A 130,904-nucleotide genomic window follows, 5' to 3' on the forward strand; every position below is an offset into this window, starting at 1 on the left:
TACAATATTTCCAAAAGGCTTCCTATTTGAGGTGTGTTAAAGGGAAAATTCAGAAATGATGAGCAACAAGGCTTACAAAGGTTATCTCAGATGGAAGACTTGTAGCTTCTTAGATTCCAGAGAGCATTTCCTGGTGCTTCCTCCAAGAGTTTCCTCTTGTCGTTTTAGTTTAGTCTGAAAAATGTGATTTGCCAAAAAATCTCCCATATTTTTTCTACCATTCCCATCAATTAAAGAGAAAAGAAATTGCATCCAAAAAGTATCAAAGCAGATATGAAATTTAGGTGCAAGGCTCTTGCCATGTTTACCTTGATTTTGAAGTGTCCAATGGTGTTTGTGAGTGTCCTTTCATCCTACAAATCATCTCACTTGGCAGCCTTCTCAGATGCTGGCATTTCAATTAAAGCCTACAGCAGGGGCATAATGAGATAACTCCTCCCACTGGGCTTTTTCAGATCAGGAACTATGGGCAGGAAACAGGAAGCCTGCAGAATGCAGGATAAATGGAAAGAAAAACTCAAACACTGCACCTGACTACCTTGCAATGATAAGATTAATCCCCACACCCACTGGAATTCTAAAGACAGCAATAAATCACATGGAGCAAGTGAAGCGAACTCTTAATTAGAAGAAACAGGATCTGCTCAGGAGTGCCAGGCCTAATGAGCACTGCAACTCTTCTTTGGTATGTCTTGCCCCTTTGAGGCATTGAGGAGAATAATGGTCCCCACCTTGCCACAGCTGTCTAAGTCTCATTTCTTGAATTTTTCCTAAGCAATCTGAGACTATGCCAATATGTCTGCCGTTTACCCACCCTTTTCATGCCTCTTCTGGTTCTGGGAGACCTAGGGGAAGGGGAGCTTGTTGCAGCAGGAGGGGGGACCCCTGTGATTCTTCACCAGCCTGACCCATCTCTGACTCTTGGCCTTCCTCTTCCCACTCTTCTGCTTCTGGACTTCCATCTCCCTTCTCACCAAGCCCTCTTACCTCTTCAGCTTCTGGCACCTCTTCCACCCAGTCTTCTCCCTCTGACCACTCATCGTCATCCCACCACCTATCCCATGGGGTGTGCATCAGATCTCTGTATGCCAAATGATGAGATGATTCCCGCTCTCCTGAGTCAGAGTCATGCCAATAATCCTCTTCCTAAGTCAAATCAGGGCCCCATAAAGCCTCATGTCACTTGGTTATTTCTACTTTTTATGACCTAAAAGATTTATCTTTTCCTATACAGTGGTACCTCGGGTTACAGATGCTTCAGGTACAGACGCTTCAGGTTACAAACTCCACTAACCCAGAAATAGTACCTTGGGTTAAGAACTTTGCTTCAGGTTGAGAACAGAAATCGTGTGGAGGCAGCGAGAGGCCCCATTAGCTAAAGTGGTGCTTCAGGTTAAGAACAGTTTCAGGTTAAGAACGGACCTCCAGAACAAATTAAGTTCTTAACCTGAGGTACCACTGTATCTTAATGTGTCTCCAAGTCCATGGAGTTAGCAATAAGTGAGGATGTCCAAAATGCTGCCTGAAGTATTCTGGCTTGATTGATTTGTAATTAAATCACAGTAGCAACAAATTTTGCTTAAGTTAAAAGCTTCATCTTTAGCTTTTAAAAACAACAAAAAACCCATACATTGTACTACTTTAACAATTTAAAAAATATCTCACACCTCAAAAGAGTCTTTCATTTTAAGACACGAGCACCAGAAAGGAAAAGTCGGAGTGAAGCTGCAGTTTTTTAAAAAAGTACGAGCAGAAATTCACACCACTCAGCCTCCTCTTAATCGTTTTAAGGTAAGGAAAACCAAGAGACAAAACCTTCATAATGGATTATGGAGCCATTTTTAGATTTCCCATTATAGTGAGTCACAAACACAGAGCTTGGTTTTATACAGAGCAGCTCAGTGGAGAGAACACAGAACAACTCAAAACAGATTAGAATCTTTTTAAAATATATATATATATTGCGCAGTTACAAGAGAAATCTTGGGGGCTTATGCAGACCCAGAGCTGTTGTGGGGGTGGGCATAATCGAAACTGCTAGGAAGCATTTTGTAAAAATGTAAAAGTATCATATTAAAAGGCATCATAATGGCATAGCAGTGCCAACAGTTATTGATGCAGTGGGGGGATTTAGCATCCATCACCAGAGCACGGGAATGATGTGTCCCTTTTGTGCCAGTAGTGATACTCTTAATATGTATTCCAGGCATTGCTGCCTCCGAATGTATCAGCATATCATTGGTATAATCTAGGAATTTAAAAATATATGAACTTCCCCATGTACTTCTTGGAGCCATTCTTTTGTCTGACTTGGTTACCCAAGTTGCTGAAGACCCCCACACACGCACCTGCACGGCTCCAGCGATCTGCCTTTAAAGCTCTGCAAAGCATACATAACTTGCATCTAATGGTTAGTGTTTACCATTTTTAAACTATTTTGAGCCTGCTCAGTAAAGAAGGATTTTAGCCCATTGATATGACAGTCGAGAATTTTTTATTTATTTTTTTAGTTCCCTTCAGTGTAAGCAAAGAGGTTATGATCACTCCATTTTCTGATTGGTACAGGCACACTACATTTCAAGTACAGAGGTGTTACAAGGGAATAGGCAGTAGAAATCTTTTTGAACAATGACTTTGTATGCATAATATACACAGCAGTCTCTACACAGCCCCATACCCCCTTGAATGTTAATGAGAAACGGTGGCCACATTCTACGAACAATGTGGAGCAAAAATGAGACTGAAATAAGCTTGTCTAAGGATGTCTGTGAGGAAAAATTTCCTCAGCTGCCTAACAAGTAATATGTATGTGTCTGCATTAGAAATCGAAAGTTCCCTAGGCTAATTTCCCACCCATCCATTTGTTTATTGTCTCCGCTAAAGCAAAAATTGAAATAGTGAACATTATCGTCGTTATTAGTACTAATATTAATACGACTAATTTCAGCCAAGAGGAATTCTGGATAAAGATAGGAAGATAGATCATCTCTTTTGATAATGGCGACATAATTAGTCATGTCTATCTTTTGTCCGCTTCGCACAAATACTCCCCCCTCCTTTTATTCATACACTTAAGGAGAAAGAAAGATTTGGCACTGAACATATTTGCTACTATCCAAACTAATAGCAATTACATGCTTAGCAGTGATGTCCCCCCCCCCCAATACATTGTTAGTGATGGATTTTCTTTTAAAGGTCAGGACGAATAGTGTTTTAGCCAAAGATGAGCAAACCACAGGGGGAAGAAATCTCATTTGTTACTTGGAGTAAGCAAGAGGCTAAGTTTATATAGGCTCACAAATTCTCCTATTTGGTTAATGTTAATGTTGTGTATGTGGGATGTGCCTGCACTTTCAGCAGTCTAAAGCTGGCCTTTTGGCTGGGACATTGGATGCTTCTCAGCTGGAACCCAGCTGCATGGGAGGGGCTCCCCCATTCTCTTGCTTCTCCTTATGACACCATTAATGCCATTGTTTTGTTGTTGTTGTTGTTTAGTCGTTTAGTTGTGTCCGACTCTTCGTGACCCCATGGACCAGAGCATGCCAGGCACTCCTGCCTCCCACAGTTTGGCCAAACTGCCTTCCGCAGTTTGGCCAAACTCATGTCTGTAGCTTCGAGAACACTGTCCAGCCATCTCGTCCTCTGTCGTCCCCTTCTCCTTGTGCCCTCAATCTTTCCCAACATCAGGGTCTTTTCCAGGGAGTCTTCTCTTCTCATGAGGTGGCCAAAGTATTGGAGCCTCAGCTTCATGATCTGCCCTTCCAGTGAGCACTCAGGGCTAATTTCCTTAAGAATGGATGCGTTTGATCTTCTTGCAGTCCATGTTTTAGCGCACACCATTTTTGCAGTGGTCTAAATGTCTGTTTAGATCAGTGGTTCCCAACATCCCGCCACTACCACAATGGACCACTTGAAAATTGCTGATAGGCTTGGTGGACCGTGTGGTGATTTTTCTGCCAGTTGTAGCAACTGAAATGTGTCATACTGGAAACCGCTTTTATGTCTTATGTTGTATTTTGTTGAATTGCCATTTGCATTCCATAAATTATAAACTGAAATACAGTCATACCTTGAGTTGTGTTTGCTTCACGTTGCGTTTTTTCTGGTTACAAACGCAGCAGGGAAAAGGGGGTTATTGTTCTTTTCTGTTCTTGTTTTTATTATGTATTTTGTGTTTTTTTATCTTGTACTGTTGTGTTGTGAACTGCCCTGGGATCTGCAGATGAGGGATGGTATATAAACAAATAAACATTCCCTCTTGTGTCCAGTAATGCTGTATTATAACACAGCACGACTCTTCCTCTCAACTTCTGGTTAATGTGCCAATATTCTTCAGACATTCAGATCATAGCCATTCAGAACCGATTAAGTTATTATTAAAAAATACACAATGACTCCTTAGTTGGTTAGCTGCATCCACTACTGAGTGATGCTCTTGGGGCTGTGGGGCAGAGCTGAGGGTGTTGGGGGATAGTATTGGGGGCATGGAGGTTGCAACATATCATAGTGATTTCCCAGACATATCTGGAATACTTCAGTTGCCACCAGCGTCCAGGTGAAAATTGGGAAAATGTCTGGGAAAATCTGGATGTTTCTGTTTGGATTTTCACTGTTTTAAATATGGCAACCCTATAATATCCGGTGTGGGTCATACTGTCAGTCACACATTCTTGGTGCAGCTAACCACTCAGCAACCCTGTGTTGAGTTAATAATCCCCATGCTTCTTCCGTCACCACAATCTAAGAGTGTCATGTGCTCTTTCCCAGTAGCAGATGGCATTGTGGGGCACCGCCATTCACCTGACCTCCATTCGGTCACATTGCTACTGCTTACCATGAGGAGAAGGGGAAGGGTAACAGGGTGAGCAGGTCAGCATGGTGCAAATGCAGCCACAGAGCCAATCCTGGTCTACTGCTGATGCATTTGCACTATGCCAACCTCTCCATAGCCTTGCCCTTTCCCCTCTACCTCCCAATAAGCAGCAGTGAAGCAAGCAAATTGAGATCAGGTGAGAGGGAGTGCTCTACCACCCACCACTGCTCTTTCCTCATATGGCAACGCTCAATAGAAACAGATGCTTGCAGTTTTCGGTAAAAGTAACTTATGAATCCCCACTGTAAGTACACATACTGTATTTTGCGGACATTTTATTAATAAGACACATGCGTAAGAGAGGAAGGGTTGAGAATGGCACCCAGGAAAAGTGCTGGGTTCCACAATCTGTACTAATCTTCAAACTCTGCATTCACAATTCTAATTGCCGGATAGAATTTGTACAACCGGTGTTCCGTGTTGGGACTTTGTTTCTCGTGTCATTCAGATATAGATATCCCTAACTGAGATTTCAGTATACCTTATTTAGAGAGGGAATCTGTGACTTGCTCACAGCTTTAGTAGAGAAAGCACTTGAATTTTGTCAGTGATTTATAGTTCCCTTAAACTGAATCAAAAGATTTAAGCAGCTGAGTGTTAAAACAAAAACTGGACTACACATTTTTATATCTCTTATTGTTTCTTAGATTACATCATTGTTGGTAATATCAAGCTTTCTGTTATGGGTTGATTATATGCAATTTGTGTTCTCATAATCAGTACAGTTGGGTTTTTTTTTTTTTTTTTATCTGTGTACCCTTTGGTGGAAAGGGTCCTTGTATTCTACAACAGCAGCCAGAAATTAATTAACAGGCAAAGAATTTGTTACTGAAAGATTCAAAACCTGAGGCTGATAGTTCCCAAATGTAAGTCTTATACCAGGCCAACTAAGCTAACCAATTGCAGACTCAAGTCTTTTGAGATGACCTTATTCTCCCCGACAGCTTTGGTATGGAGAGAGCCCCTGGCTCTGCTCCTCATTATAACTGTCTCAGCTTACCAAAGAGTAGAAAGGATGAGGAAGGTGTTAATCCATAGAGCAAAATATAGAAAGATTTACACCAAAGACGAGCAGGGGAGGGGGAATGGATTGTTCTTCTTAAAACACACAAATGCACAAAATACCTGTAAGTCATTTGCTTAATAAAACACAGTTCATATGGGGAGGAGAAGTATTTAGAAAACCAACTGGATATATACAGAATGAAGCCTCTTTCAGGAGAGCTTGCATAATGTCAAATAGGTTACATCAGCATATTGCCCAAATTGAAACCACATTATTTTGAAAGTTTTTTTTTTCTTTTTGTTTTTTACTGGACGGTGGGAATGGAAAAGAAAAACATGTAAAGAGAAAACCAATTAAGTTTTTCAAACAAATAAGCAACAAAAAGTCTTTATGTATGTTCCATATGTATTGCACATGTAGGGGGACTATTGTGCTTAATGATGATTCACATCCTGGATAGCTCAGTTGGTTAGAGTGTGGTGCTGATAATGCCAAGGTTGCAGGTTTGATTCCCATGAGGGACAGCTGCATAGACTAGATGATCCTCAGGGTCCCTTCAGATTCTATGATTCTTTGATCTCAAGTATGAAAACAGCATTTTATACTAAGAATGCCCATTTGGTTCCGTGGTTTGGGTTTGCAGGTGGGAGGCCTCACTCTGAAGGGTGCCAAGCGATCGCTGTGGCAGCGGGCAAGTCATTGTTTCTCACCTTGGGCCATCTCACTGTGTTGCTGTGATAAATGAAGTAAGAATTGTAAAACACTTTGCGCATCCCCATGGTCAACAATAACGTCTATTGTGCAGGCCGCAGAAAGTACGGCGCCAAATCGGGAAAGGGAGGCAAATTCTGCCTTTAACTTCAGAAAGCCCATAAGAGCTTTGGAAAGGCCTCTCAGAACAAACATATCAAGCTGAGGCTTTGTGAAGGGGAAGTGCATGGTCTTAGTGGCACATAAACACACACTCTATATGACAAGGTAGGTATCTTCAGGGTACCCTCCGCAGAGCACCAAAATGGCTAACCTGGCTTTGAGGAGGAAGCAAATGACAGTCTCACTCTCTCTCCTTCTCTCACTCTGGCTTGTATACTTCTGTTGTTAGTGAAAACTGCAAAACAGTATTTACAAGATTCTACACAGCTTGAAACTATTCTTATGCAGGAGGCAAAAAAAACCCAAAGCCTGTTCTCTATACAACAGCACAACCTAGTGGCCACAGAACTGAACCCCTTTCCGGAAAATTCAGGGACAGCTGCCTTTTGCTACTTTTCCAGACATTCAATTTGAAAACAAGCACCTGTACATTTGCTCCCCTCCCCCCTCTTTGTTTTTTTTTTTTTTTAAAAAAAGTCAATTATCTCATTGGAATTTGTAGAGTGTCGTGTGTGTGTTTTTGCATGAACTCTGAAGGGCTCAGCAAAGCTTACGGAATGATAAACATGGCTTGAGGGATTGTTAGCGTCGGTGGGTGCTTGTTTGAATTATTCCCCTACAGCCTCTTCTCAGGGGGCCAGTTCTTATTTACTTGAGTGGGCTTGGTGAAATCAATAGGACTAATATGAGCAAGAATTACTCTCTTGGACAGGGGTTATAGCACCAGGCCCCCAAAGTCCTCAACAAGCATTTCTCTATCCTTTGATTTTATTTGCAGCTACCGGCGAGGCTCGCAAATGTCGCAGCAATCATGCAGAAATTTGGTTTTTCCGGGCTGGAAAAAGACTGCAGACAACAAAAGGGATGTGTCAATTTGGTAGTTGTGTAACTTGTAACGTCTTGTCCGTAACAGGCTGTCAATACAACCTTCCTCTTCAAAATCTTGGTTTACTTCCAGTGGGGGCTGTAACATCTCTCTCTCTCCCCCACCCAGGCCACACCTCTGACCATTAACTATCCCCCTCTTAGATAAGTACGTGGGTGAGGTGTCTTCTACAAACTGATTGTCCATTAGGATGGAGATGAGAACAAAAAGCTCACTTAGTGCTGACACAATGTTTTCCAACTCAAACTAATAGAAAGGAGCAAGCAAGCTGTTTAGCCAGATCATTTGAGTCATTTGGAAAGCATTTAGAATTCTCTTTAAGGGCAATTAGGCCCCGGCTAAAAGCATCAGTGGTTCCTGTGGATGCCATCATCCTTTATTATCATTATTGCTATTAATTATTATTAATATGAAAATGGTATCTTGGAGAAGCAGGCTGTGTATGCATATTTGTGGGAGGGTGTGCGGGAAGCATCCATTTCTGCTAAAAGCTGACTGGTGTATTTGAGTGATCTGAAGGATACAGAGCTGGTGAGTGACGCGAGAGATCTATGGGCTCCTTGCAGTGGTTCCTTCCTCTTTCCCTGCACAGGGATGCTCAGGGGAAGAAATCCTTCACTATACTTGTTTATACGTGACGCCATAGTAAGAATTAAATGTAATTTACTGGGACAATAAAATCCTCTCAAGTACTGATATTCAGCACGGCGCTGCTGTGTTTGGGGTGGATTTGGAGATGATTAAATGAGTAAATCACACAGATCTGCTACATTTCCTCCCCACACCCACCCACCTCCTCCTCCCGAGATGGCATCTTGATCGTGCATGCACTGTGAGCACCAGCAGCCTATAGGTCAGCGCTGAAATTATAGCTAAACCTTAGCTCCTGAGGTACATGGGCTGTTTATATCGATGAAAATTTATGATCTCTATACCCTAAATCCCTGGCCTCTCTTTTACATTGACTTCTTTACTATTTGCTGCTTTATTTTATGATGATCCCTTGCCCTCTATAAATATATCACAGTTATTTAACCCTGGATGCAAGCCCTGGTTTTGCCTTATTTCAGAGAGGATCACTCATTGCATATTCAGCTACTTGGGATTTCATAAGGCTCTGCTTCACATGCTATTATTGTGCTGGAGTGAAAAACTTTTCCACTGTTTTCATCTCATCGTTTGCTATTTGGTTATGCAGCCAAGGACAAAAAATAAAATAAAATCCCACTGTTGTTGTTGTTTTTTAATGAAGGTTACAGTGGAATGGAATTCTTCTTTAATCTCCTGCAGTGATAGAGTTGTTTTCTATTAAATATTTATCTCTGGAAAAAATGAATATATTTCACTTTAATAAATAATAGTTTGGCAGACTTAATTGACAGTTGTTGTTGATGATCTTAAAAGGTCCAGCCTTATATATATAAAAAAATCCTGACTTAATCCAAAACACACACACACACACACACACACACACACACACACCATTTAGTAATTAAAGTTTTTGGTGGAGATAGACTGCAATAATGATCTTGTTTTGACTGAACTTATTATTTCAGTCTGAAAAATAAAATTGGGAAGAGGAGAAAGGGATATAGATTTGCAGAACCTATTGTCTGAAGTTAAAATTATTAAGGGAAATATGAGTCAGGATTATGCAAATTCTGACCTAATCTAAGCAACATACTGGTAGGTAATTGTATTTTTCTTTAAAAGGGGACAGGCCCTACAATAATTATGCCTTGTTAGTGTCCACATTGCTATATCCTTGATTTATGTATTTTAGTGGGAGCTGACAGATAAGCAAGAAAAATTGACATATTATAAACTAATAAAAATAAATAATATTGGAATCTGCCTAGCAGCAGTGCACATTGGGAAACTAAATCAATGCATTAATCACACAATTTTTTGAGTAAAGTATAGTTTTTGCTAAATGAAAAAAATGACCTAGACTAAACAAGAGCTAAATATTAAGAAAAAAATTACAAAGTGTGCTTCTATATAGGTATTTTTATAGCACCTCAGGCAAAATAATATATAAATTTGACCTATAATATTTTCCTGAATTTGCTGTTCAACATTGCAAGGTTGTCTTCCACAAATCTAATTGTAATAATGCCTTGTCTTTAATCCTGATCCTATTTTTCAGTAGGAAACCAAGATTTAAAATCTTTTCCAATGAAAAATGTTCTCAGGGTTTCATTTTTCATTTTCATTTTTTTATTCTTAGCACAGCATTTATTTTGGAGCTCTTGTTTTCTAAAATGTTCTTCCTTTCGTGTGTAATGGCATTGCCAGTTAAGCGAAGAATAAAAATATATATATGCAATTTTCAGTATATAGTAACATCTAGCGCAGGGAGTTCTGCTCTAGTGCCCCAGTGTTGTGGACAAATTGACAATATAAATATTACAGAAATGAGCTTAGGGTTTGGTGGAATCTAGCAATTGATACTGTCTAACACAAATGGCAGAAACTGATGAACTGTGAATGCCGTACCTTACTTCAAGCTGCTGCACATATAATCTCATTTTGGTAACATGCATGTAGCAGTGCTGGGCCGAATGCGGAGGCCGTAGCACTGATGTCACTGCTTAGAAGTGCAGTTGTTTATGCAGTGCGTGAACATGCCCGGTCTGGTTTCTTCTGCAGACCCAAACTCCTGGAAAAAAATTCTTTGGGGGTTTTATGCCTTCCACTCCTGCAGGAACTGGGTGGTGCACATTGGAATGGTGAGGCAGGAGGTACAGCCAGAGTCAATGACTGGCAGAGACAATTCATTGCGTGTCGAGGTCCCCAAGCCACCCCCAAATAAAACAATTCACACAGAAATTTTGTTTAAGGTTTTTGGCATAATTTTGGCCACAACTTTATTAAAATACATAAGCATGAGTGGTTGCTTAGGCACTGGTTACGACAATCTGTCCCCACCCAGGGACAGAACTGACTTTCAGATTCCAGCAAAAGCCAGTAAGGGAAAACAATATTGGGGAGAAAATGGAGCTGGGCACCAGACCCTCGCCTCTCCCTGCATGCTCCCAGGGGCTTGTGCAGCCCAAGCCCCACGCCAGGGATTCGGACAAAAGCATGGCGAGCCCCTGGATACCTTTAATGGAATTCCCTTGCAGCAGCAGTATTGGTGGGGCAGGTACAACCAATCCTTACCCTTCCACCAACCAATTTTTAACCAATGCCTTACCGCAACTTACAAGTTGTGATGATTTGCTACGCAGTAGGCAAAAACCAAATGGCACCAGCCAATCAGCCAAATGGACAAAATTCCTACCAGGCCCCTGCCCCAAAAGCAGATGACCCCATGACAGGCATAGCAAGGTCAAATGCAAGAGCCCTAAATTAGGGAGGGTGGGTGGGTGATCCGGTGCACGCAGCAAAAGAGCTATCATTTTTAGGGTTCTTGCATTAATTTACAAGGGCCTTAACATCTTGGGTTCAATTTAGTAGCATGATGGAACTCCCTTCCATTGGAGACCAGACAGGTCCCTTCCTTATAAAATTACTTTTATTAAATATTTTCTTGGTTTACATGCCTTGTCTCTTTTTCAGGTTGTACAGTCTTTCTTACAAATCAGTTACACTTGTTGTGAGACATTAGTGTTGAGTGCTGTATAAGATTGGGGAAGAAGGGGGTGGAGAGGGTGGTGAGGCTTATATTCTTTTGTATAGTGTATGTGTGGGGTTTTGTGTCAGCATCAATTGGGTAGGTTCTCTTTCTATTTGTTTATTACATTTCCTTGGTGGTGAGAGGTATTGGGGTTGGCCAGGGTGTGGTTGGTTGTCTGTGGTTGGCTGCAATGGGGTTTGTTTGCCAGACTGATTCATTGGTAGATTCTTGTTGTTGTCTTGTTGGGCTGTGTATGTGATAAAGAGGAGCCATACTGTGCTCACTGGAAGGACAGGTCGTGAAGACTCCCTGGAAAAGACCCTGATGTTGGGAAAGATGGAGGGGACAAGGAGAAGGGGATGACAGAGGACAAGATGGTTGAACAGTGTTCTCAAAGCTACTAGCATGAGTTTGACCAAACTGCGGGAGGCAGTGGAAGACAGGAGTGCCTGGCGTGCTCTGGTCCATGGCGTCACGAAGAGTCAGACATGACTAAACGACTAAACAACAACAACACTGGGGTGAAGGAGTCCTCTTCTATTTGTTCCCCTGTCAGTTTCAGTTTATTGGTTAGATTTTCTAGTAAGGCTGTTTCCCATACAATGAGATACCATTGGTCCATGTTTACTCCTGACGGCTCTCTCCAGTGTCTGGCCACGAGGCTTCTGGCTGCTGAGAATAAGTGGGTTATAAACTCTGTATAATGTGAGTGGTCAGGTCCCTTCTTTGTTGAACATCTGGCACCCAGTTGAAGGCTTCTTTATTTCAGCACATACTTTATCTCTGTTGTTTTTGTTGAGCTGGTTGTGCACAGCTTATAGACAAATGTAATTAAGTGGTATAAATGCTGTTGGAATAACATAAAGAATAAAACCAGGGATTTGTTTTAGCCGGAACTCACCGGAACCAAGTTCCAGCACCTCTTTGGTGCCTTCTGGCACCTCATTGTTTTTACGCTAAAAGAAGCTCAACAACTTTGGTTCCCCCTTTAAAAAGCTCATCAACTTGGGGTTGTCCATCCCCAAAAAGTGGGAGTTCCAGCACCTCTTTTTCTAATTGAAACCTGATTGAAACTGCCAGATTTGCAGAAGTACAAAAACATTTAGAGGATAACCCTATAAGGAGGTGGAGAACCAAAGCAATCTAGTGAGACCTGAGCATGCTCAGTTGGCACAGAATGCTGAGTGTGTGCTTGGGGGGAAATACAGAAAATCGGGAGGGGGCATGAGGGAGTGAATGAAATGGTGCATCATGGAAAAGGGCATGGCTGGCTTGATCCCTGTACAGGAGCACCCTACACTGCAACACTTTGTTACAGGCCCCCCTTGTTCCACAAAGTAATGATCCTTCCTATGTGGAGCAATGTACTCCCAGGACTAAGACTCAGCCATCCAGGAGTCAGTGTTACTGGCACAATATGCCAGTACTTATTGTTGCAGGCACGTGGTTGCAGTTCAGAAATGTCCTGACAACAGCTATGAGAAGCTTGGCCTAAGCTTTTTAATAAATCATCTTCCAGTTTTATGAGCAACACAACGAACTAATTATACTTTTTCACATTATTGTCCTGGACGAAGCTTGAGCCAGCAACTCGGGGGAGGGAGAGAATGGGAATGGAAGAAAGCCCCTGTATCATTTTTCCAACCCCTTAATCCTCCCAGTCCCTGATGTATCATTTTAATTACAATTTTCTGTGAGGTTGTGAGGTGGGAGCAAGTAAATTGCTTGGAATGATCTTTTCACTTTTAATAATCTAGCAATGGATGAAACAAATGACTTTGGAATATTATCAACATAGTGCAGCCACATTTTATTTCCAAGCATGATAGGGTCATATAAAACACCTGCAAAACATTGCTGAGAGTGCAAATTAGGAGGCAAAGGAGTATCGAAATCACTCACATATCCCATTTAGAAATCTGCTCTCTGATTTTAATGTCCATTTCACGAATCAAGGGTCAAAATCAGTACAAATAGGGAGGATGCCCTTCAAGACAGGAATATGGAAACAAATGAAAGCTTTGAACTTCACAGAAGGGGTTAAAACTCTAAAAGAAAGAGGGCTTGGGCGGTGTAATAATCATGAGCTGCAAGCATGTCAAGTGGGGAGGTAGCCATACCTGTTGTCCTTCAGTAGCAGCCAGTGAGCTGGGGCAGAGCCATGGCGCCTTCTTACCAACAAGAAGACCATGACAGCTTACCTGGCTGACAGTGGGGTGGGACAAAACAGTAGTGGGCTCAGGGCTGCAGGGTCAGCTCCAACCTTACTGCTGCCCATGGCCTGGTGCTGTCCAGATATGCTGCAGTGACACCAGTGTTGGGAGGTCAGCTCTGCAACCCTGTCCCACCACAGCAGCTGCTACTGTCATTTATTTGTTCTATTGTACATAGAATTTCTGTCAAAGGTCTGCAAGGCAGCGTTTGTTTTGTGTTGGGAAGGGAAGGGAATGTCTGCAGTGGGGAGCCTCTTCTACTGGTCTTGTATTTTTATTGGTTTATTTATACATTTCCTTACTGAACTTACTAGTCACTCCCCCTACCTTCCTCCTCCCCTTTTTTTCTTTCTTTACAAAAAGCAACTTACAAAAAATAGCACATACATCAAAACCAATATTAAAACAAAGAGCAAGAGCTGAAAACACATTCAAAATTATAAATAGGCAGGAGTAATACATCTCTCCCACTGAAGAAGGCCACATTCCATTGCCTTGGCACGGAAGACTTTTGAGCATGGAGCCAGAGTATGCAGCTTTGAGAAGATGGGGCTTAAAAGACCACAAAGATCAGGAACACTGGTGACATATTTTCAGTTCCTTAAGCATTACTTAGCATTAACGCAAGCGGACTTTGTGGTAGGAGGAGGTGCTGGTTCGTTTTCATTTTCTGCCTGTGCAAACGAAATGTAATCTCACATTGACTAGAATGTCTATTTGATTTTTTTGATTTTTAAAAATCTTCATTTTCTATTTTGTAGTAGCAATGTTCACAAGCAGGGAATTTTGGTTTTTTTCCAGATTCTAATTTGTTTTAAGTTCACTTTGCCATATTAGTATATCAGTTTGTGATTCTTTTTTGTCATAAACGTTTGTTGGTATTTTCATGCACATTATTTTAAGAGACATATTTTTGCAAGCAATTTTGCATTTTTATATGCTATTTTCACTCATATATGCACTTTTTCAGATTTCCCATGATTGTATACATTTTATTTTTGACAGAGAACTGCATTGCAAAATTCAGAGAAATGTGAATTTTGAAGGTTCCTGTGTTTCGGTTCATGCATGTGAATCAAACTGAATTTCTCTCCCATCCCCATGAATCATTCCAGACTGGAGGGTATTCCCTCTCTCTCTCTCTCTCTCTCTCTCTCTCTCTCACACACACACACACACACACACACACACACACACACACTTTTGGTGAGAACTTTCTTATATTGCAAAACTAAATATCCTTACCTGGATTTCAATTCCATTGAAATCAATGAGATTTCCATGTAAATATGTTTAACATTGGGCCTCTGGGCTGCCAATCTGAATTTTCTGGATTTCTTTCTGAATTTTACCAAGATCCTTCCTGCTCTCATTGCTGTTGTTTTCAAGTCTCCCTCAATAATAAGCTCTTAAATTATCTGAAAAGCATCTGATATATGTACTTCATTCATGTTCTTGTCCTTTCCCCAGGGGAACCATATGCTCAGAGCAGTGTTTTGTTCAGCAGGGATTTATAAATCTAGGGTTTAATCTAATTGTGATAACCCTTGAATGAATTAGAATGGTTAGATGTTCTCATTCTTAATTTCATTCTTCGGCTGTTTTTAATTTGAGATATTAAACACATCTATTCTTCTGTATACGTATCTATTATCTGTACATGTAAATTCCATAAGAATTGATACCAATGCAGACTCTGTCCCTTGCATACTAGCGGCTACCTAGCCAACTAGGTAAGGAGAGGGAGATTTCTTTACTGGTTGTACATGAAAATTGGCATAATATTATTTCATTCTACAAAATTAGATCTATAAATCCATATTTATTCTCTAAATCTCAGGTGCAATTATTGCCTTCTAAGTACTATTTATATAATGTGAATAGGGATTTTTAAGGAGCTGGCAGAGGAATTTGATCTCCTGATCAGCGCTCTGTCTCTTCTTTAGAGACCACTGTCTGAAGAGCAGGCAGAGTTCCTTCTCGCTCAATCAGCTTGCTTTATTTGTTTGTTTGCTTGTTTGCTTAGTTATTCAATTATATTCCACCCTTCCTTCCAAAGAAGCAGACTAGGAGATGATGCTGCAGAAGCATCCTTCCCATGGCAGCCTGCAGACCATGGTTTAGGTGCTTGAAGAGATTCTGTAGGGCTTTGATGGAACCATGAATGAGAGCTGGTCATCTGTTCAGACTCACATACTGTGCTTAATGGCCCCGGTCCTGCTGCCTCCCTCAGGTCACCCATGAATGGGGGAAAGCTTTCAAGCAGGAAGTTAAAGCTGATTGCCCAGAGTTCAAAGAGCCTACACATTTGGAGGAGGCTGCCCACTTCAGACTTCATGGCCCATGAATACATGGATGAAATGGTTCAGCAGGGGATGTAGGTAGGGCCAGTGATGGTACTCATGTGAGTATGAATAGGGCTGAAGTCAGTGGGCAACACAGTGGGTGTTAGTCTAAAGTCAAAAGAGAAGTCTAGCCAATGGGTGCTCTTTTGGGGACAGGCTCCATTTTCTGTCAACAATTGTTTCTCAATGTGTGTTATTGTTGTTGTTTAAAAAGTAAGCCACTTTAAATATTTTATAGCAAAACCAGGATATAACTAACCAAGTAATAAGAGACTCTATTTCCTCTTTTGCATTCACATTCTAAATTACTTCATCAAAAAAACCAAAAAATTGATAGGAATTAGAGAGATACTCAGGAGTCAACTGGATTTCATGATATCCTTCTAGAGCCGTTTAGGTTCTTTTATTTTCCACAAGCTTTTGTAAAAGCCTTCATACACAAATTATGTCCTTCTATGAGGTCTACAGAATCATCCCATGACAAAATAGCTGGTGGGCTGAATTTGGCAATCTCTGAAACAAAAATGCATGGAGCAGCACTTAGGCATCCTCACCAACATATTCTTGTCACCTGTGTAACCTTCCATTTCCTTGGGTTTTCTTTCTTTCATACTTTTTTTTCAGAATTATAGGCAAAAATGGAGCCCACTTCATCTATTCAGGAAAATGGGTTGTTCAAAAGCCATTACACGCACACACAAAAAACCCAGCTATATCGTGAATGCTCCCAGTGGTTTACTGTAGATTATATTATACAGAGCTGTGCATTCAATATGATGTGTTTGTGGACTAATAGTGGATTTTTCAAAAACAACCCTTCCCAGACGCTTGGGTTCTCTAAAATGGAAACAATAATTTAGATCAGATAATTGCTATCAAACTGCTGTTAGCTCAAGGTCAGTACTAAAAATATATGTTCTCACATACAATGTATGTTCGTGTATATTAGGCTGTATTACATCAGCGTAAAACATGACCCCCATATAAATATGATGATAACACAGAATAATGGCTGAATTTCAAAGAGTAATATGCATTATCGAAGATCAGATACCAGGCATCGGGTTGGACAGAAAGTATGTTTTGTGCGCCAGCTATTCATAAAAGAACTAAGAGGGGTTATCCAGTAAATTAATATTATGGAATTATCTTTGATCAGAGACTCTTTTTTTCCTGCCTTCAAGACTGGCATCATTTTTCTCAGAACACATTTTAATTCTAAACATGATGCATTTTCACAGTAACAGAGCCTTGTTTTCTCAATCCATGGAACAGGGAAAAGAAAAAGGGTGTGTATGAAGGAATTGCCAGCTGGGACAGAACAATTATCCACTTATAGAGTATTTGTTTCCAGATGTCCGACAAGCGTCTGTTCTAACTTTTACCCACTTCTTCTCTGAGCAGTGGGACATTCAGGGCAACATCGTTGGAGTGATGGAGGCTTTGTTTACAGATGAATAAAAGAAGGTCAGGAAACAATAGTAAGGGCTGTGATAATGTCACAGCAGCTGACAAGTGAATGTTCAGGGAATATGGCATCACTATTGGGAGAAAATAGGCAAAGTTTTTGAGCCAACAGACCCTGCAGATCTTGTGGGAGAGAGTCTAGAAAACTGTTCTCTTTACCTGCAGGCTCGGAGCAGCCAAGGGGGATTCTCTCATTGTTCCCCAAGCTGAGTCTGACAGAGACATTGAGGTAAAAGGTAGAACATGATGCTCCTCTCAACAAATGAAGCCAAGGATGCACAACTCCCAGATAGCATGCGGCAGTGAAGAGAGAGAGGGGAGTGGGTGAGCAACAAGAGATGGGACGTTAACCTTCTCAACATGTCCCTGCTAAAATAGTATGAGGCCACACAAATCAAGACTGGATCCAGTCAAATTCCAGAATTTAGCATGCTCAGCACACTAGCTGCTTTTGCTAACGCTCAGTGTTCAATACCAAACCCCCCTTAGATCAGAACCACCTGGTTTCTATCAAATGCCTCAACAATGCATTTGACTGGGCTCTGTCTGCCTCGCTGAGTTGCTCCCCACTGTTCAGTGAACCCTGGCCTGGCAAAGTAGAACTATTCACACCGTTCACAAGGATAGTTAACATCATTTATTTGTTAAGCATATTTTTGTCAGTCGATCCGATGATGGGTTACCCCGTCAACTTACAAAACACCTTGAAACAATGTCCGAAACAACAATCCAAACAAACTAAAACCAGGCTGCTGCATAACTTAAATAAAGAATAAAACTTGAATAAAGAAACATGCCAATTGCATCAGCAAGCTATAAGAACCCATAAATGCCCCTGCAAACAGTTTAAATGTGGCAATGATATTGTGTGGCCACTTAAAATCTTTGGTAAAATCTTGGGAGGGAGAAGCTCAATGCAAAATATCATCATTGGCTGCTTTGATCAACTGTGACCTTCCATATATTAAAAAAAAATAGTGGGAGAGGCCCTTGCTAAAGTTTCTCACCTTACGCAAAGGAAGACCTGTAGCTTGATGCAGCAGGAACGTCTTGGTCAAGGCCACAGGTGGTAGTTCCTAAAGCTTATCTTAAGTCTGTCATCATTATTTTTTTAGTAATAATGGGATAACTAACCTTGACTCTGTTTGAAATTCATTTAGTATCTATGAACTTGCTCAGCAACCATTCAGAAAAAGCTTAAATGTTTACTATGAGTTGTATCCCAGCTAATAATGTTGGTGGCACCGCATGCATGCACATATCATATTTCAGGGAGGCTATGACCATTTAGATGTTGTTGGACTAGCTTGGCTATGCTGGCTGAAGCTGATGGGAGTTGTACTCCGACAACATGTTAGATACCCCTGGCTACACTAACAAGATGGCTGAGACTCTTTGTAAAAGAAGCTTTGCTATGTTTACAGCCAGTGCTTTTTTTCTGGGGGGATGCAGGGGTACGCATATCTCTAAACATTTTGTGAATCAAAGTTTGGCCTTATTGAGGGGCGATATTTTAATATGAGTAGGAAAATGAGAGTACCCCTAAACATTTTTTTTAGAAAAGAAGCACTGTTTACAGCTATCCATGGGTGCAATTATCCCCCCCAGCTATAGGCTTGAGGTTACAAAAATAGTAGATTGGAGACTACATTTTATATGGTCTCTATGGTTTGACATCATCATTAGAGTTGTACCTTGGTTGTCGAATGCCGTGGTACTCAGACAAAACAAAATAAAAAAATTCCTTCCAGTAGCACCTTAAAGACCAACTAAGTTAGTTCTTGGTATGAGCTTTCGTGTGCATGCACACTTCTTCAGATACACTGTGTATCTGAAGTTTGTTTTGACTATGGCAGACCAACACGGCTACCTATCTGTAAATGGTACTCAGACGTTTAGGCTCCCGAACGCTGCAAACCTGGATGTGAGTGTTCCAGTTTCTGAACGTTTTTTGGAAGCCAGACATTCAACTCGGCTTCCGCTGCTTCTGATTGAGTGCAGGAAGCTACTGCAGCCAATCGGAAGCCACACCTTTGTTTTTGAATGTTTTTGGAAGTCAAGCGGACTTCCGGAATGGATTCTATTTGAGAACCAAGATACAACTGTAGTAGCCATACAAAGTGCACTGTGAAGGTTAAGGCTCATCATAAATACCATAGCATTTTATGCTCTCAGGAAAACACTCAGTTTTGAGTATTTGTGCGTTATGTGTATGAAATGCATTAAAATGTAAAACTTGACACAGTATTATACCCACCAGCAGCAGGTTCACTGTGGATGCTCAACTGTGCTGGGAGAAAATCTTCCGTAGACCTAGTATGCCGTTTCCTGAATTTAAAGAGAGATCATCAAGATGCACACACAGAGAGACAGGCTTATCATAGGAGCCAACTCCTAGGGGCCGTGGGGGCTTCAACTCTCGCAATAAAATATCAGAGGGGGCCAGGCCACCACAAAATTGATGAGCATTGCCATTCAAATGGTGTACATGCACCGTGTCATGTGATCTATTATGCGGGGCGGGTCTTAACATCTGTGATACGACTCTATCAAGCTCAATAGAGTAACAGCAAAGGAAACATTCAAATGTAGGAAGGATTTGGCTTTCCTTCCCTAAATAAACTTTGAAACCCAACCATAAAGTTGCTCATGAGACCCTTAAACCTACATATCATATTGCTAACATAGCAATGTGACAAAAACATAACACATGTTCGCAAGCATGTGGTGACATCTTCTTTCTTGGAGGTCCTTCCATCAGTTCATAGGTGAGGGAGCTTTTTCAGCCCAAGGGCCACGTTCCCTCATGGACAACCGTCTGAGGGCAATATGTTTTGCAGTTGGAGTTTGACTTCTTCAAAATCACTTAAGCCTTTTGAGAGACTTCTCAGAAAAGAAGCTTGGAAATATTTCAAATAAATAACATATTGTATGAAGCAGAACCAAGAACCTGGGCCACCCTCCATTGCCTCACTGAATGTCATTCCCTCAGCTGAGGGTGTTGAAAATAGAATATATTTACCTTCTTTAAAAAGATGAAAAATCCACACTTCTGAGTAGCTCTTTAGTGCCTAACTATTTGCTTGTGCCCATGTCAACACAGCTTCAAAGAATAATGGGGTTAGGAAATCGGTTTTGTAACACTATATCCTCAGATACTTCTGCTTCTGGTAAATTCTATATCCTTCCTAGATAAATCTCATAGGAAGTAACCACAATATCCAGGACCAGTACTCATCCTGAAATGGGGGTGGTGGATATGATCAACTGCCTGGCTCAGCTGCTTAGCCTCATTATAATTGCTGTATAGATATATCCTGCCTTACATTATCTGTTGGGTTAGATTGATCATAAGTAGCTGCAAAACCACAGAAATTAGACATGGTAATGACATTCTGTCAGCTGTTATCTGTGTCATAGTGTTTTCTTAAAGAATAACAACCAGAATCTAGAAACATCCATTCTATATTGAATGAACTGAGAGGCATATTGTTAGCAAATTACAGGATTGTGGTTAATCACATTGTTGTAAGTTTAGCCATCTTGATCACAGTGAAATAGTTGTGGATAGCAACTTGGATTTAAAAGAAACAAAACTGTACATGGACTTTGATGAGTGGGGAATGATTTCCCCTTCTGATGGCCTATATAGAATCCATTTCCCTTTCTTCCAGCTCATAAAGTAGCTGACCAAAGCTTCCATGGGTAGAAAGATGGGATCCTGGAGGTGGGAGCTAAAATTGCCAGTTGATCATTTCCAGCAGGCTGAGTAGACAACAATCTCTTTGAAAATTTAAGTCCTAAGAAAGTAGCTACCATGGCAGACATTTCTCATTTGCCTTCTCTTCCTGGGTTGGATCCATCCACATTTTCTCACCCTACTCCATCCCAAGAAATTTGGTGAGGTATCAATGGTTGAAAGCTAGATACCCTTTGCTACAGTACAGTCATTAACTCTTCTTACCTTCAACCCATCTTTTCCTGTCTTTGGTCATCAAAAGCCATTCAAATAAAAACACCTTACCCTGCTTCCAGGAGACACTCAGAATTCACACAGATGACCAGTGGCCCAGCATGAACTCTCTCAGTTAAAGACAGCTTGGTCACCAGCCAAATTTAAAGGCGATTTTAGCACACATCAGGTGCATTTGTATTTTACAAACACCGGTGTGCACCCTCAGGCACAGACTTTGGGAAATCTCCAGGGAAAGGGTGTTTGCCACTCCGGGGCAGCCACTGGCAATGCCTAAGTCTACAATCATAATTCTATCCATGAAATCAAATGTACTTACTCCTGAGTAAATACAGTTAGTATAAGAGCAATACATTATAGAAAAGCAGCCACAAGTAGGGTTTTAGAGGTTTATTTCTGCTTGCCGCCTGTTCGGAACAACTTGGTTTTCCCTCTCATTTATTAATCTCAGTTATTGGGGTGCTGTTTCCCTGCCCCCACTTCCTTCCTTTTGTAATGAGGAATCAGAGCTAAGCACTTTTCAGTAATTCTAGCAGCAGCAGCAGCAGCAGCAGCAGCAGCTTTTCTTCATCTTGGCTAGCTTACAACACCTTTTATAATAAGGATCTTGTGGGCAGCAAAACACCGGATATTCAAACTCTCCCAAAGGATCTATTCTGCTATTGCTGTGCGTGCATAATGGAGGATGAAGGATATGTTCCCTTGATCTTTAGCACAGTAAAAAGAAGAAATCAATTATTATGTCTGACTTTCTACCAATGTGCTGCTATTAATTACACTTAACAGTTACAGGACTCACACGCACACGTCCCATGGAAGATATTTCCCCCCTACACACCTCTTTTCTTCGTATTATTTTTTTTTTAAGCAGAGACTCTGGGAGCCAACATAAGCCTAAATGTTACAGCTGAACGGCAACAAGAAATCCTTTCCTAAAATAGACGTTTGCGCTAATGAGGGTATGAAAAATATGCTTAATTGACAACAAAGCTTTATTACAGCCCAGCCCTCCCTCTTGAGACTCGGAAAGGAAGTGGGTTACTTCTGTTAGGATTTTACAGTTTGTTTTCTCATTTCGCTAAGTAGTCATAGACTAATATTAGACAGGGTCTTCTAAATAGCTTACAATGATGAAGTGTTTACTTCCCCCATTGTTTGCTGGGAAGTCATTACGGTATCATATTGTAAGCCATTGGCATTGGCATTAGTACCTAATAATTAAGCACATTTCCAGAATTATTTTAAGAAACATCTCAGCTTAAATTGTAATAAATGTATATACCCAGTTCCTCAGTTGTATGAATGACTAATTATGCCTAAGTCGGGGAGTTCTTGAATCCTGTCAGAGTGAGCCTGTCCAAACAAATGGAGCCTTCCAGGGTGTTACGGAGATGAAAAACCAGACAAGGCTCCTATTTGTCCCAAGGTGGAAAGAAGCAGATCCAAAGGGTGTGGGGGGGGGGGAAACTGCATCATCGGACGAAAGCAAGACAGTAAGGTACAGAAAAGGGCAATCAAAGTGAGCAAGCGGTTGGAGCATTCTCCCTGCAAGGAAAAGCTAAAAACATTTGGGACTATTTATCTTACAGAGGGAGAGACAGCTAAGGGGAACCTGTAAGTGTTTGAAAAATTTCCATTCTTCTACTTGCCCTCATTGTACTAGAAGTTGTGGTCGGCCATTGAAATGGAGTGGAAATAGACTGGAAATCTGAAAGTGAATGGGAACATCTCAGCCATTTTTATCAGGGGGCAGAAGGATTTTTCAAACATTTTTGGGAAGTAGGGAGGGGGCTTACCCTCCACGGGAGGCTAGACTGCCCCCTTCTCTACTTTCCTTTCGCCAGCAGACAAAGACTTTTGTTTTGACTGGTGTTTGGCCACTAACTGGGTGTTGTGACTGGGTCTTCTGACAGTGAATGTTGTAGTTCTATGTTTGTTTGTGTGTGTGTGTGTGTGTGTGCGCGCGCGCACGCACACGCACGCTTTTATAGGGTTACTTATTTAATTGTTTTTTAAATATTTCTATTGATTGTGTGTTTTTATTTGTGACTCTTGCAATGTATGTCGGGAGGAAAGTGAAAAAAAAATCTTCTTTAGTAATTGCCTCAAGCAGTGACGATGCTACAACAGTTATTAGCCAGCTGGGTTGGTCAATGGAAGCCACCATTTTACTTACTTACTTACACACACACACACACACACACACCATGCCTTGAATGATGTTTTTCCCTGACACAGGTGTCTTCAATAAGGCAGGCTGCAGGCTGCTGATTGTTGTAGTTTTGTGGCAGTGGAGCAACTAAGTCTGAGGATGAAAACATTGGTTGAGGGAGGAAAGCCAGTCTACTGCTTTTACCTCATAAGACATTTCTCCCTGAGAATTTTGAGAATTTCTTCCCACCTGCCTTCCCAGGCCCCTGCTTCTTCTCATAGATAGTTAGCATGTCCAGACAACCTGTTTATTGAGCTTTCTCTCTGATTTGCTTGCAGGGAGATTATACTATGTTGGCTATTGAATGACCATTAAATCCTGATTTGTTTGTGGGTGGGTTAGATGACGTTGCATTAAACCAGTGTTATCCCACACTTTCCACTGCATTTTCCCATCACTTTCCTTATCGTGAAAAGTCCGATCTTTTGGAGAAGCGAGTTTGTTGAACAAGAGTCTCCATCGACTATAAATGAGAAACCTGAATTTGCTGTTACGTGATTGAATCCCATCCGAAAATAGTGACAGTCTGTAAGTGCTCATATCGATCGATCAATAAGCATTCACTCTTGAGTCAACATTATAATGATCTGATTCAACTTCCCTAGTTTTTATTAATTTCTTTTTTAAATAAAACAAGGGCAACGTGAACACCAACATATATTGTTTTGCAATGCTCTTATTTTTACTTTGCTTTGCATTGCTGTTGCAAAACAGAGCCTAAATTACCCCCTATAACAGTGCTCAGCTCACAGATGCAAAGTTGGTATTTCACCATTCCACATCGCAAATGTCATTTTTTTTATATTTTAAACAAAAGGATGTTCATTTAGATAACCCCATGGAAAAATCAAAACTCTGCATGTAAATTTTCTGTCCTTAACTAAATATCTGGGGATGTTCAGGGAAGAATTAATTGGTAGCAACCAAAAAGAAAAAAGAAGTACTTTCAGTGCCCCTGTGAATAATTTATAGCTGCTTCCTTTTCAACAAAAGAAAATGTTGAATGTTTTTGACAATAGCAGGTACATAATTGTTTTATGCTGGAGGCATTTACAGTAACTCATTCATTATGTCATCTTGCTAGTTTTCATGGCATTTATTCATTCTCTTAGTGGGTGTATTTGAATGACAAGTAAGAGAAATAAGCTCTCGTAAATGGAAGCTGAGAGACAGCCTGCAAAAGTGGACACTCAAGGAATATATATATATATATGAATGATTTCTCATAATCTACTTTTTTTGAGTGTCCACACTTACATACTGTCTCTTGGTTTCCTTTTATAGGAGCTTTTCATTGCTTGTCATTTAAAGACACTCACGATGGACGTCTCTACACCTTGGGTTAGGTTATAATCCTCCTCTGTGCAGAAACAATGACCTTTCATGGGGGGGGGGGAGCTGTTCATAGGGCTCCACAAAGCCCTGTTTCTCCTCTCATGCACAGGGACATGCATGCAAGCAACACGCCCAGGCAGCAATGAGTGGTCTGTACATGCCCTCCAGACCTCAACTCATGACACTTGGCTGACCAGAAGAAGCTTGGGCTGGAAGAGTTGTGTCTGGCCCTCTCCCCACACATCTGATATCTGTAATGGCCCACTGCAGCTCAGGTGTTGCATGAAAAGGTCCCATTTTCAACCCCAACCATCTCTAGGTAGGACTGGGAGAGATTCCTGCCTACCAATCAGTGTAGGCAATACTGAGTGAGAAGGACCAATGGCATGACTCTGTGTAAGGCACCTTCATAGGTTTATATATGCACATGCATGCACATGCAGTAGAGGCAGAAGAAACTTTTTGGGATCTGTGAGGATCCTTTTGCACATGACCACTATACCCACATGGGAAGGGATTGTACCAGATACTTGTTTGAGGGTCGGGGTGTATGCCTATGATGTGTACGTGTGTACCTAAAAATATACAGTAATGTGTGAATGTGAGAAACAAATATTTGAAAGTACATTTTTGGAACAGATGTACATTTGACAAAGAGCTGTAATAACCTGGCGCCCACTATCAATGGTAAACTTCAGTTTGTTGCTATGCCATGTAAGGGAATTCTTCTTCCTAAAGAAATGTTACATAGAAATTGCTAAGGCATATATCTTTGTGAGGAAATCAGACATGGGTTGAGGCTTCCAAAGTTGCTGTGTATTTTTAATGTGTCTGCTTTGCAGGTAATACATCTTCATCAGTGAGACCTGGGGTAGCTCCATTTTCTATTAATATGTGCTCCCGGTGCTTTTAGAAAGCTCAGAGTGGTTTATATTGGGCTCCTGGTGGTCTCCTATTCAGGCACTACTACGGCATCAGGGGTTCCCCCTGTTCCTCATTAGAAAAGAAAACCATGCCCTATAACTTCATGTTAACTTGGGTTATTACAGGTCTCTTAGGGTTCTTGGGTAATGGCTTTTTGTTCCACATTTGCTTGACCAAAGACTTACACTCTGTAAAGAGTAGACAGCTAGTCTCCATAACACACTGCCTCAGCCTTCATCGTTTTATTTCACGGACTTCCTTCCCTTTAGTAGTTTTATTTCTTGCCCTTTTATAAACGGAGAAACATCTTATCTTAACAGCTTAACTCATTAGTTTTGAAGAGTTTGCTGAATGCTGATATTTGACATTAAATTTCCTGTTTCGTTAATAGCTATCAGGCTTTCCACATTTGGACATACATCAGGACAGATTCCAATTATCTCCTATTTCTTTGAATCATAATGTCCTTGTGCCTTGGCCCTTATGCAGGTTGTATTAATCTGATGCTTCTTCAAAGGTACAATCAGTCAAACAGAGTATCTGTTGTGTGCTGTTTTCTCTGATAATGAGTAATTCTGAATAGCATAGTATAAATAAAACAGAAGAATTATCCTAATGTCAACCTAGATATACAACATTCCATTTATCCCACATGCCACTTCCCTTTCTTCTCCCACTCCTAAATTGCATATTTAGGGTACATCTGCCCTACATAGTTTTAGAATATTGATCAGCTCATTCCTCCCTGTGTACTTGGGATGAGACCACTCTTCAGACTGAGCAGGTAGACAGGCTGTTGATCCAAGTTACTAGGCACCACTTTGTACCTTTCTATTTTCACTGTCTCAGTCTTGCACTTCCTGATATATTTTCCAACACTCCAAACTGGACTCAAGGCAAGTGTGTGTGTGTGTGTTGATGCACTTGAAGGATTCAATAGAGTTCCACATGGTGCCAGGTGACCAATCTATTAGTGGCGATTATAAGATCTCTGGGTAGGGACTGCATAACTTTTGCATGCTATCTTCTTCTTCTTTCTTCTTTGGCAATCACTTGTAGCTGAGTAAAGGTTGTCTTCCATGAACATGGTCTTAACGGTGAATCCATAAGTGCCTATGGAGGCCAATTCTGGATCCACATGTCCTTCCACAGTGGGGACATAGGTTTCCAGGTGGGAGTTGATCATGGTGAGGATTTGCCAAATGTGCCTTCCTTTTAGCATGTTTCTCCCTTTCGTCCTGAGTTCGAGCATCTTCAGAGTCCATGACACCTTTGGTAAACGTGTCGTTTGGTAACTTTTGCATGCTATACAGCACCTAACACTTTGCTTTGCAAATGCATGCAAATTTCTGGGCTCAAGGCCAAAAAATTACAAATAAAAACCTGCAATCAATACTAATACTAACAGGAGTAGCCAACCTGGTCCCTACTGCCCACTAGTGGGCATTTCAGGATTCCAGATGGGCGGTAGGGGGTTCTATGGCACATGTTACTGCAGCACTGGTGGACGGTAAGGAAATTTTACCATCAAGAAAGATGCATTAGTGGGTGGTAGGTATAAAAAGGTTGACGACCCCTGAACACTAAGAAGTGGCTGGTGGGGTTACATTGCTTTCCTGTCTTTTCCACATGTTGCTGCTGCTTACCTAGAGGGGTGGGGCAAGGCAGCAGAGCCAATCTGATGCTCCACACCATGCACACATCACATGGAGCTCCTGCTGCCTGTCATTTCTCCCTCTTGCTATATGGTAGTGTCATGTGACATTGGGAAGACAAGAGACCAATGCAGCCTCACCTGCACAGCCATGCCAGCTGCTATTGCTAATATTGCTCCTACTCTTAATAATAATAATAAATAAGTCCTAGGTTCTCCTCCCTCCCCAGACATTCTTGTGTTACCAGAGCAGCACAGGGTGTGGCTGCAGACGAGAAACAGGAAATCGGCTACAGGTGATTGTTTTTTGAGGGATGGTAAAAGTGCCGTTTTACTTAATGCAGTATTTATATATCACTTCCTAGCCCTGTGACCTACAACACCATGAACTTAAGGCTGCTATCTTTTGTTTCGACTTAGGACTCTGCTTAGGTGTTTTTGGTTTTCCATGCTGCTCATTATTTTCCTATTCTCATTCTCTATTTCATAATTATGAACATCCAGTCCTCCGAGCCAACAAAACAACAGACACTCGGGCACATATTAAATGTAATTCAGAAAACTAATGTAGTCTGCCCACCTCTGATTATGACAATGTTGTAAGTGCATTCTCTGAAATCCAGGTTTTAACCAGAAATGTTAGTCAGTGATACATGGATTCAAAACTAAACATACAATGGGCTAGACAGGGATTGTCAGCCTGTCATTATACTGCTGGCTGTTAACATCCACAATTAAGGAAGAGTACATATCAATTATTATTTGTCTGGAACATGAACTTCCCGGAGCATGAAAGGAAAGGATACAGCCTGCATTTCTGTCTCCTATCTTCAGCTAATTAGTGCTGTTTTTAATGGCTTCATCTACCCAGGATCAATTGTCTAATGGGGAATGGTTCTCTGCCAGTTAATAAGGTGGGGAACTGTATAATGTGATTATGTCTGGCTCCAAAATAGTGCTTCAAATAACACTAAAACAATCATGTGATGAAATAAATAGACGGTTGCAGCAATGTTGGCTAATTCTGGATGGAAAGGGGGCAGAGAAATGCTAGCACTTCAGTTCTGCTTCTACAGAAGTTTTTTTTTTAAAAAAAAAAAACCAACTTCTTTATCAGAATTGTGAAACAAGGCAGCAAATGGGGGTTTATATCAGGGATGAGGAACCCTTTTCAGAATCATGGGTTCATTCATTCTGGAGGGTAAATACCAGTACTAGATGGGGCCAGAGGCCAAAATGAGTGAAACCATAGGTGTGTCTATTAGCTTTGTACAGTAGATTACATTCCAACTACACATAATTCAGAGATTTCTACAAATACAAACCTCCATCCAGGCAAAGGATAAGCAAGATCACAGTTCAAGGGCACATTCCAGCTAGGATGAAACATTTGAGAAGAGCATGGAGTGGGACAACTATAGGTGCAACCCGGGAAGGGGGCATGGTCTAGGCATGGTCTCACAGTTCATTTCAAAAACCAATGGGCTGTTTCAGCTCCCATTTGCTCCCTAAGCAAAGGAACAGTATGTATAAGAATGTGCCTCTTCTCTGCCAGCCATGCCTGAACTTCCTTCTTCCTGCTTCAGTTCATTTTTCTTTAAAGTGCTTTCTTCCCTAGCTTTAAACAAAACTTCATTTCAAAAAGCAGGAGTGGTTACCCACCCAGGCCCCAAATTTTGTGGGGAGTTGTACACTGAAATGGTACTTAGAATAATGATTCATCCATATCCTCTAACATTTCTCCAATGAAAACAGGGATGTCCCACTCCATAATGATAATTTTACTATTTATACCCCACATATCTTACTAGGCAGCTTTCAACATATATAAAAACATAATAAAACATTAAACATTTTTTAAAAAAAACCTTTCCAATACAGGATTGCCTTCAGATAGCTCGGGGGTCAGATAACTCCATACCTTCCAGTATTTCTCCAGTGTTCTTCATCCTACCATATCTTCCAACATTTCTCCAATGAAAATAGGGACATCCTAAGGAAAAGTGGGACATTCCAGAATCAAATCAGAAACAGGGACGGCTTCTCTAAATCAAGGACGTCCCTGGAAAATAGGGACACTTGGAGGGTCTGTTAATCCAGCCATGGGTGTTTAACAAACCTTAGCAGGAGGAATGTGAATGGCAAGGGCTGTTTTCCACGCCCTAAAAAATTCTTTCTAAAAAATAAACCAGTTTGTGGTTTCACTGCTCAAGAGACTGAACATTTTAATTTTCTATTACTAAATTGCATTTGGTACCAATGTAGAGCTGTGTCTGTACAAAACAATGGCATGTATAGTGTGTTTATCTTTTTTACTGCAAACAGGTATTTTTGCCTATTGTATTCCAAAGGCAAAAAAAAGAGATAAGCAACCTTTACTTTTTAGCTCAGGAAATAATGAGTGTAAATGGGATACAGAACACTCGTGTGGGATTTCTGGGATACAGAAATATCTATGGTTTTGTTATTGACATTATGAATGGTCCATCAGTTGGCCCACCTGAAGAGGTTGCTGGATAATATTCTGTTACAAGGAAATAATGTGGTAATTAAAACCAGGAAGCACAGTATGGGCAACTCCCTTTCAGTGTTTTCAGCCAATGAGTGAAGTAACAGCTATGATTGATTAGCGTTAAAGAGAAAGATTAGAGCTACACACACAGTAGGGAAGACCTAAATGAACCAGGCTGTCTAGACCATGGGATTGCTGATACCTATGTAGATACACATATCCTGAGCAAGTGTTAGAACAGTGTAGTTAGACTGATGTGAAGTGGGAGAGGACTCTATTGAGCTCAGGAGGATTCTTTGCATGTGGGCACTGTGCTCATGCTTCACTGGATCAAACCTTATTGTGTATCTGCATTGCATCTTATCAGTTATATGTGAGAAGTATCAGGCTCAGATATTGTTGGATTCCAACTCTTATCATCCTCAGCCCACATAGCCAATGGTGCAGAATGATGGAAACTGTAGTCAAACAACATCCGGAGAGCACCCTATTGATTACCCCTGCAATAAGTTTAAAAAGCAACAACACAGCTATTATATGTCAACTGACAGATATTATTCAGTATCATGCCAACCATCAAATACTGTGGTATATTGTATACCACCTGATGTAAAGCTATCTTCTGAAAATCCATTTGAATGCTTGTGAAGGTCTTCTGAATAGAAAGAAAATAGCTGATAGGCAACTTGCCCACCACCTTTCTAGAAGTTCCCTCATTTTCCTCTGCCTCAGAGGTGAACCGCTAAAAAAATACCAAATAAATATGAAAGGTTGTGGTATATGCTAATTGCTAACATCATCTCATGGTTGATTTGGTTGCTTGTATTAGTCTGTCATCTTCTATGCTTCCACCATTCTGGTTGATTAATTGCACTTGCTACTTAATCACAATATCTCTCTGTGGAACTTCAGCAAAGCAATGTGTAAACATATGTTAATCACAGCCTTGCATAAATCTCTCCTTCAGCTTAATGCCAGTCAGTGTTGCCCTTTCTAGCCCCAAACTACACTGGATTGTAACCTACAGGAGTCTCTGCTGACAAGAGGAGAAAGACTGCAAGCCACTTACTTTGAATCATTTATTTACAGCAGTTTTATATCCTAATTCAGTAAAATAATGTTTGATTTAGCTGGAAACCAATAGTAATGATGCTGAGATAGAGGTGGCTGCTGAAGCGAATCCCCCCAAATTCATCTGGCAGACAGGGCTGTATGTACTTTGCTACTTCCAGTGATAATACTGGTTGTAGCCCTGGAAGGGCTGTACCTCGGTGGTTGAGCATCATCTTTGCATACAGAAGATCCCAGGTTGAACAACCCAGCATCTCCAGGTGGGCCTGTGAGAGGCCCCTGCCTCAAAACCCTGTAGTGCCACTGCCAGTCAGTGAGGGCCGCTCCGTATTAGATAGACCAACAGTCTGACTTGGTGTTAGCTATTATTACTGCTTATTAAATTTGTATACTGTCCCTCATCCAACATCACAGGGTGGTTCACAACATAAAAATACAAGATGAGAACAAAAATAGTGTATAACGCCGCTTGTTCATTTGTCTGAGAGGAGTAGGAGGACAAACAAGTCTCTACTCTGCACACTATTCCCATTTCCACCCCACCCCCCCAAAAAAGAAACAGTCACTGGCATGATTACTCCTTGTTTGACAGGGTTGCACAATTCATATGGTTGGATTGGGTCCAGTGCATTTTTCTAGCATGAACTATTTGTAGTTGTCAACTACTACAAGCAGCAATCAGAGCGATTTTTATTACAACCAAGGCCCACTAATTGTTCATATGGCATATCTGATATGTCTTGAAATGAAACTTTGAATTGAAGGGCAATTTGAGACTGGAGCTATCAAGAAAGTCTAAAAAAAACAATAACAAGTATACCCTTTGTTCATTCTTCAGTATTCCCAGGGCTCCCTAGAAGATCCACTTGTTTTATGTAATAATCTGTTGTCCCCAAATCAAGTTTATAATCAGGGTTGTATTTTTCAGCCGGAACTCACTAGATCTCAGTTCTGGAACCTCTCAGGTGGGTGCCATTGCCATTGTAAGAGAACAAGGGAGGCATCAATGGCAAGTTCTGGCATCTCTTTTTCTAGAAAAATAGCACTGCTTATAATGGAAGATATTACTAGGCAAATTGACATACCAGCAATTTATGACTTCAATATGTCACTTTGGTATCCTTTCTTGAAGGCAGAATATCAACTTGAAACAATAACATGCATTTCTAAATTGTGTCAGCTTGGGAAGATGTGTTGTGCTTCTACATTTCCAGACCTTTCAAGAAAGACAATATGAGGGCTCTGAAAAGCCACTGCTACTGTGTCTCTAGGGGACGCGGGTGGCACTGTGGGTAAAACCTCAGCACCTAGGACTTGCCGGTCACATGGTCAGCAGTTCAAATCCCCGCGGCGGGGTGTGCTCCCGTCGTTCGGTCCCAGTGCCTGCCAACCTAGCAGTTCGAAAGCACCCCCGGGTGCAAGTAGATAAATAGGGACCGCTTACCAGCGGGAAGGTAAACGGCGTTCCGTGTGCTGCGCTGGCTCGCCAGATGCAGCTTGTCACGCTGGCCACGTGACCCGGAAGTGTCTGCGGACAGCACTGGCTCCCGGCCTATAGAGTGAGATGAGCGCACAACCCTAGAGTCTGGCAAGACTGGCCCGTACGGGCAGGGGTACCTTTACCTTTACCTTTTTACTGTGTCTCTATACATCTAGGTTATAATCTGCATTCTTGCATATATTCAGCATGTCACTGACCAGAGATTGGTCCAAATGCCTCCATATACATCAGTTTGAGTGCCATTCTAAGACTACTGTTTAGTGCTCACAAGCAGACCTGCCTGACTTTGTGAGCGAACTCTGCCTCTACCAGTCGCTACCTCACCATAGATATTTAAGCTTGACCAAATGTTGCATGTCAATAAATGCATCCCAACATACCATGAAAGTGTAGGGGCCCTGAGGGGTAAAATCTTCAGAAACGTTGAAGCATTTGGGAAATTGCTTTCATTTTTTTCCTAGTGGAAAATAAATCATAAGAAAAAAATTACATATATGCAGTATTGATCATCTTGTCAAATCTAAACTTACCATACTACTTTAAAAATATGTATCATGCATAACAAACCACATAAATTATAAATGGGTATATTTATTAAACGTAAGGATAAAACTATTTCATTCAAAGAAAACTTTAAAATATATCCATTTATTTATATAGATTTTATAGTACTTTAGTATCTTGTCGTCGTCGTCTCCCCACCCCCACCCCAGTTTACACCTATGTTTTTCTATTTGGAGCAAATAGTGGCTTCTGAAGTTAATTTTCAATGGGAAAACAATAAGAGGAGAAAATAGTTAACCCCTCTCATCCGTAACATAGTCTTGCTGGTCTGCAACACACTGAGAGAGTAGTTTCTATCTACAAAAGTTCAATCATGACAGAGATGCATTCATTCATTTATGTTGTTGCATCTAGTTTAGTAATTGTGTTTTGTAATCCGAACAAATGAGGCAGCAATGCTATCATGATTATTGTTACAATATTTTAATTGAATTACATCCAAGGAGAGACCAGTTCTGTTATGCTCAGTTGCAGCACTCTTTTTTTGGTGGGGGACTGTAGCTCAGTTCTAGAGCATCTGCTTTGCATGCCGAAAGTCTCAAATTTAATGTCTGGCATCTCCAGTTGCATTCAAACCTTGGAGAGCTGTCGTCAGACAGTATAGATGACAATGAGATAGATGGGCCAATGGTCTGGGACAGTGAGATAAATGGTCCAATTCAGTATAAGGCAGCTCCCTATGTTCCTTCCATGTCTCTATTTTTTAAAAAATAAATTTTTATTAAGATTTTAAAGGTTACAGAGAAAGAAAAAAAGAAAAGAAAGAAAAGAAAACAATACATCAAAAAACAGAAAAAAGAAATAAAAAACAAATCAATCCTTTAACTCACTTACATTCACTTATTTCCTTGACTTCCTCACGCCTCCCATTTTTGTATTCTAATTCAGTTAAATATCCCAGCAAATCGTTCCAACTTTGTTTTTATCCTAATAATTTATCTTAACATATTATAATTTTACCTTCTCTCTTTCACCAATTCATTTTTACTTAATCCTTTATATCCTTTCTGCTAAAACCACATAATTTTTTTCCCAACATCTTTCTAACATTCCTTAATTTTACAATATTTCTGAAGATAAACTTTAAATTTCTTCCACTCTTCTTCCACCAACTCTTCTCCTTGGTCTCGGATTCTGCCAGTCATCTTGTTCCTTCCATGTCTCTAAAAACACCTGCATGTTCAGGACGGTGGCCAGTCTGGAGCATGAATGACTGTGGAGTAGGAAATTTAGTTCAAATGTTTCACTAAGCAATTGTTTCCTTCTTCAACCCTTAGTTTTTTTCCTGGGGGGCAGGCTGGTAAAGTGAGCCTAGCATGTTTGGAACAAAAACACTAAGGAGCTGAGCATGAAAAACAAGATAGTTCAGGACAACAGAGTCGATATAACATATTCAAGGACGGCAATGAAGGCAGGATCATAACTAGAAAGACATAACCAGGGATGACATTCTGATGTTTGAAAACAGAGGGGGGGGGAGGGAGGGAGGGAGGGAGAGAGAGAGAAGTATTTTTTTCCCTGACCTTTGCAGACTGGGAAATGAGTTGTTGTTCATTAATGAATCGCCTTCTGCACACATCTGAAGGCGGTCTACAAAATTCAGAAAAAAACAAATTTAAAAGAATGCAGAAAATAACAGCAGATAAATTTAACAAAGGTGCAAAGCAGACACCTATGACAGAGACCTATCCACCACATGGAGTGATGGTGCAAGGATGGTCCTGAAGGCAGCCAGATGTTCATGAGCTGTGGAAGGAGAGGTGTAGGAAGCAGAAAACAAGGCTCCAAGGAGGTGTGTGGAAAAGGGAACCGTTCTGAGGGCAGACAAGAATCTTGAGGTGAGGAAGGAATGCTGGAGAATCCAGAGGAAAAGAAGTGTATTGTAATCCTGGCATATGGAAGCAATTAGAGACTGGGGTGTGTGCTGCTTCCCTTGCGTTGGGTGGTCCTCACAAAGGTGATTACCTGGTGAATATATAAGAACTGATCACTTAACAAAGAGGGACCCACTGATTTACAGTGTGTGGCATCAGGTACTTCTGGGAATCCCAGGTTTCTCATGGCTGATTAACAGGTTGTACCATGAGACATGAGGAGGAATGGGGTAGAAATGCTAGTTATTTCACATTTAAAGGTGAACCTACCTAATTCACACTTCCCCAAAGAATATGTGAACTGAAATCCAGCCACCCTTCGAAATTTGCGCTTCTTCGGATTTTGCAGCACAGTTTTTCAGCCAGTTAATGCATACAAAGATACATAGGGTAAAATGAAATCCAGGGCAGCTGCTAGCAGTCAGGGTAGCCAGTACTGTGCTAAATTGACCCATGTTCTGACTCAGTTTAAAGCAACTTCATACAACTGCAAGTTCTTCCTATGTTCGTCCCCAGTTAAAGAGACAGTCAGCTTTGAACAATATTATATTTATAAGAAACTGAATACTCCTATCTTTATCAAGCACTGAAAACGCCCTGATCAAAATTTATATATGGATAGCAAGACCATATAAGCTCAGAGATATTTTGGAATAAGGAAAGATTTATTATCCATGTTCAGATATGTCAGAGCATTTTCTCCCTTGATAAAGCCTTGTACACTAAACTTTAAAACAAGAAGTCAACTCTTATTTTAAAAAGCCAACCTTATTAAAGAAAAAATGATTTCACATGAAATTGCAGACAGCCCTTGCCTACCTTCACTTCAATGGCACAAACTGTTAACAAGCATGGTCATAAGAGCTCATCATTTTTCTCTCTCTCCAGCTTTCTCCCTAAGCCTTGAAAAAGTTAAGCCTTTTCCTATGAATAACTGAAAAGTTTTTTCTGTGTTTTTGTTTTGTTTTGTTTTGTTTTTTAAAAAAACCTTAAAAGTCCAACAGAATTTTATTCTGGTTTCTAATGTGTTTAACATCTCATAGGTTCCCTTTGGTAGATAAAAATCTTTGAAGAAGTTTTGACTTTCCTGCTGATGGTACAGATCATGTTTTCCCCTTCAAATAACATCAAAAGTCAGTATGGATGCTACCTGAGTATGCAGAATGTATTTAGTGTTGTCAAGTATTGTTAAGTATTTTTAATCCATGGTCTTTAGCAAAGTTTATAACACTGCAGAAAGCTGTAGTAAAAAATCTGTTCTCAGCTTCAAGAAACTGATTAATGCTTTTCCCAGATACGGGATGAAATTCTAGAGCAGGGGTTGGAAACTTCAGGCCCATGAGCCAAATGCAGCCCCTTCCACATCTCTGCCTGGTCCTTAGGACTTTGCCCAGGCCACAACTTCTCTCTCTAAGTCATACCCTTCACTGGCCCTGCTTGGCAGCCTCCTTGACTGTTTTTTCTTGGCTGAAATGTGTCCTTGGACCTTGATCACGCGTCTTGCTTCCCTGGGTGGAGCCTACTGTACACAGGTAAACTTTACATTCATTGCTCTGCTCACAGCCAAAACTCAGATGAGAATGATGACCCACAGGAAGAACAACAACGTTTGTTTGCTACAATGCCCCTCCTCCAAATCACTGTGATTGAAGTGCACTGTGAAAACAATTCACTGTGGTTGAAAGCTAGACCTGGCTGTCAAAAAATAAAATGTCTCCCTGCCCTCCCCTCCCCACTCACCATTTAACTCCTGCACAAGTATTCTGGGGGGCCTGACATTGCATTGCACCAGAGTTGCTGGGGTCCCAAAGGCATTTTGTGGATATTAAAGAGTTGGTGTGAACAGCACCGCTTGCCACCTAGACCAGCTATTTTTGCTGCAGCTGCCTCACACCACCAAGGTAGGAGAAGGGAAGGATGCTGCCACCGATGACCCCCACCCAGGGGGCACAAAGGACTCTGCCAAATTTGGCACCAGCCCTGCCCTTGGCAGTGCCCTTTCCTTCTTCTGTTCTGAGTCATTCAGTGATGGGAAATGAAGTGATGTATGTGAATATACCAACCAGTCCCTTTTCTTCTAATGCAAATCTTGCCTCTCTGTCAGCTCTCATTTTTATCACGTCTTCTTTTTGTGAGAACTGTCATATTGACTCTTGTGTCTTTTGTGATATATCTCGTTGTGCTGTTTACTTTATGTAAACATGAGGCTGCATAGCAGAGCAACGGCGGATCAGTTTGGAAATGGTTCGCCCTGAACAGAAGACTCTGACATGCATGTAAATTCCGTGAAGGAGGCAATTTGCATAGAAAAAAATGTATAAAAGCCCTCAAGCATGATATTCAAATCAGAGCAAAATGAAACACTTAGCGAGTCTGGAATTCCGAACACAGAGATGAACTATAGCAAGCTAGTAAGACTCTAGAATTTATCTTTCCTAAATAACTTGATCTTGATATGGCAGGTGATTCTCTCCTGAGGCAATAATTAATTCTGCTGCTGGGTTGGCTTGAATCTCTCCAGAGCAGAAACTTCAATTATGGCAACTATGTCCTAAATTTATGATACATCTATGACATAACAAAGCTTTATCCTGCCAAAATACCTTTACACCTCAGGCACTTACAGATAGGGAAACCAGAGAGATTGGATAGTAAGTGCACCTCATATTGGTATGGCCAGTGGCGCTTGTGAAACATACCGGCCCATGTGAATCCTTCACATTGCAAATCTCTTGACAACGAAAATATCTGTTCTGCCTTGAAATATTCAATGGGCCCCTGAAGTTGGAAGGAACATATGTACATAAGTAGATTCACTGTGAAGTCTTCTCAGGTGACGATCAGTACTTCTAAGCAGACACAAGAAATAGGCTAAGTCTCTGTATGTACAAGCTTTGTGGGGGGTTGAATGAACTTTGCAAATAAGCAACCGTCCAAATGGTCAGTTCAAATGAGCGAGATTGAGGTACATTTGCAACAGATCTGGTGCTAAATGAGCTTGAGAACCTTTTGGGGTACAATGGTTTGCTTTAGGACATTGTTTATCCTGCCTTTCCAAATTGCTCAGGGTGTGTGACTGGTTTCTCCCTACCTATTTTATGCCCAAAACAGTCTTGTGAGCCTATGTGTTAGACTATGAAGGGTTTACTCTTCCAGGACCATCTTGTGAGCTTCATGGCTGAATGGGGATTTCAACCTGAGTCTATCCAGCATACGTCAAATGCTCTAACCATTAAACTAAGACTGGCTATACTAAAAATTCATTATACAATCACTGTGTACATCTTCATATTAGGGTGTTTGGGATGACCCTCCTGCAAATGTTGAAAAAACACATGGTAGGGTGGGGAGAGGGAAAGAGGACCATATAGGCTAGAACTCCCTCAACACTGACACATCCACAGAATCACAGAATTGGCGAGTTGGAGAACCCCCATGCTATCTACACATTTGGACTACATAGGAAGAGCATCTACACATTAAGAGGAGCTTTGGCCAAATCAGAGTCCCACCTTGGATAGAAGAGAGCTACATGCATACACTGATACACACATAGACGGTAGACCTCCTTCCAACCTTCTTTGGATGGGTCACTGCTGGTAGTTAAGAGGGGGAGGTTGGCGCAGTACAAGGGCAGCAGTGGAGCCAATCCTATGCTCCCATTGCTGTGCTCGGTTCTGTACAACCACCTTCCTGCTTCACCCCTCCCTCTCTCCTTCTTGGTTACTGGCTGTGAGCTCCGCATTGAAAAGCCAGCTGTCCAGGTATTACTGCACCTAGTTCCCATGCCCTACTACATCAAAACCTAAGTAACTGTAATGGAATAGTCACTTATGGCTGCCCTATTTACTGCCTCCACTCACTTCTACTTGCTCTGTTGCCATGCCATGCAAAATCTTATACTGTACGCTCTTTGGAGCAGTGACCTGTGCTTGACACATGGATGGCTTTACACCTAAGGTTTGCTTAAGGGAGGAAGGACCTCATTTCACTGGCTGGGGCCTTAGATTGCTGTCCCATAACCTCACATTTAGAGAACAATAAAATCGCATGGGAAATTCTGTTTGTAAAGAATTCAGAAATAAAAGTGCTGCAGAGAATCATATGCCTTGGCACATTATAGTCTAAGGAAGGTGCATTCCTTTCTAATTAGTCTTGGAATCGGAAAGCAGGCCATATTTGCTTTCTCCTTTGCAGCATGTGCGATGATGGTTTGTTGGCGTGAACAATTTGCTGCTATTGACAAAAAAAAGGTTTGTTTTCATTTCTAATGAGTAGGGCCTTCATTAATCGTCATTTTGGGAGAAGGGCTCCACAGAAGGTAAGTCATGGAGTCTGGCTTGAGCATGGATTAGCATAATAGAGAGAAATAAAAATATTTCATAAGCAAAGAAGACAGGAAGTGGCAACAAATTCCTATGCTAAACCTTCTCATATGAAAAACGCTATTCTTTTTTAAAAGAAAGTACAGCTTCAAAAAAAAAGGAACAATGCTTTTCCCAGATGTGGGATGAAATTGTAGACTTGGGTGTGCCAGGCGGCTCATCAAATATATTCTTAATGTTTCAGTACATTATCTTTTAGGTCAGGCATAGGCAAACTTCGGCCCTCCAGATGTTTTGAGACTACAGTTCCCATCATCCCTGACCACTGGTCCTGTTAGCTAGGAATGATGGGAACTGTAGTTCCAAAACATCTGGAGGCCAGAGTTTGCCTATGCCTGCTTTAGGTCAGCCGTCCTCAATCTGGTGCCTTTTAGATGTTTTGGACTACAACTCCCATAATCTCTGACTGGGTAGACCTGAGGAAAATGGAAGTCCAACCACATCTGGAAGCCGCCAATTTGATTAAGGCTCCTTTGGGGAATTTTGACATTCTCCAAGATTAAGCTAAGCAATCTAGGTAAGTCTTCAGAATTTATTTATTTACTAGTAGGATGTGCCCAGCATTCCCTGGGAGTTTACAAAAACAAAAAATCATAATGTGATTTTTAAATGGATACTGCGTTTGGACCTGTCACACCAAAAATAGAGCAAAGTCACTCGAAAGTAATGTTTCAGTCCACTATCCTGATGCAAAATAGCAGCTGGCATCAGACACTGATAGATAACCACTGCTCCCACCTCAGGAACCCTGGTCCTGATTTTGGTGACGATTTCGTGAGAGGCCTCCAAACCCATGGAGAACAGATGGAGAAAACATTTCCCAAAATATATAGTAGATTTGTTTATTTATGTATTGCATTTATATCCCAACTTTCTTCCAAGGAGCTCAAGCTGAGATACATATTTCTCTTCCTTCCAATTTTATCATCCTAACAAACCCAATGAGGTCAGTTCAGTTGAGAGACTGTGACTGGCCCACGGTGACCAGGTGACTTGCCTGGCTGAGCAGTTATTTGAACCCTGGTCTGCCAGATCCTAGTCCAACATTCTATCCACTACACTGCAATGGCAGCTAACATTAATGGCAGGTAATGCTGAGCAGTGGTGCCCCAACGGAGTCCTCAACACCTCGTGCTTGACAGGAACTAAACCAAGTATGCAGGTTTGCACATTTCAGAGCCTTCCTTGCCTTCTTTTAAACAAATTTCCTGCTACAGAAAATACCTACTTGCATAATTTAAACACAAAAGAATTCGCTGCATGGGTCTGCATTACATCATGTTAGCATCAAAAAATATGCCATTTTATCTTGAGAGGTGAACAATTTTTTTAAACTGCAAAATGGTATGAAAAAAATGCACAGCTTTGTCAGAGGGGTGGGAGGAGAGGTTGTCTGCAGCTCGTCTTATTTCTGCTGCAGTGGAGACACATTTTGGGTTTTCTTTGCAAAGGATCACAAGGCTCCCTTGCCCCGTTTTCCCTTTGTTCTTCAGCATTATGAGTTTTGCCCGGATGCAGATAGCCTTGCTTCGCTTTTCGTCTTTAAAATATATATTAAAAATATTATAAACGAATAAAACACCCCATTTAACCATTACTGGTGGAATTTCTTTATTCCCCTTTGTAAGTGGTTTTTCTGGCTCTGTAATACTGTTTTGGCTGCTTGTAATCTCATGAGTTATGAGTGTTATTTCCTTACAATTGCACATATTTTCCATATTTCACACAACCCAATTATTTATCACACACATATACATGTGTTCTGAATTATTTTTAAATTAGCTGCTTCTTACTCTATACATTTTTTAAAATTACACTCAATGTTCTTCAGCCTCAGAATAAATGATACAGTCAGCACTTTATAATGGGTTTCCTATTTTCATAAGCTCACTGCCTCTTTGTTTTCAACAAATGCATGAGGTTTAGTTTGGTTGTTGCACTTTCTCAGTACTTCAGGGAGCACTCTTGAACCTTTGTCCCACGTCTAGTGCATCCCTGATCCCCTTTTCCTGTGGTGCCAACCTTCTCCACGCTAACTCTTTTCTCAATCCTATATATGTGCTTATAATTCAGCTCTGGAGATGTAAAATCTGGGGAGTGGCCCTCCAGATATTGTTGGACTATTGGGATTTGGCCATCGGGATCTGATGGAACCTGAAGCCTAGCAACAACTGGAGGACCCACAAGATCCCCAACTCTGTTCTAAGGAATCCTGCAGTGCAGTTTCTTAATTTATAAGTAAAGGTCATCACACACACAAAGAAATACAGTGGAACATCAATTTTCGAACGTAATCCGTTCCAGAAGACCATTCGACTTCTGAAACGTTCAAAAACTGAAAACTGAAAGTGGAAGCCTCAATTCAATAGGTAAAGGTAAAGGTACCCCTGCCCGTAGGGGCCAGTCTTGACAGACTCTGGGGTTGTGCGCCCATCTCACTTAAGAGGCCAGGGGCCAGCGCTGTCCGGAGACACTTCCGGGTCACGTGGCCAGCGTGACATCGCTGCTCTGGCCAGAGCCAGAGCCAGAGCCAGAGCCGCACACGGAAACGCCGTTTACCTTCCCGCTGGTAAGCAGTCCCTATTTATCTACTTGCACCCGGAGGTGCTTTCGAACTGCTAGGTTGGCAGGCGCTGGGACCGAGCAGCGGGAGCGCACCCCACCGCAGGGATTCGAACCGCCGACCTTTCGATCGGCAAGCCCTAGGCGCTGAGGCTTTAACCCACAGCGCCACCTGCGTCCCACTGCTCAATTCAATAGGGGAGCTCAAAATGGAAGCTGCATTGGATGTTCAGGTTCCAAAAAACGTTCAAAAACCAGAGCATTTACTTCCGGGTTTTCGGTATTCAGGAGCCAAAACGTTCAAAAATGGAGCCATTCGAGAACCGATGTTTGACTGTACTCCATAGATACAATATCAAAGTAAACACACCCACATGGGGAAGCATGTGGCTTGTCTCTACTTTCTCCATTGTACTACATGGGGGTTTCACACAACACAATCCAATTCTTCCCCATAGTTCCTTGGCAAACATCCATTCTCTTTGATGGAACAACACCTTTTCATCACAAAGCAACATTCACTACATATATTCCTTGTGTATTTTCTTACACGATCCTGTTCAGTTTTACCTATGAGCAGCCTATTGTGAATTTTCATGTGTGGTCTACTTACTTTTTAAAATAAAAAATAAAAAAGCAAAACAACCAGCTATATTCAGTTGCCTGCTTATTCTGCTTACATTGTGCTGTGAGCTGAGTCTTAATTTAAGCTTTCTCTTGGGAATCACAACCCTTTTCCACAGTGTTGCACTTTTAATATTTCTTTTTATTACAGGGTTATAGAAGGTAAATCCTGATCGCCTTATGCAGCTCCTGCTGGCGGCACTCAAAGGGAGGACTTCAGCATCTGGCTCTGTGTATCTTGATTGCTAAATTCTAATGCTGCATTCCTGAAATTCAATACTTTTCTGCTGCCATGCTTAGTAAAACCTCTTAAAACAAGACTGAGCTGGAATTCAAAAATCCCATTATCAAATAATGTCAGATCTTCCTAGTATTTTTGCATTCACAACCATTTCCTGTATATTAGGAATGTAAATTCTCTGTGGCCTCTCTTTACCTTAATTTTGTGGATTTATAAATCTGCCTTCTGTGTAACTGGAGGACCTTGTGGAGGGGTAATGGCTACTGGTTCAAGAACACTATTCATTCTTTTAACCCTTCTTTCTTTCTGTCTTTTAAAATAATATAATCTACAATAAACTAATAGACACAGATTTTGTGAGGTGAAATGACATGGAGATTGTTTATTATTTGTTTGATTTGTATCCCACCCTTTCCTCCAAAGCAGCCCAGGGCGGGAAATACATCATGATAGAACAACTCTTCCAAAAGCATACTAAAAGCAATTTTAAAAATATTATGAAAACAGTCAAAACATTCAACCGGTAATCTCAGGGCTAATTTTGCATATGCATCATTGTACTACTATGTAGAAAAGATTTACTATTTAAAATTTGCTGTTTGCTTAAGCATACCTAGAGGGCACAAAAAGAAAAAAACACTTCGAAACCTATTTAAAATAGCTGAACCTTCTTTTTTTTATGGTAAAGACGCAAGCTGTAAGGTCTGTTAGGTAAGAAAAGATAGGCAGGCCCAAGGACTGTGCTATTATGAATCTTAACAATGGGGACCTTACCTAGTCCTGCACTCAATCCATCAAGCCACCTTGTAGACTTAACTGTGAAAAAGAAAGAACATTTGTGAAAAGCGAGCTCTCCAATATACAATGGGCTCCCTCTCCAGGGTAAAGTATGAGTATGATGATCCAATCATGCTTTTTGGGAGGACATGAACTACTCTCTCTGAGATCAGCTCAGTTGAAGTTCTTTAATTGTCAATGAAAGGCAGCCTGACATTGAGAAGGTGGGGGGGTTATCAGTGTCACATTGCTAATACGAAGGTGGGGGCAGAAGAGTCTCAAGAACAGCCCTTGTTATGGCGGCATTCTGAGAGACTATTCAAAGTGTAATAATATGCCAGCAAAGCGAAACCTTGTCTATTTGGAAATATGTGGTGTATATGCAACGCGAGCTTGTAAAAATCTAACATTAAGCCTGTGGTAAGGAGTAAGTTTGGAACATGTTTAACGGAACACGTTTATTTTAGCAGTGTTGAATGCTTTACAATGCAGCAATAGGTGTGTTTTGGATTTAGGAAGACATCCAAGTCCTAAATCTACAAGGCAGGCAACCAGCCACAAACTTCTGAGGTGGAGCTGGTATTACAATGACTAGCCTTTAGTACAATAAGATATATACAGAATGGGTGGGATTCAACCCATTATTGTTTTTATTTATTTATTTATTTATTTATTTATTTATACCCCACCTTTTCCCCTGATGGGATTCAAGGCGGCTTACATATTAAAAACAAGAATCGCTAAAGCCATAGGAAAAACAATCATTAAAAAACAATCAACCATTCATAGAATTAAAATCACATACATATACAATATTGGATATAAAACATACATTGTTGGCATCTGTCTGCCTCAAAAGACAATGCAGCGCACCTACATTGGGGTGAAGTCAAATCTCTGGAGAATCACAGCGCCTGCTGTGGCTGCAGAGACTGGTAACTCGTAACTGCTGCTTCCTGCACTGTTTTTGCTGTGTTAGCAGCACTGAAGTGACGTCTCTGCAAGCCTGGGCAGTGTGTAAGGATTTCCTGGGCTGCCCAGACAACAAGACTTTCCTCACAGCCTCGTTGATGTGGTCCAAAGGAAAGCAGAGCAATACACTTGGCACCAGCTTGGCTGCAGGAGTTGCTGGAAAGAAGCATATAAGACGCCATCTAACCATCTTAGGGACTCCACTCTGGATTTGTGTAGGGTTTACTTCTGGGCATCTTCTTCTCCTGAAGAAGTGCCACAAGACAGCGGGTATGGATTTTCCATCAGGGTTTACACCTGAATCCTTTCTCATGAATGAGAATAGCCACAAGGCAGCAGAGGTTTAAGATCAGGTACTAAGATGGGCTACATTCCCAGCTGGACAGTCACCATCTGCCCTTCCTTTCCCTCAACAGCATGTGCAGTAATCACCTTCTTGACCATTGGACCCACAATTGTTCAATCTGCCAGAGATCATCTTCACATGCAGAGGACGTCCATAACTGACTGAGGGTTTGAGACCCATTTGCTACCTTAGCTCGCCATTCAAAGCCGTTTCCTGGGGTGTGGCCACTGTTGCATGCTGACAGCTTCCAGGAGCCACAGGTAAGAGCTGAATGCAGGACCACATATCAATATCATCATGACCACAATGATCATGAATATGCAATACAAAGTGCACTCCCTGCACTCATTTAATAGAGAGGAGGGTGGGGATGGAAGGAGAGAAAGAAGAACAAAATCAAGCTTCTTCCTATAAAACAGATCAAATAGAAGGTGCAAGGAAACAAGGGCAGAAGAAAGCATATCTCTGGAAATTTACACCAGGCAAGATAAATGTCCGCATTGGGCATCACTGGTCTTTGTACTTTCCAGGCAAAATGGCATCACTGACCTTAGTCAAATGTATAATTATATTGCAAACACAGCCATATACATTCGCAGTTAATAGGATGGGGACACATCTGGTAATTTTGTATACTTCACAGGTGGATCAATAGCATAGTAATGAATGGCAAATGATCAGAAAATCAGCAATCAGCAATCACTCCTGCCCTGGAAAATCTGAATTATCAATAGAAATCACAGCTATTATTACCTTTCATGAAGGAGTGTTATTACTGCGATAGTTGCAAAGGACGAGAGGCACGCAGTAGATAATGATAAGATGCCTTTTATTTGAAGTTGCATCTGTTGGGTACGGTGTGCAAGCTTTCAAGCTTCACAGCACTTTAAAAGCTCCATCATATGCACAGCTTTGCTTACTGGTGTGCAATAACTCGGCTGCTCCGGCAGCTCCTGCAGCTGAGCCAACACACTGCTTACCCTCAGAGCCTAGGGTGATTTTAAAAACACACAATAACAGAAGTAGACTAACCAGTTTTATAAAGATATTATAACCGCGGAGCATAGGGACCAAGTGGGCTGAGGCTTATGTGGACTTAGACCAGAGCATCTTGCAACATAAAAAGGTAAAGGTAAAGGTAACCTTGCCCATCTCGCAACATAAAGGTAAAGGTAAAGGTACCCCTGCCCGTACGGGCCAGTCTTGACAGACTCTGGGGTTGTGCGCCCATCTCACTTAAGAGGCCAGGGGCCAGCGCTGTCCGGAGACACTTCCGGGTCACGTGGCCAGCGTGACATCGCTGCTCTGGCCAGAGCCAGAGCCAGAGCCGCACACGGAAACGCCGTTTACCTTCCCGCTGGTAAGCGGTCCCTATTTATCTACTTGCACCCGGAGGTGCTTTCGAACTGCTAGGTTGGCAGGCGCTGGGACCGAGCAGCGGGAGCGCACCCCGCCGCAGGGATTCGAACCGCGACCTTTCGATCGGCAAGCCCTAGGCGCTGAGGCTTTAACCCACAGCGCCACCTGCGTCCCTCATCTCGCAACATAGTTCAGGGTAAAATACACACTCTCGAAAAAAGGTGGAGTAGGGTGCGAGGGCAAGGTTGATTCAAAGAAGAAGAATAAAAAAGCAGATGTACTAAGAAAATAAACACGATAGCCAAATGGTAAATTGTTTAACACCTCTCTGCTGCTCCTTTGACACTATTTGCACCCTGTTTTCTCCTTGCTTGAGATCAGAGATCAGAGAATGAATGTGATGATGCCACAGCCCTATGTAACTGGTCAGTTTAACCCCAACAACTTTTCCATTAAAAAAAGCCCAACAGGAAAACAACACTAGACTACACTGCAGGGTTGTCACACACCACTTTTCTCAGCACGTACACACACACACCCCGCCGCCATGTTGATACAGAAACACTGGGCTGTTCTGTTCCCTCAGCCACAATACTCTTTCCCCAACATGTATTTACATACTCATTAAAAAAAAATTCCCCATGAAATTAAACCTGAGTTAGAAAGAGCATGCTCCCCTTTGCTGCTCCCCTTTGTTTTAAATTGCACATACTACATATCCACAAACATTCCTCAGATGAAAATAGGGACATTTTTCACTCTCCACCACAACTGACCCTCCTCAACCTCCCCAAATTTTGGGTGTCCCCTCTCCCACAGAGCATTCCTACCAGGAGAAGGGCGAGTGTCACCACCATTAGACCAACGGGACACAGCACACATGCCCTTCACCATCCTGAGAAAACCCCTTAATCCTTCATTTATTTTTTATCGTATTCTTTGGTAGATTAAAAAAAGAAAACCACCACACACAAATAAATAAATAAATTTTAGGAAAGGGCAAAATTAAACACAGACACACAAAGCAACAAACAGATAATCAAGATTCCTTGCTCTCTGCTATACCATTGTCCTCAGTAGCAACAACCTAGCTTAAGGGAGCACAGGGCTGTGTCACAGCTCAGTCTGTTCTGCATCCCTCAGCCCTGCCACCTGAGCCAGCTGCCACATTCTGCCTAATGTTAGGACTGGCCCTGATTCTTGTTCCTTGCTACTCATTTTCCAGCCATATAGAGAGTCATGGTCTCTGGCTGCACAGCTAAAAAAGTAAAGGTAAAGGGCCCCTGACAGTTAAGTCCAGTTGCAGACAACTCTGGGGTTGTGGCGCTCATCTCGCTTTACAGGCCGAGAGAGCCAGCCTTTGTCCGCAGTTTTTCCTGGTCATGTGGCCAGCATGACTAAGCCACTTCCTGCGCAATGGAACACCAAAACCAGAGCAGCGCACGGAAATGCCGTTTACCTTCCCGCTGGAGTGGTATCTATTTATCTACTTGCACTTTTTGGCGAGGAGCTCACCCCGTCGCGGGGATTCGAAATGCTAACCTTCTGATTGGCAAGCCCAAGAGGCTCAGCAGTTTAGACCACAGCGCCACCCGCATCCCTTGGTTGCACAGCTACTTAAAAAAACAAACTTGTGCCGTTCACATGACATGCAGAGGGTAGCTTCAAGTCATTTTCAATGCTAAGACATGGCCCTGTGAGGCATAGCTCAGCTGTGGGCGCCACACAATATTTCACCTTGTTTATAAATGGATTGAGATCATTTCTTCTCCGCATTATTCGACCACTTGCAGTTTCTGAAATGTTGTTCATAATATGCACCACTGGAGGGCAGTGAAGCTTAATTAAACTTTAATAACGGAGAAGCTAAAAAGGGACCAGGGATAATAGCATGGCAATAAAAGAAGTTGGAATAATTTTAGTAATGATGTTTTTGACTAATTAGGTCGGAAGTTATGTGTACAAGCCCTGAGGTTTCACGATACGTTTGGCGTCCGGCTTCTACGCTCGGGACGAGAGAGTTAGTAGAGCTGTTGCAAGCCATGCTGTTGCTTACAAATTAGGTCCTGCAGAATCCAATCACTGGTAAAATAAAACGCAGTAATGGTAGTTTTTCATGATTCAGTGGACATGGAGCCCATTATCAGCCACAGAATTTATTCCTTCCTCCCCGCTCTATGCTAAGTTGTAAAAAGCAGTACAAGCAGGGAAATAAGGAAACATCATATGAAAAATATTTTCCTCAAACCAAAACCACAAGTCTTGATGCTATTGAACAGAGCTGTGGTTTCACTTTGTGCCCAAAAGAAAAAGAAAAAATGCAAAACAAACACATTTAATAAATATGTTTAATAAATACATGACCTGCTCTGCATAAAATAAAAAGAACTTCTTTTCTCTCTCTCCCTCTTCTGGATATAAATGATTCCCTTTGCTGTCTCCGTTTTATAGGCTGGGCTCTAACATCACCCGCATTATAATTGCGCACCCACAGTATTATTCTGGCAGGATGTACTATATAAATAAAAGATTACCAGTCAAGAGAGAACAAAAGGGCAGCTGGTTTTTATAATCCTGTTAAAATAATATTGTTTAAAATAATATTGCTATAATTCTCTGCAAAAATACCACTCAAGAAAGGAGATGCAGAAAATGGAGGAGGGTGTTTCTTGGGGGGGAATGATGAACTAGAGCAGAGGGAAAATTCCTCAGAAGACATTTTTTCCTGATAACATTTCTGAGATGTTTCTTTACATGCCACACATAGAGGAAAAGAAGGAGACTTTGCAGAGTTTTCTCTTAATATTCTCCACCATTTGGGGGGGGGGGGTGGCCGCCATTTACACACACACACACACCCAGGGCACAGAAAAAAGCTACATTCAGAGAAATGCAAAATGGTTGCCAGACTGCCAAGACAGTTGCTGCTGTTGCATACTTCTCTCTCTCTCTCTCTCTCTCTCTCTCTCTCTCTCTCTCTCTCTGTGTGTGTGTGTGTGTGTGTGTGTTGGGTGTGTTTGGAATGTGAATGGTTAAATGACCACCTATGGTGCTCCTCTAAATCCACCTCTGTTCTGACAAAACACCAGGAAGAACTTTCTGGCAATAGTAAGAGCTGCTCAACAGTACAACAGACTCCCCAAAAAGGTGGTGGACTCTCCTTCACTGGAGATTTTTAAGCAGAAGCTGGATGGGCATCTGTCATGTACGATCCAGTTGAGATTCATGCATTGCGGGGGTTGGACTAGATGATCCTCAGGTCCCTTCCAACTCTACAGTTTGATGATTCTTTGATCCATGTCATGAGCCTCCTGGGGTCCTGTACTGGGGAGAAAGGAAGGATATAAATAAAATAAACAGTACAAAAACATTTTTGCGAGGGTTGACATGCTGGTTTCCTGCTTGAATTAATGGTGGACATGACTGCTTGTTATATCAGGGGCAAAGAAAACCATAATGTTTGTGATGTCTGTTCAGACATTGGACCACTGTAAGGAAGTGAGTACCTTTTCAACCAGGCACTAATTCTTCCAAGACCAAATGCCTAAGTGAAGTCCTTACAATGGATTTTGCCTGTGATGAGGTGCAGCTTTTTTCTAATCTATGCTAGGACACAGATGGGAAAAAGCAGTAGATACACTCCCCTAAGTGCTATTGCAAACCTGGGCATTTACTAATTTTATACCCCAGCAACAATCACAACCTACCTTGCTAAAGTAGCCTTCGAGATGAGAGTGAAAAAGGTTAAAAGAAAAACTCAGCAACAACATCTGGGAAACCATCATTATTATCTATAACACTGCAGGAAAAATTCATTCCACAGAATAATGTTTGGATTCTTCCTTGCAATGAAACAAGTGATTACACTAAATTGTTTCCTAATATCATAGTCTTTGTGTAAATGAAATTCAGTGTTAGAATGTCACCTATCTGGGGGGGAAATGACTGTATGTTAGAGAAGCACTAAGGCTGAATCATATTTCTTGTCACACACTCAAAAGCATTTTTATGTTCTTATGGAATTATATTATATCCAAAAGAAAATAAATAGGCAATTGGGTGCTGGAGAAAGATCTTGAACAACAAAGGGCGGGAGGAGACTGATGAGCTGTGTTCTGCCTATGTGTTTCCTAGATCCATCCCGCTGTCATGGGCTCCATGCTAATAGGGAGCTTTTGTTCTGGGGAGAAAAAGAGATAAGTACAGTGGACAAGTAGCAAGTATGAGAGATGCAATGGGGCACAGTGGTCAGAATGTCAAACAGGAGTGATGAAACCACGTTGTAATCCCCCCTAGAAGCTTCAGTCAGCACCCCTACCAACCACTCGTAGGGGTGGTTATCTAGGCTGTTGTCACTCCAGGTCCCTTCCAACTCTGTGATTTTAAATGGTGAGAACCCTAGACAAGAGAGGGACAGCAATTTCTCCCCTCACCAAAAACTTAGAAGGGGAGAAACAAGAATGGTGGGGATCGCTGCAATGTTCCTCTCAAAAAGGTTGGGGTACCGTGTCTGCTTCTGAGGCGTGGAGCAAACCTACAGGGTTCCCTAATCTGAGGTCACACACACAAACACACTGCTAGTAGTTTGAGAAGAATTACCTCAGGTGACTAGAGAGGTATGAGTTGTTATTTCTGTCGTCTGAGATATTTAAGGCCAAGCTGACCAAAGATTATGGTTGGCCAAGCCTAAAACAAAGTTCAGTAGGGTTGGCCTTTATTCTCATTAAGATTCCTTTTGGTCCTAGACAGCGCTGCCTGTAATGGCCTCAGAAGGGGTCTATTTCTTTTGTATGCTTGCTACGTTTAAGCCACATATCGCTGTAAGCCCAGTCATATGAGGTAACAGTGAAAATATCATCCTAGACTGGTGCACCTAGATTTCCTGAGGCATAGCTAAGCACTGTAAGCTCAAGAAAAAAAACTTTCCGCAAGAGAATCAGAGCAGAAGCATCTCATGCAGAAACTTCCCCTTTCCAAGATGGGATTTAAAATGCAATTTCTGTTTTGCTTCAATCAGCAAGCAATAAAATAGAATTACTGAACCCGCCAAAACAGATCAATGGCCTAACCTTATTTAATAAACTATGTGAGTCTTTAAAGTCCCAAACATCTACTGCTGTATACATGCACAACTTGCATTCCTAAATGTTAACAGTCCAGCAGACCAATTGTACAGATGATTTAGTCATTATGAATAAACATGGCTTTCTGATCCATTTTGAGTCAGTGAGATTAGGGTATGTACAGACTCCTGCAGATCACTAAGAACCCCAGGGAAATAGCATTCATATTTTTAAGCCTTGTATGTTCGACAACGACAACAAAATCCATAATTAACTCCCCTCCCCACCCAAAAAAAATGAAGAAAGGCCAAGCGGAGCTCTTTTATTTGTATCTGACTGTAAAACTAAGTAGGAACGAGTGGCTGCAGTTATTCTTCTGTATCTAGATGCATAATTCTTGAGACTAAACTCTGCAAAGAGGCTCTTAAGCTAAATTTCAATGGTAGAGCAGGTATTCTGCATGTATAGAGATACAGACTCAGTTCACCCCATCTCAGCTTGCAAAGTGGGTTTTTTTCTTTTTAAAGCATCTTTACTGGAAAACTTGGAAGGTGACTACCAGTTGAGATACAAACAATACAGAACTAGATTGATCTGATTCAGCCCCATACTACATCACATTACTGATGCCACAAAACTGCCCTTGTCCTGTGATTGCTTTGGGTCTCAAAGATGCTTCAGATTATGTGAATATCTAAAATTACCTCGATATTTTCCACACCAGTGTGTCAGTGGTTCTGGTGGAAAGGGAAAGCTTCTGTGGAAAGTGCCCACATAATCAAAGTAACCATACATTTTTGGTGTCATGAAAACCATCCACCGAATCTTGGCTTGGGCCTCAGCAAAGTATCTATTTGCCCTCTCCTGGACTCTTCCCACCTCTGTGCAGGAGACAACTGTGTGGTGGTTCTGCTAAGCAACCAGACTGTTTGTTCACAGGAGTGTTACTGTCCAGTGTTGAGTCCATGTTGGCCCCATCAGAACGATCTGTATATTGCTAAAGAGAACAACATGTAAAGTTAGAGGCACTGGGAACATAGAAACATAGAATACAGTCTTATACTAAATCAGAGCGTTGGCCCATCTACTTCAGTATTGTCCACACTGGTTGACAGCAGCAGCCCTTTGGGACTTCAGACAGGATTTTCTCCTAGCCCTACCTGGAAATGCCCAGGACTGGACCTGGGACCTTCTCCATGCAAAGCATTTATTCTACCAGCAGAAACACATACTGGCTGCATTAACTTAACATGGAAGAAATATTATACTGATAATTAGAGTTGAAAAACTGCTTTGTACCCAGATTCTAAATATTTAAATAGGTACATCTGCCTGCAACTCTGATGCAACATTGCTATGACACCATCGTTTTATGATGGCTTAATTGTTGACATTTGTTTGCTAAGCCCTCCTGTGTTGGAATAGCACATCTTAGGATCAGACAACTAGAAACATATTTACATCCAGCACATCCAGCATATAAGCACCCAAGAGAGAAAGTGGTTGGGTCTGCCGCAGATCACATTGCAGCTGACTTCCTCAGTATGGAAATGTGCGCCTAACTTTGCATTTTGTTTTCTCTTCTCCACATTGTCTTCCTGTTCTCTACCTATTCATTTCCAGCTATCAAATTCTTAAAACGGAGAGATACCATTTCCCTACAGAAATAAGGCTGGAGCTGCCATGAAGAGAATTATTCATAGCAGAGGGCTAGATTTCATCTACAGTTGTGTATGTATAAAGCCACTATGGAAACTGGCTCATAAAATTATTGAATACTTTACTTCCTTACTTAACGAAGCAGTTCTTTGTAGCTACTTAGCATTTTTGCCTTTTAAATATTGACATCGTCTCCACCATCCTTTCATATACACAAGTGTAGCTATCTCATAATGTTCAGTTGATATAAATGTGGTGCCATTTGGCCATGAAGTTTCCTCCCTGCTTGGAATAGTCCTTTCTGTGCAGACCAGACCACCAACACCAGTTCTTTAATGTTAAATGGCTAGAAGATGAGCTGGACAAGCATATTGGCAGTGGCTCAACTCTCCAAAGGGGTATGGGAGAATGTGATGCTTATGACCAACACCTAGATGAAAGTCTAGCAAGCTTGCACATTGAGCATACTGCTTTATGGAAGTGAGTTGTGGACAACTTACACCCACCAAGAGCAACACCTCAATGCCTTCTATATGCATTGCATCAGGAAGATTTTGGGCATCACATGGCAGGACAGAGTCTCAAACAAAGATGTGCCCACATTCCCAGTATGTTTGCACTTCTGTCTCAGTGATGTCTACTCTGGCTTGGTCATGTACACAGAACGGAAGGTGGCAGGATCCCCAAGGATTTGCTCCATGGGGAGCTGGCTTCTGGCGCCAGGTCTGTTGGCAGACCAACTCTGAGTTACAAAGATGTCTGCAAACATGACATGAAGGCTGGCAACATTAACCCCACCATATGGGAATTCCTCACAGATCATCACAGTACCTAGAGGTCAGGTTGTCTATCCACAGCAGTGACCAGAGCAGGAATGACCACTGAGAGGAGTACAGAGGGAAGGAAATGCCATGGTGCACCAGTAACAGCAAAACCATACGCCTTCATCTGCCCCAGCTGCAAAAAAATACGTCTCTCCTGTATCGGTCTGTACTGCCACAGCTGGCACTGTAACTCTCTGATAGTTTGACTTCCCCTCCAAAGGCACACTCAACCAAAACAGGCAGATGCCAACAACAACAGCAACAGAAGGTGATAACTGTTGAGAAATGTAGGACATTGTCTTATACTGAGCCAGCCTGTTGATCACTCTAGCGTGATATTGTCTACACCATGGGTAGGGAACCTGTGGCTCTCCAGATGATGCTCAATTCCTATCACCCCTCACCATTGCCCATGCTGGCTGGGGCTGATGCGAGTTGGAATCCAACAACATCTGGAGGAGTACAGGTTCCCCATTCTGAGAATAAGAGCTGTTTGACTGTGTAATGGTCTCTCTCAGGAGGTTGTGGGCTCTCCTTCATTGGAGGTTTTAAGCAGAGGTTGGATGGCCATCTGTAATGGATGTTTTAGGTGAGATTCCTGCATTGCAAGGGGTTGGGCTAGATGACCCTCGGGGTCCCTTCCAACTCTACAATTCTATGATTCTGACTGTTCTGAAAAGAAGGTTTCATTTGTGACTATGCTAATTATGTGAGCCAGTCCACTTGATCTGCACATGTATGATTTGCACATATACTTTACAAAAAAAAAAAGTACTTGGTGCGAGTTTAGTATTACCGTCATTCTTGCCCTAGCAATTTTAAAAACCTTTGGCATTATGACCCCATTTAACTTCCTGAGCATTCCTTGGGAGCTTTGAAATTTGCTTCGAAAAGGCTGTTACTGAGTAAGTTGACTAGGCTGCCATTTTGTGGATCTTGCTCAAGACTCCAAATTATCCAAGCTTTGGTCCTGCCCAGCAACAGTATACACTTTCTCCTAAGTCAACTCAGTTTCAGGAATGTAAAATTCCTCACCCCTGATTTAGACTGTTCCTTTATTTGATTATCTGTAAAAAGAAGCCTTTTCAAACAGCTATCCAGATGATAAATGGATATGGGTAGAATTTTGCTACACAGGTGATTTTTTTTGTGAACAAAGAGGAGTTGCCTGCATCGCTGAGAGAGAGAAAAAATATCAGCACAGCTTTCTCAAAAAGATGACCTTCTTGATCAGGTAGCACTGCTTTCAGAGGCCTGCTGTCATTAATTCCCAGGAACACCTTGATTGGTTCCTCTGCCCCCTTTTTCTAGCCACTGCTTAGATTGCAAGCATCTGCCTCCAGCAAAGGAAGTGAATCTAAGACAATAAAATGCATACATTTTCTATTGAACTGCAGGGTTAAAAACATTAGCGTAAATGGTGGCTGAAAATCTGAGATTAAAGCATGAATCTCATTCCAGTTCACTTGTGACTCTGAGTGGGGGTGGAAATGAATTGAAGTCTCTAGACCACAGTGCCTTAATGCAATCATCCATACAGCAAATTACCTGGAATGATTAGATTGCTGAAGTGTACCCATGGGTCCTTACCCATTATGTATTGGGGTGCTGGAATCTCTGCTCTTTCAAAAGAGAAGCTAAAATTAGATGAGATATTACCATTCTGAAACAACCACTAGAAACTGTGATATATCTCCTCCACTGTTCTCCTACTCTTTCCCTTTCTTCCTTTTCCTTATCCAGCCCCCCGAATAAAGCTCCATGTCTGAAACCATTTTACTCATTCCTTGCACAGGAAAGAAAGTAAACACAGCTGTAAGGTTTTAATGGCTTGAAGATAAGTGTACATATTTTTCTTGTTTTTGGTATCACACGCTGTTGACTGAATTTCAAAGTGAGCAATAATAGCAGAACTGTGAGCAATTGTTCCGATGCAGGGCACATATTAATACCCAGACTGAACCTACCAATGGTGAAGCATTGCTATTGCCATCTTTCTAGTCAATGCAATCGCCACAAATTGCTAAATTGTTGAAGTACTGTACATTTCTGTTGAGGGAGAGATGGCAATTTCTGAGGTAACTGACCCACAACACAATTATGACTGCAGCAGGCCTGAAGCTTATTTGGACTTTGTAAGACAATGCAGCCAGCACTTGAAGTATAAAAATAAAGGAGAACACTGACTTCTGCTAAACCTGGGAAAAAACCTATCTAAACAAACAGGGTGTTTGCTATGCATACACATTATCTTTCACTGTATTTTTTAGTTTAACTCAGACCCATTGCCAAAAGAATTGTACATGTCAATAAGAAGTTAGCATGTTTCCCAGCTGAAAGGTTTTAACCTTAACTGGTTAAGACACCTTTTTGCAAATAGGGTGCAACATATACCTTAATAAGTTAAGGCCAGAATCTTTAACGTTCCTTCATGAAAACATGTGTGTAGAGTTTGCATGTACATGACTTGGTTCCTCGACATTTTATTGCTCAGTGCTGAGATGACTCACTGATACTTGAAGGGAAATTATATGAATGTTGTGTCCATGGTGCTCAATCTGTAATGGTTTATTTGCATCTCAAAATCATTTCCTGAAGATGCGGTCATGAGTGGATGTGTATGGCTTCAGGTCTGAGAAAGGTCTCGGCTCAGTGCCCCAGCTGTGGGATAACTTGACAACAACAGCAACATGCAGTTTTGAGACTTCATTTTAAACTTCTCTTGGTGCTTTGCAATCCCATTGGAACAGATTTAAACAATGTGTCAAGGAAGTAAGGTTGTGCCAATGGAGATGGCTCGATGAAGGTCAGAGTGTAATTTACCCACAGTGCATGAATGAAAGGTTCTGGTTCTGCAAAATTTGTCTCCACCCTTTTCTGTGCCATGTTAGCAATTAGACTGATGTTGTTTTTCTGGTTCTGCTTGTTTACCTTGAGCATCAGCCTGACTCGGGAACGTTAAGCAGCTGAAGATTTTCTTAATGTGGAGATAACTACTGGGAGGAAATTCCATTGGCTTAATTTCTAGTTAGCAACTCTAATTATTACACAGATGTTAAATATTAAGACAGGCACAGGCAAAACCCTGATTCACCATGGGGTTCTTCAGTAGACAGCATAGCAGACTGCAGCTGTACACACATTGCAGAAATTCCTCATTAGTCTTTCATTTACTGTATGTCTTTAGACACATCGCCATCTCTTGGCCTCCATTCAAGAGGAGGGCTGTGGCTGATGGTGGAATGCACTCCTTAGTGCAGCAGGGCTAGGAAAGACCTCTGGCTAATTCAGAGGCTGCCAAATAGAGCCCAGCCATATCTTGAATGCACCTAACTCCCATCAGCCCCAAGTCAGCATGGCCAAAACTAAAGGTTGATGGAAGTTGTCCAAGAACATCTGAAGGGCACCATGACTGTTATCTCTGCCCCAGCCAGAGAGCAACTGCTGAAGTAGGTCATGCTGGACTGGATGGAACAATGGTGTGATTCAGTATAGTTGCCCACACCGTTTGCAAAATGCTATACAAAATGTGTCGCAGCGCTGAGAATAAGAAAGGCCACTACTGTGACAAAGGGGAGGCTGGAACCAGGATTCTTAGAGATAATACCTGCTCTGAATTGACACTGATCCACTTTGGCTCCCAGTAAATTACTTCACGGTTCTACTGTACAATAGTAAATTAAGAGATGGTGAAGTATTAACTCTTCATACTTTAAAAAGGTGCAGAAATTAAAATAATGCTACATGCGTGCGATGGCAGAGCCTGAACAACCGGGAGAGGAAACAATATGGATATAGCAGCCCTTGTGTTTTCCTAGAATATTTACCTTCCAAAGATTAATTTAAATCAATTTAAATACTGTAGCTCTTTAGATTGTCCCACCTATTGCCAGACAAGGGTACGGCTTGCCTGCTGAGGTTCCTTCTGCTTCATCTTTATAAACCAACTTCCTTTCTGTAACATAATTTGGGAGGCTTTAGGAGCTAATCTGGTCTCTGGTGTCCAACTTTAAAACCGACATGCATCTGGTTGGTGATTGTTGCAGATGAGGGCAGGAGACAGGAAGAAAGTTGCGCTTGTTTCTATAGCAGGATAGGGCTTGATCTATTGGGGGTTGCTGCCACCTGCTGGAGAGCTGAGAATGTTGTGAACTGCTGACACTTCCGTGATCTACTGTTTCTGGGCCGGATCAGGCAATTTGGCCTATTGCAAACATTGCCAATTACTTCGTGGAGATTGTAATATGCTAGGATAGCACCGGTACAAAATCGCTGTTTGTGCATGCAGCAAATTAGGGTTGCAACGTATTACGATTTGCATACTTGCAACATTCATATTTAATGTAATGAATTGGGATGTTGTATACACTGTTATTAATTGCTGGTCTCCAAAGGAAGAGCAGACTTTATCATGGACCCCCACACAGCACATAATGGTTAAAAGACCTTCATATCATTTCATCACCAAAGATGTGCTCCTGTCCAGCTCATAATGTCCAGCTGGATTTTAAAGGGAGCGCCAGGTTGCTGAGAGTAAATCTCAGATTATTACCAAGCTCTAGTGCCTCCACATTCATCATTAGTGCCTTCATTGTTGCAACAGCAGCACCAGTTGCTAGGGGCCTGGTACAGGGAGTTTTCACTGCATCACTTTTCCCAGCTTTGCCTAGTAAGGCAGTACAGCTGTTTCTGGATCAGGATAGCTTGATTGCAATTGTCCATACATTCATAACCTCAAGCCTTCTTTACTGTGATGCACTCTATGTGGGGCTACCCTTGAGGCTGTAACTAGGGCCCACTGCCACCCATCTACTCTGTCTTTCCACACATGCCCTGTGCTTCAGACGGGTAGGGGAAACCCAGAATAGATTTCGGCATGCCTGGGGGCAGGGGGAAGTTCCATTGCACAATTGGGAACCTATGGGATCTGCAGTGGCTGTCAATCTGCTACTGAACAAGGTTTGTTAACATATAAAGCCCTATACATTAATCTCTTACATATCCAGTAGGTCACTGCCTTCTGTGGGGGCATCTGTCCTTGGTCCCTACAATCTCAGGTAGATGCTCCACAGCGACTTGAAGCAGGGCTTTCTGTGTGACAGGCCATGCTGAGATACCACAGGTTACCCACTATTTGCTGATCCTGGAAACAAATGAATATATATTTTTCCCGCCGAGTTTTTCTAGAAGGATTGGATCTCTGACTTGGGTATTTGTAATAGTAGTAATAATAATAATAGACTGGAGCACTGTTTTAGCAGAGGAGAATGTGTTGTTGTTGTTGTTGTTGTTGTTGTCGTCATCATCAGCAGCAGCAGCAGCATTCAACAAAACTTAGGTGCTACTGCTTCCCAGTAAGCAAGAAGCCACACATACCCTGCCGTTCCTCCTCCTCATGGTGCCATTGTGTTTGGGGAGTAGAACCAGAGTGGTTAGGGAGTAATCAGCAAAATTGGCTTTTTCCCATTTTGGGAATTTGTTTGGTTTGCAGAGCTTAATTTCAAATCAGTCTGGGAAGGGGGGAAATCACCAATTACTACTACCAAAGCACGACCCCCTAAAAAGGATCAAAGGTTTGGCATGCACACTTTTGTACGTCTCATGAGATGTGCACATTGCATTTAATGTTATGCTCTGTTGTGTCCATGACAGTCGTACCTATGCTAATATTAGAAGATACAGAAGCCGAGCCTTCCAGCTCCCATCAGCTGGCATGGCCAATGGTAAGAAATTATGGAAACTGTAGTCCAAGGCCTACAGGCCGAAACTGTAGTCCAAGGCCGAAAACTCCAGCTGTGGAGCTGTGGAGTCTCCAGCTGTGGCCACTACCCTTATTTTACTTACTCCAAAACAAAAGAGGTCAAGCCCTTGTATGTTTAGCATACCTGGGTGTGTTGCAAGGAGCAAGAATTACTATCTGAGTTGTCCAGTTGGTGCTTACTTACATGTTTGAGGGTGCGAGCGTATGCCAAAAAATAGATAAGAATTTAGCTTGTAGATTATTTGGTTAGAATTAGGGGGGATTTATGTTGGCTTGAATCAGCTCCTGATTTTATGTACATTCCTTCTATAGCCCCCATCTTTCTAAAGTTAACGGTCACAGCGCAACCCATGATGGGTGTCCAATTGAATTATTTCATCTCAATGCCAATGCAAAGTTCTTTGAAGAGGGAACTATCAGATTAGTTGGAATCTGATAATCTTAGGAATTCACTGAATCATAGGAATTTATTGAGTTAAGTCCTCTCAAATGTAATATTTTGTATTTTGTAACCCCATAGATATGTAGAATCTAATGTTTTCCAGCTCCGTTGCTGTTTTCAAAACTATGGATATTTGAACCAAATGCATGTTTTACATTGATTTTAAATGTAATAACATTGGATCGGAATACGGCAAAAGGGCCAGATAAGGATGTGGAAGATAAAACATTGATGACTATTGGCATAAGTGGACCAAGCATATGCGTCTTTGTGCTGATTGTTCCTCTATAGCAGCTATCATCATTGTTCCTCTATAGCAGCTATCATCATTGTTGCCTTCCAGGTGGTTTGGCCGCCTACAACTCCCAACAGCCCCAGCCAGCATATGCTGGCAGAGGCTGATGGGAATTGTAGTCCAAAACATCTGGAAGGCACCAGGTTGGTGATGGCTACTATCAGGGGTTTTCCACTTGGTAATTATGGCCACTGCTGTCCTTGGAATTCGCATGGAATCTTGCATTCACCCCAGAGTTGCAAGGTGAGCCATATAGCTATCAGAATTAGCATGGAGCATCTTGCTGGCAGCGAAACATCTTGCTGTGGACAGGCCCTGCTCACCCAAACTAGCCAGACGAGGCTATAAAAGGCTGCCTGTTGGAACTAGGATCATGCCTGAGCAACAAAGCGTTCCTGGTTCTGGTGTGTTTCCATGAATTCCTCAGCTTGAACCCCCTTGGCTTGGTCACGCGGCTTCCAGCTCACCTTTAACAGCTTCTTAACAGTTTAAACAAATGTAGAAGTACAGGCAAGCCCTGTGTTAAGAAGCATTAAGGCAGGCATAGGCAACCTGATACCCTACAGATGTGGATACACTGGTACTCCCTTCACTTGTGACCACTGGCCATGCTAGCTGGGACTGGGGATAGTTGTAAGCCCCCCTGCTGTAGAGATGGGAACATTTCTTTCTGTTTCTCGGAAACATCCGCCAGTGCAGCTGGTCATTCAAGAAACAAAATCCATCAAACTTCCTAACTGCTCCTCCTCTGCTTTCCCAACCAGCATACTGCCTCTGTTGCATCCCACTATTAGTCTACCACTATTCCCTATTTCATTTGGAATCAAAGGTCTTGGTATGTACAGTGGACGCTCGGGTTGCGAACGTGATCCATGTGGGATACACGTTCACAACCGCAGCGTCCACAACCTGCAGCGGCGCATCTGCGCACGCGCGGGTTGCGATTCGGCGCGTCTGCGCATGTGCGACTGCCGAAACCCAGAAGTAACCTGTTCCACAACCTGAAGCGTCTGTAACCCAAGGTATGACTGTAATTGGTATGTAATTCCACATGACATGTTGAATTTTATTCACTTCCAGGAAGATAGCCGTATTAGGCAGTGTACACATTACCAGCTCAAAATGCAGTTAGGTCATTCTTTTTGCAGTTCAGATCCTAGGTGGTTTGGAGGAAAATGCATCAAAACACAGTATTTCATGAGAAGCATCAGGATAGGGACAGGATAGAGACAGACTGGCTAATGTCGTGTGTTTACTGCTTCCCAAACCAATGGTAGAAACTCACTCTATGCAGAGTAAGCAGGAGTGTATACACAGCCTTAGGATGTTGTATCAAAACCTAAGCACTTTGTAGTACCTTAAATGGTAGAAAAATTGTTATGGCATAAGATTTCATGGATCACAGTCCATTTTATCAGATACATCTGATGAAGTGTACTATGGTCCACGAAAGCTTATGTCATAATATGTTTTCTCATCTTTAAGGTGCCAAAGGCACAATTATACATTTTCAAGTACTGTTTATTCAGCTATTCACAGTAAGAGTAAAATGAACTAATTTTTTTAAGAAGCACATATATTTAATGCATCCTTACAAAGCAGGCAGGCATTTGTCCTGCTGCAACTTTAGGTTTAACACAGATTTCTGCTCCCTGCCCCTTTCCACATCTATGCTAATCTGGATGGAAGTTATAGCGCTGGAACCATTTGAGTAATCCTGTTTATTCTGAATATTTCACAGGTAACTAAAATCATTTCTGGTTGGTTTTATGGCTTCGTTAAAAAAAAAGAAGAAAACATTTAAATGGACTTCTCGTTGCAGGATATATATAAAACCATTGTGCCCTCTCATATTTGAATCCCTAGCTGGAGCCTTCCCTCACTTAGGGACAAACCTAATAAAGGCAATTAAAGAGGGAAACTGCAGGGAAGCTGAGCTTGCCACTCTGGTTACAATGGCATTCCTGCTGCTTGGACAACAGGCACACAGCAAACAAGGAACAGCTCCATAAAGACAAGGAACCTGCAAAAATAATGAGTTTTAAATTATCATAGAAGCTCTTTAAACAAAGCACAAAAAAACCACCCCTGGAGGAAGGAGATATATAAAAATTCAGCTATGGGAGACAGGAAGGAGCATCTATAAACCAATCCCTCTCTGCCTACCACACACACACACAAAAAAAAAATGATCCCCACCACTCTAGGAAAGGTATTATAGAACGCAGGTTGTTTGCTGCCTGGCTGTCAATGAAAATGTATTGCCGCTCCAATCCCACAGCGTCTCACGCCCCCCCCCCCTTTTTTTCAAAATTAAAATGCTTTGTCTGGGGACAGTTGTTGACTGATAAGGAGGGACTGCCTGGATTTCAGTGTGACATTATTTCCTTGCAAAAGCATGGCAAAATTAATTTGGCTAAAGGGAAGGCAGCACCGATGCAACATTGAAATGGAATGAATTAAAAGAGGCTTTCTTCTGAAAGCAGGCTGAGATGGCTTACCCCCTTCCCCCACCCACCCCTCTTCTCTTGTATCTCTACCTGTATTACCCTTCAGTTACAGGGAATGAAATATGTGTTTTTCAGAGCACTCCCGTCTGTTTTCAGATTCAAATGACTGAGAAGTAATGCAGTTGGGGGCATTAGGAGAAAGACTCTATGCATGTTTTGATTGAACATTTCACATTCACTATCCTGTTTTTAAAGAGTTTTATATGAGTTGAGTGAATATCAGCCAATACAAGATTTGTATGGAAATGGACCAATAGCCACTCCCTTTGCTGTCATTTGTGCAAAATGCCTAGGGATTGAATGGAACAGAATGCCTGCTGTATATAAAAATACTCATTTTACAATCTAATGAGATGGGACCTTTCTGGCCACCTGGAATAAGAAAGCAAACCATAAACAAAACCATTTTCCCTCTATTACATCTGACACAGGGCCTCATAGATCTAGATTTGGATGTTATTTTTTCAGCATATTTAGCTCTTGTTTTATTTCACTGAATCACAATAACCCTTGTTTGAAATATTCTTCCCATTTAAACAGTGCCCTAAATATCTATTGGAACGGAGATGTATTCTCATCATCCCTAAGTCAAAAACTACAAACTGGCAAAAAAAGCTAGGTTAAGACAACCATTCACTTCACTATTCTAAAATAGAGTGATTCTTTCCAATCAGGTGAGTGGTTCCTGGCTGTTGCTGTTTCTTTTTTTAAAAAAAGAAAATATGCATATGGTGCCCATTTTAATAATTAACATTCAGCATGGTGTTTGCCCATTCAGGAACAGCGCTGAGATAAATTTTGACTGTGGTCCAACTTTAACTGCTCTAATAAATTGTTGCTTTTACACAACTACTGTGGTTCTGTGTGGGCCTTATTATCTTGAACCTCTTCCTTGGGCAGGAATATATGGGAAGAGTGCTTCCTCAAGCATCAAGGTCTCAAACTGTTCAGGGGTCTTAATGTCATCACTCTTCGGGAAAGACAGCACCACTGCCTTTTTCAAGCCAATAGGAACCAGGAAAGTGATTGGGAGAACATGTGGCTTGACTGTTTCAGTCTGCAACAACTGAAACTGATCAAAAGAAGAAACTTGACTAGACTGTGTGCTGGACACCATCCCAGATGAGATACTTTGGCATCAAGATTTGAGTAGAACCTCAAAGTCTTTAGAGAAGAAGAAGAAGAAGAAGAAGAAGAAGAAGAAGAAGAAGAAGAAGAAGAAATAGGTGACACAGCAGGTAAGCAAAGGTTTCCAAACAACTTCCTTCCAAACATGATTCCAATGTGCTCTTTGCCTGCCACATAGTAAGCACAATGTTATCGTCTTGCTTGTGCCTGACCACATTCACTGTGTGACTTGGCCCATTTGCACTCCAGTCATCATCTGAGCTGCTTAATTGCCTGTAGACAGAATCTGTCAACCAAAAAGTTCCCCAGAGTATTCAGCAATCCATTGGATCTCATAGGTGCCCCCGGGGGGCGGGCGGACAACTTAATTTGTCTCCCACCCTTCAATCCAAACCTAAGGAGGAAAGAGTTTGTGCTTAACAATACCTCATTTCCCCAGTGGCAGAAAACAAATGTCATGTGCTACTGAGGCATCCTCATGGCAGCCACAAAGTCCCAAGCAGGCCCTTCCTAGCATAGACATTGAAGTCTCCCAAAACAATAGTCCTGAGGTTCTCCAACACAAGCTCAGAAACCACCTCAGCCAGGGAATTTGGTGATTAGCTATGCCTCAGCCGGATCCCTGCTGTCTCCGTGGCCCAAGACCAGGTATGAACCCTAAAGTTGGTGCCTAAGTAGATAGATCTCTTTGCAAAGGCGATGGATTCATTTTGCCGCACTATTTACAACATAACTGTCTGATTTCAAGTAATTTAGATACACGTGCCAAGTTAGTCAAATGAGGTCACTTGAAACATCTGCATATTCTTTTTAAAATAATTATCTATCATCTATCTATCTATCTATCTATCTATCTATCTAATCTATCTATATGTAGTACTCCAGTAAAGACATGTGTCAGTGATGTAGTATTTTGGTGGCAGTAAGTGAAGCCTTTATTAGAGAGCTACAGTAGCTCCTATCTATCAGCCTTCACCCCTGTCGAAAATGCAGGAAGCCTAATGCGGGGGTGCAACCTCGAAGAGCATAATGCAGGGTGGTTCTGTAACCCTGTAAGGAAAGACTATATTGCAGCCACTCTCACTCAGCCTGTTCCTATTCTGCCATATGCAGATGTTAGCAGCAGATTGTTACATTACATTAATGGCAGGGTTATAGTACATTTCTCACTCTTCCTGCTTCACCTCATTACTCCCTGTGATATGGACATAATATTATTCAGACTTGTCTCTCACCCATCTGAAACATAGCATCTATACTACTTGAAAGCATCTACAGGGTGTGTGAATACACACACACACACACACACACACACACAGAGTGTGTGCGCACGTGTGTCCCAAGACTTGAGCGAAAGAGTATAAACTTCTCTCTCTTTCTGCCTTCTTTGGGGTCTGCTGCTTCCAAATCACAGCAGTATCAAATTCCTGGATTTATCCATTGTCTCCTATGAAGAGGTGACATTGTTACCAATCTAATGAGAGAAAGAGCATCAAAAAGAACCGGGGAAGCTGGACTGCAGACAAAGGAATTGTCAGTCTAATAGCTTATGTTTGATGCCACACATACAGATGTTCAGTCCTAAATCTACCCACGTGAATGCAATTTCTTAGCCTACTCTGCCACCACGAGGCCACAGTACAAAGCACATGAAGAAATCGGGAAATATTTGGTGGGTGTGTTTTCCCCATATTGACATATTCTGAATCTTGGGCACATCTGGAAACAGGGTAAATAATGAAGGTGCCAAAAATAGGATCTATGCATATACATAACTGTAATAAATAAATGTAAATAGAACAGATTTGGGGATTGGATTCCCAAATCAATTTTCCCAAAGACTCCATTCAGGCATAACATGGCCAGCTGAGATTTATTTATTTATTTATTTACATTTTTTGCAGCACTTTTCAATGTATCAAAGTGCCGAATTACAAAACCTCTCTTACGCATCTTCACAGAATCCCCTTCAGTAGATTTAGTGTTGCATGAAACCCACTGAAGAAATGCTATTATTAATTCTCTTTCTCTGTCCCACTGAGAATCTATGGGATGGATTAACAACCAATTGGTTCCATGGGAATGTCTGTTCTGCACTGCTTTTTCATTTTCACCCTCCAAATTAAACAGCTGATTATTTGTGCATGCATTTTTGCCCACAATGAATTAAGGACTCTGAAATCTTAAAGTTGCAATTATGGGCTGCCATCCTAACCCTATTAATTTGGAAGGAAGCCAAACTGAAATCATGTACATTCACTGTCAAGTAAACATGGCAGCAATGAGAAGTTGAAAAGGATTTGCCACAAAAGGTCTTCAAGAAGATTATTGGAAGAGGTATGACAAGGAATTATGAAATAGTGAGATTGAAGCTCTCCATGGCGAGTGTGGAAAGTGTGCTTGTTGATGCCTGTCCATCACTTCTATTATTATTATTATTATTATTATTATTATTATTATTATTATTATTATTATTTGTATACCGTCCCCTATACCCATAGATCTCAGGGCAGTTCACCAAATAAAATTACAACATAAAAAACCTACAAAATACATAATAGAATTAAAAACAAACTCTGAAGGACAGCATGCTCCCACATAAAATCTGTTGGATTATTGCAGAATTGAGGTACAGTGGTACCTCAGGTTACAGACGCTTCAGGTTACAGACTCCACTAACCCATAAATTTTACCTCGGGTTAAGAACTTTGTTTCAGGATGAGAACAGAAATCACGCGGGAGCGGCGAGGCAGCAGCAGGAGGCCCCATTAGCTAAAGTGGTGCTTCAGGTTAAGAACAGTTTCAGGTTAAGAATGGACCTCCGGAACGAATTAAGTACTTAACCCAAGGTACCACTGTAGTACCTTACAGGCAGAAACAAACCTAGGCTCCCTTGCACCATGGGCCAGGAGCTAACAGTACCGCCAGCCAACTGCGGAGGAGACCTCACACAGCTGGTGCAAGGAGCCGAAATGGAAAGGCACAATTTTTGCTCCCCACACCAGGCCTGGGCCCTTAACAGGGGTCAATCCCTAGGTACACCCCTGCTTACAGGGATGGGACCTTCTAATTCTAGCACTCCATTTGTGAAACTTCCTTTTCCGGCCATTAAACACCTACTTTACAAAATTAAGCAACCATTGAACAATGCAAAATAATGATACCTAGTCTTCTAAAAGGTGGCTAATTACTCTGGAGACCAGAAGCCTAAGTGGTCTCTTTTTGTTACCTGTTGACTTCATCTATGCTCCTCTGAGCCTTTTTGACAAAGTGGAAAGAAACTTCTGGATTTGTATCTGTCTGCTAAATCATTGGTTTAAAAACCTTGCCTCGCTCCCAGCAAAATCCCAATACAGTGGTACCTTGGGTTAAGAACTTAATTCGTTCTGGAAGTCTGTTTTTAACCTGAAACTGTTCGTAACCTGAGGTACCACTTTAGCTAATGGGTCCGCCCGCTGCTGCCGCTGCGCCGCCGCTGCGCGATTTCTGTTCTCATCCTGAAGCAAAGTTCTTAACCCAAGGTACTATTTCTGGGTTAGCGGAGTCTGTAAGCGACTGTAACCTGAAGCGTCTGTAAGCTGAGGTACCATTGTATATAAAAGAGGATGTTTTGCTGCTTTGGTCAACACAGAAAATACTGCAACTCCCCACTGCTAATGACACCTCTGCCTCCCCACCCAGTCAATGATGTCAAGAAATGAAGGCTGAAATGAATGCTGGGGAGGAAGAGTTGGCATCGGGAGGAGGAGGAGGAGGAGGAGGAGGAGGAGGAGTTTGGACTTGATAGACCACCTTTCACTCCTCTTGTTGTTTAGTCGTTTAGTCGTGTCCAACTCTTCATGATCCCATGGACCAGAGCACGCCAGGCACTTCTGTCTTCCACTGCCTCCCGCAGTTTGGTCAAACTCATGCTGGTAGCTTCGAGAACACTGTCCAACCATCTTGTCCTCTGTCGTCCCCTTCTCCTTGTGCCCTCCATCTTTCCCAGCATCAGCGTCTTTTCCAGGAAGTCTTCTCTTCTCATGAGGTGGCCAAAGACTCCCCTTAAGGAGTTTCAAAGTGGCTAACAATCTCCTTTCTCTTCTTCCCCCACAACAAACCCTCCGTGAGGTGAGTGAGGCTGAGAGACTTCAGAGAAGTGTGATTAGTCCAAGGTCACCCAGCAGCTGCATATGTGGAGGAGCGGAGACGCGAACCCGGTTCACCAGATTACGAGTCCACCACTCTTAACCACTACACCACACTGGCTCTCTCGGGAGAGGAGTTGGCAGCATTGGCGGGGGGAGGAGGCGGCATTGGTGGGCATTGATAGAGGAGTTAGCAGCGGCGGGGGCAGAAGGGAAGTCAGTGGTGGCAGAGGGGAAGCGGCAGGGTGGCGAACAGCTAGCTTCCCCTGGGCCCAGATCTGCTTCTCCCCCCAGCTGTACTATACTTTCTGCCCTGAGGCAGCTGCCTCACTGAGCCTGATCTGAAACATAAACTAGCTTGAGAGAAGATGCACACATCCATTTTTATGCCTAGAATATGCATCTGTGAAACAAAACCTTGCAATAAAAAGGGCCTTGAATGTGGTTGAATAAGCATTGCAATTGAGTGAAGGAGTAATTCATGCAATTGAGGACACAAAGAGCAAAATACCAAGCGTGCTAAACTGTTCCTCTCTGATACCTCTGTGACAGAAAGGAGACGGAAGACAAGCTTCTGCTGAACTGTGAAATCAGGCTAGTGGGAAAGGCTGCAATCCTAGCCCCACTTACGAGGGAGTAAGCCTCATTGCATCAAATAGGACTTATTTCTGAGTAGACATGGCTAGAATTGCAGCCCTAGACGGCTTTGTGATGGGCCATTAGCCACTTCATTAACTTTGTCTTTAAGGTGCCACAAGACTCTGTTGTTTCTGCTGCAAAAGACTAACAGGGTTACCCAATTGGAAATTCATTAACTTTGAAAGGTAACACACAGGTAAGGTAATTGATTTGCTAATATCTGTTGGTGACTGAGGTATGCATGTCTACTGTGCACTATAATATAAGTAAAAACCCATATATTTCCACATCAGCGAAGGGAAGAAAGACGTGCTCGAAATAAGCCAATTGTAGAGGAATGGGAAACACCAGGTGAAAGCATAGATGATTGCCAGAATGGGATGAGGCACATTTGTAGGTATATCCTGAACATGAACACAGGCTGAGGTCTTTTGTAGCCTGACGCCAAGCAAGCAGGGGCTGGGAGTCTATTTATTTAGATTTTGTAAGCGGCTTTGAATTTTATTACAATCAAGTGGTATATAAACCTTATGAAATAAATAAATAGCAGCATAAGCAAAAGGGGTGTTTTCTTTCTGCAAAGAGCTTCCAGTCTCCATTTCAGCCATGGGCAGAGGCCACAGAGAGAGAAGGATCAGGTGATTCCTGGGGACAAATGAGGTTCTGAGTACATTATGTCAGTTTGCTAAGGCTGCAGTTCTAAGGATGCATACCTAGGAGTAAGCCCCACTAAACTCAGCTGGATTGACTTTGGACTAGCTATGTGCATGATTGCACCCTATGGGACTGGGCAAGCAGGCATTCCTGTGGGTAGGCTGGGTCTGCTCACGCTCGGACATCCAGCAGCACTGGAACCATACCCTCCAACATTTCTCCGATGAAAATAGGGATGTCCTTGATGGCAGAAAGTGAGGAGGAATTAAAGAACCTTTTAATGAGGGTGGAAGAGGAGAGCGCAAAATATGGTCTGAAGCTCAACATCAAAAAAACGAAGATCATGGCCACTGGGCCCATCACCTCCTGGCAAATAGAAGGGGAAGAAATGGAGGCAGTGAGGGATTTTACTTTCTTGGGCTCCATGATCACTGCAGATGGTGACAGCAGTCATGACATTAAAAGACGCCTGCTGCTTGGGAGGAAAGCAAACCTAGACAGCATCTTAAAAAGCAGAGACATCACCTTGCCAACAAAGGTCCGTATAGTGAAAGCTATGGTTTTCCCAGTAGTGATGTATGGAAGTGAGAGCTGGACCATAAAGAAGGCTGATCACAGAAGAATTGATGCTTTTGAATTATGGTGCTGGAGGAGACTCTTGAGAGTCCCATGGACTGCAAGAAGATCAAATCTCTCCATTGTTAAGGAAATCAGCCCTGAGTGCTCACTGGAAGGACAGATCCTGAAGCTGAGGCTCCAATACTTGGGCCACCTCATGAGAAGAGAAGACTCCCTGGAAAAGACCCTGATGTTGGGAAAGATGGAGGGCACAAGGAGAAGGGGACGACAGAGGACGAGATGGTTGGACAGTGTTCTCGAAGCTACCAGCATGAGTTTGACCAAACTGTGGAAGGCAGTGGAAGATAGGCGTGCCTGGTGTGCTCTGGTCCATGGGGTCACGAAGAGTCAGACATGACAAAACAACAACAACAAGCCTATGTATATATAGTCCCTCACCCATCTAACTAGGTTCCCCCAGCCGCTCTGGGTGACTTCCAACATATATAAAACATAATACAGTGGTGCCCTGCAAGACGAATGCCTCGCAAGACGAAAAACTCGCTAGATGAAAGAGTTTTCCGTCTTTTGAGGTGCTTCGCAAGACGAATTTCCCTATGGGCTTGCTTCGCAAGACGAAACGTCTTGCGAGTTCTTGCGAGTTTTTTTCCTTACCCCCCCCTTTTTCTAAGCCACGAAGCCGCTAATAGCCGCTAATCTGCTAAACCGCTAATAGCCGTGCTTCGCAAGACGAAAAAAAACGCAAGACGAAGAGACTCACGGAACAGTTTAATTTCGTCTTGCGAGGCACCACTGTAAAACATTAAACATTAAAACTCCCCTATACAGCGGAACCTTGGTTTTCGAGCGTCTTGGAAGCACAATGTTTTGGAACCCGAACACCGAAAACCCAGAAGTAATTGCTTCTATTTTTGAACACGCCTCAGAAGTCAAACGGCTTCCAATGTGTGGTGTTGTTTTTTTTTTCACAATGAAAATTGCCAACAGCTCTTTGCGCCTTGGTTGTCAAACGTTTCGGAAGTCGAATGGTCTTCCGGAACAGATTATGTTTGACAACAGAAGCCCCTTCAGATGTCTTCTAAAGGTTTCATAGTTACTTATCTCCTTGGCTGGTGGAGTGGGGAGGGTTGTCACTTAACTCCATACGCTTCAACATGTCTCTGATGAAAATAGGGACACCCTACCATACCCTTCAACATTCCTCTCATTATAACAGGGGCCTAAGGAAACGCAGGACATTCTGGGATCAAATCAGAAACCGGGACGGCTTTTGTAAATCCGGGACTGTCCCTGGAAAAGGAGGGTCTGTGGAACTTCATGAGTCTCAGTCTGCTCACTGTCCCACTCATGTTCCTGCCTTCTGGGTTACCAGGGCAACCTCACTGAGATGGGTGATGGAAGACTCGATTGCCCTGCCTCTGTGGGTGGGAATGTCTCCTAGTGAACGACTTGGGGTCTACCTGCCACCTCATTCAGTAATCTTCTCCCAATTGTCCTCTCCCTTTGTTGAATCCTGCCAGGACCTCCTTGTTTGTTCTCACTGAACCCATAACACAAACTGATGAATAAATGTGATGAACTTAATTTGACATGTGAAAAATGAAATAAATCGGTAGAAACCAAGATTTATAAATATATTCATCCCTTCTAGAATAAGGATGCGGACCAGTTTTGTACAAATCCCAAGGTTTAGATATGTATCAGGCTGGGCAGCCCCGTGCAAGCTCTGAAACATCTTGCTTCTGTATCTTTTAAAAAATAAATCAGTAGGTAGGAGATTTTTGTGTTCAATCGTAATGCCATTATGTAAGAGACACATTCCTATTTTAAATACCACCACACGAGGGCAGCCTTTGAATATATTCAAATAAAACGATGTACCTTTTCAAGCTGTTTGTATGGCCTGAATTAATAAACTATTTCAAGGTGTTTTTACAACTTGATCTCTCAAGTTCAAATGAGAGGTTTAGCACAAGATGCAAAAATCACACACTGCAAAACTACCCCTGCCTTAAGATACAGCAAGGAAGAAGTATTTCCATTCTCCTGAATTAGGTTCCTGTAACTCAAGTTTGTATTAGGAATCTGCTGTTAGGATTTGAGTTTGGATTATTATGTTTTTATTTAATTGATTGTTTGATACCTTCAGGGAAGGAGTTGCATATTTTTCTATTACTTGTTGACATGAGAACCCTAGGTGTTGGAGATGTAAGCTATACAGTGGTACCTCAGGTTACATACACTTCAGGTTACATACGCTTCAGGTTACATACTCCACTAACCCAGAAATAGTGCTTCAGGTTAAGAACTTTGCTTCAGGATGAGAACAGAAATTGTGCTCCAGCGGCACGGCAGCAGCAGGACGCCCCATTAGCTAAAGTGGTGCTTCAGATTAAGAACAGTTTCAGGTTAAGAACGGAACTCCAGAATGAATTAAGCACTTAACCCGAGGTACCACTGTAAATGTATTAAATAAAGAAAAAGTGGGAAAGAAGCAACGAGTGGATTAGAGGAAATTGGAACGAGTGCAATACTTGCAAAACTACTCAGGAGTCAGATTAGCTCTCTGTCTGGAGCTGATAAACTGTCCTCAGTATAAATGGCTTTGCAGGTAGGGCTGGGAATGGCTGGTGTCTGAAACCCTGGAGAGATGCTGCCAGCCAGTGTTGACAATACTGGGCTAAATGGGCCAATGGTCTGACTGGGCATGAGGCAGCTTTCTATATGAGAGATGGGGTCATTGCATTTGCCTTAAAAATGGATGCACTTTATATAAATCATAGCTTTAATACAGTCTTATTACTGTATTTTGTGGTTTGTAGTTTTACCATAACCATAGTGTGTGTTGAACTTGGATCAGGAAGTACTGCGCTTCGTGTGCTAGACTCGGGCCAGAAAGAGACTTCCGGGTTAGCACCTCCGGTAATGGCTGAATTCCTCTGATCGGGAGGAATTTGCCTCATGGAAATCTGGGTCTGGCCGCCACAGCGAAGGCGGAGACCCACTAGAAATCACAGGCGGGTGAAGCCTGTGAACGTGGGATTCGGCTGGCACCTTTTGCACCTCCCCTACTCGCGGGGAGACCCAGTTTCGGGGATCCGGAGCGACGTGGGGTGAGCGGCGCGGTGCTTCGAATTGACTGCTTCTTCCACGGAGCGAAGCCGCATAGCTGTTGCCGGAGAGCGCTGACTTTTTCCTGTGGACAATCTGATCTTAAAGCAACTACCTGTGAGTAGAGCTGAGAATTGGATTTTTAAATGTCTTAATTTGGTGCCGAAATGGGGAGGTCTAAAACAGGAAGTCCACCTTCCCCTTTTGGAAATAGATTGAAGCAATGAGGATGCAAGCTGAAGTCTCGGAAAACCTATTGTAAAGGACTATATTTCCATCAGTAAAAAATACTAAACCCCCCTTGGTGGCAGGAGAAGAGGGGGGAAAGTTTTGGACTGAGTATACCTGCAGGAGAGAGCGAACAGAGTTAATGTGATGGCCTGGGATTCTGATTCAGAGGCTGAACCAGAGGAATCCCAGCCTGCACAGGAGTCCCCGCCTCCAGGGCTGGCTGAACTGGAGCAAGGCCTAGATTCTGAGGAGCCTGCACCTGTGTCAGATCCTCAAGAGCAGGCACCAGGTGAAACCCTTCTGGCCCCAGAGGTGCTTGAGGACTCAGTGGCTACAGGTGAGCCTCCTCCGGGGCCCAGTAACCCTTCGGCCTCTCCTGAACTACAGAGGCTTAGGGCAGAGAGGCGAAGGGAACTGGTTGCTCCCAGGAGGAGTGCTCGCCTTAAGGCCAGAGGAGGCGGGGCTCCTGGGGGCCTGGCCTTAGAAGAAGATAAAGGTCAGTCAGCCCGGTCCCAGGTTGCGGGAGCAACGTCGTTGTTGGCTTCAGACCTTCCAGTGTTCCTGTTCCCTGCTCGGCCTCCTGTTCCTGACCTTCCAGCATTCCTGTTCCCTGCCCGGCCTCCTGCTTCTGATCTTCCAGCGCTCCTGTTCCCGCCCGGCTCCCAGCTTCTGACCTTCCAGCGTTCCTGTTCCCTGCCCAGCCTTCTGCTTCTGACCTCCCAGCGTTCCTGTTCCCCGCCCGGCTCCCTGTTTCGGACCTCGCCTCTCATCTTGTGAACTCTGACTACGATCACGGTACCTTTCCCCCGGGACCAGCACAGTTAATATACCACCGCTCCGATCCTGGAAACGGGCTGCCAACAGGAATGACCGTGATTAGAACGTTCACTGACAGTTAAATAAGAGGAATACATTGTTTCCATGGTCTCCGTCTGCGTTTAAAAAGGAGTAAAAGTAACAGAAAATTGAAACTAACTTTATTGTTTGAATTGAGTTTAAAAGGACTAATACAAATAGAAACTGTTTCCCTCTAGAGGAACTGTTTCCCTCTAGAGGAAGCTTTTGAAACTGTCACAAGAGTTGAGCTGGGGGAATCCCCAGCTGCAAGATAAAAACCTGTGAGATTCTGGGGACCTTGAATCGGTTAAGAATGTTGACAGAAGAGGCCTTAGTGGATGTATTATGCAAGATAAGTGACTCATTGGAACAGCTTCACAAAAAGGTGGATGTGGTAACCACCAAAATTGACAATTTGGGATAAAAAGTGAACACAGGAACTGACACAGGAATCTACTTTGACATGGCAAACTGCGGAGAAGGCTAGGGAGAAAGTTATTGCCGTTGAACCTAAAGTAACACAATTGGAGAGAGTCCCAGCCTTACAGATGCAATTTGATGATCAAAAGTTGATGCCTGCTATGATTGAATTTAAAGAAAATCAGTTTTCGAGGATCAGAGCCCTACTTGAACTGGAGAAGGAAAGTTTGATAGATTTCCCTACACAGGAATTTGATGACTTTTGGGACCAGGACTTGGGTCAAGAAGAGGTTAAAACTGTGAGGGCTCTCGGACTTGGAAGAGGAGGGAAAAAAGAGAAGAACAAAATAAGAGACTGTTGGAAATACCAGAGGAACTTAGAAGAACAACAGTCAAGAGTGGAAATTTTGAAAGACGTCCTGAAATACCTTTCGGATCTTAGATTTAACTATGGAGATTTGGTTGCCCTGTCGAGAAGGAATAAAATCATCTTTAGGTGGGAGTTTCCCCGAGATCTATTCTTTAGCCTCAAAGGAAGGAAAATGAAAATAAGATCAGTGGAAGACAAAGTAAAGTTCATGTATAAATATGAAGAAGACTCGCAGAAGGGACTTGGAAAAGAGTTAAGAGCATCGGACAGAAGATCACCAGGTTGATGGACTATAGGGAATTGGCGGATATGACTGGCAGAAGAGTTGGTGGAAGAAGATTGGAAAAAGTTTAAAGACTATTTATAAAAATATTGTAAAATTAATGTGTTAGAAAAATGTTGGAAAGGAGCTATATGGCTTTAGTAGAAATGTTACATGGAATTAAGTACAAATAGATTATTAGAGTATTAAAGGGAAAATAAAGTTAAAATATGTTAAGACAATTATATATTAAAGGGAAAAATAAGGTTAGAATATGCTAAGATAAATTACAGGACAGAAAACAGAGGAAGATGGAAAGGAATTGCTGAAACAGTTAATTAAAGTGGAATACAAAAAGGGAGGTGTGAGGAGGTCGTTGAAACAAGTAAATAAAAGTTAAGATACTGAACTTATTAGATGTATTTTAAATTGTGTTTGTTTGGTTTTGTTAATTTAATGTTTGGGGGTTGGTGTTGTGTGGTGTTTTTGTTTTTGCACTGTATTGTATTGTTTTGTTTTGTTTAATTCTTTGTCTTTCTTTTACAGTCTTTAAAATGTTAATAAATATTATTTTTTTAAAAAAAATAGACTTGGGCCAGAAAGGCCTAGGTACAAAATTAGTCACTGGGTGAACTTGTGCAAGCCAAGTCTCCCTCAGAGGATTGCTGTGGGAGGGAAAAATGGAATAAACCCATATATACTGCTTTGGCTGCCTTGGAGGATAAAAATTAACAACTAAATTAACAAATAATATCATTACTGTAGTGTAAATATCACGACTCTGAAATGTTGCAAGGAGACGGGGGCTGCTTTTCTGCCTTTGATGGATGTATATTTTTCTGTACAAGAGGGATGCTTAGGTTAAGTTAATATACAGTGGTACCTTGGTTCCCGGAAGGCTTAGTTGTCGAACAAATTGGCTCCTGAATGCCACAAACCCATAAGTGTTCCGGTTTGCAAACGTTTTTCAGAAGCTGAACATCCAACACAGCTTACTGCAGCCAATCGGAAGCCACACCTTTGTTTCCAAATGTTTTTGGGAGTCAAACGGACTCCTGGAATGGATTAAGTTTGAGAGCCAAGGTGCCACTGTATGTACATAAGTAGCAGTTGTTTCCAATAGATCACAGGTTATGTAGGGGAAAGGGAAGTCCACATACAGTGTACCAGGCCCAGGAAATCCTGTTGGCATCCTTGCATTATACCAGCTACTTTGCATTTCTGCATTTTATATTTTCTCAATTCTACAGTGTATGAGCTAGTCCCTAGCTTTTCAGCCTTAAATATGACACTAATCCACTTACTAAGAGCATTTCTGTGTATCTTCAGTCCACCGGAGTCAGCACAACGGCACAAGAAGTCCAACTGGTTGCTTGGGACCGTAATATTTTTAGAAGCACCAAGGAGGCCATAATCACACAAGCTATGCTTTTCCCCAGGGAACTGAATCGTTGCACATCTCTTGCGTCATGAAGTACAGCCATTTTGAACATCAAAACGCCTTCCCTTAGCCCTGCAGTACCTGCAAAATAAAATGCTTCTTCAGCTACCTATCCTATTTTTAAAGATATTATCAAAGCCTTACGTGCAACCCATGTCGTCAACTCTGCATGACCCTAGTGACCTTTGCATCCAGGGCTGTATTTCCAAACCCCATCCCTCAGTTTTAATGAGGTTTGCCACAATGAACCAACAGCACAAAATATATATTCTAGCACAAATCCTTTATAACGGTACGCAGTGGAGCGACAAAGCGCCAGACAATACTGGGGCTGTCTGGGCATTCATTATATTGTCAGTGTGCTTACAATAAGCACATTGTGGAGAAAACAAGAGGGCAAAGAAAGAAGAGCTCTGAAATCCGTTTTAAAGGAAATGCCTGCGAAACATGATATAGTTTGGGCAGGGTCCTGCTGGACACACGGAAAGCAAAGCAAATGATAAACTTGGTCTGACAGCAATCAAAGGTACCAGACAGGAGGAGGAAGAAAACCAAGTCACTTGCAGTTCATAACTGCAACTGTCAGGTGCATCCTTCATAAACAGGCATTCTGGAAACCTGGACTCAAGAAGATGCTCAGGCCACCCTTTTCTTTCAAGGGTCCTCCTTGGCCACCGTTAGCCTTCCACCTTCAAAAAGAAGCCCGCAAAGTTCAGGTGGAACCAGAAATGAAAAGGTAGGCACACTTGCCCATTCCTGAGCGTAGCATCACTGTTATTCCATTGCCACCATTCATTTCTGCAGAGCTTCTGATGCGCCATGAACCTTAGAAGAGTTATCTGTCTCATCCTCAGTGATGGTAGGTAGTTGTCTAACCAAAAGTGTCAGGATATTACAGACCTGATGGGTTTTGATGTAATTTACATGCATCATAAATAGGTCAGAACCCCATTAGCTACAATGCTTTGCCAGAAGATTAGTGACACCAGAAGCTTAAAGATCAAGAAGGGTACAGTGTCTTTATAGTTGAACTAGGGGCTGCTCCCCGCCAAACTTCCTGCCACTCCCCACCATGTTAGACCCCTTGAGCTTCCTCTTCCCACCCCATGCGCTAAACAGTATTTTCGACTTCACAACCCTATTTCTGAAGTAGCTTCTTTCTTCCATTTCTTTCTTCCAGCTCCATGATACGATACAATACAATAATCTTTATTGTCATTGTCCCATACAGAACAACGAAATTGAAAAAATCTACATCAGACATTCAAAAACCCACAAGCCTGCTATCCCAGCTATCCCAGCCTGGTTAGCCCCTAAAAACTCTGATATCCCATAATTGAATACAATATACTCACATAAAGACTACCTTACACTGCATTTAAAACTAAAATCGCATTTGGATAGAAACTGTTTCTTAGGCGGCTAGTCCTAGTCTTTATAACCCTGTACCTTCTTCCAGAAGGCAGAAGCTGAAAGAGATCATTTCCAGGGTGCACAATATCCTGCACTATCTCTGCAGCTTTTACCTCGCACCCATCATCACTTTTACCCCCATGTCCATGCCTCCTCCCATTTTTTTGGGCAAGCCTGCCCACCCTGCACACATACCACTCCATACCCCATGGTAACCTCCGGCATCGTCCCACATATTGCAACACTAAGCACCTTTTTCGTTTTTCACTCAGGATGGCAGCTTTGTAACTCCATAGGACCTGCATAGGATAAAACCTCCATAGGACCTGCTCACCACAGTTCTGCTGCCATGGTTGATGAGAGCTGTCATGCAAAACATCTGCAGGGCACCAGGTTGGTAAAGGCTGGCCCAGACAGTCAAGAACAGGACTGTGGCACTATAGGTAATTGTGGCAGTAATTGGTTTCACCTAATATATCAGCTGTAGCCAGGGCTTTCTTTCAGCCGGAACTCAGTTCCAGCACCTCTCAGGTGGGTTCCAGCACTTCTTAGGTGGGCGCCATTGCCATTCTCAGAGAACGAGGGAGAGGTTCATGGTGAGTTCCACTTCCTCTTTTTCTAGGAAAATAGCATTGGCTGTAGCAGTTACAGTTTGTACTCCCTTCCTCAGGTAGCTATCACTGCCCATAGGTATATTCTTGTACAGGGTCCTTCTGTTTTGGTTCAAACAGACCGGCACAGCTCCCCGGTCTCTAATGGCACATGTCCTGGCAGCACATTAGTTTGTCTAAAAGTGGTGTGGGACTTGGGTGGAGGGGGCAACAGAAAATGTAGGCATGCAAGTGATCCACACACCTTTTTCTTGCTTGAGGTTCAATGTCTGAATGGAGTCATCCATGCATTTCATTCAGTGGAAGGTAGAATCAATGAAAGCAATTTATATGAAAAGGCTGACAGCACTTGCGGGTGATGAATAGCAATGTGAAGCGGTAGTGAAAATGTTAAGGGATGCATATCCTTAAAATATATGTGTAGCTCAGCACTATAGAGATCAGTTAATTAACAAGTGGCCTAAGACATTCAAGACTTTGCATGCTAAAACTATATCCTTGATTGGACCCGGTAAGCTCTGGCTGCTGCATTTTGTACTAGCTGCAGTCTCAGGACCGTTTTCAAGGCCAGCTCCATGTTGAGCCAACCTGTAGTCATAGAATCACAGAACTGTAGAGTTGGAAAGAATCCCAAAGGTCATCTAGCCCAACCCCCTGCAATGCAATCATCCAGATGGGAGGTCACTAGTGTTTGAATCACTGGGGACAAGCCGTAATTGTCCAGGAATGGCCATAGCTGGCAAACCAGCCATAGCTAGGAAAATCTATTACCCACCACTGAGGTCATGTTAGCTTCTAGTGGCAGTCAAGTTGAGGAATACACCCAGACTATATATCTGATACATTAACCAGGAACTAATACCAGACTGTTGAAATGTCAGGTAAAAAAATTAGGCAGTAGTATATTTTTAAGAGGAAGAAAACCCCTGTTCTGCTGCAGTTGACTGCTAAAGTACTCAGTGTTGACATGACAGGGCACACAACTGCACACGTCTGCCACAAGTGTTTCAGGGCTTAGAATCTGAGTGATTGGATATGTGTTACAAAACCTAATCCGTCCTTCCACCTTTCTAGACCTTTGGTACATCAGGCAATCTCTTGCGACTGATACTGTGACCATTACTACTGTTGAATCGTACAGCACAATCCTATATTACCTGGAAGTAAGCTTCACTGAACTCAGGAAGACTTACTTCAAAGTCGACATGAATAGGATTTACGCTGTTAGTCCTTGCCAACAGCCATTGCAGCTGACTTGCTGTAAGCATTAGTAGAGAGTTCCTTCAGATGTATCCCACCACAAGAGGAGATGGCAAAAATTAAGCTGACGGCAGAGAAAAAAGTCATCTAAGTGCAGTTTTTGAACTCTATGAAAAAGGTAGCAGCAGAAAGATTGTGAGAAATCAGATATACCGCATCTGAAGCAGTTGCAAATGAAGAATGTGTGGTTTCAAGCTTCACTCTCTGGTATAAAAAATTGAAGAGCTTCTGCTTCTCCTTTTGCTTGTGGGATCAGTGCTCACAGGCAGTTTCCCTTCCTGTTCCACTTTTCAGAGCATCCTTCAGCAGCAAAAGCTGCAGCTCAAGTAATGCTCATCCAATCCTAGCCAGCATATCACACAGTTGAAATGCTGTGTTCTCAGGGCTTTGGGCTGAGATTCTACCAATCAGTTACTAGCCAGCTATGGCCGCCTTCGTTTGTTTAACGTGGCCAAGGGCATGAAAGTGCACATGGATATATATATTTTTTAAAGCACAGCCTCTTGTTTCTTTTAATATCTGTTCTCCTTGACTCCCATTTTGATTGAACGGGCTGTTGAAGCACAGCTGCAGGATCTCACAAAGGAAATTCAAAAACCCTTTTCTGGCAGGAGCTTCATTTTGTTATACTGACATGGTAAAAATACGAAGTTCTAAATATAGAGCAGGTTTTGCTGCTCTTAAAAATCTAGCATATTGTTCACAGTAGCAGAAGATTATTATACTGTATCAGACTGTTTGTTAGAACAGCGTAATCTGTTCTACCCTGACTGCCAGCAGCTCCTTGGGAGATTTTCTAGATCTTCTCTCGGATCCTTTTAACTGAAGATACCAAGAACCTTCCGAATGCAAAGCATACAGTATCCTCTACTGAGCTATATCCCTTCTCAGTAGCTCATAGTTTAATATCTTCAAGGTTCTCAAACTCCATCAGGTGAAACTGGCTTAAGACTGAGATGAATATTAGTGATGATTAAGAGCTCCCAACAAGGGAAGAACTTGCATGCATCATGGGCTGAACTACTCCTTTGCCTCAGAGGTCCTCAGTGGAAACAGTTGCCTGGCAACTGCCAACCAGCAAAGACCTGACCTGTTTATGAACTGAGCTTCATGGTTCACCTGCTCAGTCGCAGTTTTCTCAAAGATCCACACCAATGAAGGCCAAGAATGAAGGCCAAGAAAAGGCCATCTGAACAAACTGGGCACCATGGTTCTCCCCACCCCTCGTTAGATACGCTAACCTTTTGAAATATTTGATATTTGGGAGCCTCTCAGGGCTATAAAGCAGGATGTAAGTAACAAAAACTTTCAAAAATGAACAACTGAATGTTAAACATAATCAAATCACATCCATTTCAAGAGATTTTGCTCAAGAGAAAGGTCTAGATCAAGCACTTCGGCCTACTTCGATAGTTATTTGCCATGTCAGCCTGTGATATTTTTTAAAAACCTTGCCCAAGTTTCCCTTCCTTTGAACATTCTGCAGCTCTGAAGAAACAATAGATCCACCACAAATCACTGTCTAGAATCACTGGCCACAGATGTGAAGTATCTGCAGTATACACTTTACACGGAATATTTATAGGTATAAAATAAAAACTCCGAGGGGGAGAAAGAGAAGGGGGTGGGGATTACGGCAAACTTTGTTATAAATGCAATAAGTGATCAATAGAGAGAGAGAAAGCCATTGAGCGTTCTCTGCAAATGGTTCTGATGAAACATAATCTGTGTGAAGAGGCTGCATTTTTGTTTAGAAGTGCCAGCTGAATCACCATAGAAACGCACGAGGCAATGACCTTGAAGATTACAGTGCTAAAATTTCTCAAGTGAGCAAGGTGTCAGGCCTCAATACTTGCTTGGAAACTCCAGCTATGGTTGTGGGTACAGTGGTACCTCGGGTTAAGTACTTAATTCGTTCCGGAGGTCTGTCCTTAACCTGAAACTGTTCTTAACCCAAAGCACCACTTTAGCTAATGGGGCCTCCTGCTGCCACCACACCGCCGGAGCACAATTTCTGTTCTCATCCTGAAGCAAAGTTCTTAACCCGAGAGAGTATTTCTGGGTTAGCGGAGTCTGTAACCTGAAGCGCATGTAACCTGAGGTACCACTGTATTCTGTAGTAATATTCTGTAGGAAAAGGCTCTCTGAACATGCTGCAAACCATTGAGTGCAGTTCAATGTCACACACATCCAGTTGTTCTCTCCGTGAAAGTATTGCAGCTTGTCAGATAGAATGATACCCCTCTCCTCACCCCACATGTGGTTCTGAGCGTTCTCCTGACCTACCCAGAAAGGAAGAAACCCTGCTGTCAAGTCCTTGAGCATGGCTTCTGCTGGTAAGGCTAGTTAGGTGAGCCCTGCCCACTGTCTTCCTATTACTAACCTCCTATGTGCCTGGCATTGGAAAACATCTAGCCATTGTAAGCTAGGAGGGGAGACATTTTTCAGCCCATTTCTTTATGGGTAACCTTCTGAGGGCCACATACCGGCAATGTGTGGGGAGAGGTGGAAAGGTGGACAGAGTAATATTGGTTGTGACTCTTACTTTGTATGGTAAATTATATTGTAGCCATGCAAAAATCACCTCTCCAACCCGATGAGGGGAGTTATCACAATCTGAGGATGCTTCAAGCCAGACAAAAATATTGAATCCAGGTGGCATCTGCATGAGTCCTTGAAGAACTCAGAAGTGAAATTGTTAAGCTTACATGCAAAAAAGTTTAATACATCCCTAAGACCAGCCTTCATATACCAGTGCAACATTATTTTTTAAGGGGGATCCAGGGAAATTACAGGCCAATTAGCTTAACATGAATTGATGGAAATCATTATTAAAGGAACATAACATGGATTTAAATGAACAAGCATTACTGAAGAGAAATCAACATGGCTTCTGCAAAGGTTAAGTCCTGTCCCACTCAGTGTCAAAAAGCATGTAAATGGGGTTATCTGGGTTTGGACTTTTAAAGAGATTTGGAACACACAAAAACATACAAAAGGTTAATGTGTAAACTTAGCCGTCAGGGGATCAGAGCATTGGTCCTTTACAGAATAGTAACTGGTTATAAAGAACAGGGAGCATAAAGTAGGTGCAAGTGGGTGGATCCTACAGTGGAGGAATGTAAGAAGTGCCCCCCCTAAAATTTGGGGGGATTGATGTCCCCCCCATTCACAAAAAGTCTTAAGAGAACCTCGAGAAGCCAATTTGATGGTGACACCAAATTATTCAGGACAAGCACCCAAAAGGATTGTTCCAAACTGGGCAAATGTGCAAGAAAATGGTAAGTGCAGTTTCATGTAAGTATTTATGGAATTATGCACATTGGGGCAAAATAGCATTTCTAAACCCTAAATTCGCATATACACTGATAGGCTCTGAGCTGGCCATGACTGAATTGAAAAGTGATCTTGGGGTCGTGGTGAACAGCTGAATGAAAATACAGTGGTACCTCGGGTTAAGTACTGTACTTAATTTGTTCCGGAGGTCCGTTCTTAACCTGAAACTGTTCTTAACCTGAAGCACCATTTTAGCTAATGGGGCCTCCTGCTGCTGCTGCGCCGCCGGAGCACGATTTCTGTTCTTATCCTGAAGCAAAGTTCTTAACCTGAAGCACTATTTCTGGGTTAGCGGAGTCTGTAACCTGAAGTGTATGTAACCTGAAGTGTATGTAACCTGAAGCGTATGTAACCCGAGGTACCACTGTACCAACTCTTTTGGTGGGAGTTGTGAAAAATGAAAATTCAGCGCAAAGGGCCAAAAATAAGGCTACCAATAGAATAGTGCCTTCACGCAAATTACGAGTGAGATGAAAGTTACTCACGCTTAAAGCAGACCCACTGAAATTAATGGGACTAGCTCCAAGGTTCACAGTTTTGCTCTCAGCATGACTAAGCCTGGCTCTAACAAAACAGAAATGAGAAAGATCGAACAGATTTTTGCTAAAACGCTGCGGAAACCTTATTGCAAACAGTTGGGACTGCAGCAGATATCTACAGCAACCACGCGAGAGGCCTACGTAGCCTTTCCTCGAAAACGCTCTGCAGGGAGCAATCGCTTTTTCCCAAGCACTCTTGCTTCTTGCTCAGCCTGCGAACGAGGCTCAAGGATCACAAGTTCTGCATTCCACAGCTACTCCGGTTTGCAACTCGCAGGTGCAAATGGATGGATCCCGGCTAAAGCGCACAGATCATCAGCTCCTCTCCCGCCCCCTCGTAAATAGATCCTCGGGGGAGCCCGGAGAGAAGTTAAGAGGGGAGGGGAGATTTTCGCGGAGCAGCCCATCGGGCATCCAAAGCCGGGGTGAAGTCTGAGGGAGGGAAGGCAGGAAATCTCCTTTGGCACGCCAAGCCTCGCCGGTTTCCCGGAGATGGAAGCTTTTAGCAACGAGAAGCGCGAAGCTTCCCCACGCCCTCATTTATCCATCCCTGCCTCATTCATCTATCGCGGTGGGGGGGGGTTGCCTTTCCACCCACCCCCAGTAAGAGCTGAATGCGGTGATCCGGAGTGGGGGAGGGAGGAAGAGGAGGAGCACGATGACTTCATGCAGCCGGAGCGCCGTGAATTTGGGATCAGCAGCTGCAGCTGCACGTTGGGGAGGCAATGACAGCGGGAGCTCCGCCCGGGCGTTTGTCCAAAGCACCCCCGGCGTAATCTTTTTCCAAAATAAAAAAGACACCCCCCTCCTTTGCAAATAAACCACCACCCGCAACAACCTGCAGGGGGCGGAGAGTTGCCCAAAAGCTGAGAAGGTTCAGCCGCAGTGCGAGGGGGGAAAGAGGAGACGATGCGCTGAATCGGCCGTCGGGGAGGTGAGTAGATGTGTAAGATACAAACACACACCCTTTTCGCCGCCGCCGCCGCTGCCACTTCAGCAAAGGGAGGCGCAACACGTGCGGAACCGACGGTGTGGGCGAGAGAGCCTCGCTTGCTGGGCCGAGCGCCCCGTGGTGGGGGCTGGAGAAGCTGCTGCGGAGATCGGGGATGCTCCTCTGCTGGCATCCGAGCGGGGCTCCCCCCGTCCCACGCCCGCCTCTCCGCTGCTGTTGAGTGACAGCGGGGGCCCTAAGCTGCTGAGAATTGGGGTCGGAGGGGGGACTTTGCCTTGGAAGGCTTGCCCGGCCCTCTGGTTTCGGGGGTCCCCCTCCCTCCTCTCCTTATTTCTTCCAAACAGGCTTGCGCGCAGAGCGAGCCGCCTCCCTCCTCGAGGGGCAGCGCTTGGTTTCTCGCCTTCCTAAAAATAGCCGGGAGTGTTTAGAGGGAGGGAGGGTGGCTGGGGACGGGAGGGGGGGGGCGCTGCCTCTTTCCTGCCTCTCCTCGGACCAGGACCGGCGTGACGGCGGCTCCTTTGCTTCCCCTTCTCCTCCCCAGGACGTGCGTAAAGAAGGGGCACCCGTTGGGGTTTGTGGCGCTCCGGCGGGATGGAATAAACGACGGACCTACGCGCCAGTGTGGTGGACTGCTAAGGGATGACGCCTAAACTATGGGACATGTGACAGCTCTACTTCAGTTTACTTAAAGGTAGGCCAAAATATGATGGCAGGGGTTGGGGGGGTCAGGCTGGTTGGAGGGGCGGGGTGTGTGTGGTCATTTACTGCTCCTGGGTCCTGGATACTCCTGCTTCTCCCCACACAGCCCCGGGGCTTATTGGGAGCTGCTCCTAAAGGGTGCTACCATGTGTCTTCCCACCCCCCCCCCAAACACAAGCAGCCATTTTAATGTTATGCACATACAGTTACACAGCTGGTAGTTGAGAAATGTCAGTAACAACAGTGAGGCCCATGAAGAACTAGTTGTGATGTGTCGGGATATGAACCAGTTCTTGTATCAGAGTCCAAAAAAGAGAAGCAATCTAATCTTGAGCCTGTTTTGGATCATAACCCAAAATATATGCTTTCTGTCCTTTGTGCTACTAACCCTCTTCTGTGTTGATTGTTCATTTTTTAAAAATGGCTTAAAGGATTAGGTTCTCTGAAGGATGACATTTGCTACGTAACACCTATAAGGACCCTTGATTTGAATCTTTCTTCTTCAACCACAGGAAAGGTGTCAGGCAGCAGCTCCCATATTTGCTGTTGGATGCCTTCAGTGTTTCAAGCATTTGGCTGAATAAAAACCCACAAACGGGTGGGTTGCGTAGTAATCTATCATTTCCCTCCAGTAATGGAAAATCCTTCCTGCCTGAAATGTGGGTTTTGTGCCAGAATGTGCAATGTGTTATGCCAATAGTCTGCTGAATGCCATGGAAGCATCCTTTATGTTTGCTGGAAGCGAATTCATAGTGGGCATTTTGTTCTTTTTAGCAAATGCGGAAAAGAAGGAAGTGCTTGCTGTGGGCTTTTCCAAGTTCTACCCCCACATGCTACTCATTTAAGTGATAAATATAGGTTAAAATCAACACTACCGCTTGTTCAAGAGAGAGACTGCCAGCCAAGTCATTTATCTTGTTTGATTAAAATTAGGAATGATGCGTATCAAAGTGGTCGCTGCCTGCAGAAATGGGCTCAAAGTGTCCCATCCTCTCCTGTTTAGCATGGCAAACTTGGACTTTTGAAGGTTTCTGTATATAGTAGCATAGATGACCTGTTTGAAGACCCAAATACATTATTGCTATAGTTTGGCATCTTTTGCTTTTCTTGGTGTACATTCCATCTTGTGAGCAACTGAGAAACTGTTTTAAAATAGAATCTATGTTTGACAGGTGTGAATCTTGGTTAAGAGCCTAATTGTCCACAGTTCTTGGATATGTACTGCTTCTCAACTATCAGAATGATCTCGGTATTTAAGTAATCTTTCCCCCCCAAGTAGATATTTTCACAGAGGGTTACATTTATGAAGCAGTTGAGAAGAACACACAACGTGTTAAGGAGATAATTGTGGCTCATTTAGTAATCGGTTTACTAAACCACTGATGACTACTAAAAATCTAAGGGAGGGGAATCAACATTTAGAATTCTCAGTTATTTTCTGATGAGGCTCTTATGGTTGTAGCTGCTGTGTGACATGCAGAAATTACTAGAGCCTCATCAGGAGGTCACTTTCCCAGAATAAGGTAACATCATTTCAGTTTCCTAGATAATTTGGGAATATCTTGGTCTTGTGACAGAGGTAAACTTTAAGCTTCACAATTTCTGGAATGAGATTTTAAAATGTATCCCTTTCAGACTTTTCTGGTAATTGACATACCCTTTTATTATGCAGAAGGGACGCGGGTAGCACTGTGGGTTAAACCACTGTGCTGCTTGGGCTTGCCGATTGGAAGGTTGGTGATTCGAGGCCCCATGACAGGGTGAGCTCCCGTTGTTTGTTCCCAGGTTCTGCCAGCCTAGCAGTTCGAAAGCACACAGTGCAAGTAGATAAATAGGTACCGCTCCGGCGGGAAGGTAAACAGTGTTTTCGTGCGCTGCTCTGGCTTCGCCAGAAGCAGCTTAGTCATGCTGGCAACATGACCCAGAAAAACTGTTTGTGAAATCGGACAAACGCCAGCTCCCTCAGCCTGTAAAGCGAGATGAGCGCCACAACCCCAGAGTCATTCACGACTGGACTTAATTGTCAGGGGTCCCTTTACCCTTTACCTTTTATTATGCATGTGCCCCATTCTAGCTCTGAGCACTTTGGAAGTATCTTGATTGTTGAAGGCTGGTTTAGGGAAACTGGCCTTTGAGATGTTGCCGCACTCTCAGATTCCACCAGCACCAACCAACATGGCCATTGATGAGGGTTTGTGCAAGTTATAACTCTCCAGCATTTCTGATCCCTGATTTAAGGACACACTTTAATGCCCTGTTTTGAGGAAGGTCCTTCATTCACATTTTTCAAATGATTGCAGTGCCTTAGACCACAAATGTGTGTGTTTTAAGAAACTTTGGACTCTAAACTCATTGCAAATCATCCTAGAATTTTCAATATCCAGTTAGTCAGTGATGTCAAATGCAGTGAAGAATAAGCCAATTTAAAAATTAAGAGGATAGGCCTACAAAATACGTATCCATTGCTAAAGCATAGAAGAACTCTGCATTCGACCATTCTGACTCAAGATAAGGAAACTTCCTATGTTCCTCCTTTATTCTTGGATCACCTTGAGGAGATCCTTTATCTTTCTTTAGACCCTTAGGACTGCAATTCCAGTTCTTCACCATTCATTGTGCTTATTCCTTGGAATTGTTGCATTTAGATATTGTAGTTCTGCAGCCAGACACGGAATAGTGAAGGAGCATTAACTGCTTTGTACATTCTCCTGTATAGGAGCCATCTTGTTTAGCCCAAGGAAATCTTGGTGATGGCTTGTGGGTATATAGATGAACCACATGTTGTTGGCATCCACATGTTGTTGTTCCATTGAGAGACAGTGGAGTGTGCCTCCAGGGGTGAAGTCAAACCACTGTGTTAGCAGCACTGATGTGACCTCTCCAGGGCACAAGCCTGCGCAGTGTGTATGGAGGTCCTGGGCTGCCCAGACGATAAGACCCCCCTCTTGGCCTCACTGATGTGGTCCTAAGGAAAGCAGAGCAATACATTTGGCACCAGCTTGACTGCAGGAGTTGTCAGAAGGCGCCATACAAGGTGCCATCAAATTGTAGGGACTCCACTCCCATTTCCTCCTTAGCCTTCTCCTGAAGATATTCCGCAAGGCAGGGGAAGTTTAGAATCAGAGTTTTCCTGCTCCTAGAAGGGCTAACTTCACACGTTAATGAGAAGTTAACCTTTAAGTGGCATGGCAGCTAGAACTGGGAATGAGGCATGCCAGCAAAAGCTGCATCTGTTGGATTTGCTGCCTACTCTGCAGCTATTACAGAAGCGCCACCAGACAAAAAAGCAGCAACGTTAGCAGTAAGTTATTCATTGTCTTTCTTGAGAGAGCAAATGTTGCTGTGGCTTTTATGGCAAGCTGTTTGTTGATAGAGCTGATACCAACATGAAATGGTTTATCTCCATCTGTTGTCTGCCTTTCAACATGGAAACTAATTTATTGGGCATAGTGGCCAAGATTCATATGAAAGTTGAGGAGGAATCCACTGAAGCCTTTGCTGTGCTTACCCATAAACTGTATTGATTGGTTGTAAAGGAGGATGAAGGTACACCTCAGAATAGTTAAGCTACACACGTTTGCCTAGGAATTGACATGTAGGGGTATATAGCTTTTAATGGCATAACCACTTGAGAGGAAAGTTAACTGGCTTTTGCCTTCCCCACCCATCCCAATTCAGGGTGAAATTCTTCTGCCTTAGAATACTGCTTCCATGGCTGCATTTTATTTTATTTTTAAAAGGAAAAGCTAAAACTGTGTGAGTTACATAGCTTAGCCCCAAAGAAATGGGTCTCTCTAAAGAGATGAGCTGAAAGGAAGAATTGGGGGGAGTGGGGTGCTGATTTAATTCTGTTCTCATAAAAATGCTCCCACAGCCTGACATGCCTCAGAGGGTAGAGTTGTCTTTTGGAAGCAGATGTTAGCGTGGGAGGCAATTACAGCCGATATGGAGAAGCTACTTCACACAGTGAGGAGGAGAAAAATATAGAGGTGTTTGTGGGAGGACAAAGAGGCAAAGTCATCTTGCATGGAAAGAAAGAGGCATTAATTAGTGCGGGAAGGTAGCAACGTAAGTCTTCAGCGACTCTTGCATGCCTGCCTATGTTAAATGTTAAAGCTATTCCAGACAGAGGCTGTACCCTTTGTTTTCTTCTTCCCTGTGCTGTAATGCATTTATCGCCCATTTACCCGTTACCCACCTTCCCTCCATTTAGGCAAATGGGACTTGGTGGAAAGCTTTTCCTTACCCTGCCCCATTTTTGTGGGGCCAGGGAGAGAAGGTTAGAGCTGGGAAGCACATTTGGTGCACTCCTTTGTGACTTGGCTGCTTCCACCAAGAAGTGAGTGTGCCCAGCTAAAAAGAACACCAGGCTAAGGTACCTGCTTAGTGCTCGTGAACTGGAAGATGTGAACCATGAATTGCAAGTGAGCTTTGAGTGGTTGTCCTGCAAGTCTCTGCATCAATATACATGACATAGTGCAGGATCCTGATTTCTTTTCCTTTCTCTCCAATGCTTTATCTTTCTATGGAAAACGTTCTGTTTCCTAAGTTCATATTGGAAACGATGAATGAATGCCAATTGCCAATAATATTAAGTGAGCTTGGTAGTTTCAGTGTTTTAAGCTTTATTAAATGCAAGTAAAATACAGTGGTGCCCCGCAAGACGAATGCCTCGCAAGACGGAAAACTTGCTAGACGAAAGAGTTTTCCGTTTTGGAGGTGCTTCGCAAAACGAATTTCCTATGGGCTTGCTTCGCAAGACAAAAATGTCTTGCGAGTTCCTGCGGGGGTTTATTCCTTTCCCCCCCTTTTTCTAAGCCGCTAAGCCGCTAATAGCGCTAATCCGCTAAGCCGTCAATGGGCTTGCTTTGCAAGACGAAAAAACCGCTAGACGAAGAGACTCGCGGAACAGATTCTTTTCGTCTTGCGAGGCACCACTGTAGACATGCTAAATTAGGTAACAGTCTAGGGTACCAGAATTCGTTTTGATTTAGACTGAAAAATTTCCACTGCAAATTCCACTGTAATATACCAGGAAAAGACTCCCAATTTAAAATACTGGTATATCTATCTATCTATCTATCTATCTATCTATCTATGATGCTGATATGTATGTGTATAAGCGCTGAGGTTATGTCACATTGGTAGTGAAAGAAAGCAAGGTGTGTATCAAATTCTTTTTCATATATTTCTTGCATATCACGTTGCTGAACTTAGAGCTACAGAGACTTTGGGGAGATGGAGTTTCCCCAGCCATAGCTGCTGGCTCCCTCTACATAGCATAAGCATATCTTGAAAGGACTTCACAAATCTTTGTGCAGTGTTTTGAGGGCTGCAGATTTTAGGGTGCCTTCCTCTCTTGCTACTTCACCTGAAACTATTGTTCTAACTTCTATAAGTCAGCATCTTGTTCTAAGAGCCCCATATTTGGGGAGCTGAAACATACAGTACTTGGCTCCCAATAGTACATGCTTTTTGTAACCATGATCCTTGTGATACTCTGCTCAAAACAGCCTTGATTTAATGAACCTAAGTACAAGTTATTGACTTAGCTCTGCTGAATATTATCCACTTGTTAATCTATGGTGCTTGTTTTAAAAGGAATCTAAAATAGCAGAGGTCCGTATTGATCCGTTTTTGTCATCTTTCCCCCTCCCTCAATTTACAGTTGTCCTTGTACTAACCTTGAACATAACAGTGAGTTTTAAAACATACATTGCAGTTTCAGATTGATGATTTAAGCCATGCATCTCCTCATTTTGTATGGCTAAATAGAATGGGTGATTGAATAATACTTCCTTCTCTTTCCCTCCCCACTACCATGCTGTTCACATATTCTGCATATTTAATTTTATTTTCTGCTGAGCAAAACACATTGCTGCAATACTCTTCCTTTTTTCTTTTTGTTGTGTAGGATGGCGTAAGTAGGTGCTGATGTTGACACAGCATTTTGTGCAGTCAAAGAGCTGTTTGTGTTTGCTAGAGAAAAGAAAGTAATGTTTCACAACAATGGAGATGGGAAGGCGCCTGTACTGGATATCACTTAATGAGGATTCTAGCCTAACCAAGGCATGTCTACTCTAAAGTAAGCCCCCAGTTTAGCTTGCTTCTGAGTAGACATGAATAGGGTTGTACTGTTCATTACATTTTTGTGCATGCAAGTTTGGAACCACCTAGGGTAAAAAAAGAAGGAGTGAATTTGTCACTAATGGTGATTCTCATGCATTCTGCTGTTTGGAAGTACAAGATTGTATTCAATAGTGATAGAGGAGAGAGCAAGGCGTTTCAGATTGATAAACACAGAATCAATATGGTTTTACATTAACAGCAGGCTTTTGTTCCTCTAAAGATAGGTGCTTAGATCTGATCTAACTGCAGAAGCCCTTAGCAACCTTAGTTCCAGGTGTTCAGTGATTGGTTATGGTTCCTGTGGAATTTTTGGAATTCACTGCTGTCAAGATATGCCAGTTATCTCTAGTTTAGAAGACTTTAAAAGAGGATTACAAATTCACGAAGAATAAGTGTTGTCAATGGTGCCAGTCATGATGATTTTATGAGTCATCCCTGTTTGGAGGCAACATGTCTCTGAGAATCAGTTGCTGAGGTGTGTCAGAGGGAGTGGGCTGTTGTCTTGATGCCCCACTTACGGACTTCCCAGAGGAATCTGGCTGGCCACAGTGGGAGATGGGATGCAAAAACTAAACAGACCACTGGGCACATCCAGCAGAGTTCATCCTATGTTCTCTTGCTGGGGGTCTTTCCTAGAGATGTGGAGATCCAGGAGGAAAAACCTGGGGAAATGGTAGGAAATTGGTTTCTCTCCCCACTCCTAAACTTTTCCAGTTTTTTTTTCTGGGCCTTCATATCACTAGCTATGCCACATTATTATTATTATTATTTTAAAAAAGTTCACACCTAAAATGAATATGACAAAGTTACTGAAAATAAACTGAGCACTCATCCAAGACCAGAGGCTGTGGCTGACTATTGGATATAAGCCTGCTGCAGCGTAATATGTGAAATGGACCTTGGTGCCAAGGTATCATCATGCAGAACACCAGCCATTGGCAGACTTGAAGGTTGCAGGTTCTAATTCATTTTTTTACACAGCTCCAGATTCAAAATAGTCACTTGGGGTGGGTGGAGCAAGATTCACACTGAGGGGGCGGGTTTCAATGGGTGGAGCTAAGTATCCGTGGCACTCCATGAGCTGGGTGGGCAGACTGCAGGTTTGGAAGATCTGCTTTGTTTTTTTACTAGAACTCAGAGTCTTACCAACCAGAACCAAACAGTTGCTCAGATGGGAAGCTAGGAACTAAGGAACCAGATGTCTCTGGGTTCAGGCTCTGTCCAGGAGTTTGTGATCAGTACCAGCACCAAGCTCATAATTCCTGCCACACAAAAATCCACTTATGGTTTTCCGGTGGGCAAGCTCTGTGTGTGTTGCCTTCTATTTGTTAGAAATTTGAGAGTCAGAAATCCTTGCTGATCTTCTGCAAACGACTTAGAGACCTATTGGTAGACCCCAGTCTACCATCTTCCCACCCTTGCCATGAGTCATAGCCAGTGGCGTAGCGTGGGGGGTGCAGGGGGGGGGGCCGGCCGTACCGGGCGCAACTTCTGGGGTTAGGGCAAATCCACGGGTTAGGGGGCGCAAATTACTTGCCTTGCCCCGGGTGCTGACAACCCACGCTACGCCACTGGTCATAGCTGTAGCTGAGTAACTGAAGATCAGGGATTTAAATTGGCTAATTAAGAGGAGGGGCCCTTTTCGTTGTTGCTATTGATCAGGAAATCTTTCTAATCTACTGCAGATTACCCAGCAGAAAACCTTGGTTTTTTTCCAGCCCTGCTGTACACTACTATCCTGAAAAAAATTGCATCATTATCTCCAACATGTATTGCAGATTGTGCCCTGAAATTTACTGTGTGTTCGGCCCAGGAAAGTTCATTCTCAAATTAAGGTCAAGGGAAAGTCAAGGGAAGGCTCTGATTAATCTCTAGCAATTCAAAAGACTGTATTCAAATAGGTGAGATTTTAAAGAGAGTCTTATTTTATATGGGGACTTTGTATTGTTCTGGAGCTTTGCATCATGAGCGGTGTGCTTAAATTGAGACCAGAGTGCACTGGAGGCAAAACTGGGTTTGGATATTAAGCACACACTTGTGGTTAGATGTGGATTTCATTGGGTTGGAAGCCCTCTGGTTGTATCCAAGCAACTCTGCTGGAGCTGAAGGGCTTGTTGCGTAGGAAAGAGCAAAAATATATTCTGTGCTGCTCCAGAGGTCAGGACTATATGTCAAGGGCTCAAGGTACAGGATGGTAGATTTCAGTTGAACATGAAGGGGAAATGTCTTAACAGTAAGAGGAGTTTGAACATGGAGACAGTTGCCTAGCAGGAGATGATATTCCCTCTCTCACTAGCAATATCCAGACAGAGGCTTCACAGACATCTATTGGGATGCCCTTGCTCTGGATTTCCTACATTGAACAGGAGGTTGAATTAGATGGTTTACAAGTCTTCCCCACACACTGCCCTTAGAGCTTGCAGCTAATATTATGTGGCCAACATTATCCTGATTTTTAATAATGGTCACAACTCTTCATTTCTACTAGAGTGGTTCCATTTCAGAAAGCCATGTGACTTTTATTAGATTCTGCTCCTTGTTTAGAGTACAGCTGTTTTCTTTGAACACAAAGAATATGTGAAAATAATTATGTATGTGTATATATTATTGCTGAGTATCCTTGAAATGCATCCAAATTGAACAGAAGATGGGAAATATAAGACATTTGCAAAATATTGACACTTGAAGGGGAAAAATTGTCGGCTACACTATAATACTTGTAAAATCAATCCTAAAGCTCAGGTCTATGGTGCGGCTGGAAAAGACGGAAAAGAAAGGGCAAAGTCTCCCTCCTCTGAGCCCTTATCCCCCTGTGGAACCAACCATAAGTGTGATTAGTTGAGAAACTGCTGCCAGCAGCGTTCCTACTGGTAGTGATAAGGATAGGTCGTTGTAATAGCACCATACATGGGTCAACTGAACCCAAAGCTGCTTGTTAACTTTGTCACTCCAGTGTTCACTGGCTGGGATTAAGATTACTCTGATGTTAGATTAATAATTTTTTAATGCCATGATGCATGACTAAAACATTATTTAGGATTTTCTCTAAATTAAATAACATTCAACACCTGACATTAACCTATTGCAGGGGCCACCAGCCTTTTTTGGACCAGTGGGCACATTTCAGATTTTGAGAACGTTGTAGGTACCAGTCACACACACAAAAGCTGTCATTTGGAGCATGCCATAGGACAACAGGGCTACCGCAGGGGGTGGGGCATAGCATGACACAGAATTACAGACAATACAGTCATTGCTGCTTCTCTTCCCACCCTACCCCCCAGAACAACCTCATGCTTACCGTAGGAAGTCAGTGATGTCCTGCTGGTCCTGACTGTGCAGATATAACTGCTAAAGGCAGTGCCAACCCTAAACCCAAAGCCTGGGAGACATTCCTAAGCCTGTTTGCAAAATTTTAGCACTCTGCCTTTGCTGTTTAGAGAGGGGATTCTTTAACATCCACCTGCACTTACGTATTAGTATTAAGTATTAGTATTTGCGGAAATTAGCTTCCTAGGGAGTACTTGATCTCTGACAAACCCACCACAGGAAAGATGCATCCTGGTTGCTAGGAAAAAAGGAAGGGCAAGCTATGGGTATTCCAATGGTTACTAGAAAATAAGAGGGAAGCAGGAGAAGTGCACTAAAGGAAAGGGGGAAATACAAACTGTTTAGGACTCCAGGGATTCCTATTGCCTGGTTTCCAAGCAACTCTGTCGTCAGTGACAGCTCTGACTTCACTCATTCGCTAAAAACACTGAAAGGCATGAGCAGTCGGGCTGCATCATTTCGCAGAAATTGCTTAGAAGGGTACCTGTACATTTTGCTTCCTAACGTTATTTCTAGGAGGGCTAGGGACTTGCTTTTATATATATATATACAGTATATAAAACAACGAAAGCTCAGAGTCTGGACCCGTGCCTGGGAGCACCAATGAAAAACTTGGGCGTCAAGTTGGTAACTCCAGCCTATAATAAAAAAAGCTGCCTTGATGACATTTGTTATGGTTGCATGATGCAACATGACATTGCATTCTCCTGGTTTGTAAACGTTCAAAATTTATTGATTCCTCAGTCAAGCATCTTTTGCTGTGGTGCCTTGTTGTACTCTTTTTGGTGCCTCCTAAAAGTGCTCTTGTTTAGGCTAGCCTACCCAGACATGTGAGGGCGCGGGTGGTGCTGAGCCTAGGGCTTGCCGATCGGAAGGTTGGCAGTTCAAATCCCCGTGACAGGGTGAGCTCCCGTTGTTCAGTGCCTGCTCCTGCCAACGTAGGACTTCGAAAGCACGTCAAAGTGCAAGTAGATGAATAGGTACCATTCCGGCAGGAAGGTAAATGATGTTTCCGTGCACTGCTCTGCTTTCTCCAGAAGCGGCTTAGTCATGCTGGCCACATGACCCGGAAAAACTGTCTGTGGACAAACGGCGGCTCCCTTGGCCAGTAAAGCGAGATGAATGCCGCAACCCCAGAGTCGTTCGCAACTGGACTTAACTGTCAGGGGTCCTTTACCTTTACCCAGACATGTAAAGTTGACATATATTTTAATCTGCAGTTTTAGCATATGGTTTTTACTTACGCTGTATTGTAGTGATACTGCCGTCCAGAGTTTCCCCTCTCTGTCACTGCAGGGTGTTTCTATTGTCCCTTCCAAGGTTTTTAAAGCTCTTGAGATTCCCAAGGTTGCAGTTCTGTGCACAGTGGTGGATATTTATTTCCTGTCATGGTTTGGTAAAGATGCAATCCACTAAAGCTTCAAGAGCTAATTTTAATTTATCTAGACTGGTTGTCTCTCTAGGGGGAGCTTCGTGCAGAAGGAAATGCTGAATATGATTGACTTGCGTGCATACGGTTTCCACTGCTACTGCTGCTATGAGTCTTGCTGAGGGTGGGATGGAAAGGTTCTATTGAGGCTGTCATGTTTATCGATGGCCTGTCTGCAATTCCACTTAAATAACTTAAGTCTAGTCATGCTAAAATAAATGACAGGCGGACTATACCCCAAGTTTTCAGTTGTTTGTGATGACTATGTCTGATTACTGAACGAACTCCACTGGTTGAGCAGGAATAATTCTCTGACTTTACACACTTAACACTTGATCCAATAATGTTATAGACATTCTAATTAGACAAACCACTCTTGGTAGACGATGAAATGCATCAATATTAGTTGTCACCGTGTCAATTCTATTCATAGAGAACATTTATGGTTCATCTTATTCCACAGTAATATCAGTCACCAGCTTTTGTCGCTTGTAACACCTTTTTCTTCTGGGAGTAATGGGCTTCAAATCCTGGAAAGGAGCAAACCCTAGTTAGTGTTTACCTGTGATTAACTTTGGTGTGGTCATTCCAAATAGATGAGTCAAGTTGAAGCGGACAGAGAAGAGAGAATGTGATCCTTCAAGCCATGTCTCCTGCTCCTGTGGTGTAGCATCTGTACAAGCCAATAGAAGTGGAGGTCAGAGGCATGAAAGGGACCTTTGGGAATACTAAGAACACAAGAAGAGCCTGATGGAGCAGGCCAATGGCCCATCTAGTCCAGCATCCTGTTCTCACAGTGGCCAACCAGATGCCTAAAGCGAAGCCCACAAAGCAGGACCAGAGTGCAACAGCACTTTGCCCACTTGTGATTCCTAGCAACTGATACTCAGCTCATGAATCTCTTAAAGCCATCCAAATTGGTGGTCATCACCTTCTTGGGGCAGCAAATTCCTTTAACTAAGCATTGTTGATGTTATGTACTGAAGTTCTCACCCTGGGCCAGCAGGGGGATACTGTAGATAGTTTTCACTCAGGTCCACATATGCAAATAAGGGATTGAAAGTGACATTAAGTGATTGGATAGTTACAGAAAATGGTTACTGTTGCGTTCTAGTGGAGCTCTATATAAGCAGGCTGGCTGAACCCTTCAGTTCAGTTCTGTTCTGGCCTGTGAATAAACAAGAGCTGTTTGAAGAATCGCTGTGTCGTCTGATATGTTCACCCACAACTTAACAGTTGAATCCTCCTATCAAAATGGCTGCTTAGTGGAAAGGTTGGCTCTGATAAGAGAACTCATCCCCTTATCCCAACCATGAGCCTATGATAAGGAATTTGTATAACCCAAGTGTACACGTCTTCCTGTCTCATGACTGTATATGCCGTCAAGTAGCTGTACGCTACAGTCATACCTCGGGTTGCAAACGCTGTGGGTTGCGGGTTTTCAGGTTGAGGACTACGCCGAACCCGGAAGTACTGGAATGGGCTGCTTCCGGGTTTCAGTGATCGCGCATGCACAGAAGTACAAAATGACATCATGCGCAGAAGCGCCGAATTGTATCACACACGTTCGCAGACACGGCGCTGTGGGTTGCGAACACTGTGGGTTGCGAACGTGCCTCCCGCATGGATCACGTTCGCAACCCGAGGTATGACTGTATTGCCGAAACATGGTTCTACCAAAGCCATGCTGCTGTTTTCTTCTATATTCTACCGCATAACAAGTATGCAACGAAATGCTTCAATTGAGAAATCTGTCTTTTCTTTTCGGTAATGGGGAGTTTCCCCTCACCCCTTTCCGGCCTTGTGTGGTGCACTTGCTAGATGAGAGTGGATGAAGGAAAGCTTGGCAACAGTCAAACAGAAAATAGAGCGACACTCATTAAATCATAGAAGAATTAGAGCATGTAGAAATTTCAGTCTCTCTTTGGAAGAAAAAGTGGGTTGAGAGTACACATGGAAAAAAGATTGAATGAACAACAAGCTTCGGCTCAGAATTTTAAGTAACCTCCCTTTGTAATAGTTTCTACAGGCGAGTTCTAGTGCTGGAAGTGCTTGGATGGTCAAACAGAATAACAGTAGAAAATTCCAACAAGAATATAGTGCTCTCGTGAGGCTACAGGGAACCAGACAGAGGGCCTTCTCGGTAGTGGCGCCCGCCCTGTGGAACGCCCTCCCATCAGATGTCAAAGAGATAAAGAATTACCTGACATTCAGAAGACATCTTACGGCAGCCCTGTTCAGGGAAGTTTTTAATATGTAATGCTGTACTGTTTTTAACACTGATTGGGAGCCGCCCAGAGTGGCTGGGGAAACTCAGCCAGATGGGCGGGGTATAAATAATAAATTATTATTATTATCTCGTATTCTGCCTCATGCTTCACAGTGACCTGTCAAAGAAATATGTTGTTCATTGTTGATAACTGTTGTCAGTGTGGGCATGTAGGATGTGAAAGCAACGAATTTCATGGGGAGGGGCAGTGTTATATTATTCTCAACACATGCTGCATTACAAAGCTACATGGCATGATCAAGGGCGTGAATTATGCAGTATCATAATGTGGTGTTAATGTTAAGCAATGCAACAGCAAGAGGGCATGAAAGAGCTGCTGGTGACAAATGCAAGAAATGAGGTGGCAATGTCAGGTCTGGCAGGCACAATGAATGGGGCTGATGGGGCGCATTTGGCTTGAATGGTCACAAATGTAGGTTCAATTATTTGAAGGGAGAATGGACGACCTACTCACTGTTAGGCAACACTGTATTTAGAAATACTTTAGCTGAAGATAAACTGCAATCATTTGTCTTCCACTCTTCGTATTGTAGGCACTTATTTTATGTCACGTCATTTTGTTTTTATCTTGGAAGATCCCAGAGCCTTTACAAATGTTTCAGCTTTGGCACTTCCATTCCTGAGATGAAAGGCAACTTAGCACTAAGTTGAAACAAGTAACAATCAGGTTTCTGCAGATTGCCATTTGTTCTGATTTATCACTAAAGAGAGTGTTTTATGGGGGAAAGTGGGGCAAAGGCAAAACTGCTCAGACCCATGGCCTAGAAAGCACAGGGCAAGCGGAAAACTGCTCAGACTTATGCTTTCTAGGCAAAGGGCAAGTGGAAGTGTGTATGAGCCCTCTAGAAAAAAAATCATTTTAAGATTAGGTATGGGGAGGGAGACAGTATTTTCCGCATGTCATAAGTATGTCCTGCCTCAGTCCTAAGTGATGTAGGGGAGTAAGATTCATTTGCATTGTTTTCTAATTTACATATTGGTTTTTAGGTCTGTGGCCCTCAACTCATTTGAACTCTGCCTATATTGGAGAGAACATCAACTCTTTGGTCACAATCCCTTTTTTTGATAGTTCCCTATTTTAAAGATAATACTGCTCTGGAAACATTTCCTCTGGGCAAGGAATTCCCATTTGTTCACCCATAGTGCTTCAGAGACATTATAGTGGTATGACCACATTATTCTTGTGAGTCTTCTGGTGTACCTGACTAAATTCAACCCATGATGATGCTCGCAAAGGGAAAGTCACATATTTAATCTTATGTCCAATTTGGCCTGAATGCCACATCTATCTATAGCTCTCCTTTTGGAGCAAATTGTTCTTTCCTGCAATCCCACTTAAAGGCTGTTAACTAGCCTGTTTGTGCAGCACCAAAAAATGTGTTGCCATTTCATTTAATCAGAAAGGCAAATCTTCCCAAGCAGATCAGTTTAATGGCAGAGTTGTATAGTGTATATGTCATAAAGGATAAAAATAGTGCTGTCATGCAAGTAGTTTTTGATTTCACATTTAGCAGCAGTATAAAAGTATGACCAGGCCCAATATTTAGTCTCGACTGCTCTCTCCTAGATATTTGTTGCATGTAAGGTCATCTCAGCAGGTTTATCTAGCTTCTCATTTAAGGGTCCGATTTCTGCTTTTTCAGTCTTTTTTGAGAGAGGGCAGTAAAACAGAGACTAAAAATAATATGAATATTAGAGTTTTTGCTGTTGGAACCTGTTCCAATGTACTGTATTGTGTAACCTTTGAGTCAGCATTCGGGGCCAGGTTCAGTATCTAGAGGATATTCTTATATTACATTCTGGGACTCCAGTTTGGATGTCTGTGAGTAGCAGCCTTCCCACAATACACACCCACTCATAAGCCATATGCAAGCAGTGCTGTTTATTCAGCTAACAACAGTGGATCACCAAGAGATCAACAATACAGGGAGCAGCACTCATGGCAAGAGAGAACTTCAGCAGGTGGCACTGGGGTCCATTGACAGCAGGGTAGCTCTAATCATCTTCTCCTAGGTGGATTTCAGCAATAGTATTTTCAGCCTGTAGTGATCCAGCCAGTAACTCCTAGAATCCTCTAACTCAGTGTTTCCCAACCTTGGGCCTCCAGATGTTTTTGGCCTACAACTCCCATCATCCCTAGCTAGCAAGACCAGTGGTCAGGGATGATGGCAATTGTAGTTCAAAAACAGCTGGAGGCCCAAGGTTGGGAAACACTGCTCTAACTGATGCAATCTGCAGAGGACCAGTTCATCAGTCATCTTCACAGGATATACAAGCTGGGTATGGAGGAGCAGGCAGCCAACCCTTATGCACAGTGCTGGTCTTTAAGACAGCATAGCTTCTTCCGGGAAAGAAATGGTGTGTAGGGCTTGGATCTGTGCAAGTCTCCAGATCCGTTTTTCCTTTGGCTACATTCCATATGCCAGCTTCCCTACAGCCTGTGTTTGTGTTTTTAGAAGACCTCGTTCACCACAAGTGATCTTTAAAGTAGAGTGAGAAGTACTGGCAACTTGAGATGCCCAAGTCTAGCTAGTATGGACTTCCCTAGGCTTTTTCTTTTTTCTATTGCCATCGCCCATTTTTAATGATGTGTCAAAGGAATTTCACTAGGATGCAGGGAGATTTTATTTGATTGAAATGTTAGTTTTATTCGTGTTAACTCAGTAACAAATATTGATCAGTTTCCAGCTGATGCTACAATCTCTATGCTGTGAAAGCACACACGGCTACTGTACTGAAGCCAAGCAGATCTGGCTCTTTTCGGTCCCCAAATGGGGGACCAGCTGAGCACAGCAGCCTGAGTTCCATCGTGTAAGAAAGGCTGGGTATAAATGTAATAAATGGTGGTATGGATCCTAACTAGACAACTGCAGATAGAAGGGGTCCTTCCATTCATGGATGGGATTCAGATCCAATGGAGGTTCACATTAGGGAGAGGTCGTTTCTGCCGATCCTTCCACTGTCTTCCAGTGCTGTTCTAGATGGGGCCATACCTTCCAGAGCAGATTGTCAGGAGTAAAAGGGCCTTCAGAGGGAAGGGCGAATAGGTGAAAATTCCCTCTCCCTCTCTTTTGCTGGTGGAAATATCCCAAGAGCAGAACCGTATTCAGGGGAAGGTTGTGCAAAGTTTGGGAAAGCAACCAGCCTTTACTTTAGGGCATACTGGCAGAGCAGGACTTTCTCTCTGTCCTCTCCCCACCATGTGCCCCTGCACCCTTCTCAGATCTGCCCCAGAGGGTCTGGAGAATCCCTGGGAAAGCGTACAAGGGGAGGGGAGATCATTTTGTTGGGCTTGAAGAAATGCTTGCACTGGTGGAACAATCCCCTTAGTGTTACATTGAACACAACCCAATGTAATTCCATTAAACTTTGGCCTTTAGTTTTTACAGGAAAGCAGATATAATATTTGTCCCATTCCCCCCCCCATCAATATATATATATATATATATATATATATATATATACACAGAGAGAGAGAAAACATTCCCACATCATGCTGTTCATGTGATCTTGAACTCATGTAGAGCTTCCTGTATATATTTCGGCTTGAATGGTACCCAGTTGTACAAACGACAATTAATTCAGCAGTTGGATTTGCTGCCCTTTAAAAAGTTACATATACGTGGGCTTGTTTGTGTCACCCTTTTCCTTTTCTGAATGGGAGCCACTTCAAACAAAGCTGCTCTTCAAATAGTTCTGTAGTGAGGAAATAGCATGTGTGCCAAGCAAGGTCCCATTCAGCTATCAGTATCTCTCTTGCAATAGAAAAGCTTTTATGATGGGCATGTGTGTGTGTTTTCCCTTCTCCTTTCCTTTTGGTGCAAGACAGAAACGATATACTCCATGAGTAAATTAATATATGAAATATACTCTAGAAGTAAATGTGTGAAATATAATGCACGTGTAAATTAATATGTGGAATACAGTTAATATTGCTCATAATTCACCCTAATGGTTGATTACTCTTTGCAAACTGATTTTTATACATGTTTACTCAAGAGAGTCCGTGTGTTTCAGTGGTTAGAAAGTTCGACTTGGACCTTGCATATCAGGGTTCAAATCTCCACTCAGCCATGAAGCTCACTGGGTGACCTTGGACCTCTCACCTTAACCTACCTTTCAGGGTTGTTGTGAGGATAAAATGGGGTGAGGGGAGAACCACGTAAGCCATCTCGAGCTACTTAAATGAAAGGTGAGATATAAATGTAATGATAAAGTGGGGGGGGGGGGGGAGGTCACACTGATTTCAGTGGGGCTCTCAGCCAAGATTTGCATCCTCTTGTTTGCTTGCAGCTAAATGGTGTTATATGTGCATGAGATATGAATCAATAGGCCTGCTTTGGTAGTTCCTGTGAATACCACAGAGAATGTTTGCTGTTGGCAACATTCAAGTGAAGAGGAAGAATTGATTTTCCTGCAGCTTTTGAATGCTGTGGCCCTGCCATACATTTTTCAGTAGGCTAATGCAGAAACACAGAAAGGAGCATAGTTGAGCTGCCTCGGACCACTGGTATGTCTGGCTCAGTATTGGCTAGAACTGACTGGAAGTAGCCTTTCAAAGGTTAAGACATGGGCAACTCCTAATCCTTCCTACAGATGCTGCAGATTGAACCTGGAGACTTTTGCATGCAAGTCATGTACTCTGCCACTCAGCTACAGCCCCTTTCTGCATCACTGCAATGTGGGACAACAGAAGGGACAGGTGTCTCAGTATATCAAGGCAAATGTTACAAAGTGAGTTCAGTTGCATTGGAGGTGTAGCTCTGGCCGGCAGCCATGATTATGGAGGGCCAATCACTTGCGGCAGTGCATGGATGTATTTGGGTTGCAAATGAAGCAGCCCCTAACTATCCTTACTGGGCACATTCTAACGTCTATATAAGAACTGCCAGATCCTCTTACAGATGTAGCAAACAGTCTCCTTCAGTGCTTCATGCACCTGATCAAAGTGGAAGTGCAGAAGGGGGTCTAGTAGCATTTCAGATCCCCCTAAAGCAAGAACCTTTGAAAGTGTATAAACAGACTTGCCTTATTTGAATGGAACCCTGCCCATCTCCTACAACCTCCCGGTAGCTCAATGATAACTGAGTTCAGAAAGTAGATTAGCATGGTGGGCTTTCTTGGCCTTGTCCCAAACACGACCAGACAGTGAGGATGAACGACTGGATGTTCAGTTCTTTATTGGCAAAGCATTCAGTTCATCAGCTCCTAACGTACAAGAATACAACAACACTGCCCCGCTAACTAGCTGTCTAGGCACCTGCAACTATGCTGGTAGCTTCTGTTTTGATGGTAGATGTTTATACACCCACCATGCCTTTTAAGCCAGGCAAGCAAGGGCCATTTCAGCCAGACAACAGCCCGCAAAGAGGGTATGGAGCAGGTCTGATGTGGCCTGAAGGGGGCCAGATAGAGCGAGCTACATTTGGCTCTTGAGAATGAGGTTCTCTATCCCTGGTGTAGACCATATGGAGCTTAGGTGGCCCAGTGCTCTGATTCATCAGGCAGCTTCCTATGTTCTTATGCTGCCCAATAGTACTTCCAGATGAGTGGCATGTGCATTACAATATTAATAACTTCCATGTGGTCCACAATGCTGTCAGGAGCATGCTTCTTCCTGAGAGCCAATGATCTTTTACTCGTAGCCTCTAAATGGGAAGATACAGTCAGCCATCCATCTTGGCAGCCAAAGTCCAGTGCTGGAGGAAGGGAAGAAAAGGCCTGCCTTGGCATGCTTGCCAGAGCTCCAACAGCTACCCTAACACTGTGCTATTCTTTCCATCTAGCAGAAGTTCCATCTTAACTGCCAGGACTTAGAAAGTAGCTCAATACAGGGACCTTTTTGACAGCAACCAAAAAAAAGCAAAAGAGCCCGTTGTAGCAGATGGGCAGGAATACAATATCTAGCATCAGCAGCAGGTTGTGAAGACATTGGCTGTTAATTTGCAACACCATGTTGTATCTGCATTATTTATTTTGAGCCTCTGACAGTGGAAGGCTAAAAATGTTCTGCACATATGAAATCGGTTTCAGGTTGATTGGTTGCGGAGTGGCATAGAGGCCAATTGGTATATCGAGCAACAAGATAAAACACCGGGGGGGGGGGCACTTCTGACAAGTAGTTAGTCATATGGGAGCATGAAATAAACTCTGCATGGAAGTGTCATTAGAGAAGCTGATTTGCTTCATTTTTGCCATGCTGAAATCATCCCAGAGAAAAAGATGTATTCTGACTTTCTACTCCATGCCCAGGCTTAGATATATTACCTAAATAGTACAGACACGTGCTGATTTTGATATTCCTTTTACGCCCTGGAAATTTGAGCTAGGTGTCTCTTAATAGAGCATTGTATCCTCCATCCTCACAAAGCTTTAGGAAGGAACTGGTCAGCAGTGTGGGGGAATTCCTGGTGATTCCATGTACCTTCCCTCATCGGCTCTGGAGCAGATTTAGGAGTATGTGGGAGGAAGGGGAATAAACAGAAATTTCCTCCCTCCCCTGTTCTGTTGGCAGATTCCTTCTGTCAGGGGACAGAAAACATGGGATACCACCCATAATTCCCAAGATTCTTGGGATGTTGCAATAGTTAAGCTGTTATAAATTCTATATATAAGTTTGCAGTATGTTGAGTCACTTGCCGGAAGATAGGATGACATAATTAGGGTAAGACCAGCTGCCTTCAGTTTTTGCCTGTGTTTTTCAACTGGTACACATATATTTTCAGATGGACACCATCTGTGTCCATCACTGTGGTGGGAACTTTAATGATCCGTGTAATAATGAAGCAGTAAACTTACTTCTGCTGGAAACGGACCTAAAAAGGCTGATGAAATAATAATTGTCTTAACTAGGCTGTGTAGTTGCATAACAGCAGAAGCGGAGAGGCTTAGACTTTACCCTAGCTGGTGGAAAAAAACAAAACAAAATCCCACTGTCTTCAGTTATAATAGAATGTCCAGGATACAGGTGTGTAGATAAGTGACAAGCAAGCTGTTTGTTCTAAAGAAAAATGTTCAAATGAGGCATAAGCCTCTCTGAGCAGGTATTCTTTATGTATTTCTTCTATCTGTACACACAGAATAAGAAGACAGGAAGCTGTCTTATGCTGAGTTGGACCATTTGTCCATCTAGCTCTGACTGGCAACTATTCTCTCTTTTTTTAATCGTTTTTATTGATTTTCCAATAAAAAACATCCAATAAAATATCCAATCATAATACTTCAATTAAAATAAAGTCTCTAGGACTTTAGTCAAATTTGTTTTTCCTGCCTTGTCAGGAGATGTTGGGGATAGAACCTGCGATCCTCTGCATGCTAAGCAGATATTCTACTTCTGGACTTAGGCTCTTCTCCCAATCAGCTTAGGCAACCCTTTGCTGAAGTCTTGCTGAAAACTATCCTGAGGGTGGTGGTCCTCCTTCATACACCTGCTTTTTTGTGTTTCCCAATTGCAAGTGGGGCTAATTGCAGTAAGTGGGTAAAATGCCATTAGGGGTGGGTGTAGCTTGCCTTCAGGAGATCCTAGGCTCAATCCCTAACATCTTTTATTTCAGAAGTTCAGGTATCAGGGAATATGGTAGACCCTGGACAGGCACTGCACGTCAGTGTAGACAACACTGGGCTAGTTTGACTTGGTATAAGATATAGGTAGGTAGTCGTGTTGGTCTGCCATAGTCAAAACAAAATAAAAAAAATTCCTTCCAGTAGCACCTTAGAGACCGACTAAGTTTGTTATTGGTGTGAGCTTTCGAAAGCTCATACCAATAACAAACTTAGTTGGTCTCTAAGGTGCTACTGGAAGGAATTTTTTTATTTGGTATAAGATGTCTTCCTATGGAATCAAAAGTGGTTCTTCCCACTTTCTCAGAAAGCCCCACTTATTTTGTGTGTGTTCTTTCATCTACTGCCATAAGTTTTCTAGTATAGAAAAAGTGCTGCCCCACACTTAAAAAGGACAGCACTGGTCATGATTTTAAAAGCCTAACAACCTGTGAATCCAGAGGATTGCTGAGCTGATAAGCTAGTTTTACAAATGTCGCCACATTTATTAGTGCCTCATTATGAATTGTCTGCTTGCCTTCCAAATGAGTAAAATCCTCTATGTGTTTACAGTTTTGCTTTGTTTTTGTTTTTTAGTAGAGGGCAATCAATGACTCCTGGTTAAGAAGGCTTCTGATATCTGTTGCCTGCAGGCATTGCCCATGGTAGGAGTAACACTTAAGAGTGTTGCTCCTCAGGACTTTCTTGAAGAATTGGATCCTGGCTTATCTGATGGTGGTGAGAAAGGAGTTGTCCCCTTGTTGGTGGGATGGAATGAGAAACGGGGAGGTACACAGCTTAGCTGTCACTAATGTCCTCATCATGCATTAATGGACCAGGTTCATTGATTTCATTTGGCAATGATGGGAATTCCTTCATGTTGATGCCGTGGGGAGATGTTGCTGATACTGGGCTAGATGGACCATTTGGTGTGACAGCTCTTTTATAAGCTCAGACAGCATCCAGTCTAGCAGAACGAATATGACCTACATTCCATCGCAAGGCCAGAAGCAGCAAGCCAAGTAGGATGGTTGTGCTAATTTCAACAACAAAATGGGTGGCCCAGATAGGTTCCATGTTTGAATATGTTTATTTAGCAAACAGAGCTTCATCTATGCCCTTGCCCTCCATGCCCATGAAACTGTATCTCCCTTAAATGATCTCTCAGAAGCGTCAATAAAAAGGAATCTTTCTGACAGCTGTGCAGTCATAATGGGTTTCATTGACTTTCCAGTGAATGAAGTTTGGGATGACAGTTCGGTTGCACATCTGGTTTAATCCTGTTATCTTTTCCCATTCCTAAATAACAAAGATTGCAGCAATGCAAATGAAAATAGCAGAAAGTGCTGCGTTTATGGCTTCATTTGTGCACAACAGATGATGCACAACAGAACTACCTGGGATAGCTCAGTTGGTAGAGCATGAGACTGTTAATCTCAAGGTCATGGGTTTGAGCCCCATGTTGGATGAAAGATTCTTGCATTGTAGTGGTTTGGAATAGATTATCTCTGTGGCCCCTTCCTACTCTATAATTCTAAGGCTCTCTTCCTCTGTTCTTCTTTCCAAGGTACTCTATTATAATTCTGATCATCAGTCTGTACATTCCCTTAGTTTATATTTCATGCCATTGAGTCTTTCGTGTATGTTTTGGTTTGTTTCTGGCCATTTGGGTTTCCCCCCACTTTGTCCAGGGCCCTTTTCTAATTAATATATTCTAATTCTTCTTCTTGTTAAGATCTTCCCTTTGTGTATGTGTGGTGCTGTTTTTGGTTCAGCTCTGTGAGCAGATTCAAATCAAAATGGAGCAAATCATCAGACTTGGAAGTTCTGATTATATAATTTCCTGCTTAAAATGATATTGAAAAATAATACATGAAAAATGATTGACCACTCTGTTTTTTTTTCTTTTTTAAATTTTAAACCAATGAGAAATAAACACAATTCAAAGCATTCTAAAACTTGGTTGTTCATATGCCATTTTAGGACCAAGCAAATTAAATGAAAGCTACAGTGGGCATTCCTTGACTGTCAGCTGTTTCATTCCTTAAAGAGGAATCTTCTATATAAGGTGCATAAGCCCTTTGTTAGGGCTATGACAGTTACCATAAAGCTCTTAGGGGTATTATTCAGCTGATAGATCACGCATTCCTGCTGAATCATTTTGCATTTCATATTGAAGAGGCGGCAGAGATTCCCACCCCCCACCCCCAGAAAAATGCCGTAGGTTCTGAAACATTATTAGAGGATAATATCATTACAGTGAACATCCTCTGTTAATTTCCTGAGTACTTCCTCCATGTGAATTTATTTTGTCTCATATAAAACAGTATCGCACACGCACGAACACAACCTTGCTTAAAGGTATATTCACACTCCTTGCTTAAAACCCTATTTTGTCACTAATCATTAATTTTTTTGCCACTCTTGATGGGTCATCTGCAGAAGCCTTCAGTTTTGTAATCCTTTGAAAGCCTCCAACAGAGAGCTGAGAGCTGGGAAGGAAAAGAGCTTGGAAATGATGGGTTCAGGGATAGTTTGATGACACAGAAAGGCAGGGGTAAGGAGCTGTGTTTGGGCTACCATTTCCATGATTCCTGACCACCCACCATGCTAGTTGGGGATCATTGGTTTAACCACACTTGAGCTGTCACAGGTTCCCCATCCTAGCAAAAGTGTGGGATGGAGGAGAAACAAGCTCTTTTCTTGCATTTACCCGGTCTCTTGACATACATTAATTGAGGAGCCAATCCTATGCACATTTACCAGGGAGCAAACCCGCTGGACATAGTAAGACTTGAGTCAGAGGACTGGGCTGTAAAATGCATAACCGTAGCCTGTCTGCTTTGCTCTAACTACAGTGGTACCTCGGGTTAAGTACTTAATTTGTTCTGGAGGTCCATTCTTAACCTGAAACTGTTCTTAACCTGAAGCACCACTTTAGCTAATGGGGCCTCCTGCTGCTGCCACGCCGCCAGAGCACAATTTCTGTTCTCATCCTGAAGCAAAGTTCTTAACCCGAGGTACTATTTCTGGGTTAGCAGAGTCTGTAACCTGAAGCGTATGTAACCTGAAGCGTATGTAACCCAAGGTACCACTGTATTTCCATGCAACGTTGTCTGATTTAATCACTTAAGGATAGATATAGTCATGTGCTGGATTGAAATTAATACCTCTATGTTTGAAAACCTCTACATAAAATGCAAATAATGTAGGGAAGAGCTCTACAGCCTCCTGTATCTTCATCCTTGATTTTATTCGAAGCTGCCTTATATTCTGTTGATCCAACTAGTGTCATATTGTCTACTCTTGACAAGAGTGCTCCAGAGCCTTGGGGCAGATCAAGGTCTTTCCCAGTCCTGTTTTTTAATTGTTTGTTTATATCGCTTAAGGCAGGGGTCAGCAAACTTTTTCAGCAGGGGGCTGGTCCACTGTCCCTCAGACCTTTTGGGGGAGCGGATTATATTTTGAAAAGAAAAAAAAGAATGAATTCCTATGCCCCACAAATAACCCAGAGATGCATTTTAAATAAAAGCACACATTCTACTCATGTAAAAACACGCTGATTCCCAGACCGTCCGCAAGCTGGATTTAGAAGGCGATTGGGCAGGATCCGGCCCCCGAGCCTTAGTTTGCTTACCTATGCCTTAAGGTAAAAGAGGTGTGCATATCCATGTAAATTAACTGAAAGATCCCAGGTCCTGTTCCATGCCCATTTTTCACTTATGGCCTTGCCATCTAGGCAGTGTGTCTCACTGATTCCCCCTCTATCTCCGACTCTGGATTGCTGATTTGGGACAGAGAAATAAATCCACAAAACAAACCTCTAAATCTGGTCCAGAATACAGTATTGCATGTCATTTTAACATACATATGCAGAACAAGACAACATGTATTTAAATACACTGCAAAATTTTGATGCAGTATCTTTGTGTGCATAACGATAGTATATAGTATGTGGCTTACCCAAATCTGACTTTTTTCATGTGACCACTTAAAGTGATAACTCATGCTTGCTTTGTCACTGAAACATGTATATTGTTTGACAGGTACATTCATTGAGCTCTATCTGGGGCAGTTGACTTGGGACATGAAGGCAACCAAACCTCCATATGCATGTAGTAATTGAAATTACTTGTATCAGAAGCGTAGTTCTGAAAATCAGCTTGTTTGGAAAGTGTGTGTTAGTATGACCTGGGTCATATTAAAGAACTAAATTGTCTTTCCACATTCTCACTAGCGTCTACTTCATATTTCCACAGGGATGCTCTCTGGAAATATTTGGAAAGCTGTTTCCTTAATGGTTCTGTTTCAAGCTTACACTGTTCAATTTCAGCTCTTTATTGCTGCTTTGAAAGCTCCTGATGTAAGAATACTTGCCATAAAGAAGCACCGATATCTGAAAATGCATCTGTTTCCTTTTGCAGATGTCATGATATCTCAGCTGGGACCAGTAAGAATGGACAAATGTTTAGTGTGTTGCACTAAAGCAAGAATTGATATACAGCATCCTTTCTTATCGGTACAGCAGGTCCCACCAGGTTCTATTTCAATAAAAGGAGAAGTGGTGATCCAAGTCAGATGATAGCAACTGCTATTTTTAAAAGAGATTGAGTAAGAAGTCAAATGATGTACCTGCTGGATCATAGTGTTGATTACTGAACCAACTCGCTGACTTTCAAGTCCTTGGGGTGTGTCATTTATTTTCCTCAAATTTCAAGCCAACTCCAGCAAATGAACATGTTTGTTCTTTCTTTTAAATAAGTAAATACGTTCTGCAATTTAAATGTTCAGTACAAATTAGCTGGCATGTCATGGCTCTCGCCCAAATCTGCAATTTGAAGGTCTATAAAGTTTCAGTGACCCATGTTTGGCCGAAGCTCTGTTTGGAGTGGGGCATGGAATGGAGGAATTGGTTTTATAGCTGGTAGAGGCTCACCTAAATCTGGGGCAGAAGTATTTCACAAATTTATTATCTGATCCTTTTAATGACAGGAACTGAAGCTGGGATCTTATACATATGAACCATGTGCTCTGTGTTCCCTCCCCAGCTTGGGTCATGAAATACATGGTATTGTACAAATTAAAGGAGTTGTGGCACTTCTAATGCTTAAACATGTTTTAGCGTACAGTATTTCCAACACAACCACAATCTTCCAAGTGCAAAGTGTTCATAATAAAATGTCTGCATGTTCTGGCTATTTTCTTAGAGATCACTTCTGCCAATGGCAGGCAAGCTTTATTTCTAATTGTCCAAACTCTTAAGCATGTTGTTTGGAGTTTGAGACAGCCTAAGTTAGGTAAGCATAAAGGTAGAAGCAACAGCACAATTATCTATATATCTACTCAGAGATAAGTCCCACTGAGCTCTGTGGGTCTTTCTTCCAGGAATATGGACATAGGGTTGCAGTTGAAGAAATCTCATGAATTTGTAAAAGACTTGTATCTTTTTATTATATTTAAATTACATTAGTCTCCTCACACGATAATTATGTGTGAGGCTTTTAGGAAACCCTAGGCAATTCACTTGTTGTAAATGGTTTGTTTTTCTATGGGGAAAAATGTTTTAAAATCTAGGACTTCCAGCTAATGCAGTTACATGAAAAATTAAATGTGTTTTTATGGGATCTTCATAGATCTTAAAGGCTTTCTGTTTCCTTAGAGAAAATGAAAAATTTTAGTGAGAGGACTTGTTTCCTCATTTTCTTTCCAGGTACTGGGCCGTATTTATCTATACAGAGTGTCCTCTGCGCTTTCTTTGGCACTTCTTGGAAGTGTAGACTATGATCTGGAAGAAGCAGAAACAACATGGCATAGGGCACCCCAAACAAAGCATACACTTTGGTTTCTAGATCTGTCAAGTTAAAGACTGAGCTGAGATTTGAACTAAGAGCTTCCCAGATCCTGCTGTTAGCTGCTGTATTACACGGGTTCTTTGCCTGGGTAGAACTAAAATGAAGTAGTCACTTTAACTATGGAATTTCCTAAGAGGGGGCAGTGTGTCCACCAGTACCTCCATGATGTCCATGCAAATGTCTCCATAAGTATCCCCACATCTATCAAGCAGAAGAGAGTGTTTCTTCTTCCTGTTCATTTCCTGCTTGACATCCAAGACATCTTTTTTTAGGATCCACCCTATTCTTCTAATGATGAAGTGTTTTAATTGGTTTTATTTATGTATTTTTACATTGTTGTCACCCACCCTGGGACCTTATGATGATGCAGATTTATGGCAGGTACATCTAAATCATCCTAAAACACAGACAGCAGTGCATCCATTAACGCAGGCATCCCCAACCTTCAGCCCTCCAGATGTTTTGGACTACAATTCCCATCATCCCCGACCACTGGTCCTGTTAGCTAGGGATCATGGGAGTTGTAGGCCAAAACATCTGGAGGGCCGCAGGTTGGGGATGCCTGCATTAACGAAACGGTATAATCATTAGTATAATAAAAAGGGTAAAGTTCAGAAAATAGTCTTACTAATTCTGCCATCCTCCATATACAAGTGACTCTTTGGCTTAATTGACTAAATATGCCATATTGCCATCATTATCAGTTGTCCAGCAAACTTACTGCAGTCAGCAGAGCAAGATGCAGTTTTCTCTGGTGCATGAGAACAGGCTTTGTAATAAGCTTTTTGCATTAACAGATTGCTGTAAGTCAGCAGCCTGGCAGGGAATAATTAGTGGACGACATTGGAGTGATGTGAAATTAGCACCAAGAGCCCAGTTATCATTTGTTTTTGAGGAGTGGCTTGCTGCAGCTGGTCTTTTGCCCAATTACTCAGAGGCTTTGCACATGAGTCTCGAAAATCATCCCTGGATAAAGGGATCAGAAATATCAAATGGTAAATATGTTTACATGGAAGGAAGGATCAAAGTATGAAATTTTGATACAGGAAAGTGTCTGATCATTGAATCCAGAGCAATTGTTCCTACAGTGTCAGCCCAACTTTGTTTGACTTGCATTTTGTTTATTTGCAAAAGCTTTTCTCCTTCACTGCTAATTTATTTTTTAAGTAGGATAAACGGAACATTAAGTTCTCACTTACCATTGTGTCTACCTTCTAGTGAGATGGCAGTCTGCTATGGAACCTTTGAAAAACCTTTCCTCCCCCTTGTCCCTCTCTCTGCCACCTTGCACCTGTTATGTCCTTTCATAGTCAAATTATCTGCAGTATTTTTATTTTTATTATTAATATTATTATTAATATAATGTTTGTTAGTCACTTTATCTTGCCCAGGGCAACCCAAAGTGGCTTACAGCCAAACAAATAGACAACAAACCCCATATAGATACATTAAAACCAAGAGGAAAGAGAAATAGAAACGGGGAGCCACCAGATACAGTACAGTGGTACATCGGGTTACAGGCACTTCAGGTTACAGACGCTTCAGGTTACAGACTCCGCTAACCCAGAAATAGTACCTTGGGTTAAGAACTTTGTTTCAGAATGAGAACAGAAATTGTGTGGTGGCAGCGCAGCGGCAGCGGGAGGCCCCATTAGGTAAAGTGGTACCTCGGGTTAAAAACAGTTTCAGGTTAAGAACGGACCTCCAGAACGACTTAAGTTCTTAACCCGAGGTATCACTGTATCACTGTTGGGAAGAAGCTTTGAACAGCTTCAGGGTACCACTCAGACTCCTCTCCTCTCCAGCTGCCAATCAAAGCCTCAATGAATAATTCGAGTGGGACAGAGGGCAATTTCCCCTGTCCCTTCCAGGAAGCTTTTGTGCACTGGCTCCAAACAACATAGTTTTTCCCAGTGCTGTTTTGGCCTTGCCTGCTTGACCTATGAATCTGATAGCTGTCTAAGCCAGTGGTGTGGAAACACAGGCCCTGGGCCCCAAATGTAGACCTACTTGACCCTCAGGACACTCTCCTCAGGCTGCACTCTTCACAGGCCTGTCTTCCCCCCTCCACAAGCCTTTTTTATTTTTTGCCTTGCATCATATTTCAAACTGGTGTTTTAGGGAGGCTTCCTATTGCTGTAAGTGAATTGCAGCCACGCCAGTTCATCTGCCCTTTCTCTTTCTCTTTAATAATGGCTATCCATGTAGGATGCCCCATTGGGTGAGTTTGATGGAGTTCAGTGGTTCAATGGAGACAACACTTCTTTCTTGGATCAGATGTGCTTTCCCCGCTTTTTCTGTGCTCCCTTAGCTTCCTAGGAGGCTGTAGGCAGGCATGGGGAACAGTGGTTTTCCAGTAGTTGCTGGACTCCAACTCCATTGTCTCTTGCTGGGAAAGCTGGCTGGGGGCACTGGGAGTTGCTATCCAAAAATATATGGAAGGCTGCAGGTTCCCCACCCCTGCTGAAAGAAGCATTCGGGTGATGGAGGGAAAGGGTTTTCGGGGAGATCAGCAAGGGTCTCCCTCCTCCCTGTCACCTAGCTTTTAAAACTTTGCAGAGGACAGCATACCACTCCTTTCCCATAAGAGGGGTTTGTAGTTTTCCCAAGGGCCACCATGCCTTTCATCATGGTTATTTATCCTCATCCCAAATGACACTAGCCATGCCCAAGGCAGTCTGGGAAGGGGAAACAAAATGGTGGCTGGAGACACCAAAGAACAACAACTTTGTCAGCTTGGTTATGGTCATTGCCACTTCTATAGGCAGCAGCAAAGAAGTAAAAAAGAAAGAAAGAAAGGCCCGCTACCACCTTACTACCTCTTTCTATCATTAGCCCAAAGGTGATGAATTTAGGCACACATTAGTATGATAGGACCAAATAATCAGGGTATCATTTTACCTCAGCCCTAGAATGAGGTCTGTTAGCTATATGTGTTGCGGAGATGTGAGGGAAGCTAGAAATAAGTTTATTGAGAAATGTTTTCTCTGCTGGTGTGTGTGTGTGTGTAGCTTTGTTTTAATGAATTTTTGAGCCTTATGTTAAATCTTGTTTACAGCATTAACGTTAGTGTGTCATTGTTTGGGCTGATGGCCCTGCCGCATGCCATTCTCAGAAGTTCTGTCGGTGTGAAGCCCTGTGTGGATAAACTGCTCAGAGACATTCGATATGGCTATATTTAGCCTGTATAAAATGTTGTACCTAATCCCCTTCCGCCAGCTTCTCAAATGTTCACTTGGCTCCAGGAAGGCTCATGTAACTATTTGTCTCGTCTGATCGAAAGGAAGACTGGGGACCGGCAGCGGGGGGGGGGGGGGGGGAGAGAGAGAGAGAGAGACACACACACAAGTAAAGAGGCTAAAAATAGGCAAATGCCTGTTGTTAGCATGCTTATTTTAGGTGTATGATTCCGTTTGAAAGCAGGAAAGACATGGAGGGTGAGGGAGCTAGGATAGCGATAGACGTGAATCATTATTTCAGATCTTCTCATTCAACCATGAATTTGGAATTGATATAAAGCAGTCTTCCTCAACCTAGAGCCCTCCCACAAACTCCCACCAATGTTGAGAACCTCAGGCTAGTCAGATAAACCAGACACTCTGGGTAGACAATATTGTGCCTTCCAGATGTTTTGCAACTGCAGAAGCAGCTGATGCAGCACCAGTCTAATGTGCTTTGGCTGACCCATTAGCAAATGATGGACAGCCATGGCATTTTTCACCAGCTAAAGTTTCTAAACCATTTTTGATGATGTTAATTAATAGATTAACATCATTTTTAGATCAGCTTATTTTAACCTGGTGCCCTTCAGCTCCCCTTGAGCTTTGGCCATGCTAGCTGGCGCTGACAGGATCTGGTGTTCAACAAAACCTGAAGGGACACAGGTTAGCTGTCCCTTCCCCAAAGCCTTCCATGATACAAGGTGTGAAATCGTCTTGCCAGTTGTACAAATCATCTAAAGATTCCATATTTGTCTCCTTGCTTCATGCCCTCCTATAATCCCTAACGTAGCTTTTGATTTTCTTTGGTTTTTCTTAGGTACTGCTATGTGGATACTGGTTAGCAATGACTGATGTGGAATCTACATATGCAGATTTCATTGCTTCTGGGAGAACCGGGAGAAGAAATGCCCTTCACGATATCCTTGTGTCCTCTGCAAGTGGAAATTCTAGTGAACTATCCTTGAAGTTATCAGAACTTGATATAAACAAAACTGGTAAGTACGAATCTGAAAGGTTAAGAGAAAAATCATTAATAAGTCTGCAAGGGACATCATTTATGAAAACAACATGCTGGGCTTTAATGGCTTTTCACATTTATTGTTATTAATTTATTTACTTTTTAAAAAAATTAAATGTCTTACCTGCTCTTCTCCATAAGGTTCCAAAGCAGGCTACAAAAATTTAAAATTCAGTATTAAAAAATTAGTCTTTAGGTGGTTTGTATATGAGGGCATTTTATGTACTTCTATCTAGTGCAAGGCCATAGCTGAATAGTAGACTAGTTCATGAAATATGTTGCTGTATAAAAAGGACAACATCTCCTCTGCATTTTTGAGTTAGTGCAGGCTACCACAACCCACCTACAATATGCTAACTTCCCCCTTCAAAAACAGATGGGTTGTCATTTAGCCTTTTAGGTGGCTGGTTAGTTTTGGCCAAGCTGGTGGGCCTATATTAGAGAAATGTATAAAATGTATAAAAATGTGCTTTGATAACCCTGGGTTACCAGCTAAGACTAAACCCACACCATCCATTTAAAACACTATTATACCACTGCAAACAGTATACCCATGTACAGCTTGCTAAGAGTTGTGGGGAGACCCCTATTCCTTTCACAGATCCTACAGTTCCCAAACAACTCTCAGCACTCATTACAAACTACATTTCCCAGGATTCTTTGGGGAATCCATGTCTATTAAAGTTGTATACTCGTACTTTAAATGTATGGTGCAGTTGTGGCCTAACGCATCCCATCAGTGCAAGGATTTCTGTTTGTGATTTCCTTCCTCTCCTCTCTCGTGCTCTCTCCAGATCTGCTCTGGAGGATTGGGAGAACCCCCAGAACATATTTCGGGGACACACAGGGGGAGGGGTGGAGTTGCATTGCACAAGCAGATTCCCTTGCACTGATGGAAGGAGTTAGTTGGATACCACTCAGTCTTTCCAGCTTCTACGAAGGAAGTTCTCTTCCCCCACCCCAATATCTCCACAATGGACATGAGCTTTGTGATACGGAGAAAGTTTCATGGTGCTAATAAGAACCACTTAAGTCAATCTGCTCGGCACAGGATTGGGGAAACTGTTGCTGTGCAGAATGTCATTGAGTCTTCTCATTGTTGACCACTGGCCATGTTGGCTTGAGCTGATGGGAGACGGGCTCCAACAACACCTTAGCAACTCAGAACCATCTACCATGAAGCTAACATACCCCAAGAAATCCTACCCGCAGAGCAATGATTTGGGTTTCTGGAAATTTTTGCATTGGAAATTTGCATCAGAATTTCCTTTTAGTTTTCAATTTCCTGATACCCTAGAGAGTGCTCCAATTTGGCATGTTTATTTTGCTTGTATTTAGCAAACACAGCTAAAAACTGTGAAACTGCCAAGTTTGCCTAATACTGTATTTGCAGTTGGCATCCACTGATTGCTGCTAATTGAACTTATGAAACAGATTTTCCTTTTTACATTTTCCATCCACATTACTGCAGCAGAGTAGCCTTGTAATTACGGTGGGGACAATACTTGTTGGGTCCTGGGTTTATTTGGCCACTTGCTCCATGGGGACTCTCTAGGTAGGAAGGCATGTACAGAGAGCAAAGGGCAAACACCTTCCCTTTCATGCCATTCTCGCATGCCTCTGCAAGGTTTCTATACTCTTAGGTACCATAAAAAGGAATGCAGAGGTGTGAGACAACCCTCTCCGCTCTCAAGGGACAGAGCTGCAGCAGGGAATAGAAGGACATTTTATTTCTGTTTCCCATGTGTGGGGGGTGCGAATATTGGCTGTGTAACTCTGTCTGAAAAAACTTGTTTCTATTGAACTGACACAAGTTATGACAGCTCTACCTAAGCATGGAATTTCTTGGTGTAATAAAGGTTGTATGGGAGGTGGCTGAAACTACCTCCCAGTTCCTGGGAACAGCTTGCGGAGAGATCCACTAGTGAATATTTGCAGAGTTGCTGGAATGTGAGGGCAAAAGAGAATTCGTCCCTCCTATGGCATTCCATTTGCCATTACATAAATGCCATGTTCTTAATTTCTCTGAGTGGTACTGGAAAAAGCTAAGGGTTTTCCCATCACTCCTTTGATGCCAGTGTGGTGTAGTGGTTAAGAGTGGTAGACTTGTAATCTGGTGAACCGGGTTCGCGTCTCCGCTCCTCCACATGCAGCTGCTGGGTGACCTTGGGCTAGTCACACTTCTCTGAAGTCTCTCAGCCCCACTCACCTCACAGAGTGTTTGTTGTGGGGGAGGAAGGGAAAGGAGAATGTAAGCCGCTTTGAGACTCCTTCGGGTAGTGATAAAGCGGGATACCAAATCCAAACTCTTCTTCTTCTTCTTCTTTTAAATAATAATAATTCTAGCAGCTAAATACAATAAGCTGGATGGCATACACAGTTGCATGAGTGCATGGACCTTCACAGTTATAACATGACATAATGCTTACGTCTCAAGCAATGTACATCCAAGTGTGAAGTACATCACGCATTTCTATATACCCACAGAACTTCCATTCTTCTTTATGTACTCTAAATTAGCTAGTTACCAGGCACATTTTTTAAACTCATTAACTATTAAAGAAGCCAGACCAAACACCTATCCATGTCTTTCAGTGTCATGGAATTTGCAGGCTTAAACTAGATTAGTCTGGAGCATGGGTAGGCAAACTAAGGCCCGGGGGCCGGATCCAGCCCAATTGCCTTCTAAATCTGGCCTGCGGATGGTCCGGGAATCAGCGTGTTTTTACCTGAGTAGAACGTGTCCTTTTATTTAAAATGCATCTCTGGGTTATTTGTGGGGCATAGGAATTTGTTCACCCCCCCCCCAAAAAAAAAAATATAGTTCAGCCCCCCACAAGGTCTGAGGGACAATGGACCGGCCCCCTGCTGAAAAAGTTTGCTGACCCCTCCCACCCCTGGAGGGTAGGACCCATACCAACGACTTCAAATTACAAGAAAGGAGATTCCAGCTAAAAATCAGGGAGAACTTTGACAGCAAGAGCTGTTCAGCAGTGGAACGGACTCCCTCAGGAGGTTGTGGATTCCCCTTCCTCAGAGGTTTTTAAGCAGAGGTTGGATGGCCATCTGTCATGGATGCTTTAGCTGAGATTCCTGCACTGCAGGGGGTTGGACTAGATGACCCTTGGAGGATCCCATCCAACTCTATGATTATGTGGTCTGGATGCTATTTCACCACTGCTTAACTTTTTTTTCTTGCAGAAGGGGAAGGAGATGCACAGAGAAATCCCACTGAGCAAACTGGGGAAGCCCAAGGGGAAACAGCAAAGCAAGAAAGTTGACATCCTACTTTGACCGACAGCCGCAACTGTGGGATGTTTTCAAATCGCAAAAGCCTATTGGGAAAAAGGTATTTTGTGAGCAAGCTGATTGAACAAAAAATGAAAATGGATGCGCCTCGTTACTGGGAGCTGAACGGTCCAATGCTAAAAGGGGCAAAGCAGGCTGTAGCAGCAGACAGAACTTTCTCTACCTCTGTTAGCAATGGTTGAGACTTGGTTGCTCATCTCGAGACTCTCTCAACATGGATCTCACCACAAATGACCACTTGATGAAATGCTCGTAGGAAGTAGAGCAAACTACATCATGTAGCAAACGGCCCTCAACTCACCAGAGGCTTGAATTGCATTTTGTGACAATGGCTCCAGTGATCTTCAGAGGTTGTCTGACCTTCAGAGGGTGTTCACCTATTAAAATCACCTGTCAAGGAAGCACCGTTGGTTTGTTTTTTTAAGAACTCTGCTTCTGTGTTTTCAGCTCTATTACTTACAATGTTTTATACTGTACAGTTTAGATGCGCCACACTGCCCCTTCTCAAAATGCTTATGAAGGCAACTTCTGTGACTGTGATTTTTTTCTACCACTTGTTTTAAAAGGGCTAGGGTTTTATTTTCGCATAGTGTGGTGGGTGTGCACATGATAAGATTATCAAATCAGATGCTAATCTGATGAAACTGCATTCTTTCATTTATAAGAACATACAGTGTAATTAACGTATAGTCTGGTGTGTCTTGTTGTTTTCTCAGTACAGTTCGGTCACTTTGCTTGTAGGTGGTTGGAAATCCAAGATTCAGACAGAATCTTTTATTTAATCTCATCCCTTAGGGAACTGGCCTTTTCCACTAAAAAGCCAAAAAAACAAAAAACAAACATTATGTTAGTGCTGAGGTTTTAAGAGCAAACTTATCAGTACAACTTTTTTTTTTTAAAGGAGAAATAATATGCTGGGAGCTGATGAAACAGAAGCCCCAGAAAGTTGCTGAATACTTGTGTCCTGAAATGAAGCATAAATTTATTGTAGTGTTTAGAACTGGGGTCTCAGCAGCTAAGATTGGAGTTAAACATGAATATTCCTGTGGCAATCAAGTGGGGCAGCAATCACAAGTCCCCCTTCCCATCCCACTTTGTTTTCTTTATTTTTATTTTTAAGTGATGTCCTGTTTTCTTCTTGTTTCAGACGTTATGCACTTTTTAAAAATGTTTATAAACTTTACTAAAGGACTAGTGTAATTTTGCTTTCTAGTAAATTTGAACGTTGGTTAATGAAACAACCTTTACTGTTGTGGCCACGGCTGTTTCTACAATATATACATATTGTGGTTAGTTGTCACTTAGAGGTTTTTTTGTGTGTGAGATGTGTAAACTCTCTAATCAGTATTGAGTTCAGTAATTAGTGTTGAATAAATAACAAACCTAGCAGTATGTTTATGGCTCGTTAGCACAGTTTGCTCCTGCTACACCTCTAGTTTATTTAGAAGGTCCTTTCCTTGATGCTTAACTAGCTATCAGACTCCTATTTTAATTGAAGAACAGTCCACTTATGGTTGAGGTTTGACTTTAAACATGCACAACCTACTTAGAAATGTGGTTTCCATTCTGGTGACCTGCTTCTCTTATGTTTCATTTCATCTTTACCGTCACATATGCATACATTTTTAAATAAGAACACTAATTATATTAGACAGAGATCAATAAAAGTGACAAGTCTGATACACGAGTTTGGTTTCTAGGAAAGCTTCCATGATGCATATTTGACATGCATGGGTAAGGTAGGTGGAAGAGAGATCTTAGTCCGCTGGCCAATTTTTCTGAAAAACATTTCAGTGCCTGCTGGTTGCTGAGATTTTTTGCCAGGAATGCTTGACTGGGCACTTACTATATTTTTTTTAAGGAAATGTGCATTGTTGGGATCACTCAAGACAGATTAATTTATGCCAACTATTAAAGAGAACTTGAGTCTATAGAGTATGTGTGTATATTAAATTTATAAGCAAATCAGAGATTCTAAGGTGTGGGAGCTGTGGACAATAGTGGCATGGAAGATACAGAAGGAAGAAACAACACATTCAGGCTGAGAGGTTCCTGCCCAGTAGACCTCATGTTTCTCAAAAGGCGACAGGGGAAAACAAGATGTGGGCAACTTAAGAAAATCCAAGAGGTAGGATTGGTTTGACAGGAAGGGAAACAACTCAGGTTGGTATACAATTTTGTGTATCTTTGAGCAACAGATTAAAGGAGTATGGAGTCCCAATAACATGAGTTACACATGGGTTAGAGGGTAAAGCCTCTCTGACTACTCTGGCTATACAGACCTGGGATGCAAGTATAGGTCTCAGACATCACACACCATTCTGAGTTCCTTCCTCTCTGTCATCTGTTAAGTCTCTCTCTTTCTAGTTCTCTCTGCAGTCTTCAAAACTCTGCAATCAGAAGACACACAGAGAGAGAGAGAGAGCAGAAGCATTTCCACAGAAAGCATTTCCACACAGAAGCATTTCCACAATTGTTTGTAAAGCAAAAAAAAAAAAAGGTGGGCAAAAGTGAGCAAGTAGAACCTGATATAAAGGGATTTGCTCAATAGATGCACATTTTCTCAGTCTACACCTGCAAACATAGTGGATGACTTCTCTAGAGAGGCATAAAGTTGAACCAGCTGATATGGTAACTATTTGCTCTGAATATAGCATAGGTGGCAAAATTGCAACTCTCCATGTACCGGAGAATATAGGAAATTTGAGTGGAGACACACAAAGTAGTCTTACACAATTTTAGCATATTGTATGGATGAACTCTCACTGGAGAACATAAGAGCCTGCTGGATCAGGCCAATAGCCCATCTATTCCAGAATCCTGTTCTCATATTGGCCAACTAGATGCCCATTGGAAGCCCTCAAGCTGAAGCATTCTGCGCACCTACAATTCCCAGCTACTGTTTTTCAGAGGCATACAATGTCTGACAGTGGAGGTAGAAGGTGGTCATCTTGGAAATGAACCATTGCTTGGACCCCAAGTTCTTGCAAACTTGATACTATTTCTACCCACCCCCATTCCCTGTTTTCAGCTGTGAAGTTTAATGAATAGGCAAGTGGAAACAAAAGCAGATGGAGAAATAGAAAATGTTTCAATATATTTTCCTTTTCTATTTCATAGACGCTAATTGATCCAACTGTCTCACTTGCAAATACTGTTCCAGGAAAACAGAACAACAGTTGCACACACACAAAAACAGACTTTTTAGACAGGCCATTTAGTGTTATGAATAGTCCTTGCTCAGAGGAGCTTCAGCTTGGTCTTTGGAGAAATACACTAAGCCCTGTAGCTGGAATAAGGTAGATTTACCATATAATCTGATGGACCTATACTCATAAGTAGCTCCAGCTATTGCCATTGGGATTTACTTATACAATAGAAACAAATGTGTTACTTCTCAGGAATGTTGTAAAGTACTAAGTATAATACACACCATTTCATGGGAGCAAGTTATATTTATTTAAGATGTTTATATTCAGCTACTGTAACCAGAGAGCCCTCAGGCTATGTGCATTCAGAAACAAACAAACAAAAACAATGCCCAAGGTATGCAAGGGTGGTGTGCATGTGGTTTTCTTTCCACTAGAGATTTATCCAACCCTCTGCAGCCTTCCTGGCTGCTTGTGCTGCTTAATCTAGAAAAAATCCACTGGGAGAAGTTACTTCATGATGTCTTACTCTGGGCTTTGACTGAAGCACAGGCACCTGGGAAGGCTGCTGAGTGCAGAGCACTGCTGAGATTATTTGTTACAATGGAAGAAAGGACACAAATTTCCCGGGGCCACCTCAGAAGTTCGGTAAGCGCATTGAGTCCCCCACTCCGCCTTGAGAATGTGAGATTCCCCCCCCCCCCGCCCTTTGATTTTTTAAAAAAACTTTTCAATATATAGTACACAGCAGCCACATTCAAATAAGCATGTGAGTAACAACAAAAAACAATGCAACACAATGTCAGGTTGCTCACTATGTACACATATCAGCATTCAGAAAAGGAGGGGCAATACAGAACAATCTTGGCACAGAAGTCAGTGCTACAAGACAAAGATGAGACCAACTGTTGGTGCAAAGAGTTTCTTGGTGTCTCCGTAGCCACAGGCCTTCCACTGATCCGGTTCAGACAGGCTTTGTGCCAGCCTGATGCTGTCAGTAATTTTTTTTTTTCCTGATAGAGCTATATTCCAAATGTGGTTGTACCAGCTTTCTTGCGGATGAAGTCAGATGACTTACTCCGTGTGGCTACTAAGAGCTAAGTCATCAAATCTTGGGGCCCAAGAAGAGCCAGCAAAGGTGATTTAGGATCCTGATGGGCAGCAATTCCCAGTAAGATAAAAAGAAAAAAGCCAAATTCAGCACCATAGGGACAGGGCCACCACATATGCATTCAAGAACCCCATTTGCTGCATGCCCTGCCCTCCAACAACTGGGAGACAGATTACTATTAAAACATCTTAGGACAACAAGAGTTAAGATGTCAGCAGTACATCACTTTTACCCTTTGATAATTTTCTAATGTGGTTTCTTTTCTCATTCATTGATGGAGAATGGTAAAAATAAGAATAAAGGAGACATTTGTGGCTCAGCATTAGCAGAGGTGCTCCAGAGAACGTGCTGTTATGGGTTGGCTTTGAAAGGCAATGTGCAGAGGCAACTCCCCTGGAGACTGTTTATTCGTGTCAAGGCCCATTTCCTTGTTTCATCATGAAGCTCCATGTCGACAACAGAAGGCGCTGCCTACCACAATCCACAGAAGCTTCTCCAGGGTGGTTACCGAGTCCTCAGAGGCCTTCTGAGCTTAATGAGCATTGCATTATTATTAACATGTTGGTTTTGTGAAGGCCCTCCCTTCCTGAACAAAGCTTTTCTTCATAGAATAAACACTGCAGTATACACACTGGTTGCTCTTCACACGCCTCATTTGTCGTTCTGTCCAACCGCAGCTAAGGGCCACACAACATATGGCATTAATTGCATGTAAGCTCTTAAAAGAAAAGAAGCTACCCACTGCAGGGAAGGGGGCAAGCAAACAGGAGTTTCTCTGCATTGGCTAATAAGGTGGGGGGTTGGGGGCTGGGGCTGTAGTGGGGAAGGGAAAATAGTTAACCTTCTCTTGTGCTTCCTCCTGCTTGTCCTACTCCTAGGGCAGCAATCTCAATTTTTTAAAATGTGCCTTTTAATTGCTCACATGCAGTGAAGTTCCAATCTAATCAGGCTATATCTCAGCTTTTCCCCACCTGATACCCTCCAGGTGTTTGGGGCTACAATTCACATCATCCATGGCCATTGGTCAAGCTGACTAGGGCTGATGGTCTTTGGGAATCCAACACAGCTGTAGATCACCAAGAAAGGAGAGAGCCGCTTAACTTGTTCCGATCTAGAGCTCTCCATGAGTTTTGGTATTTAAAGGTATACTGTGATCACTACAAGGAAGGACTTGTCTTTCGGAAAGGGTCCTTCCGTAATACATACAACTGTATGAATAATGAAAATATACCCTCCATTAACGAAATTTCACATTTCGCTTGATTGACTCGAAACAATTTGTATCCCATCATTCACTGCAGTGCTATAGTGCCTTTTACTTTCATGATTAATAATAGAATCACAGAATTGTTAAGGGACTTTGAGGATCATCCAATCCAACCCCTTGCAGTGCAGTAATCTCAGCGAGAGAATCGCAGGCATATTACTTTCACTTTCATTTAGTGCAATACCAAAGGTTTTCAATAATCCAAGCATACTGTATCAATAGATCAGCATGCCCCGGGTAGGACACTATATTTCACTAATCCCAACCGGTAATATAAGTGAAGAAAAGTTGAAAGGTTTGGATATGTTTATCATAGAGAAAATAAAATTAACACATGATGTAACAGCCACCTTCAAATATTTGATAAGCTGCCACATGGATGATAGTGCAAATCATCTGTTTTCTATGATTCTGCTGCTACAGAGGGCAGTAAAAAAAATCAGTGACAGAACCAGAGTAGGCAAACAAAAAAATAAGACAAAAACCTTTGGGGTACAAATATGCCTATTTCCCTTCTTTAAAAGGTTTGCAGAGTGATGTGCAAATGTGGCAAACTAAACATAAGATAGTAAAAAAAGTGAGAAAAGAAAAGAAAATTGAGAGGTTTCTCCATCCCTAGATAATCAGGCGCTGTGACACCTGAATATCGAAACTAGGGTTGGGCCAAAAATCCCCAGAAAAAAATATACCATGAATTTTCTCCCTTCTCTCACCAGACTGTTGGACAAATTCAGTGTACACACCACAAATGAAGAATAGTCAGTGAAATGTCCTCTCTCCAATGAGGTGGAGAATTGCAGCTGCAATTGCATGCCCACTTTTCATTTTCTTTGATAATATTGCAATAATGTTAAAAGAAATGATATTGACCCGTATTCTAACAACATAGTTTTATTGATTCAGTATTAAATTAGGCAAAACTTTCTCAGAAGAACACGGTTGGAAAATTCTGCTGGAGGCCATTCAATAAAATCCTCTCCCCACTTCAAATTTTGCTGTCTGCAAATAGGTGTAGAATTTAGGGACGCCATTTTTGCTCACATTATGTCAGTATGGAAGATGCAGAAAATTAGAAGCTTATTTCTCATCCATAATCCTCATTTAGGCAAGTCTAACAAAGTAGCACACACATGCCCCCTAGTGGTTACTATTCCTTTAAAAAATAATTTTTATTTCTTTGAAATCTGCTAACAAGCAATGAAAACTTGCTTTTCACCAGCATAAATACTTATGGCTGTGTATGATATTTTCTTGCAAATTTATAAAACAGTTCATGTCAATATTTGACAGAACACAAATGGCAAGTGCTTAGTTCTTTTTACCATCAAGAAAGAACACTTGGTGTGCTCTAGTAATGACTATTTCTTCTCAGGAGTGTGGCTTTTTTAGATGAAGTAACGATATAGCTGAGTAATTCTAGTTTTCAGTTTTCCTTGCTGTTGATTGCTAGAAAATATGAATAAATTGAATCTAAAATTAGGATGAGTTATCTTTTTGTATGACCTCACTAACTCTTAAGGCTACCATCCTATTCCTAAACTGGGAGTAAACCCTATAAAATTCAATAGGATTTACCTTTGAGTAGGCATGGTTAGGGGACACGGGTGGCGCTGTGGGTTAAACCACAGAGCCTAGGACTTGCCGATCAGAAAGTTGGCAGTTCGAATCCCTGCGACAGGGTGAGCTCCCGTTGTTCGGTCCCTGCTCCTGCCAACCTAGCAGTTCGAAAGCACATCAAAGTGCAAGTAGATAAATAGGTACCGCTCTGGCGGGAAAGTAAACGGCGTTTCTGTGTGCTGCTCTGGTTTTTCCAGAAGCAGCTTAGTCATGACCTAGTAGCTGTAGTAGTAGCTATACGCCGGCTCCCTCAGCCAATAAAGCGAGATGAGCGCCGCAACCCCAGAGTCGGCCACGACTGGACCTAATGGTCAGGGTTCCCTTTACCTTTACCTAAGCATGGTTAGGATTGCTCTGTAACCACAACAGGCCACCCTTATGCATACTCTCCCATGATATATATTATTGCACACATTAGTGCACTGTTTCAGTAAAGTGCAATTTACATCAACTCACATAAAAATTCAACTGAACATAATTTCTCCTCCGTCATTAGGGGAAACAAAGATAAGATTTCCTATTTTGATACTCAAAATGAAGAGCTAGTACTAGAAGACTATAATATCATGCTGCCATACATCCAGACATGTATGGCAGCCCATATCAGACGTTTTTCGTGAAAAATAGATTTGTGAGATTTTGCCAAAAAAGGCTCAACAACTTTGAAATCACCAACCAATGCTCAGGCCTCTGATCTTTCTAGTCTCCCATGCATTGCAATTTATCACCTCTTACAGCACCCCTTATGCTCTTAAAAGGTTGCTTGTCTGCTTACTCATTTAGTTAGTGAAAGCCATGCTTCCCACCAACTGGTGTTGTTTCTCCTTCCTACAGGTACAAATTTAACTTCACCTCACCATCTCTCACCACCTCACCTCATGTAAATATATCTTGTCAGACTGATGTCGACCAACCCAATGTGGTCTGTCATCTCAGGAAACCAGTCTTAAGATATCATCTGAATGGCTTACGTTCATACAATATTACAACTGACTTTGTCTGCTTACCTACTCAAATAAATGAGTAACTGACATATCCTAAGAGGAATTTTTGCTCCAAAAGGCTAAAGATCTTGAACATCTGTGTTTTTATTCGTGCTGTGCTGAAAATGTCTCCTGCATTCCCCCCCCCCCAACATTTTTTGTCAGTTAAAGGGGGGGGATGCATTTGAAAATATCAAAATTAAGACAAAAAACAGTGAAATTCTCTAATTTAGAGTGTCTACACCCCCATCGTTCTGCCCGGACACTGAGGTTCAGTGCCGAGGGTCTTCTAGCGATTCCCTCACTGCGAGAAGCCAAGTTACAGGGAACCAGGCAGAGGGCCTTCTTGGTAGTGGCACCCGCCCTGTGGAACGCCCTCCCACCAGATGTCAAAGGGAAAAACAACTACCAGACTTTTAGAAGACATCTGAAGGCAGCCCTGTTTAGGGAAGCTTTTAATGTTTAACAGACCACTGTATTTTAATACTTTGTTGGAAGCTGCCCAGCGTGGCTGGGGAAACCCAGCCAGATGGGAGGGGTATAAATAATAAATTATTATTATTATTATTATTATTATTATTATTATTATTATTATTATTATTACTATGGTAGTGGGCAGGGTTTTATTGTGCTTACCTTACCTTTTTTTGCACATAAGTTGTATATAAATCAAATCATTATTATCATTATCATAACATCAAGGTGGTCCAGGGGAGTTTGTGAGTATCCTTTCTTTCACTGTGCAATCCAGTTTCCCACAGATTGCCATTTACTCCAATTCAGCAGTAAAGAGCAGGTTTTCGCAGGGAAAGCTTCAGGGAACCAAAAAAAACTTGCTCCGACCTGACACTTTGAAGTGTGGCCCTGTGCCTAGAAATGAGGCACAAAAGGAAGTCTGGATGAGCCCCATGTCAACAGTGGTCGGCACTCTGCAGTATTCCCAGGTGCCCACACTTCAATCAAAACTCAGGGTAAGACATCATAAAGTAACTCTGACCATGTGCCTGGAAGCTGCAGAGTGCTGCAAAAATGTTTACTGGAAAGAAAACCACACACACCACCCTAACAAACCTTGGATACCTTGCAATAAAAAGTTAAGCTTGAAACTCCACATCAGTGGAGATTCTAGAGTGCCTTGAGAAGGGGGCAGACAAATGAAAGCTTCTTTTCTAAAGGAAGAAAACACTCAAGGAAGTGGAGGTCACTTTTTGGCACAGTTAAAATATACCTCTGCCAAAAGACTTGAGTTTGAGGGCGAATTGACATCTTGATCTACTTTTCACCCATATGCTAAATCTGTATCTAATCCAGGCTGCAGAGAAAGGCTAGGTAGAAGCACTGAAATCCAGTTTTCTGCGAGAAGAGGGGTTTTTTTAGTGCAGAAAATCTTTCTGTCCTGATGGTGTGTTTCTCACACATTCTCTACATTCTGAACTGGTAAATCTGAGAAACAGGTTTGCCATCCTCATCTCTGAGAACTAAGCCTCTGTCTCCGGTAACGTTATTTCTGTGTGAGTTTTGCATTCCTGTAAGGTTCTCTGGGGAACCATAGAAAGCACTCACAGCCTACCGTATTTGTTCTGCATGCTGAGTCGCTATAAAATATTTAGCGAACTTTCTGCAGGGCATCCTTCTCATCTCCAAAAATACTTTGGTGGAGATTGCAGGCCACAAAGCTAGGCACATTCTCAAACTATTGGCTTTGTAGTCATGCCGACTGATTGCTTTGTTTTCCCTTTGGGGATTAGTACGATTAGAAATACTGCAATAGCTTCCTATCTACTTGGCTGAAAGTGCATCTACAGTAATACCAATAATTTATGTAACATCACTATGCTTCCCAGAAACCCACTGTTGTGTAAAGAACTTGGGGTTGGAGGGTTGGATTCAAACAGTTCCATGGTAGGTGAGGGGGGAAAGAATGTCAGGCCCCTAAAGTAGTATACACTAGGAGGCTGTTGGTACAGGAGGTATAAAAATAGAATTCCTGGGTGCCAAGATCCAAGTTTGGGGCAAGTACTCTTTGATTAAAGAACCTGAGCTGAGATTTAAAATCACAAAATATGCAGCAAAGTTAAGTGTGGAAATATAGGCTGTTAGAGCTTTAAAATACGCCCTTCTAAGTTCCTTCCAAAGTTCCCCACTTTGCCTAGCATAGAACAAGACAACACATTTGGCAAGTTAAAAATGTATTACTTACAAACTCTCCAAAGGTCAAATTCACGTGCATTCAGAAAAAGTCGCACAAGCAGCAAAACTTTGGCTTAGTTACAGTGGTGAAAGTTCCTAAAATATTGGTATAGAGAGGCTTGTTAGAGCCATGAGTGGAAACAAAGGCTTGATTAATGCATGTTGGCTATACGAGGCTGGTTATCCCACAGATGCAACTTCTTATAACAGAATAGAGAACAATAACTAGGCTTTATTTAATAGGAAGAGGAAAAGAGAGAAGAAGGAAGAGGAAGTGAATGGGCATTTTCCCCTATACAAATGGCCAGTGCTGGGCAACCAATATGAATTAGGAACATAGCAGAGGCAAAGAGTTAACGCCTGCTTTGCTAGGGTTGCAGTCTGGATGAGGCCCCCAATGCTCGCAATTTGTTTTTGTTTTTAACCTATAGGGCAGAGATATGGAGCTAATGTATTATTTCATTTAGTGAGTCTTTGTCTTCCAGTTTTACATTTTGAGTTTAAATCAACACATGAGAAGGATAGCAGGGATAAAGCTCATACGCTGCAGAAGGTGTTGTAATGTGCTGTCAGGCTAGTCTAAGTATTGTGATGGCAAGCTAAGCAATTCAGCATGGAGACATTTTAAAACTGTCTGTGGACAGCAGTGGGTTTATTTTCCCTGCCATGCAATCTGGAAACCAGCAGAGTGAAACTGTACATTTCAAGAATACAAATGTGCTCTACTCCATGAGATGACGCAGACGTGTGACCTTGATGCTGCACAAAAGGAAATCCAAGCTTAATCTGTTTCTGTCTGTGTAATCTTCTTTGCCATGGAAATGTTAGCCTCTGTTAGCTTTGGGTGGAAAAGAAGCAATTTCCCCATGAGCTTACTTTCCAGGGACTAGGTTTTTCCCTCCACAGTCACAATAATTTTGGCTTTTTACATGAAATTTTGGCATGTAACATGAAGTTCTCAACCCCCAACTTAGTCCATGCTCCTGTATCCGCTGGACTCGGAGGAAAAGAAATTCCACTGGATAAATGGGACATTTGTCTAGATTTCTGCAGCATTCTATGGGCAGTAAAATTTGGACCATAAACCAGATAATGTGTGCAGGCTACCACCTGGCTACCCCTGGCCTAGATTACCA

General features: G+C 42.4%; 1 protein-coding gene and 1 long non-coding RNA gene across 3 annotated transcripts; one reads left to right on the plus strand and one right to left on the minus strand.

The window, feature by feature from the left end:
• Nucleotides 1–22,907: 22,907 nt before the first annotated feature.
• Nucleotides 22,908–84,889, minus strand: LOC307219794. 2 transcript variants are annotated; one of them, XR_013840565.1, is made up of 3 exons: nucleotides 84,649–84,889; nucleotides 76,388–76,605; nucleotides 22,908–22,966 (listed from the first exon to the last, which is right to left on the minus strand). It is a non-coding gene; the product is annotated as an uncharacterized lncRNA (long non-coding RNA). The 2 variants fall into 2 exon arrangements; XR_013840566.1 differs by lacking the exon at nucleotides 22,908–22,966 and adding an exon at nucleotides 61,714–62,238.
• PKIA (cAMP-dependent protein kinase inhibitor alpha) lies at nucleotides 84,371–121,382 on the plus strand. Its single transcript, XM_079983250.1, has 4 exons — nucleotides 84,371–84,617; nucleotides 85,177–85,326; nucleotides 115,942–116,119; nucleotides 119,344–121,382. The coding sequence occupies exons 3-4, from the start codon at nucleotides 115,969–115,971 to the stop codon at nucleotides 119,421–119,423; spliced, it is 231 nt and encodes a 76-aa protein (XP_079839376.1). The 5' UTR covers nucleotides 84,371–84,617; nucleotides 85,177–85,326; nucleotides 115,942–115,968; the 3' UTR covers nucleotides 119,424–121,382.
• Nucleotides 121,383–130,904: the final 9,522 nt, after the last annotated feature.

This window comes from Podarcis cretensis, assembly GCF_951804945.1.
Source record: "Podarcis cretensis genome assembly, chromosome: 7".
NCBI lineage: Eukaryota > Metazoa > Chordata > Lepidosauria > Squamata > Lacertidae > Podarcis > Podarcis cretensis.

What these genes read in the sequence shown, in the direction of transcription:
- PKIA (XM_079983250.1), top strand. Translation starts at nt 115,969, where the DNA reads ATGACTGATGTGGAATCTACATATGCAGATTTCATTGCTTCTGGGAGA. An exon ending in ACTTGATATAAACAAAACTG is followed by an intron (nt 116,120 to 119,343) that starts GTAAGTACGAAT and finishes TTTTTCTTGCAG; the next exon opens with AAGGGGAAGGAGATGCACAG.